Source organism: Petromyzon marinus, chromosome 9, assembly GCF_048934315.1.
Source record: "Petromyzon marinus isolate PM22_M1 ecotype Great Lakes invasive population chromosome 9, UKy_Petmar_22M1.pri1.0, whole genome shotgun sequence".
Taxonomy (NCBI): Eukaryota; Metazoa; Chordata; class Hyperoartia; order Petromyzontiformes; family Petromyzontidae; genus Petromyzon; species Petromyzon marinus.
In genome coordinates, this window is record NC_133675.1 from 12062417 (window position 1) to 12206595 (window position 144179).

Genomic DNA, 144179 nt, shown 5'->3' on the forward strand with positions numbered 1-144179 from the left:
TCAATCCGGCCGAACAAAAGCTGTTTTGGCATGCGGTAGCTGGGCATGCGGGCTACATGACCCAGCCATCGCAGCCTTGCCTGCCGGAGGAGCTCACCGATGGGACCTTGCCCAGATCTTTCAAAGATTTGTGAGCTCCTCACACAATCCAGTCTGGTTAAACCCAGGATGGATCGTAGGCAGGCCAGCCTAAATGTTCCTAACCGGCGAAGATATTCGATTAGGGGGGTCCACGTGTCGCAAGCGTAGAGAAGGGAGGGAATGACCGTGGCCGAGAAGACCTGAAGATTAGTGCGGAGCGACAGACCAGGTAGCTTCCACAGAGCGTAACGCAACCAATGAAAAGATATTGCCGCTCAACTGATTCGGAGTGAGACCTCTGCTGTTAAACTGGAGCCGGTCATAAGCACACTGCCCAGGTATGGGAAACTCTCCACTCGCTCCACAACTGCCCCATCACCGATTGGGAGTTGTGGGGGTGGAGTGTCCGATGATACAAAATACCCAGGCAGGTGCTTAGTTTTGGTGGGGCTGATGGTAAGGCCCCACCTCTTATTGGGAGCCATCCCTTGACCGCACCCGGGCATCGATCAGCCTCCCATTGTATCTGTACCAGATGGAGATTCCTCCGGTACAGCTACTGAAGGCTTCACGAACTACATGGTCGAAATAGATGTAAAATAATGTTGGAGCCAGAAGACATCCCTGTCACACCCCAAGGTGTACAGGGAATGGCTCTGACTCCCGGCCACGTAGTTTTACCCGGGCCCGCTCACTATCATGAAGGTCCTTAATGATCGTGAGCGGAGGGTCAGGTACTCCAAAAGCATGAAGAACAACCCAGAGCTCAGGCCTACTGATGGTATCATAGGCCTTGACCAGGTCAATAAAGCAGAGATGTAGGTCTTGTTGGAATTCCCTACACCTCTGCTGTAGCAGACGGACAGAAAATATGGCATCTGTGCAGGACCGCCCTTTCCTGAAACCGCATTGGGGCTCCGCAAGCCTCTCCTCAGCGTGTCTGGCAAGGCGATGTTGAATAATCCTTGCCAGGACCTTTCCCGGCACACTGAGGAGTGAGATGCCCCTGTAGTTGTTACAGTCTGTGCGGTCCCCCTTCCTAAAAAGGGGGACCACCAGTGCATCCTTCCAATCCTGCGGAACCCGTCCAGTGGTCCAGACTGTTGTTATGATGTCATATAGGGCAGTCTGTGCACAAACGCCACCCTCCCTCAGCATTTCGCTTGGGAGATCATCTCTGCCCGCTGCCTTTCCTGGTCTCAGACTACGGATCGCCTTCAGTACTTCCTCAACAGATGGCACCTCAGCCAGCCACTCATAGGGGGTGACTTCTTCAAATATTTGAGGCACCGCAGCCTCAGCAGGGTCATCCTCACTTTGTGCCACGATGTTTTCCTGGCTGATGGATTTTCCCTCCCCCAGGACCTCACAGAAATGCTCAGCAAATCTGCAAACCTGTTCCTGGGGGTCAGAGATTGGATCACCGTTTTTTCCTCTAATGATGGCAATAGGTGTGGCGCTGCAGGTTACTTTTTTGATGGAGTTAAATAGAGATTTGTGATCACGGGCCACTGAGGCAGACTTCATCTCCTCAGCAACCCGCGACCACCACCCATCCTTGGAGCGCCTCACGGCTCTCCGAACCTTCGAGCGAAGGCTGCGGTAAGCCTCCTCATTCTCTGACGTGGGATTCTGTAGCCGATGACAGTGGGCCTGTCGCTTTTTCTCAACCATCCTGAACACCTCCTCTGTCAGCCAGGGTCTCTGGGGAGGTCTGAACCGCGTACCAAAAGCAGCCATTGCAGCTGCATGAGTCACAGTCCTAAACCTCGCCCATTTACCCTCGACATCAGGAGTCGGGGACGATGCCAATCCCAGCCGCAAGCGATGATGAAATTCTCGCTTGCAACTTTCATCAGATAACTGAGACCAGGCCACTTTAGGTTGGAAAGGGGTCCTGGGTGTACACCCACCACCGGAGTGGAAGAATGGCAGGCGCATCTTACAGATGACTAGTTAATGGTCAGAGGGCAGATCAGCTCCACGGTAGGTCCTGGTGTCAAGGACATGGGCTCGCATCCGCTGGTCCGTCACTATGTAGTCCAGCAGATGTTCTTGCTTGGACCCGGCATGCATCCATGATGTTGTGTGGATGCGCCGATGCCGGAACAGCGTGTTGGTAATTACAAGCCTATTGGCTGCACAAAAATCTAGCAGCCTCCTACCGTTGTTATTGAGCTGATCTGGCCCATGCCCTCCAATCACTCCAGACCAGGTGCCAGCATTATGATCAACTCGGGCATTGAAGTCACCCAACATGATGACTCTATCCCGAGGGGCCACTTTAGCCAGCACCTGTGACAGGAGGTCATAGAAGGCATCTGACTCATCGGCTTTGCCTGCATCCCTCTACGGATGTTCATCTTCGGTGGGAGCATAAGTAACCACGACCACCATTCCTCGCCTCCGGTTGATGGGAAGGTGAGCCCAAAGTAGCCTGGGGCTTACAGCTTCCCACACCTCACCGCCACGCTCCCACGCCCCCTTCATTATTTTGTTCAAAAGAAGAGCCACACCCTGTTGTTTGGTAGTCTGCTGCCCCGAGTAGAGGACTGTCCACCCCTCATGGTGGCAGGAGCCAGAACCGGTCCACCGGACCTCCTGAATGCCACATAGATCTAGGCGGTACCGGTCCAGCTCCCGACAGAGGAGTGGCAGCCTCTCCTCCGCAGTGAGCGTTCGAACATTCCACGGTATACACACACACACATTCACACACGGTAGTAAAACTGCCCCTACTTACAACATGTGGCTGCTACTCTGCCGAGGAGAACCATCTCAACTCTAAAACATGTACTGTCCCCACTAAATATGGATGGGTTACAGCTATACATTAATCCCAATTTCAGGTTAAATCAGGTCATGATATCTGGAGAAGTAGGCAATACACGCACAAAAGAATAAACAACTACAACAACACGTTACATTTTTACCAAGTAAACGCAGCTTGGGTGAAGATTTTTTTGTTTGTTTCCAGTACGCAATTAAAACCCGCACCGAGTCGCTGGACAATCAGCCAGCCAGTTGTCCGCTGACCCAGGTCACATCTCAAACTGGTCCTTGTCGAAGGTCACGCGAACAGTGATGCCCCGGATGTCGGCGGTGTTTGCTTTTGTTGGGGCCATCCTTTGTTGTTGTTGTTGTTGGTTTGTTGCGTAAGGGCAACTCTGAGAGCACGTGGGCTCCTGGGCACAGGTGTGCCGGCTGGCTCGGCGTTCCGTGCCCGGTCCCCGTGCGCCTTTTGTAACCGTGGGGCAGGTGCTGTTTGAACAACGGCGGCGGCGGCGGCCAAAACGCTTTTGTGGCCGAGGTCGCATTCCAACACGGCTGGCGTCATTATTGCCGTGGATTAGAGGAGACACCTCCTTATACCCCCATCAACCCCATCCTCCCTCTCTCTCGGCTCTCCTCAATCGTGACTGCTTGGACCTTCTTCACACCCCACGACCCCCAAAAAAAAAATCGAGCAAAAAAGGAAGAAACAAAGGAGTGTTTACATTGTTGTTCAATAGCGGCACATACCTTTTTACACACCGCATGAGCACTGCCATGTGCTTGGGGTAAATGTGTGTGCGTGTGTGTCTGCAGCTACGCGGGCAGCGGTAGTGTAGCGCTATGCTGCGCTACGAACCACGGCAAAGCGGGTTCGACTCCAAACCCATGGCGAATACCGGTGACGATTATCTGAACCGGTCCTGGGCCTCCCCTAGCTCGACTCAGCCTCAAACGAGTACCTGGTGCGATGTGTAAACATCGCCACTGGGGAGACAAAGGCGGCCGGGGCGTGGTGCTGGCCACCCACCCCCCTCGTGTGCCGTGCATGGCCTTCATAGGTGCTGCTCGCTAACAGCACTTGCCCCAAGAGTCTGGTTGAGGCTCTAGGGGGAATCTTTGTCTTTGTCTTTGCACGCTACCCTCGCTCACGAGGACTGTCAACGCGTGTGAGTGGTGGGCAGAACACGACGGAAAGCAGCACACCGAAGGTACATGCGCATACTCAGGATAATTGTAGACTTTTCAAATGCGTCCTGGTCACCCCTCATTTATTTTCACGCTTAGTATTATTGGTATAAATGTTGGGTTGCGAATTTTTTGTTTTTACTTTGCCAACATTTGTTTAAAACGTGTTAATCACATTACAGGAAGCAGATGTCCGCTATATGAATGTCTACACTTTGTGAAGAATCACTGCACTTATACAGAACTCTTTTTAATAATAATCACGCACAGCTCTTTTGTCGATCCACTGCTGATGAAGGGCTCCCATCCTTGTTTTGCTCATTACGTGTTGTCTCACCGTGCTGCACCACACTGGTCAGCCAGAGTCGGTGAAGTGAGAACGACAGGAACGGGTTCAGATGTCACTCGCCACTGCTGGCGGCCTTGGCTGGTAATTAAACTCAGGTGGCCGGCCTCAGAGCAGAGTGCACTAACCATTGTGCCATCACTCCTCTAAGGGTGTATTTTTTTCCTTTCTGTTGAATACAGCATACATGTATGGATGAGTTATGGAGAAAAACAAAAAGAGTAATGTAAAGTTCACATTCTTTGCCAAAGGATTATAAAATGGAGAAAAAAAACCACACAATTTGCTGTTGCTTTCATGAATTTAGATGGCTCACATCTGTCATATTCACTCCCAAACAAAATATAGTTTGGTTTGGTCGCAATGGAAAGGTTTAGAATGGAATTCAAAGCAGGCAAGGTGATCGTGTAATGGAGCTGGTGGTATACACTGATAATCAGTGTCCAGTGACAGAAGTTAGATCGCAGATAGCAGCAAAGCTGACTGAAAGCGCCCTCCCCCCCCCCCCTATTGTGCCGTAATCACTGCTGAGAGCAGAGTTGCGAGCAAGGCTTCTGTGGAAATGCACTTCACAGGTAAGATTGTTGTTCTGGTATTCTGCACTGAAAGACGGAGATCAGTGGGCAATGCAACAACACGCGGCGTGGTAAACTTCAGGAGACTCGCCCGCATGTTGTGCCACAAGTAGCGGGATTTTATCGACGCTCGGGATTCACACAAGCTTTTGTGTGAATTCCGAGCGGTACGTCGGATGGAATTTTAAAAGTAAAACCACGTTACAGGAGATCTAAATGAGATGCAATGTGTGTTGTAAGCATGTGTGGAAATGCACGACTTTGTTTCTCGTTAAAGGCCAATGTAGATGTTTAGTGATGCTGTGGTTTTATATCGAGATCAATCGTGAACAAAACAAAAAATGACAAAACTCAAAAAATGAATGAAACACTTGTGGTCATTACGATATGGCTGGTAGTGAAAGGACGTTCATTTACACAAACAGCGGTGTGTGTACAGAAACGAAAATTACGTGGTTTAACTTTCAGAAGGGTGTTTTTCTTTTCTTTATTATTCATTGTTGTTCTTTTATAGCGGAACAAAAAACACCCTCAATGTTCCTTGGAAATGATACATGCCGGTGCAGACTGAAGGCATTGGCTGCAGGAGAAGTGCGGCTCACACAAACCTTTATTGTGACACGAAGCAAAATCCATCACTCAGTAGCGCGATCAGAGCGGCCCAGCGGTGCTGAGTGATTTGCGCCCGTTCTTACATCCCCCCCACCCACCTCCCCTCCTCGTTTTCCTTCCGAGGGTCTGTGCAGCCTAACTTTAATATTCAGCTCTCTCTCTCTCCCTACCTACCTAGCCCTCTCCATCACTCCATTTCGTATCAGAAAAGTGCAACCCCCAATTCTTTGTATTTGGCGGAAGGGGCTTGCGTTTCACTCGCTCTCATTTTTCCTTTATTACGCCATTTAGTATCAATTCTAACTTCGCTCCCACTGAGCTACCGTTTCCCTCTGCTGCCATAATAGTGAATGTGGCACCTGTGTTCCAGGATCAGTCCCACTTCAAACACCTCTGTCAGGAGGGATACTGGAAATCGACCGGTGCAGCACACTCGCTGAGCATTTTGAGTGCCGTTTTATTTTATTTTCTCCCTTTTTTCTTCCGTGCAAACAATGGAGAGACTTGTTCTCTGCTTGCGAGGCAGAACGGTCTGGGCGTCCTTAAGGCAACCTCTGCCGCTATGATTTATATTGCTTTCAATCCACTTATCACCTAGAGGGCCAGTCCAGCTTGTCTAATACCTAGCTGCTGTTTACATTAACAACAGTAGCTTTCTGCAGGGAGAGATGTATCGACCTTTGATAAAGTGCAACCAAAATTCTCTTTATGCGCCCTTCAGCTATGGGAGGGAAAACCCCTCAGATTAAAAACACAAAAAGCAAGCGTTAAAGAATAACTCACTTTGTGATGTGCCCTTGCTCTTTTCCGAGAGTGTACATTTCACGTTTGTATCAACATAATGGGGTATTTTTTAGAGTGGTTTTTATTAAGTTCTAAGGAATGTTTTTGTAATGTTTCTTAAGCTTTTTTATTTCTATAATGACAAAAGGAAAACAATACATCTCGAATTAATTTGTTGAAAATTAATATGCTATGTTTTCAAAATAAATATATAATTACCAAAATTAAAATCTGCCAGACCAGCGGGAATAATTAATTTGAACATCATCAGCGAAACAGAGCCAGTTGTTGCATCAAAATTATCAAACCTAATAATGATACAGACATGAAACACCTCAATTTCGAAGAACCCCTCAACCATTGATCAAAAGGAAGTCCAAATTGAAATATTATTAATGGCCAACTTATAAACAAACCAATCACGAGAGTAAGCAGTTAAAAAAATAAAGGTTTTATACCATTGACCACTTACCACAAACCAGATTCTAGAAAAGACTCATGACTATCAAACACCGTTTTTACATAACATCTCGTAAGCTATGAAAACGCATTTAAATCGATTGAAACTGATGCAATCATCCAAGTTCTCACAAATCTCGGCCTAAATAAGTACATAGAGATAGCCCGGCTACGAATAAAGTAACAAAATACTAACCACGTCTCAGGGGACGAGGTATTCTCACACCAAGGCCATTTAGTGACACTCTAAGATACTTTGTAAACATCGGATACGAGACATAATAGCCTACAGATAAATAATTAACCATGTCAGATTTGCTGGTGATATGGTCATTATAACAATCAATGTTAATGAACTACAGGAAATTATCTAAGAACTGAAAGGCGGGGGAGGGGGGGGGGGCTGCAGTGGATAGTTGCACTGTGTTATAAACCTGGCGACTCTTAGTGGCGAGCGATATCTGGATCGGCCCTTCCAAAGCGATCAGCACGCAAAAAGCACGGCGATACAAACCCTCATAACCGACATGCTGTAGGGAGGCCTTCATCCAGCAGTGGATTGACAAAGGGCTGAATAATAAAAATGTGTTGTTCACACAAAGATGTCATATAAACTACCAATGTGTACTGGAATTCCAAGATATATTGTCACTTGTTTGATATACCTATCACCATCATCAGCAGCCATGATCTATCCACTGATGGATGCAGTTCTCCCACAGTTTTCACCACCAATCGCAGTCTTATGATGCATCTCCACTGTGGATGTCCTCTCAGGAGTGTTACCTCCTTTGACCATGTAATGGGTGCTGATAACGATGGGTGTAGAGTATTCAATATGCATGCTGACATTGCAAAACTACATCAGCACATAGTGAGAGTCGAAACATATCCTCGAAAACATTGCGGAGACAAGCAAATACATATGAACATATACTGCATTTCAAAGATGCGAGGGTGACCAGCTGCGGGTGTATGATGTGAACTTATTGTTGTGTTGTGGATCATGATGATGATTGTTCTCTGTGACAGCAAATGCACTATTAAGACACCTGTTCGTTTTTAGTTTCACGTAAAAATATAATTAAAAAAATTTAGTCCAACAGTCGATGTGGTTTTCTGTACCATTCACGCGAGAATCACGGTGGGGGGGGGGGGGGATAAACATAGTGCTGACCTGCTGGTAATATCGGCACAGTGGTTTATGCTATGTCATCCTGGTCTGCAAAATTTGTTCATTATGAAAAACATTCACTCTTGCCCTCACCAGTTTGTCTCTATCGTGTAAATATTTGCTTCGCTCCATTGAGAGCACAGTACGGATGTTTATCTACTTCAGAATTATGTTTGAGTCTCGTGAATACAGTCATTTAAAATGAGGATAATGTGCATATAATCGTGGAAAACAAAGTTGTGGAAGAACAAAAATATATTTCAAGAACCGTCTCGTCGCTATTCAGTGGAAAACTTAAAGTTCCCTGGACGGTTTAACGTGTGGAAAGTTAATTCATTTTTCACAATAACAAGCTGAGATTATTTATCCCACTTATATTTTGATAAAAAAATTGATTGAAGCCACGAACCTTATACTTTATGAGGTTTGAGTTGGATGACATGTGGCTATTTAGATATGTAAGTGAAAATATTGCTCTTGGAAAAGCGAATGCCGTGCATACCACTTATAATAACCTAGAGCCATTTGTCACTGCATTGCTGAACGAACTCCTTCAAACTACGCAGTGCAGGCTGATGAAGAAATTTGTTCAACTTTTACGAACTACTGACCATGGCTGGGAATTGAACTCAGGTTGCTGAACAGTCCACTGTACACGCACGTACACTTGACGTATATCAGCTTATCAAAACCAGTCAGAGACATTTTGTCCACGAACTAGCGGAAGCAGAAGAAACAGGCTTGGCAAGGCACATGGCAATAGAGAAACACTGTGAAACTTAAAGTAAATACAAATGACCAATGGTGTCAGTTCCTCCTTGAGTTTTATTGGGTTGGCTTTGTAAAAATATAGACCAGTTGCGATCAATGTAAATCTCTTTATAAAAAAAGGAATGCTTCAGTATCATGTTAAATAGCATTTCATTTCAGTCTTTGAACCTTTTGGTTAATACAAGCGGCACATTTGAATGATCTCTTAAAGTGAATTTCTTTCCTGTACTGCAAATATAATTTATTACGTAGATGAAAATGGATACTCAATTTTCATGAGCTTATATAAAATGTATTGAAGAGTTGAAATGCTGCGGAAATTATTTTTTTTACCCCAAATATTTTAAAGCACATCTGAAATAACAAATCGTGGAACAATTCAACTCAATATGTTAAACCTTGATGCAGTACTTCTGAAGCAAAAGAGAAAGTCGCGATTGTGGCGTGCAATTTCCACCATGCTTGCAACATGTCTTGAGGGTAATAAATTAGCTACAGCTTAAGAAAACACAGCTGCGCATTAAGAGCTGATCGTTGCTTCCCTCAAGCTGGAAATACCAACCTGGATGGATAAAAGCGTCCTTGCTCTAATCCGGAAGCTCCTATCCACCCAAGCAAAAAGCGACGGATGGGAAAATGATCTTAGCAGCCATGTAGTTCAAGTGGGCATTTGGCATATGGTAAGTGTAAAATCCAACATTTTCAGTTGCCTGATTATATTCTAAACTAGATTTTGTTTTGCCAGTCCAAGGACGGGTGTAGATTGCAGTAAATCTGAAATATTCGGTAGAAAAATTGTTCAGCTCATGATTATTAATAAGTGGGGGGGGGGGTTGCCCCATGTGGAGTGACGTCACCCGCTAATGGTTATTGGGGAGGGGTGCAGCATGTGGAATGACGTCACCCGCTCATGATTATTGAGGGGAGGGGTGTGGCATGTGAAGTGACGTCACCCGCTCGTGATTATTAATGAGTGGAGGGGTGCGGCATGTGGAGTGCGCGACCTTCTTGTGCGTCAGTGTAAATTTCCACACGGGCATGAATATTAATGAGGGGGGGGGGGATCTCTTTTTCTGTAACGTCACGCACGGATGTAGCGCTGTGCTGCGTAGATTTATTTTTTACCGTCACTTTGTGTAAAGAAACGTCGTCATATTTGAAGCGACTTTGCGTAATAAATTATTTAATTCAGCTCGACCTTCCTCTGCGTTAGTGTAAAAATCCACCCACTCATGAATATTAATAAGGGGGGTGGGCCTCATGTGGAGTGACGTCACGCGAGGGGGGTGGGCCTCATGTGGAGTGACATCACGCGCGGGACGGACAGACATTTCTGAGTGATTATAGTAGGTAATGCTCCAATAATACACGTATTTTAGCAAGAGAAAGGCAAGTCAAAGTAGTATCCTGCTCCAGTGAGCATGGGGCGGTTATATTTCTCCTTACAGCATTGAGCCAGTCGTGAAAATTCCTCAATGCCACGGTGGACAACTGCTACTGACTTCCACACAAAGTAGTACACATTTTATTGACCGAACAGAGATGAATGGCTGAGCTGACCCCATCCAGGAATATAACTCCCAACCTTCATGGAATTAGAAAAAGGTATACAATACTGCTGCATCAAACTTCCAGTCACATGGCTATATATGCAAATATTTTATACATACATACTCGTAATCATTCGTGGGATTTATCCATTGTCATTACCAGTAGTGGCACATTTTCAAAGGACGAAAATGTTGAGTGGTTGAAAATCATCCTAATCATCACCTATGGTCTACTTGGATGAAAGAATGGAAAGCATCCCCCAAGTTCTTAGTTTTTTCGGTAAAGTCACGTTGAAGGGAAACAACAAAATAATTATATATATTTTATTATTTTTTTGTTTCCCTTCAACGTGACTTTACCGAAAAAACTAAGAATATGAATTACTGCAGTCACGAAAGCTTTAAATCAAAATCCCCCAAGTTGTCAACATCCTTCTTGGTTCGCCAATGTAGCGATCCACATCTAGCTCCTGCTCACGAGTCGATCTCATTGATACATCTCTGCTGCGGTCTTCCTCTCTTGCATTTTCCACCCTTTGGCTGCCATTCTTTCACCAGTCTCCTTTCGCCAACACTCTGGTGTGTTCTGCAGTTGCCTCCCTCCAGCAAATGACTCAATTCGTTGAGTGAACTTGTTTTTTTGCGTGTTTCATTACATTCTTGTCTCAACATGACGTACACATCTACAACAATACTGCAATCCAGTTAAGAGGTACCGTACCTGATAATACATGTGTTATGTGTGTTGGAGTGTAACACCACATCAATAAATTACATGTGTTCTTCATATGTACGGCGTGTATAATTACTTAATTGCATTACGTAATGTTAGGCGTGAGAAGTGACACAGTCAGGGTTCAAATGTGGCAAATTCTGAAATGACCCGGCAATTGACTCAATGGGGATTACACACAGCAATCTTCACCCCCTACTGGCAGACTAATGCCCCAGGTTACTCTTGCACATGGGACGATCGTGGTCTCTCGAGTTGTCATCTGGTAAAACAAGACAAACTTGACACTTGAGCACAGTGAGTGATTCGTGCACTGTGCAATGGAGCCAGCTTCATGTGTGTGTTTTTTTAAATTCCTGGCTAACATCGGTGGCGAGTGATATCTGAACCGGTAGTGTAGCGGTTAGCGCTCTGTGCTATGAGTTTCCCGACCACGGTCAACACCAGTGACGGATATCGGAATCGGTTCTGGGCCTCCCCTAGGTCGACTCAGCCTCAAATTAGCACCTAGTGCGATGTGCAAACATCACCACTGCGGAAAGCCGGCCGGGCGTGGTGCTGGCCACCGACCCGCTCGTGTGCCGTGCACTTGCTCCAACAGTCTGTTACAGGCTATACGGGGATCATTGTCTCCACAATCTCCCCCCACCCCCCACCACCTTAACCAACCTGCACTGAACAGAGTGGTAAAGTATGGTCAGATAACCCCCACGATGAACACTGCATAGCGAGGCCTTAATAAGCCACAAGTGGATTGCGAAAAGGCTTACATTATTCATTTTTTATTGTTACGAATTTTTACGCTATTGTTTATTGTGAATATCGTGAGTGAATGCGCTGGACATTTTTTGGCATATAAAACTGCTGACGCCGGATATTGAATAGTTTGTGTGTTTTTCTTTAAATCTATGACACCAATAAAACTACATGAAAAACTGCAGTGATCTAGAAATTCAACAAGTCCCTGTGACAGTGCTATGCCAGACATTCCAAAGAGAACCCATTCATGTTCTTGGTAATCTGTTACTCGTATGCAGGCAATGTTTTTGCTTCAGCTTGTATGACATATATACTCCTGTAGTAGTAGTAGTAGTGATAACAATGTCCTTCATTTACTCAGGAAAGCTTTAATGAGTCTCATGACTCTCTTTCGAAAGCATCCTGCCTTGAGATGTCTGGCCAGCTCCATACGTACGAGGCTGTAAAGCTCAAAACTCCACTTCTGTTGGATTTCAATACATACTGCATTGCTTTACTGCCATCTTCTAGCTACCTTCCGGGCCCAAGCCTGCACCACCGACCTGGTGTTCAACCGTGCTCAGCTTCTGAGTACGAATGAGATCAGGCAGCTTTCAGAGTGACTTGGTTGTCTTCGAATCACGTGTGTGTGTGTATATATCATACGAATGAGGGCATCTGAGGCATCTGCAGGCATATGAATGTGACGTGTACATCTGTGTACATTTTGCGTGCTTATTCATACCGCAAGTTGACCGTCACATGTTGGGATTTTATTGCTATTTGTGTAGCTTGTCTCACTAGATTTGCATACTTGCATCTGTGTACATGGTTTTTTCTAAGCTCAATGGAGCCAAGAAAAAAAACTCCCTAATGTGGGAGTATTACTTTATACATTTAGTTGTTGAAATACCAGATTTGGCTGTGACGGTGGAAACATTTACTTTTGAAACTTTTTTCTTTACAGTTCCCAAGCAAACAGGAAAACCAACATAGTATCCCATCATAATGCTACTGAATTCTACTACCTCACAGCGTTGTTCAGGGCATTCATTCATGGAGCTGCGCATGGCTGGCCCACAGAGAGATGACCGCTTTAACTGAATTTAGGAAAAAATACATATTTTTTTCTTGGGTTTTGCTTCCCAGCCCTCTTGGCACCTCAGCTCGCTTGCGCACCCTCGGCACATCATTCCACTCGGCAGGGCCCTTCCAGGAGCTGGGGCCGAGAATAACTGTGAAGCTTGCCCTCACTTTGAGCCTTCTCGGCAGTCTGGCTTGGAACAACAAAAGCACCGAGGCCCCAATACTCACGCTTGAAAAAAGCAACACGTCCGAGCTCAGACTTATGAACAGAATATGGAGTTTGCTTTTGTCCAGTAATATGAAAGCTTGATTTACGTGTTGATGGAAACCACTTTTTCCGGCGTTTTCAGTGTTCATTCCACGTGTGCAAAATAACAGTGGTGTGAACCAGCTTCACATTCCCTATTGCCGTACCAAAACTGGAGGAAGGGCCTTTGCTATTGATGCCCCCAGGGTCTGGAATGCTATTGCCAATAAACTGCAACTTGAATCACTACTTATGAGATCTTCACTCAAAACTGCTCTAGAGGAGTTGTACACCCCTAGCTGCCACTGATATTCAGTGGCCTAAAATAAAATAAAATGTTTCGATCCGGATGACGCTGCAAAGTATTATCTGTATTTTGATTTAGTGTGCTGATCTTAAAGGTGCATTGAAAATTTTGATACTCCGACTGATGCTCCTGTTGTTGCGGAGTGACTCATGCAGCCAGCTATAGCTCTAGGGTTTGGTGTTACATGTTGTTTATGTCGTTTATTGTGAAAATTCGGTCACAGTTCCTAGGATCACTGTTGCATTGCTTTTATGGCTTTATTTTGGTGATGTCGAAAACGTTTCTTGGTTTGGCCATGTTTGTTTGTTGTAGTACGGAGTTAGACTGATGGCCTTAATCTAAGTTGTCTTGTGGTTGTTGTCGTTTGACTTGCATCCCACTGGGATTTTTGCACACAGCGTTGGTGTACGGTGCTTTTTCAGGAATATTTTGCTGTTTTTTCCTGGATTTTCTGTTTGCACAGTCACATAGTCACTTTAAGATGTTTTCTTGTTCATGTTTTTGTTTTTTGTTTGTTGCGGTTGCACCCGATTCAAGAGCCGAATGGCTCACAGGGCTATACCAAATGAATGAAACTGAAACTGAAAACTGAAACTTTTTGGGTGAGGCCACTTGTTGCCACCTTCTGGCGTCAATTCCGAAAGATGTCTGCAGTAGTTCGTGGCAAAAGCTTGATTTGAAAAACATGCTCAACACATAGCCCTACCTGGAAACCACACTGGAAGTAAGAGTGCCTGCGAGAACCTACGCGCTCAATTGTTTGAGATGTTCTATGAAAAATAATATTCATAATAAGACGTACATTTTTTTGGAATGAAAACATAATTCTGCTGTCCCCATGAGATGGCACTGAAACTTCCCAAAGATATATTGACAAGGCGAAATCTGTTTTCTATGTATTAAATTGTACGTATTAAATTGTATGTATTAAATTGTATTATTAAATTGTATGTATTAAATTGTATGTATTAAATTGAGCATTGTGTAACTTGTCGCGTTGACTTCAAGTGTTTGGCTTAAAACCACAACAAATTAGTGACTGAATCTTTTATTGCGAAATTGTACATTAAAAGCTTTATTTGCTTCACATTTGCGTTTGAAAAGCATGGTAGTTTATTAAATGAACCAGGGATTACGTATTTTCTTCTACACATTACTAATCACTGTACGTGGTGATCGTATCAACACATTCATAATTTTATAATTCTAAGCATGAAGCTTAAAATTTGAACTTCATTCCAATAACAATTAATTGAAGTGCAATGCACTTAGATGTCTGAAAATGTGTCTAACAATCCGTGCATGAACCCGTGCATCCTATCCACGACATATCGAGCAAGCACGCTACACTGATATAATCCTGTCTGTGCAGCCTAACGTGCTCACAGCTACCCAATGTTACCCTCCCATCTGGCCACCCATATGCCTCTGTCCATGGATGTTAGAACCCTGGTCATACATGTTAAACTAAGGTCAGTCATTGTCTCAAAAATTATTATTTGCACATACATTAATATGAATGTGTAAATGATGGGATTTAACCTTTTTAAAAAAAAAGTTGCATTACATACATCCTGGATTGTACACTTCATGCTTCAGCAGACCACGTCTTAGCAGGCTATCCCGATGAAGGGCAGTGTTGTGGTATTTGACACCGTGCAATACTACCCAGAGGCTCCAGATCATATGCAATCACACCATAGAACATAGGACATTTTAAAACTAGTTGTGTGTTAGAGCTGCACGAGTATAATGTGTAGATTGTGCGTGGTAATGTGTCCCTAAGGCAGACAGCCCACATAAGCCTGCATTGCATTGTTTTAACAAGGTAAATACAAAACTCCTTCACATACAACTGAAATGCAGAGGAAGTAAGGATGCTAAACTAATTCATGTTAACAAGCACTGGGGAAACAGCGCCACAAGGTTCCAAAGCAGCCATCAGCTGTTATTTCATTAACTTGAGCCGAGCTCGGTTTGTTTATACTGCGGCAAAATAGGCAAGAGAGTTCCTGCCTCCTTTCCAATTGCCAAGATTGGAGGAGCGTGCGGAGAGGAAAGCTTATCACACCTCCCCATCTGTAACTCAACACCGTGGAGCTCCATCCATTCTTATTGATGACTGGGCAGGCAGGCAGGCAGACAGCGAGGGAGGTAAAAGATGCAGGCTATGGAGGGAGGGAGGGTGAGTGGGTGTTGTAAAGATGGGGGGTGGTGGTGGGGGTGGAAGAAGGGGTGGGTGTGAGGGCTTAAGTCAGGGTGTGGGGGAGGAGGACTTGGAGACGGGCCCCGGGTGAGAAGCAGATAGACGTGAGAGCTAACACCGCTTGCCACGCTCCGAGACTTTTTCCACACAACAGTGGGAAAGCCTTGAAGGAGACTCCTGTTACCCTTTCATAATTTCAGCTTTGCCCGCCTATAAGTTCCCGTCGCGGTGTATGTCCCGCCAGAACTTTTTTTTACGGGAATCGGACACTGTTTAACGGTGTTTCGTTCGAGCTCTTCTGGATATTCGATCGTCTGTGTTTTTTTTCTTACTCCTTTTTTTGCTGCGTTCGAATTCCCTGAACTTCGGAGACGTTTTAAGGCAGTGATCGTGGAGTGGACTAGCGAGAGACCAGTGGAGAGTACTTTTTAAACTTAGAAATGTAGAACTCTTTCGGTTTACGCCTTCAAGAACGCCTTAGCTGGGTATTTATTTTCAACATGTATATAGATAACCGTTGAACACAATTTCATTCTTTACGCTAGTTGATTTCAAGGGCAATATTAATTGTGCCTTTTTTTTGCACTGTTATTCGTGTTAAGAGTGACGTGTGCATACTGAAAAAACACTCATGAAAACGGAAAGGGGACTTGTGGACGTTGCTCAAGAACTGAATGAAATGAAATTTTCGTGGACGCCACCGGCCGCCAGGAACACATAAGCTGTGTTGGATTCTTGGAACGAGCGTCGCTCATCAGAACAAAAAAAATCCGACAGATTATCGGAACAGGTAAGATGTTTTTTTTGTTTGTTTGTTTGCTACCGGTCTAAGCTGTCGTAAAAAAAAACACATGTTATAAATGATATCACGAGCTCATGCCTATCGAAGGATATTATAAAATTCAGTAATCCGCATAGGTAAAACGAACTGCTTACGAAGATGAGTTCGTTACAATTACGCAAGCAACACTTGAATACTAACTCCTGCTAGAATCTATAATTGAAGCTCTTACCTAGACGTCCACACACATTGCCATGTTCTTCTGATAAGGTATATTTTCTGTTCATTATGGGGGGGGGGGTGCTGTATTATTGTACCTGAATATGAGGCCAGCAAACATAGCCATACGATGCTGCTTTGTGCACTATTGCTTGTCTTAATCTATTTTCATGTGTTCGTATTACTTACTGGGCAATGTTAAAATGCCCCGTCGGTAGATGTGGAGTGCAGATACCATGCCAAATGACAATTGCCTAAGAGTATAATGGCGTTGTAACAGGTGGAAATTGAATTGAAGGTGTAGGTATCTCTATTCTATAGAACGTTACCACGTATAGCAGTGTATCTTTGACTGCTGCCTTGCACCCCTTTGGTTATCAATCGTAAAACAACAACAAAAATTACAAGGTTAATAATTACATGGCGTTGATGAAACAAAGTAGTTGTACTTACGTGCCCGTGATTAATTTGTCTTTCGATGATTTACCTCCTCCAAAAGACCTGTCCATGTTTCGCACTCCCAGGGTTAACAACCACCGACTTATCGCTACACCTGTGTGACCGTGCAGATTCCTTTAACGAAACGACTCCAACGTGAATGTCGTATTCGCTAACTCCCATTGCCGGTATAATATTCACCTGCTTGGGCCGTTCTGGTGAAACTTAAAGGGTCACTGGTGCGGCGAGCACGTGTGGTTTACACCTTGCCTCAGGGGCTCGCATGCTGGTATTTGTCGCGCAAATTAGCACGCGCTAATAGCTGACAATAGCCCCCAGTGTGAGGTGGGATAATCAAAGTTAATTAGCGTGCCCGTGCGTGGAGCCCAATTCAGAAGACTAGTGTGGAGCTCATTGGAGACACACACACAGGAGTGTCGCTTTAGACGGCAGGACAAGTAAATAAAACGCACACAATGCACACTTTTGTATTTGTTCTGCTATGCATAAGTAAACACACTACTTATCACACCCCCACCTCCATCCAATTGGCGAGTAATTTGGTTTGCATAGAGCCAAGGTGATTTATTTGCTCTTTCACACAAAGATGTTGATTGTCGTCGATGCTTTCCACCTCAGATTGGCCGTGCAGTTGGGCAGTCAACAGCACGACCACCACCACCACCGCCGCCGCCGCTTAGCCTCGCATTCGCAAGGACGCGCCATGAGCTATCACCTTCACGCGCTGCTGCTGGTGCTGTGCTGCATTCACCTGCACGCTGTCAATGCTAAAGGTGAGCTTCAACAACTATAACATCCCTGGCGATGTTGTTGTTGTTATACCACTGCGTAGAATTTCACGCTTGTGCTGTACGCCTCTCCGATGAGTTTTCGGGTTGTACCGGGCGTTTTCCGGCACGATGTCCAACGTTTCGCCCCACGTGCTTGGACACCTACTGGAGAAGCTCAGGTTCTGAAGAAGCTTCCATCACGTGGGGTGCCAAGCGACATTTGTAGACACTTTGCTCTGTTTTTTTTTAAAGATACATTTCTTTGCGTCTGCTCAAATTAATCATGAGCATAAAGAGAGTCATTGAGATGGAAAATGTTTAATATATAGTCAGCATTAAATCAGAACGGGTGATGTAATACTGTATGCCATCTTGTGTTTAATGGTATTTATATAATTTGCTTCTTATTCGCTATTCATATACAAATAGCACATTGGTTTTCAAATCTGAAGTAAGTAAGACCATTTGATATTGCACACTCTTGTTGCATTAAGTACTTTAATCCATTGTTAGAAATTCTAGAAATATACTAAAACAAAATCCGACTGAAATCAAACTGTTAAGACCTCTGAAACTTTGTTTGAAAAGTCGTAAGGTGCTTGCTGTTCCAGTAAACACAACTGCATAGGTTCTGCCGCATGGCTTCAACTGGTCTGTAACATCCATTTCCTTCGCCGTGGCATGACGGAATTCATTGACAACTCTAATGCGAAATGAGCCATAGGCGTCAGGTGTAAGCTGCGCCAGATTTAAAGTGACCTTGCCCGTATGAGAGACAAGGTGCAATTGCAGTTGTGTATACTGCACAGGGTGGTCCAGGTGTCTCGTGATCCCCGCATTAATTGACCCCTGAAATGTTTTTCCTTTGCATATTCATTCCTATTTAAAATAAACAATAAATGAAACAAATGAAGTTTCAGAGAATTAAAGGTCACAAGCTATCTGGACCACTCTGTATATAAAATATCACGTTTTTCTTTCATCCCTCTGACCATTAATGATATTCTTAAAATATACACACAGTCACAATAAAAGATGGTGGTGATGATGGGGCAGATCGGTGGCACTGTGGTTAGCGCATTGTGCTATGAACCCAGTGATCTGGCCGAGTGACCTGACCCACTGACCTGGCCAGGGAGTGATACCTGAACCGGTCCTGGTTCACCTCCTTCACCAACCTGCATTGACGAACGTGCTGAAGTATGGTCAAGCAACCCCCCCACACCGTGACTGAAAGACATGGGGAAGCCTTACTCCAGCAGCAAATTGATCATGGCAGATGATGATGATGATGGTGAGGACAGATACTAAAAGAGAGGCGGTTGTGGAAAAGGAATACTTGAGGGAACCAAAGCCCCAAATTCCATCGACAAGATCATTCTGGAAGGTGTTGATAGCATTTAAAATGTAGACTTGTAGTGTATATACATGCAGTTATAAACTTGAGGCAGGTGTGTCAATTGAAAAACATATCGCGGTGTGTGTGTGTGTGTGCATAATCTACATCTTTTTCAGGCTTGTATTATGATTTATATATAACTACTTTCCTGAAGTAACATATACCTAAGGTCATAATTTCTGGAATGCCAATTTCTTTGGACCAAATAAAACCCAATCTCACCGGGGAAAAAAAGAGATAGATTATAGTATTGTATTTAGAAGCTGGCTTTAACGTACATCGTTGGGCGCACAGCTTGTGTGGTCAAAGAGTTTGCGAATGCTTGCCACGTGTGCTGGTGGCAGACATTCCAGGCTGCCAGCGCAGGCCCATTGATCCACAAACACAAATGTTTTGAGCACATGCTGGAGAATGGCAACTCTGTCACTCGGAACTCGCAATCCTTTGGCGGGAAATTATCTTTCAATGGCTCAGAATTAAAACAAATTATTTGGGGCTGTTGTTGCTGCTGCTGCGTTAAGCACCATACACAGAACAAGTCGACACATTCGTCAAGAAATACTGTGGCCTTAAAAGGAAAACATATATTCGGTGACGTTTTTGGCAAAGGCCCTTCCTCATAACGCATAAATAGAGATGCCAGACAGATATAGTGGATAATCAGGAGACCGCAAATGGGCCAGGGGCACTCGTCATACCTACACCTTCGTTGGGAATGTATGCGCTGTGCGATCCAGAACATCAGGTTAAATAATTGCTTCCAAAAAAAGTATTGGCGTATTATTTGTGAAATAAATAAACGACCATGTGGTTCTACTTTTGAGATAATACTGTACAACGATTTTAAATTGGGGATGAAAACAGTTTTTGACATTATTTTGTAAAAACGCGCCTTTGATCTTTATTTTCATCACTTTTATCTACACGTGAATCTCGCGTAGGCCACAAGGTCTCCAGATGTGGCTTATACAATGGGTCAGCATGACGGTATGCCACGCATCTTTTGGTAAAACGCGCGCGCGTGAGAGAGCCATCTGCTTGGAAAGAGCTCGCGTTCGCCTCCAAGCCAGCAGAACGCAGTCTAGACGATGTTCGGTATTATTGATGTTCGCTTTACCTTGTTCTAGTCTCCTGCTCGGTGGTGGCCTTTGTGTTTTCCATCAAACGAGGCACGTGTAGGAATGCCTGTGTTGTGCCATTCGTCCCCCCCCCACTCCTTCTGACTGAGATGCTCTTGTTCCATCGCGTGTTTTGCTGTACTTACATTATTTAAAGCCACAGTTGCGTTTGGATTGATAAAGCAGCACCTTTCAGCACATGTACATATATATGTACATATATACACTATCTTTGCCAATGAATTCTGTATTTGATGATGGTTTTACACTGCTTTGCGCCACGAAATATGTCCTCCTTAATCTGTAACGAACAGAATTGAAACATGTATGTGTTTACGTTACTTTACACGAGGTATTTGTGTTACATTTTTACTGACGTTACAATATGAAAATTAATTCTCACTTTCATCATAATTTTTGTATTACCATTGGGAGTACAAAATAACAAAAACATTGTCTGAAAAATAACAAAACTAGTTGTGAACAATAGCTTTCAGTGTGTGTTGGTGACAATTATATCACGATTAGTGAATTTGTCGTTGTACTCGCTTATTGCGGCAGATTAATGCCTTAGGAAATATTTTCATTCCTTTTATGTGATGTTCATACATAATGTGTCGACGGAGGTATCATCAGTTATTCATGATTATCGTTAGACAGCAGTTCGGACGACGAGGTTGAAATGTTGGCAACATTTTCGTTTTATATTTAAGGTTGTTTTTACTGAAAAGCTTAAGTAACCTTTGATATTAGTATTTTTAATGACATTTTATACCATGTTAAACATCATTATTCTTGGTATTTATAGATTATTCAAAGGGCATTTGATTCAGTAGGAAATAACACAATCGTATAAGCTATCACAAATCAATGGGTTAATTAATACATACTACCAAAACCATTTATTATATAAATATGGAACAGCCACACTCAGATTACACAAAGAATGTAACGAATTACAAACCAGGAGTCGGACAAGAAGATACACTCTCATCTAGGCTACTCACAGCAACTTTGCAATATTTTCTGAACAATGGTTTGAGGAAATAAAGGCATAAATATGAATGGAGAGAGGATTAGTCATCTTAGATCTGATGAAAACGTAGCGATTAGAAGCACCAATGAAAATGGACTACGGGAAATTACTGAAGGGCCTAACAAACGGGGCTACACATTTAGGGGTCAAGATAAATTAGTGAAACAAAAGTCACATACAACAAGTTTGAGAAACAAAATTAAATAAAACCGATTGAGATGAACTTCTGGACAGAAGAGGTGAATGAGGACAGAATGTAACACTTGGGGGAAACTGAATTTGTTCGTAAAAAGTTAAAGATATCAGTGTGCTTAAAGAAGAACGTTTTCATCCACCGTAACATATGAATCAGAAACGTGGACACGAACAAACAAAATGGAAATATTGAGAAGTACGAAAATGAAATATGGGAAAATGCATTCTTAGATTAAACGAGGGGTGGGGGCAGGCAGATGGACACATTGATCAGATGAGACTGATGATGATGATGGAATGGCAGTCAATGGAGAACACACGACAGAGAGGATGACCACCCCTACCACAGAGATAGTGATGAGACCAGCTCATTAGTGTGAGTGGGTTAGATTGATACATTGAAAAATCGCGTGGGACGGCAATAGCACGGACAGCCATTCATCCTAGCAGTAGATTAACAATGGGTGATAGCGACCATGTCTAAGCTGAGTGATGTTCAGCAGCATGTAACAGAAGCATTCGAAGCAATCGCATCCAATGTTGGCCAAACACCTGCGACTCTTAAATCTGATCTTAAGTATGTCACAAACACCATGATTGGCGTGTGAATTTTATAGCGATGAGACTCTTACAATCACATTTTCATACCACCAAGTGTATGTGTGTACTGTTATCGACCTAGCTTTAAGTGCTATCTAATAATAATTATTATACCTTCATGGACACCCTGTATCATAGCATTATCATATACAATGTTGCTATACTATATTTTTTAAGACAACACATAATTCGATTCATATACCTAGTTGGTCTCCCTTACTAAAGAAAGGTCATGTCTCAATTTACACTAACGTTGTAAAAATATAAACATGTCACGGGTAACTTCAATTCATTTATCATTTGCTGAATGAAAAACTCACCAAAAATGTAAATATAGATCTTCGTTGACCTACTTCAGTCCTGATCTCTCTGGTTTGCATATTGTCGGCATGTCCAGGGATAGATAATCCCATCACAGCACTAAAGGCACTCGAGAATGTAGGCAAGTGTGTACATAATAATTATGAGTGCAGGAAAACAATGATTGAGCCATACTAGAAAAAAAACTGCAGTTATACGAAAGAAGAAAATGTGAACGCAAGTGGAAAAAAAAGATTGTGAAGTTAAGTTTTATTTTCCAAATTACTGTTATCATTCTTGCAAGTACTACGTTCTTGCCCTTTTGTCTTCATGTTTTGGAGATTGTCTCTGCCTGGTAGAGGTTTGAATAGGAATTGCCATAGTGGCTGGCTCTGTCACTCTGAGATTGGCTTCTCTGATCCCGGTATTGCACTGTCACAGGAATATCCCGCATGCTTTTAAAAACAATACACATCCCCCCCCTACACCCTTCTTTTCCCCGAGTCCATTATTTGAGCAATATCCTCGCGCACCCACTACAGCCAACCCCCTTAATGAAGGCTTTGCTCTGACATGTCGATAACATCAAAATCAGCGCTTCGGTCATTTCTTCCCTATTCTGCTAAGTGATGGGTTCAGCGAGCACACAAATTGGGCCCCCTGTGTCCTTTTTGGTGCCTGCGCCAGCTTGACCCGTCCCCATTGTCTGTACAGAGAGTGCACCGTGTGCTGTGGGGCTTGATGCTCAGGGGGTGCGAGTGCTGTGACCATGCAGAGGTCAGCCAAGTAAAGGTCACTATCGTGGTCCCCATACATCGAAGCGCCAACAGAAGGGAACGGTAATGAAAATGCACAACTCAAAGCGACTGCTCCTGTTGTGATATTTTTTCTCCCCTTTTTATTTTCCGTCACGGTGGGTCACAGCTTTAACCTGCCCTTTTGTAAAACTGGTCGAGCCAGAACGTCCCTTTTTTTCCCCCCTTCATGCTATTTGGGATTTCTCAGGTTGGTCCTCTTTCATCTGCCGTGGCCACCTGCCTAATTGTACATTTCATGGATTGTGCATGGGCACGCTTGCTGGTGGCTTTATCTCCATAAGCTCTCTTGGGTATGTGGTGTTTATGGAGAGATTCTGGCACAACGGAAAGGACCTCATGGTTTCCACATGCCTGAGCCCTTGTAAAGTAACAACTTTTAGTAGAACCAGTAATGGCCGTTCCTGCCTTATGGGCAGTGAGATAATATTTCTTCACCAAATCAATCGTAGGCCATTTCATGAAATTGGCATTGAATGGAAATTTCAACGTCTACAAGAACACTGCTAGCATTGTCGCCGTAAAAACTTCTGCCGCGATGTCATTTATGAAGGTGCCGTAGATCGTGAAGAAGTGGTAGGCTCAATAACTGCTTCACATGCATTTTCTTTCAAAGCATTGTGCATCAGACATTACATCCAATGCATTGTTTATGAGGATTATATTACACCATCCATTATAGTTGCGTGCAGATGTTAATGGTACTAAGTACGTATTGCAATGAATGACCACCGTGCGTGTACCACGGTCAGATCATTTTCTCGAAGGAAACCAGTCCTTGCCACTGCACTCGTCATAATGTAGCTATTGTCATTCTACTTCAAATAAAGCTGCAAATGCTATCTTGTTATTGCAGTAACACATACCGTTGGCATAGATATTGAGTGCGCAGGTAGTGCAACTGCACTGGGGCTCATGGGTCAAAGGGGGGGTCCAGGTGTTGGGCCACAAATAGGGTGGGAAATTGAACAGGGGACCACCATTTCAATTAGCGCACCAGAGCCCGTGCCAACCACACGGCGCCACAGATGTATGTCAACCCCTACGCCTCGCAATGTTTCAGATGCGGTTTGTTTTTGGGATCGCACAGAAAGAAAACAAAAAAATACTTATACAATCACTTTGTATCCACACAGAGTTGATCCCGGCCCATTTGGATGTCATAAAGCGGACTGAAACCGCCACACCATTATGGGTCACTGCTGGATGAAGTCCCCCCCCCCTCCTCCCATTAGGTCTGCTTGCATGAACTCACCTGCTGTTGCGTGGCTAATCCCCATGAACCGCAAAGTGCTTAAGAGAGCATTTTCAGACCGCAGCTATGCCATGTGCTTGGTGCTCACAATCCCCAAATGAAAGGCTTGAGAGGGAGGCCGGGTTAGGCTGGTGCCGTTGCAGGGGCTGTGCTCTACAGGGAAAAGGGATTTCGTTAGGAATGCAAGAGCCTCGCACAATTGGGCCACGAGATAAACCGCGTGAAGGTCACCTGTGCGGATATGTGGACATATTGATGAACTTGTGACTAAAGCAAAAGCTGTCTTGGGGCCAGGCAATGTCACGCCGGTGAAGTGCCCATCACCTTCAACATTTATAAACATGGGGGCAGCAAAGGGTCAGCAAATGGCTTGCGAATGCCACTGCTGGGCAGAAGGGCTTCCACTAGAGCAGTGGTTATTAACCTGGGGTGCACGCACCCCCTGGGGGTGCGAGATGCCCTTTCTGAGAACCAAAGGTGTGCAGGCTGCAGTAAAGGTCAAGAACCACTGCACTAGAGGTAGCGACGGAGATCCCCTGTCGAAGGTATGTTGGTCGACTCTTCCAGGCTGGCCGAACATTTTGGACGAGACCTGCCAATTGACTAACTGTAGTGTACGGAAACGATACACTTTATGTTGGCATGTCCTTTGTTATACCTTGTAGATATAAATTACAATCTTTGTTAACATGTTTTATCATTGCAAACTCTTCAAAGGCTGCAAACGTGTCAACATAAAGTGTAAAAAGTTTCAATTTATTTTTTTATCGTTTCATATTTTTGTTTTAAAGTGACATTCATTATGAAGGTTTTAAACAAAAAATATGGCCATGTGCTTTGAGGTTTGGAGTTTTATTATTGTATTGCTTTTCCACAGCACATGGTTTAAAATAGACCTCTATCATCAGAGGAATTTAGAAGTACATTTGGATTTTAAGTGTTGCCCTGCTTATATAGCCCCATAGGTGAGAATAAAGCCAAAACGAATACAATATGTTTCCATACTAAAATTGTATTCATGAAAAAAAATCAGTTATAACTGCTGCTTTGCTGTTCAGCTTTGTTATATCGTTTTACATTTGTTAATAAAATATACCTTTTAAAATAAAAAACAGATGTGATTTAACAAGTTATAAACAGCTATCGACGTGTTTGTCGAGATCCTTGCACACGCTGCTTTTAAAATCCTGCACGATATTTTTTTGTGTTTCTTTCCGCAGTACTTACACTTGAATCGGAACACGCAGCAATTTCACATAGCGCCACGTCTATTCAATTAAGCTTGATTAGACGGAACGTTTTATTGATGAAGGCCTGCTGGGTGGGGGCCGTACGGTGGGGGGTGGGGCTGGTGGAGAGCAGTTTTGCTCCCAGAGGGGCACCAATTATCCCGAGCCACCCCTGCGCAGCGGACGCACACAGCTCCAAAATTAACCGCACCCCCATCCCTCGGCTCCCTCGGCTCCCCCACCTCATTGCGGCGACCTGCGCAGCTGCCGGGCCCACGTTGCACGGCAGTGTGCAGGGGTGACATGGGAAATCAAAGTCCCTCAAGCAAGGCAAGGGGCATGCGCGCATGTAGCAGAATGAGCAGCTGACCCCTGTCGATTCCAACCCCACCTCCCCATCTTCTGTCTCCTTCTCTCTCTGCACTCTGCCACTCTCATACATAGATTCTTGATGTTGTTAGGTAACATGTTCCTCCTGGGGTTATGTTCTTATGTCCTTGTCTGGGTGTGCTGCTCACCTGCGGCAGTTTGTCCACCGGCGTCACGATAAAAAAAAAATCCGTTGCAATTTCGAGTGACCCCCTTTGGGCAGCTATAATATGTAATTTGCTCATTTGTACTGTAGCTGCTCCTTGAGGGTGCAGATCCCGTGTGACGAGTGAAAGTCGCAAATCAAACGGAGACGCACGCTCGTGATATATCACCGTTCCTGCCCGTGACCCCCCAGGCGTGCGCACTCAAGGGGCATCCACTGTGGTATGTGCGAGGAGATGAATGTGCGATTGTGATCCAGATTAAACAACTGCATATGGCAGGAGTGTGCAGTGAGATGGGTGCCCTTCCCAAGGTGGAAATAAGATACTTTAAGACCGATAAAAGTGATTTATGACATAGACGCGCCGAAAGGGCCACTTTTTTGCACTTGAAAAGTCTTGTGCAACAAATACATTTAAAAATATATTTTGAGCTCTGTGTCAATCCACGAATCAAAGAAGGCCTTCCCACGCCATATTTATCATGGAGCTTATGGGAACGTGATGGGGCGGAGCCTGTGACCCAGGGGGTGCGATATTCCTCATATCCTGAAATGAACTCAGGTAGCCAGGTTCGTTTAACAATGCACCAAACACTACACCACCATATTCTTAGTTTTTTCGGTAAAGTCACGTTGAAGAGAAACAACAAAATAATAAAATATATAAAACAATAAAAAATTCTCACGTTTCGACCATAACTCAAACGGTCATCTTCAGGTGTGTTATGGTCGAAACGTCGTGAGATTTTTTATTGTTTTATATATATTTTATTATTTTGTTGTTTCTCTTCAACGTGACTTTACCGAAAAAACTAAGAATATGAATTGCTGCAGTCACGAAAGCTTTAAATCAAAAACTACACCACCACTTGGTAACAAAATAGACATTAATAACCTGATTGGCCAAAATGTTGAGATCTTTCTTTTCTCTTTGTAATTATAATTAACTTGTTATTCATTGCAATGGCTCACTGAAGTGGAAACTTTATGCCATTCATGGCTAGAGACTGCTATGTAAAACAACTGTACGTTACTTGTTGTGATTTAATTACCCACAATGCCCAGTGGCAGCTGTTTTATAAGGTTTATTAAGAGGGGGAACTTCCTTTGTCCTGGGCAGGGGGAGAGATTAAACGACAGTTGATTGTGCCCCTTTGTGTGGATGGCTTAACGGCTGCCACATTTGCTTCTTAGCACAAGACTCATTTCCATTTGTAAAGGGCCGTGCGGGACCGGGCATGCAGCGCGCTGTTCAAAAGTCTAAAGCGCTCGCGAGGACCCCCCCCCCCCCCCCCTCTTTTACACTAAGCTGTGGCGGGATTAAATTGTCCTTCCCAAACGTCTACCTCCATCCCACATCTTTTCCCGACCCATCCCAGATTCCTTGCCTGTTTTTTTTGTTCCTGACCGGTTTTTTTTCCCCAATTAGGCGGTCTAGTCTTTTACCTTCCACCCCCCCCCCCCCGTCCTACGCTACGCGCGCGTGCACTCGTCCACTTGTTGATTTCCACGTGCACGCGCACGCTCAACAAGGGCTTTGTTGGGCATCCTCGGAACGGGCAGCTGTCGCATCTCAACTTGCCCGCAAGTTCCATGGGTGCGCATCAATGATGTTTATTGTTCTAGCGCCGCCAAAAGAATATCTGTCGGTGGTATTGCCATTGTTTTACGTTGCGATATCAGAATGCTACTGCGTAATGTTTTCGCGGTTGAGGCGTATATGTCTGTGTGTGTGTGTGTGTTTACGGGGTCGTGCCGCGTGTTGTTCGGCGTGATGTCTGATGTTGGGAGCTTCTTCAGCTGCAAGCTTCTTGAATTCCTCGGGAAACTCCCAGTACTTAAGAGCGAAACGTATCACATCGTGTCGGGCAATGCCGTGCAGTGCAACCCAAAACACACTGCAGAGCTGTGAATTGAGAATTCTACAGTGCACTCTATCTAGGAAAATGTTTTGGCATCGCATTGGTTAAATTATGATACACAAGCATGTTTGATATATGTGTATACATTGTACATTTGCAAGTGTAAACTGACAGTAGCTTTGCCATGTGTCCCGTGAATTACTATTTGGCTGTACGCAGAGCACAGAGCTTACCGATCCCCAGACATTCGGAATTGTTTTAAATTTGCGCTACACGCTGGCTTTTTCCCAGGACCAAGTGGCAGAGTGCTCTTGCGTGCTAATGCCTGTGTGAGATGGAATTGCACAAACACGGAGTCCTTTTGAAGTTATTAAAAAAAACGGTGGGACGCCTCTATTGGCACACACGTGTTCGCAACCCCGCAGAAATGTTTGAAATTTTCCCCACGCATTCTGTGGCAAATGAAGCAGAATGGACCTGCCTTTGGTTTAATGCTTGACTGTTTGGTCAGGGTTTGCAGAGGTCTTTGCAGGATAAATAAACCATTTTGAAGGGGTCAGTCTGTAGAATGGGCACAGCGAGTGGCGTTGTTCCGCAGCTCCATCATGCACAGAGTTTGAAAAGGGCGCACATCATTTATTTACTCTGTACTGTTGGGTTTGTTTATGATCCGTGGTAGCTTTATCTGCGCTCTGTTGAAAAGTGGCACTTCCCAGCGAGAAGTCTAGTGCATGTGTATTCAGTTTACGGACCTCAAGTAGATTCGGAGTGCGTTCTGCTTGCAGCGATAGTGATGGTGCGGCATTGGAGCTCAATAATACTGAGCAACGCTGTGCCGCATCAGGTATATTTGGTCAATGTTTTATTTTAAGCCGGTGTTTTTTTATAATTTGCTGCAAAAGCAATTATCATTCAAACTGTGTTTTTTTTCCTGCAGTGCATTATGTATCGTATTTGAGTCAGATTGTTTACATTGTAATACTTATATTCTTGGTTCTTTCGGTAAAGTCACGTTGAAGGGAAGCTTTAAATCAAAATTGTAATACTTGTTACTCTGGTTCTCAGTGTTCTGTGGCAATTCATATCATCAGATAATAACATCCCAAAGATGATGATTATTGCTGCAGGTAACATCAGAATTTCAAAATAAACAAAACATGAACGGAGTGCAAATATTTTACGACCATATTACTGAGTGGAATTGTTTTCAAAAGCCATACCAAAAAAACTTATCACATAGATGTGGATAAATATTCAACCCAGAGATATTAATTATTGTTTTGTTTTTAATGTAAATTATTAATCTTAAAGGACTGTGTGGGAGGGGGGGGGGTACTCGCATTGCGACATCAACCTGGCCACCTGAGTTCACTTCCAGAGCACTGCGAAACAAGTGTGGCAAGTGATCTCGTAAGCGATCTGAGGCCCGCCGAGACCTCTTCACCAGCCCACACTCACCAGTGTGGTGAAGTATGGTAAAACAACGTCCATAACTAACACGACATGGGGAAGCCCGAATCTAGCAGTGGATTAAAAAGGGGGCTGTAAACTATCATTTTCAATTTAACACGTAGGCTTTCGAGAACAATATTATCGATAATAGAGGTTTTTGGGTGAGATTGCGTAACGATGCTGTTTTTTTTTTACCAGCGAAACGTCAAACTCAAATTGTAGATGTGGTGGGTTTACTCCCCCAGCACACCGGTGTGCTGAACTAGTAACGACTTGGCATGTTTTCGTGACAAACCTTACTAATTGGCTGTGTCGGGGGGTGGTGGCGGGTTTAACGGCACATTTATATTTACACGGTCATACTCAAACATGCATATTATAGATATCATTGTCAACATAAAATGTTTGCAAAAATGAAACATTTCACGAATGCTTTCTTTTAAAACGCTCAAGTATTTTGTTCTTCGCTTTATTACGAGATCCCTTCCTCTCCATATCTATGTCTTCATCGAGTCACAACTTTAACACGTTTGCCCCTGCTGTGCGTTTCTGTAGTTGTGCCACAAAAATGCTGCAGAGTACAAGTCGTGTTGACCTGTGCCAGCTGGAGGCTCGATTATGATTGTCGAGGTTTGGCAAAAGGGCACTGGGATTTCCGGAGAGCTGTAAGTGGCCGGACCGTGCAGCGATTACCAAAATTAGGCCGGCTCCTGGACCACCCTGGGCCACAATTTAGGATTTAAAAAAATTGATTTTGGGGAGGTGGGGAGGGGAGAGGGGGTTTGGCGAAAGTATGCGGTGCTTTTGAAAAATTATCGAAGCGCAATAACTCGCATAGTTCGTTGGCCACGTGTTGTAAATTGGTTGTGCGCCACGCTGCGGCTGAGTTTTCTTGATCTATTTTTTGTTATGAACATCCGCTTGCAGCATTGTAAAAATGGATCACGTTTAAACCACGTTTTTAGAAAAGTCGTGCTCAATATTTCAAAGCTGTAGTAATAATAAAATGAATATATACATAATATGTATATATATATGCATGTACGCCTTCAACTTGTGTTCGTTTTGGAAGTCTGTATGTACGTAAGGCGCCCACCTTGAGTAACCCTATGTTAAATAAACAGGGTGATTTGAAACACGAAATCACCACTACTGTTCTTGGTGTATTTATATATATGTCAGTCACTCGAGCGATTACACAAACTACGTAATTCAATACCCTTCAGTGTCTTGAGTCTTGTTCTCTTTCATTATAGTATTGATTTACCAATATTAAGAATAACCGTGTGTCCCTTCGACATCTCGAATATTTCTGCGCATCAACACAAACGCATCCAAAAATGGTATTCACGGCACATACCGAATTATCCTTAACACGAATGAATTAAAGCAAGAAGCATTCTTAAGCTTTCGAAAAATAATTGGAGTTGGGCAACACTTAGCCGTGATTTAAAAATTAGTTCAAGTGGCTTTGCCATTGCACTATAACTGTCAGCGTGCCAAGATGAAGCTGAATTACAGCTATTGCACAGGAATCTGTCTAAAGGTTTTTTAAGTCGAGTTAAGACCAGCACTTTATGAAATTACAGTAATTTAATGCAGGATTATTTTGGCATTGCACTGGCAGCATGTGGCTCTGTGTGTGCCTCTCAAGGCTCGCAATCGTTCACCGCTGCATAATATACATCGGGGATCGTTAAATAGATTCGAGAAAAGTTGTCTGGAGCAGATCAGCAAAGTTGGAATGATGTTCGCTCTCCGAATTTTAGGTTCCGCACATGTGGCCAAAATCACGGGCCCTTCATATTTTTCACTCGGGGTCTTAACGGTCATACGCTAAACTGTTGGCAAAGTTTGTGTGTAACCAGGAGACTGAAAAAACACTGTTTCCTTGACAGCAGCCCTCAATCATTATGGACATAAGGCTCAAGAGACACTTGGGGGGGGGGGGGGGTTCATGTTTTTGTTGTTATTTTTTAATCCATTGAGCTGCTTACATTTTATTCACAGTAGTCTTTTTGTTGAATAAAATAGTTTTTTTTTATCATGACAGATATTGAACAAGCATTGAAAATAACATCTTTATATGAGCAGTGATCAACAATTTGGGAGAAAATTACACCTTAAAATGGCACTAACATGACTTAAATATGATACATTATTTATATTATTTGGTACTATTTATAACTTTGTCTGGAACATACAATATTCATCATGTGAACTATAACACAACCTAATGATTATGTTTACTGCATAAAGAATAGCCAATTTGTGCTATGCACATTATATATCATTCTCAAAACCTATTCACTGCCCATTTTACCATACATATTAACACTTCTGTCCACACATTCTTTTACTTCAGCCAGCTCAGAACAAATACATTTTCAAGGGAGATCATGGTTGCTATCCTTGACATCCCTTAATATTTATTTATACTAAATAAACATTGCAATGTGTTGTTACTTTATATGCCTTGCAAGATGGTAAGCAATTGTCTTCAAGGTGCAATTGTGTTTTCCTTTTATGTTTTACATTCATGGAATATATATTGCACCTTCAAGGTCATTCCACTCTCATCTTGCCCTCCTCCATGGTAGGTCCTGGAATAATCAAATTTTAACTCTCGTTAGATAAATGGTGAATGGGAGAGCTGAATCAGAGAGAGAGCTGAGAGGTATGCGGAATGGTAGGATCTTCAAAGAGTGTAAAAATGTAATCATGTTTTTTAAGAAAGCAAAGACATCTGAAACTGGTTAAGAATAACAACTTGGTGGAGACCAAAGTATTTTCATGTTCCAAAACATTTTTTTAAATTGGTATTTAATTAGAAACCTAAAGTCATGTGGCTCTGATCATCAATATATTATGATACAATAGTAATTATCACTTATTAAAAAATAGCTTTTTTGGATCTGTTATTTATATAAAGTGAGTTTTATCTTTAAGTGGCACCAACCACTTTAACTGTTATCACAGCAGGATTTATAATTTCAGTCCATGCGCTTCCAAATCGATTTTTTTTGTTTTTTGGAATATCACAATTTGAATTGTTGGCTGGGTTATGAAAACATTTTTCTCAGCTAAAACCGCAAATGTGTTTGGAGAGTTGATTCATTCAACTAATAGAAGCATTCTGTTGATCAGTAATTGTAAAAATCAGCCACACACAAAAAACACTTTATCTAAGGCTTTGAATGTAGCATAGCCACCATCAGGGTTTGCAAAGTCCAGTCTGCTCACTTTGATCCCGTGTGTAACGTTAGTTATTAAAACTTATTAATGATTCACTTCCTTGGGTGAAAGCCAGACGTAAAATGTATTATCGATAAAAGGGATATGGTAATACAAAGGTGGCTTTTAGTGCAATATCGTAAGCTTGTAACACAACCAAGTTCACCCTCCACCGCCCAATTTTAATGTACCTTTCACTCGCCATAAATCTCAGCAAATATTTCAATTTGTGTAACTTGGAAATGAAAAGCGTCTTGTATTGCAGTATATATAAATACAGTTACACATGTATGTTGCACAATTGTACTCCTAACATTTCCAGATGCTTGGGAGCTACCTTTCCTCCTAAAAAAATGTAAAATAATAAAAGCAGTTTGTTTCATATTTTTTATTCATGTGTTAACATTTAATTTGTCTTGCTATGTGCTAATATTTCATGCAATAATATAAACGTATGGGCGGTGATTTCCGGGATGAACTTTGGGCAGTTAACATTCTTCAACCTCAGCGTGTGTGTTTATTATGCATTATTTTATATAAAAAAATATCACTTTAATGCTGTACATACACTTAAATGTACTTCTAAAACAATGTGTGGCATGGTATTTAAAAAAAACTGTTTCATATCAACTTTCTGTGTATTATAGCCGTAACCTGCAATTGAACTGCCATAAAACAGAGGATAAAGGGGCAGCCCTGCATTGTTTTATTCACGTCACTGCCGGTGGAAGGACCTCCACGAGAGCGAGCTCTAGAGAGTCCCGCTACAGGGTTTTTTGGCCTCTGATCTGCTGATCCACGAACTGTTGTGAACCCATTTCTACTGCTGGGTGAACAGAGGCATGGGGGGGGGGTGATTTAAAAAAAATAGTTGCCCATTGCTGGGAGATCAAACCGGCAGCTACCTCTAGCTAGTCCACGGCAGCATCCCTGACCTGCTGATGCCAACATGTTACCAATGCTTTCTACCTTGTGCCATATTCCGTAGCTGCTGTACAGCAGGTCTTAAGTCTTCCCTTTGGTCGTCGACAACCTGAGTCGTCGATACCCTGAGTCGTCAAGTTGTTGACAACCTGAGTCGTCGAGTTGTCAACCACCTGAGTCGTCGACAACCCGAGTCATTGAGTTGTCGACAACCTGAGTCGTCGACAACCTGAGTCGTCAAGTTGTCAACAACCTGAGTCGTCGAGTTGTCAACAACCTGAGTCGTCGAGTTGTCAACAACCTGAGTCGTCGAGTTGTCAACCACCTGAGTCGTCGAGTTGTCAACCACCTGAGTCATCGACAACCTGAGTCATCAAGTTGTTGACAACCTTAGTCGTCGAGTTGTCAACAACCTGAGTCGTCGACAACCTGAGTCGTCAAGTTGTTGACACCATGAGTCATCGACAACCTGAGTCATCAAGTTGTTGACAACCTGAGTCATCGAGTTGTCAACAACCTGAGTCGTCAACAACCTGAGTCGTCGAGTTGTCAACAACCTGAGTCGTCGAGTTGTCAACCACCTGAGTCATCGACAACCTGAGTCATCAAGTTGTTGACAACCTGAGTCGTCGAGTTGTCAACCACCTGAGTCATCGACAACCTGAGTCATCAAGTTGTTGACAACCTGAGTCATCGAGTTGTCAACAACCTGAGTCGTCGACAACCTGAGTCATCAAGTTGTTGACAACCTGAGTCGTCGAGTTGTCAACCACCTGAGTCGTCGACAACCTGAGTCATCAAGTTGTTGACAACCTGAGTCATCGAGTTGTCAACAACCTGAGTCGTCGACAACCTGAGTCGTCAAGTTGTTGACAACCTGAGTCGTCGAGTTGTCAACAACCTGAGTCGTCGACAACCTGAGTCGTCAAGTTGTTGACAACATGAGTCATCGACAACCTGAGTCATCAAGTTGTTGACAACCTGAGTCGTCGAGTTGTCAACAACCTGAGTCGTCAACAACCTGAGTCATCAAGTTGTTGACAACCTGAGTCGTCGAGTTGTCAACAACCTGAGTCGTCGACAACCTGAGTCATCAAGTTGTTGACAACCTGAGTCGTCGAGTTGTCAACAACCTGAGTCGTCGACAACCTGAGTCGTCAAGTTGTTGACAACATGAGTCATCGACAACCTGAGTCATCAAGTTGTTGACAACCTGAGTCATCGAGTTGTCAACAACCTGAGTCGTCGACAACCTGAGTCGTCAAGTTGTTGACAACCTGAGTCATCGAGTTGTCAACCACCTGAGTCGTCGACAACCTGAGTCATCAAGTTGTTGACAACCTGAGTCGTCAAGTTGTTGACAACCTGAGTCATCGACAACCTGAGTCGTCAAGTTGTTGACAACCTGAGTCATCGAGTTGTCAACAACCTGAGTCGTCGACAACCTGAGTCATCGAGTTGTTGACAACCTGAGTCATCGAGTTGTCAACAACCTGAGTCGTCGACAACCTGAGTCGTCAAGTTGTCGACAACCTGAGTCGTCGACAACCTGAGTCAAGTTGTCGACAACCTGAGTCATCGAGTTGTCGACAACCTGAGTCGTCGACAACCTGAGTCAAGTTGTCGACAACCTGAGTCCCACGGCAAAACGACAAACCTGCGTCCCCTCTCTACGACACTGAATAGATATTCTCTAAATAGCAAATATCCCAACAAGCTCTGAAGGCAATCTTTGGCTTCATCTGTATCTTTGAATTTTACCGATATCTTAAACTACACACAAATCACAGGAGTTGGCTTGTTTGTATGTATGTATGTTGAGCTTCTTTCGCACCGTATGTAGCCAACCGTGCTAATCAGAAGTGTGCGGGGGAAGGACAATAAACGAAACACATGAAGCAGTTCTGAAGAAATGAGTTTTCAAACTAGATTTGAAAGTGCATAGCTGCAGTGGCTTCCTAACATCAGAAGGAAGAGCGTTCCAGACGGCCGCAGAAGCGCATCTGAAAGCGCGCGATGCGGCGACCGTCTTTGTTCGACGGCCAGCCAAAAGCCGCCGCTGCGAGGACGACCCGAGTCTGCGCGATGGTTCACGCCCCTTGACGAGGCTTGGCGTTGTCTTTCGTTCAGGCCCCCCGCGGGTGTCCGAGCGGGTGAGCGAACGCGTGCTGGCACGGGTGGGGCGCACGCTCAAGCTGTCGTGCCCCGTGGAGGGCGACCCACCGCCCCTCATCATGTGGAGCAAGGACGGGCGCAACATCCACAGCGGCTGGATGCGCTACCGCGTGCTGCGCGACGGCCTGCGAGTCACGGAGCTGGAGCCTGACGACGCCGGCGTCTTCACCTGCCAGGCCACCAATGGTTTCGGCAGCGTCACCATCAACTACTCGCTCGCCGTCATCGGTGAGACCCGCTGAGGTTGTGGGGAACGTCCGTGACGGGGTGGGGGGGGGGGGGTGCAAAGGGGGCAGAGACGGCTTACTTTGTTACTCTGCTGCACGGGGCGGTGCTCGTGATTCAGAGAATGTGAACAACGGAAACGCAAAAGTGGGGGGAAGATTTTTTAAACTATGTATGTACGTTGAACTTCTTTCGCACCGTACATAGCCAACCATGCCGGCCGGAGGTGTTACATGAGGATGGAGTGGTGGTACAATGATTAATGCACTGCACTATAAACAGGCCAACAGAGTTTAATATCTGGCCATGGCTAAAAGGGGACCCCCTTGGGAACGACTCTGGTGACTCGGTGAGGATTTACTGGGTAAACAAATATAATGCATGATGATAACATCAATGCCAAGTGATATCTGATATGGTTCTTGGTCTCCCTTTCACCAACTAATAATTGTTGTACAATATATATTGAAATAACAAATGTAAACAATGTAACAAAAGCTGAAGACCAAAAAAACCGACATGGTCTGGAGAGGCCTTCTTCCACCAGTAGATTGTCAAATGCCTATAAATTATGATTAATTTAGTCATCAGCCTCGAGCAACCAGTTTGTGGACTGAGTACATTTGCCAACTAAATGTTAGCCCTAACCTTAACCATCTAGGCGATCAGCCACTAGCAGTGTAACCCTCCCATTACCCATAGCCCAATCTCTGTCACTTTTAATTTTTTGTTGTTTTTACTATTGGTGTTCAGTTCACAGCCGCAAAAAGAAGCTGCACTAACATAATGCATTTATTGATTATATGGAATCTTGTACAGTATCTATTTGAGTGCGATTGCATGCTTGTGTGATGAGCAGTGGTGTAGTGGTTATCCACATTATTGAGGTACAATAATTTCCTACACATAGACAATACCAGTGGAAATCTGAATATGAACCCCAGTCAAGGTCTCCTCTAGGCAAACTGGGCCTGGAGATTGGGAGATATATGCCTGGTGCAGTGCGTCAACATCAGCGCTTGCGTTACAAAGGGGACATCGCAGAGATACACTTCGCTGCTCCTGCCGCGATTATCTGGCTCGCACACCTGAATATGAAATTATAGCTGTTGCTCTGCATCTACATCAGCCGTACGAAAGAAGAAGCAGTTTGGGAAACGAAAGTAGTCGGGATTCTGCTGCCCACCTCATCCAATCATGCTTTTTCCAGCCAGGCGTAATACATGCCTGCAAACATCACTTTCCCCAGCAATCCAAAGGGCTAAACAGGGCATCGATGTAAGTTTTGTTTATACACACGTATAATTTCCTCTGCAATCCCTTGTCTTACCGTGGCAATACTTTTAACACCGGTGAGAAGTAAATTAAGTCTCGTCGTGCCTGCCAAAAAAAATCACGTTTTTGTTACTTTCCGGCAGTCAACATTTGTATATAAACACACGTTCGCACATGGATACAAACATTAAATCAGAAACGGACTTGACATGGGGCCTTTTGGGGGCTATTTCAATACATTAGGCTCCGTGCCAGTGTGTCTCTTTGGCTCCAGAGTATTTCCTACCTTTATTTTGGAACCTTGATGTCGAGTGAGCGGTGGGAACTTTTCGGGCAAAGTCTCTCCATCACAGTAGCAAGTTCTCAACATCATAAAAATGGCTTTTAATGCTAGACACGGGGACGAGCATAAAAATACACGGAAATGTTTTCCTGTCCGTATATGAGGCCTTGACATAACAAGCACTGTAATGAAATTGACAATTTTTTTGTAAGCCAGAGTCATGAGTGCATCCTTACTTTCGCCACACTTTCATAAACACGCGGGAGATGAGCAATATGAGCAAACCATTTAGTCATCGCAGGTCATGGTGTAACAGAAGAAAGAGAAAATTCCAATGTCAAATATGATCGATGTGGCGGAAATTTTTTTGTTTATGCGGCAGTGCTTGAAACCCACGAAAAAAAACCCTCCTCAGCGACATCGTAAATCCAGCAGCTCACACGGGACTGTGGGACTAAATTTGTACGGCAACATTTTTTGCACTGGGAGACACCTCGGTCTCCCATCGTCAGTGAACACTTCTCCGCAAATAACATCTCACGTGATTTTTTCTGTCTCCGTGGAATCTCCCCGCGCAACTCCCGAAACCCGACTGTGACAGAGTGGCCACAAGTTGGGGTGGCGGGTTTTTCTTTGTAGCCCCACAATGCAAAAACACGTGTCCACCCAGAAATTGACGACGGGGCGAGAGGAAATTCTTCGACGTTAAACAGAGACGCCGCACCTGTCGGTGAAGTCTAAACACGGTCGCGTCCTCCTTCCCACAATTCTCTCTTTGCCGTGGTGCATGTCGATCGTCGCAACCGGTGTGTGTCCGGAGAGCCTGCTTCTTCTGTCAAAGTGCAGGTATCCGTGCACGCGCACGCAACACACCGCAAAGGGCATTTCCCAGGCTTGCTCGCGGTATTGACCAGACTGGTTCCCGTCTCGTTTGAGATGATGCTCTCATCTTGTGGTTATGAAATTGCGTTTTTGGTGGTGTTTGTAACTGACACGCAATGACAAAGTCATTACACTTTACTTTAGGCCAATATCACTATACCCCCTTATCTCCCTGATCTTTGTCAATCCACCGCTGGATGATAACTTCCTCACACTATAGGCTATGGGGGTTGGTTCATGATACTTCACCATGCTGGTTCGTACGAGTTGGTGAAGTTAAGGCACCGTGGGTGTTTTGCTGTGGCTGGGCATTAAATGATATCGGTGGATTCTTAATGCAGTGCGCTAACCACTGTGTCACCGCTACACTCTATACCAGATTACTGCTGCAGAATTGCTTTGCCAGTTTAAATTGTTACATGACTACATTATATAAGATTAGGAAGAAGAATCATGTACAAATGGCCACACAGGTCATCATTGCAGGACTTCGAAAGCTATGCTATCAATATAAATGTGTATACAGCATAAGTTAATTGAAAGCAGGCACTTACTGCTTCACGGGTTACTCTATTTATCTTCCTACCCATTTGAAATCTGTTTTAATATTTAAACAAACATTCACAGATCGCATAGAGTTTGCAGCAATGTTAATTTATTAGAGGAGAAAATCGAAAAAGGAAATGTGTTTTGTTTCCAGAAAGGCTCAAGTGAAAGTGACTTTTTAAAAATAATAATGAGCGTTCCGTTTCCCATCTATACTCGAACATGTGCGCGGTAATTAAGTGGGGGCCTCGCATTTCTTTACAGCTACACCATATTTGTTAAACCTGAAAAACATAGAAGTATTGTATTTCTAGATCATGGGAAAACTTGTCTCAATTCGGCCCTGTGGCTCACCTGGCTTGGTGCGTATTGACTGAAAATGTGATTTTCGAAAGCGGGGCATGGGAGCAGCAGAGCAGAGGAGGAAGCCCCCCCCCCCTGCACAGGAGAAACATCTTGTGAGATTCCAAGTCGTGGTGCAGGCCGCGCAGTGTAAACATGGGTGGGGGGTGGCGTGGAGCTCAAGGATGGGAGTGGGCAACTCGAGTATTTTTTTGTGTGCTCCTAAGTGAGCATTGTCCCGTGTTGTAGCAAATCGTGCGGAACGATGTGGCCGTTTTACGCGCGACTGTCAGTGTAAAATAATTTGTTTAACAATTTGCATTAAATATTTTATATAATAATAATCGTGCAATGGAACTGCTATTGGACAAACATCCCAATGCTGAAAAGGTACCTGTAAATGTCTCCAATGGGATTAGACACAGCTGCAATATCGCCCATCTACTGTGAAAACTTAAAAGAGTTCAGACTCGGTGAGGCTTTTCCAAGTATAAAAATAATAATACGAATAATAAAGACCGAATGTACTCAATGAATATATGTTACATTATTTGAGAAACTGAAACTGTACTGGGCTTCCACAAACAAGTCTGGGACAAACTGCTCCAGAGCAATACCTTGCGTGTATACGCTGAAATGCAGCGTGAAACAAAAAAACGAAAGTAGATGTTTTTTTTAATGTGCGTCAGTATTTAGCATCTACTTAATACACCAGTACTGGCAACGCAGTGGTTTATCGTGCGTCAAATAGTTTAATGGCATTTAAAAAAGTGTATTTTTCTAAGACGTTTCTGATCACTGCAGTGCGACGTGCCGCCAAGCCATCTAATTTTGTTTGGGGCGCATTGTGTCGGCCTGGCTTGTGAAAATGCTTTACATTAATGATCTTATTTCATGCTTATTGAAAATACTGCCAATGATGTTTAACCAAATCCACATGCTACCAGAAGAAATATAATTATGACTTTATCCATAAAAAAGGCACTTACAAGGAGACGAATTTGGCTGCAAATTTTCTGTCAGGGATTTGTTTCATGTCAAGTGAACTCGTTATAGGCATTTCAGCAAGGAATTTCACAAAGGCTTGCGAGAGCCCAACGCAAGTATGCAAATGTCAATAGGTTAAACAACTCTCCAAGAAGCTCATTGTTGTTCCCGGCAAACTTTTACATTTCTGCCAATAAGGTCCCGGGGTTTTTTTATTTTTAGTTTTGACCTTTGGTAAATTGTGTAGAATATATTGTTTATCTCCAAGGCTGCCATGAAACATTCTGCAATATGGAATAATCGACTTTTTCTCATGCCCATAGAAATATGGCGTGCCTTACAAATTATGGAACACGCCAGGTTTATCGTTGCTTGCTGAATACAGTATATATACAATAATGCTGCATTGACAGGAAATTCCTTGTTCTGCTTCAGGAGAGACCAGTTGCTGGTCCCGTTTTTCCCCGTGCACTTCTAAAGCACAATGAACAAATGCAGTTTGTTTTGAATTCCTCCATTCAAGAGCACGTCAAAGCTCCTGTAAACCCTGGATGGCCAGGATTTGTGCATGTTCTCAACGGGCAGGGCAGAGTCCAAGATGTAGGCAGAACTTTATTGTAACCCCTGCCAGTCACGTGTTGTATACCATTTATATATATTTTTTCTTGAAGAATAACTCACCAAACCCTTGTCAATCCACTGCTTGGTCAAGGTATTATTTTAAATATATAATATTATTCTTGGGGGAGTGATTACACGGTGGTTAACACGCATCACTATGAACTCGGTGACCTGAGTTCGATTTCTGGCTGCGGGTAGCATCAGTTGAGAGATATTTGAACCGGTCCTTGAACGCCTTTCCACCCCACGGCCCCCACACCCGCCCTCCACTAAAACTATTTGTACGTAGCCACGGAACATTCGAGGTAAAACACATGCGGCCAAAGACCTCACGTACAATTGAATACGCGATGCACATTATATGTGAAATGTGAGTCAGAATGCTTTTTCTATCAACAGCCTCCAATGACAAACATGTAGTTTGCTCGTGTACATTGAACTAGGGCTGTTGCCCGAAACATCTCCGATTATACACCGTGTATATATATGACTTGTTTCACGGCAATGTTGGCGAGCGTAAGTTTTTGTTTATTTGCTCTTGGTTCAGTGTCTTGTGATGCTGCGTGTACAATAATAATACTACTTTTATAATGTATAGCCCTTTTTAAATCCACTGCTGGATGAAGACTTCCCCGCACAGTGCCAGCCAATGTTAATTGTTTGACCGTACTTCACGATGCTTGTCGATCACGTGACAAAGTAGACGCTTTTATAAATGGAGAACAGAGAATAGTATTTTATCACAGCATTACACTGCAAAGTACGATGCAGCAAAAAAAAGTCCCAAGTACATAGAATTATTTTTGTGCTTTCACTCCTTGGGCCCCCCATTAGTTTGCTCCCAGTTGTGCGTGACATCTCAGATTCCATGCCATTTGTTTGTGGATTGCATAGCCCTAGTAAAAGTGTATAGTTTGTGGTTCAAAGCGTTATATATATAACAAAAATCGGTAAGTAAATACATCTTCCACTTGCTTGAATTTGATTTGAATATTCGCTTGAAATGTAAAAAAACATGCTGTTCTACTTAGGTGTAATTGCCATAAACAAATAGGGCGATGAATTGCATTGTTGTAACGTAGACTAAATCTAGGGTTGTATTTGTATGGTACGATTGAGGTGGTAGGGCCTATGTCTCGTTAGTCATATTCCTTGGCACTGCACACTTCATTAGCCATTGTAGGAGGTGACATCACCACTACGGCGGAAGGCAGCCTTTCAAAAATACCATCTCCAGCTGCGGTGCAGAGCACGAAGGAGTGCCCCCACTTGTTACTGTGAAGAGGGGCAGCTCTTGGCCCAAAGCTATTTTAGAGGGGAGGCTGTTACAGGACTGCAGGGGTGTGCAGAATGTGAGGGCAAAATACAAAAAAAAGCCCTATGTGGTGAAATAGGCCTCCTGGAGTGTTTGCCTTTGCAGCTTTTGGCCACTAAATACGGCTGCTATGGGCCGGTTAATTTGCTCAGGGCTTGCCCATTAGCCTGTTGCTTCTGCTCAATAATGCTTACATGCAGGGAATTGCTCTGACTAGTGTTTGCTTGTTCAAAGTTGGGTGACGGCATCAGAGGCGGACGTTTGCACGTGAATTTTTGCAAGAAACACAAATGCATGAAACCTGAGCGATTTAATTTGATTATTATTTTAAACGCACGTATCGCATGTTTCGTCAGGAAAGGTTACCTGATCTTTGACGTTTTATCTCCCGAGTGGTCTTGTTTTTAAAACAAATTGTTTTAACTAAAGCAATGTATACAAGCGTATACAACATTTGAAGCATAATTCTGAATTATTATTCCTGTAGAATAGCACTGTGATTGTACATCAAAGTGAGAACGATATTTATTTCAAAGTCTCTTACCTCAATATTTACATTTACATTGTTTAAAATGATGATTTCCAATTCTTGGCAGGTGCTTCCAGAGACGGGCACGTGCTGTGGCCGCATAGCCATAACAAATCATCGGCACTGCCCTATACAGCAGCGTACACAGCGGATAGCTTACGGCCCAACTAAAACTCCCGGAGCCCCTTAAACACGAAACCCGCCGGGGTTTTGGAAATGTAATCCCAGCTGTCATTCCAAACGGCGCCCCATATTTACGGAGAGGATCTCCATTGCCAATCTCCTCTGGATCACATTTCACTCGGGAGATTTGTCCCAAAGACTCACTCTGTGCTGTTCCCACTGTTATCAAGGGACCTGCACTTGTTAACATCTCCTCCCTATCTACTTATTCTTTTTTGCTATTCCATTTTTATCTTATTTTTAGGTATGTTATCCCCCTAGCCACAGATTTTGTTATGTTTCCTGCCAGCACGCTTACAGTGTTGCTTCACGTTGTTTCATGAATCTCAAGGATAAGCGACATTTGGTTTCCATCAATGTACGCCAGATTAAAATTGTAATACATTTCGTGAAGAACTCGGTAAGTTAACAACATACGCTCTTCTAGTGCTTGTTTAAGTTCTTATAAGAATCTGTAATTATACCACTGTAAAATGTTAGCGGGTTTATATTTTTGTGAACTCATAAAATAAATGCTTTTGTATACCACTTGTTTGAATCAAAATAATATAGATTTCTAAGGCACGCGTAAACAATGTATCTCCAACCACCGCGCATAAAAAGGAGAATTAGTGAGAAGTGACCTGGGAGAGAAAGACTACGGAGAGCGGGCCTTTTAAACGGATGGTGGGGTCTTCAGTCTCCATCGACTTCGAGTTTCTGATCTCCAAGGGCAGGGAACACCAGAGCCTGGGTGCCGTGCAGACAAAAGCCTGGTGGTCAGCCCAGGTTCGAAGCCTGGAGCCCAGTTACGCCGCGTAAGGCCACGATCGGTGGATCTCAGTGGACTGTGTGGCCGAATTAACTCCTGGATATATATACGTATGTATAGTGAACTTCTTTCGCAGCCTATGTAGCCTAAACGTGCTAATCGGAGGTGCAGGGGAAGGACAGCAAACTGCACACAAAAAAGCAGTTCTAAAGAAATCCGTTTCCAATTTATGATGGAGCAAGCCGATGTAAAGCAAGCAATCCCAATGAAATCCTTGCTCAAAAGGAGATGTTCAAACTCAGTGCGGTTTTGAACTGGAAGCAGAGACATGACCACAGATGAGATATGGTCCCGATGAGGAGTGCGAGTGACCACCCAGAATACCGTTAAGTTGAGGCTCACGTGCTTTTAAACCATGCAGTCTAGAAACTGCCTGTCAGTCACTGACAGGCAGGAGAACAGGCTTTCTAGAGATGGCATACTTTTGGATGCTGTGCCCTTGCTCGATTTACTATCAGCGGTTGCAAGCACTACGATACACTGGACATCACTTGCTGGACGACCCTTGAACCCAGGTAAATTGTGCTGCCCCTGGGCCTCACAGGCACACGCCTGACTGACTGAGCCTGCACATTCAGACGTGTTTTACAACCACGTCTCAATCTGCCTCCAGGCAGCACGCAGCGCCACTGCTTATCCGATAAATTACAACGAACGTAATATTTTTTTTTTAGATCAGTCACCTGATTGGATGTTTGTTGTCGCGCGACCGGCAATTTAGTTTTTTCTCAACCGGCGTTGTTTTTTGGTGCGTAAATGTGCACGTTTAGTTATTATCAATGCCGAGGAGTGGAGGAGGCTCCACGTTCAGCAGACTTCGGCGATGGCGTGCCACCTCTGGACATGAATCGTTTTTTTTTTCTTGCAATACGCACCGGCGGGAAACGGCACGAGCGATCTCTTCCGGAGCGAGTGCTGGCGCTCGTCGCCACCTTGAGCGGCGTGGCGCGATTGTAGTTTACTTGCGATTGAATGCACGTCAAGCCTCTCCTTCGCGAAAGCCGTCAGTCAGTGGTGTGGCTTGTGCGGTTTTGTCACGCAGCACGCACCAAACGGTCCATCGCCCACACACCCCTTTCACACGCCCGCCCTCGGGGGGCTGTTGGACAAGACAGGCCCACAAAAGACTTTGTTTTGGGAACAACAAGTCTCGTCAAGTTGATGAAACCCCAAATGAGTCCCGCTGAATGCCTATAGAAACACAGGGGGCCGTATGTGGTTTCATGTGGGCTCCCGCTTGATTGTAGCCCTTGCAGACTTTCCATTTGGGCCCTCCACATTCCCTGCTCGCACCGAGTCGAGAGGAGCTTCGGCATTTGATTGTGTTCCGGCGCTTTCACGTTCTCCATCTGCTCTTCGAGACCCACAGCATGAATTGGTTAAAGGGCTGAAGGGTGACCCACATGGACAGTCAAACTATCCAATTTACTGGCTTAAGGCACTTTTTGGCATTTTTTTTTTTGGGGGGGAAACACGCACAGCGGACTTATCGCAACCGTAAATAGCTCTTTGTAATTCTAGACAGACAATCGTGTTGTGACCTGTCGATGAAATCAAATTTTAGGACGTACAATTTTAACACGTGACATGAAGCACTGAAGCTCTGAGTTTTTTAATGCACTGTAAACAAAAACACTGAATTTATGTATGTTATTGTATGATGGTGGGGGGTGGGGGGGATGGGTGGACCTCCTGCAAGCGTTGCTGGTTGCTGCAATTCTCAGGTCAAGTGCTGTCACAAAGGAGCACAGCAGCTGACTTGAGAATGGTTTATCGAGAGGTCGACAGCTCGTCGCCTGCAGCTCGCGGAGAGCCAGGACAGCTCGGTGCCTTGCCTCAAAAAAAGGGCTACACATTTTTTTAAAAAGAAATGTTCAGAAATATACTGCTTGCAGTGGTATATTTCACACGTATATTGCATATGTGTGTGTGCGTGTGTGAAGGACCAGTAGCGTAGAATAATGTGTGTTCATCTGTGCTATGATTCCTGTGTTCCGAGTTCGATTGCTGGATTGGCACTACACTAGTTGCATTGGGTAAGTGGAAAAAGTGTGAACTTGGGCTGGACCTCCCCTAGATCAGCTCGGACTGAAATGAATTATATCTCATGTGGTGTGGGCAATGTCAGCACAAATGTGCATTTGTGGTTTTGCCATACCACTCGATCATGTGCGACATTGCCCGTGGTAGGGTCTCACAATACTTACCCTGATAGGCAATCAGCCAAGCTAAATGGGGACCTTTGTTTTACATCCTGTACATGCAATGCATGTGCAGCGTGTGGCGAGACTCTACACATTTGATTTCACCTCATTCCAAAACAATCGCTCACTCTGGTGTGTATGACCAACCCCGATGCCACCCCCCCCCCCCCCCCCCCACTTATGAGCAGATGAATGGGGGGGCCCGCTCAGCCTTTGGGGGACGCAGATCAAAGGCGGCTTTGGCCACGTTATGCTAATCGCCATAAGTCGGCGTCCGTAACGAGCGACGGCTGTAATCCCCGGCTTACTGGAGTGGTCAATGGGACCTCTTTGTGGCGACCGACCGCTCTTGCTCAAAGGACGTGCGCCTTCGTCTGGATACGCGAGCCTGGCAGGACTTAAACATGATGTCGTTGTGAGAAATTTTGCTCGGGAAAGCAGTGGTTCGTTTTGCATAACTACAAGCGCTTTAACGCTAATTGAAACAAATGTTTTAGTAGCCATCCAAGAACAAAGCAATGCATCCTGCATGCCCCCTTCTTGTTTATTCATAAATGGGCCATTCAGCGGGGGGGGTGGGCACATTGCATTTTTCTGCAGCTGAACAGTTTGCCGTGTGTGTGTGTTTGCATGCTGTGCAGAGGAGGGAAGCACAGGGAGTAGCGGTGCGTTGCGAACATCGGTGATCAATGCCAGGACCGGGGAAGACGGCCACTTGGGCAAAGCCGGCAGTAAGTCCATCCTCGAATCTCAACTCCCGCACCTCCGATTAGCACGGTTGGCTACGTATGGCACGAAAGGAGTTCAACATACGTACTCCAGCGTCAGTTTTGTTTCAAACACAACACTTCCGCTCGGCAAGATTGCCACGTTTGTGATACTCTGAATACAGGATCCTATTTTGGCAAATGGATGTATACTTATATTTTGGAAGAACAATATGTACAACTGAGCGTAATGTGATGTGACTGGCTCATTCAATAGTATTCTGATAACAGTATAGCATACACCATGTTTGCTTACAAGGCTGTGAGCACCACGATATTTATCCATTGTCTTGTTGATTATGATTAGAATATGGGGACAGGGCAAAACTCATTAGTGTTGACAGAGGCCAATCCATACTTCAAGAAATGACATTGCATTTCTCAGCAATGGGAGATAAGAGAATTTACCTAGGATGACTTGGTCAATAAAATGAGAACATCACCTTGAACGGACGCTCGCGAATAGCAGCCCATTCCAACACTTTACAATGCTAAAGAGGGCATCTACGTCTTTTGTTGCATGCGCGTGCTTACACGCGTGCCCGTGTGTGTGTGTGTGTGCGTGCTGTGCGTGCTGTGCGTGCTGTGCGTGCTGTGCGTGCTGTGCGTGCGCTGTGCGTGCTGTGCGTGCTGTGCGTGCGCTGTGCGTGCGCTGTGCGTGCGCTGTGCGCGTGCTGTGCGTGCTGTGCGTGCTGTGCGTGCTGTGCGTGCTGTGCGTGCACTGTGCGTGCTGTGCGTGCTGTGCGTGCGCTGTGCGTGCTGTGCGTGCGCTGTGCGTGCGCTGTGCGTGCGCTGTGCGTGCTGTGCGTGCTGTGCGTGCTGTGCGTGCTGTGCGTGCACTGTGCGTGCGCTGTGTGCGTGCTGTGCGTGCTGTGCGTGCGCTGTGCGTGCTGTGCGTGCGCTGTGTGCACGCTGTGCGTGCTGTGCGTGCTGTGCGTGCGCTGTGCGTGCTGTGCGTGCGCTGTGCGTGCTGTGCGTGCGCTGTGTGTGCTGTGCGTGCTGTGCGTGTGCTGTGCGTGCTGTGCGTGCGCTGTGCGTGCTGTGCGTGCGCTGTGCGTGCTGTGCGTGCTGTGCGCGCCTCCTCAGTGAAGCCGCGGTTCACGCAGCCGGCCAAGATGCGGCGGCGCGTGATCGCGAGGCCCGTCGGCAGCTCCGTTCGCCTCAAGTGCAACGCGGGCGGCAGCCCCCGGCCGGACGTCGTCTGGTTCAAGGACGAGCACGTGTTCGGCGACGCCGGGCCGTCGCCCACCGCGGCTCCTCTGGCGCTGGACGTGAGGGCGGCCGCTCGTGGCGACGGCGACGGGATGCCTCCCGACCTCCGGAAGGCACAAGGCAAAAAGAGGTGGACGCTGATCCTGCGGAGCCTGAGGCCAGAGGACGCGGGGCGCTACACGTGCCGCGTGTCCAACCGGTTCGGGGAAATCAGCGCCACCTACAAGATCGATGTTATCGGTGAATATTCTGAAAATACTCGCGCGTGTGCGCGTGTGTGTGTGTGTGTGTTAGTGGGGGGCGGCAGTGTGCGCGAGTGTGTGTGTGTGTGTGTTAGTGGGGGGCGGCAGTGTGCGCGAGTGTGTGTGTGTGTGTGTGTTAGTGGGGGGCGGCAGTGCAGTGGTTAGCGCTGCAAACCCGTGGACCCCAGAGTTCGATTCCAGCTCACGGCCAACACCAGTTACGATTATCGGAACCAGTCCTGGGCCTCCTCTAGGTCGACTCGGCCTCAAATGAGTGCCTGGTGTGGTGTGTAAACATCACTAGGGAGACAAAGGTGGCTGGGCCACCCACACTTGCTTTTCTTTGTAGAGTTGACTTGGCAATGCGTTACTTCACAATAAGTTGCCGATGACCAAATCAGGCTTGTACCCAATGTCATCAGATTCCGGAGGCTAAGCTAATTGGAGCCCAGTACTTGGAAGTACTGGGATGTGGGCGGCCAGGTAATAGCGGTACAGCAGTGGATTGAATCTAACCTGCACAGCTTTGAGTGGTATCCTTTGTATAATTATCTCCAGCGACTACGAATTCCTCCCACATGCCTAGAATTAATGGGATTGTCAAAACAATAAGAGTCTTAGACTCAGTGAGGCTTTTGTAGATAAAGGGCATTGTTGTTATTATTTATTGACCCATGTTTGATTCCTCATTATGCACATACAGTTAATGGTAATTTGCAGGGCTAAGCTGAAGAACAATTCTCTCACATCCAGATTTAGCATGTTGGATACACATCTGATTGTGAAAAATGTTGCACTTTCATTTACCGGCGAGCTGAAACAACGATCATTGATTGGCGCGTCAAACGCTTGCATACGCCGCAGTTTACGTTTGTTCAGCTGTGTGCCGGGTGCCGTAGGCTCGTACCACACGAATTTGACCCATTATCATTGTCGCCTGACCCCAAGTAAATCTATTCGAAATGAATGCACGCGGGAGCGCGCAACAAACTGGCGCGTGCACCTCTCAACCCAACCCACCCAGAGCGGATGCGCTCCAAGCCGGTGCTGACGGGCACGCACCCCGTCAACACCACGGTGGACTTTGGCGGCTCGACCTCGCTCCAGTGCAAGGTGCGCAGCGACGTGAAGCCCGTCATCCAGTGGCTGAAGCGCGTGGAGCCGGGCGGCGTGCACGGGCTCAACTCCACCATCGACGTCCGCGGCCAACGCTTCGCCGTGCTGCCCACGGGCGAGGTGTGGTCGCGTCCGGACGGCTCCTACCTCAACAAGCTGGTGATCGTGAGGGCGCGGGCCGAGGACGCCGGCATGTACATCTGCCTGGGCGCCAACAGCATGGGCTACAGCTTCCGCAGCGCCTTCCTCACCGTGCAGTCCGGTAGGCTGGCTCTGCAGACACGGGGGGGGGGGGGGGGGCGGGGGGCGATGTCGCAGTGCGCGCGCGTAACCGTGTACGTAAACCGTGTACGTAAACCGTGTACGTAAACCGTGTATGTAACCATGTACGTAAACCGTGTACGTAAACCGTGTACGTAAACAGTGTACGTAAACCGTGTACGTAAACAGTGTACGTAACCAGTGTACGTAAACCGTGTACGTAAACCGTGTACGTAAACAGTGTACGTAAACCGTGTACGTAAACAGTGTACTAAACCGTGTACGTAAACCGTGTATGTAACCGTGTACTAAACAGTGTACGTAAACCGTGTACGTAAACCGTGTACGTAAACAGTGTACGTAACCAGTGTACGTAAACCGTGTACGTAAACCGTGTACGTAAACCGTGTACGTAAACCGTGTACGTAAACAGTGTACGTAAACCGTGTACGTAAACCGTGTACGTAAACAGTGTACGTAAACCGTGTACGTAAACCGTGTACGTAAACAGTGTACGTAAACCGTGTACGTAAACCGTGTACGTAAACCGTGTACGTAAACCGTGTACGTAAACCGTGTACGTAAACAGTGTACGTAAACCGTGTACGTAAACCGTGTACGTAAACCGTGTACGTAAACCGTGTACGTAAACAGTGTACTAAACCGTGTACGTAAACCGTGTATGTAACCGTGTACTAAACAGTGTACGTAAACCGTGTACGTAAACCGTGTACGTAAACCGTGTACGTAAACAGTGTACGTAAACAGTGTACGTAAACAGTGTACGTAAAACGTGTACGTAAACGGTGTAGGTAAACAGTGTACGTAAACAGTGTACGTAAACCGTGTACGTAAACAGTGTACGTAAACAGTGTACGTAAAACGTGTACGTAAACGGTGTACGTAAACAGTGTATGTAAAACGTGTACGTAAACGGTGTACGTAAACGGTGTACGTAAACAGTGTACGTAAACAGTGTACGTAAACCGTGTACGTAAACAGTGTACGTAAAACGTGTACGTAAACGGTGTACGTAAACGGTGTACGTAAACCGTGTACGTAAACCGTGTACGTAAACAGTGTACATAAACCGTGTACGTAAACAGTGTACGTAAACAGTGTACGTAACCCGTGTACGTAAACAGTGTACGTAAACAGTGTACGTAAACCGTGTACGTAAACCGTGTACGTAAACAGTGTACGTAAACCGTGTACGTAACCCGTGTACGTAAACAGTGTACGTAAACCGTGTACGTAAACAGTGTACGTAAACCGTGTACGTAAACAGTGTACGTAAACCGTGTACGTAAACAGTGTAAGTAAACCGTGTACGTAAACCGTGTACGTAAACCGTGTACGTAAACAGTGTACGTAAACAGTGTACGTAAACAGTGTACGTAAACAGTGTACGTAAACCGTGTACGTAAACCGTGTACGTAAACCGTGTACTAAACAGTGTACGTAAACAGTGTACGTAAACCGTGTATGTAACCGTGTACGTAAACAGTGTACGTAAACCGTGTACGTAAACCGTGTACGTAAACCGTGTATGTAACCATGTACGTAAACCGTGTACGTAAACCGTGTACGCTCGCGGCAGAGTGGAACGCAGCCGCGCACGCTAAATGCCTTCCTAATATTGTATAGATTTTATTTGTAGAGCCTTATTCTAAGGCGCTTTTACAGCGGTTGTAAATTGCATGCAAGATCGGAATCTTTATTTATACTGGAGGTTGAGATGAAGAGTGGGGTTGTTATTAAAAGTGTTGGTGTAGTCACAGTGACACTCAGGACAAGAGGCGTCAAGGAGGGGTTGTGGTAGGCCTGGTCGTAGCCGTGGGCCGTTGACTCGAGAAAAATAATAATCAAATGCGCATATGTTCGTTTATTTCAAAATATTATTGTTATTATAATATTTCTGACCATTGTCATTGTTACAATGCACAACGTTTGTGACCAAGGTATTTATTTAGATCTTGCTCGAAGCAATAGTCATATAGGCCATCATTTCTTGACATATGGTAGACATTTGTGAAGGAGTGAAAACATTTTAAAAAAATATATATCCATTCCACGCATACATAGAGCGTAGCTGTGGGCTACAATATTTCAAACGTGGTTGACTTTTCCGTACTTTGTTGCTCAATCAGATCCCACCAAGATGAAGAGAGAGCCCTTACCAACTGCGAGCTCCCTGCCCTGGCCGGCCATCGTGGGTATACCCACCGGTGTCTGCTTGCTCTTGGCCATGGCGACAGTCTGGCTTTGCCGGCATCACAACCGATGTCGGCTGTGCCGACCTTCATCACCCGCCGGACAAGGGGCGCCATTGCCTGGGTCACCTGACGCCCAGCGTTTTCACCAGCAGGCTCTGCCTCACCTACAGCAACTGCAGCAACACCATCAGCAGCAGCAGCAACAACAACAACAGCAGCAGCTGCAGTATGGCCACATCAACGGCAAGCGCGGTGGGGAGCGTACAGCCTCGGCTCAGGCCACGCTGTCCGAGAAGGAGGGCAGCTCGCTGGCGGGAGTCCCCGAGGAGTGCACGCTGCCCACGGCCGCTGGCATCGCGCAGACACCGCGGACTTTCTCGCCGTCAAAGTTCTACCACATGGACGTGCACAGCCACTACCACGCACACGCGGAGGGCAAAGTGCAAGAGCACCAGTACGTGCACTACAAGTGTTAGCGAGGGGGGGGGGGGGCCCCGTTCCTTCTCCAGCTCCGCACCAGAGCTGTTTGTCGTTTGGCTTTGTATAGAGGGCGGAAGGAGAGAGACGTGAAGGCAGGTCCCATCAGTCTAGACCTTTTGCCCGGGGGGGGGGGGGGGGGTGGCGGAATTTCACTGCATCTCATGTTGCCGAGTCAACATTACGTAGCAACCCACGGTGGTAAGGCCTGGCAAACGTCTTTCCTTTAGAGCACCACTGGGGCGAAACCAAGGAATGCACAACGTTCTGCTTGAGCAGGCCAGAGACACAGCCTGCGACTCACGGGCACCCGGGGGTGAAGTCTCGCAAGACTTGCCTGCCCCCTCCCACATGTGGACAAGGGTCGACCCGCGATTTGGGCAGCTAATGAGTAACACTCGTAAGCGAATGCTGCGGTCAGATTGAAGATAAACAAAGCTAATTAAAGGAATGGCTAAACATTTGCCGAAATCTTATTTAACGTGCAAGCGACATGTGCCTCGCAAAGACTTGAGTATCGGTCAGGTGTTAATCTTCGTTCGCCATTAGTACCCTCGGAAAATTACATGCATTTTTTTTACTCTCCATTTAAAACTTTAGTTCTGAGGAAACATAATCAAAGGACTTTTGTATTGCAGGAACATATATTTGTAAACAGAGTTATACATCTAACTAAATTAAAGATTGTCTGCAATGTTTTTTATATGTTATTGGAATTTTTATTTGATACAAATCACAGGAAAAGGGTAGTAATTTTAAAACAATCTCTTAAGTCATATATAGATGGCCATTTAAAGTAGTTTGTAGGATTAGAGCATATGTGTGACCTGTTACTAGCATGGTTACCATCATTACAATTCATATGTGCATAAATATATTACTGCCTGATTAAAAATACAGATTCTAGTTAGTATTAACGTTATCAAATGAAACATACATTTGCAAAAAAAATAGCTTTAGGGTTATCAAATGTCACCTTTTTAAAGTGATAATGCCCTTTTTATTTGTTTTATAACAAGTAACGTCGTCCACGGTATTTTTTTCAACACTTGTCACGTGTTGAAATGAAGAGAGAAATATATGGAAATCAAATTGTATAGAAACGAGTGAGAATGGCCTCTCTGTCCGTGGTATGTAAATCGGGCATCCACAGGGCCTCCACCTTTAGAATGTCGCCAGAATGGTGTCATCATTCATGACGCTCACGGGCAACCAAAGACAATCTGTACCCGCGCGCAATCAATCATATCAAAACATCTGCTTGTTAAACTAAAAGCGAAACGTTTTTGTATTGATATACACACACCTCCTCTATATTTGTATTTAATCATTATGACGTTTGTGTATATATTTATTGTGTAAAGTTTACCTGTAAAAGTGTGCAGGTGCGTCACGTGAGATCGTTTTACAATGGCGTCAGAGTTTGTGTAGTTAAGACCGAAATAATTGTGCCTTTCATTATAATTATTGTTGTATTTTTAAGCTGAGTTGTACAATTTAGCCATTCATTTCCAATAAACAAAACACATCTTAAAATATCAGGGATATTTGAGAACGCAAATTATATATATTTCTGTGATGTATGTGTACAGTAAAATTAAGCTTAATCATGTTAATGAAAAACAAATCCAGTTTATTATGTATATTTCAAATAATCCGTAGCAATTCAAATTAATGAATTGCGAGATATTTTTTTGTTTGTTTCAAAATTATATCGCTATAATGTATTTTGTTTGACCACAGTGCAGCTTGTGACCATCAAGCTTATGATCCATTTACACTCCCTTGTTGGAGTTTTTAGATTGTTCTATTCCAATAAAGCATAAAGGTTTGGGAAAATAAGTGTTGGGCATGGATCGCTCATGACTTACGCGATTGTTCTAAATTGACATATGCAGTGAACAGATGCATTTGTGCTTTGACCAAATCACATTTGATTTAATAAGCAACTTGTGGGTTTCTTTCTGGCAAGGTTTAGATATCCCTTCTTTTAAAGACACTTGGATGAGAATGCAGATTTTTTTTCCGATACTGTACATAATATAATGTAGTGGAAAAATAATCTAAGCTTCCTGAACATTGTCCATGCTTTTTCCACTTGAAGATTTCTGGGCAGTTTATTAAAATCATAACTAAAATAAAAATCGCTTCGCATGGAAATCTACGTTCGGGACGTCATCGAGACACACATCCAAACTATTTACCAGTAAGTGTATAAATGAAATGTGAAATAAAACAAAATGGCACTATCCAAAGTGTGCTGTTGTAACCTTTTTCTGACTGCTTCCTTATTTAATGTCTGTTACAGTATTTCGTCAGTAAGCATTTGCTTTATACATTCAAATGTTCAAGGATATTTTCTTCAGTGTTTTTTGTTTCCACTTTTCCTCCCCTAAGAATATATCATGTTCCTTAAAAAAACACACACCCTTATACACAATGTCTCCAAGGTATGAAGGCTGGTTGCTCATTTCAGTGCAGTATAGAAAAGTATCACAATAGTATTTCACAAAAATTTATAAAACATTGCCCGTGTCAATATTCTCCCGTGCGTGTTCCATTCGACTGAATCCCATCTCTTGGACTGAATTGTTTATAAATGTTTATTATATCATTTTATAAATGAAACCTATCATGTAACTTGTATGAAAAGAAAGGTATATATTTTGTTTGATGTTATGTCTTTGTAATGTTTTCAAAATGATCTGTGCTGAATGGATAAATAAAGTATCGCAATTCATTTTTGCAAACTACATAAATGGTATGTCCTCTCTTTGAATGCACATTCTCTTGTTTAAAACAAAAAAAAAATCTACAATTCTCTGTTTATTCTCTACAAAGCAAACATTACAGAGAAGATCCTTATCTAGAAACTGGACATCTGTGAAAAAGAGCTCTATAGCTTATCGGGTTCCTCCAGTAAATATTCTGATTCTGATAAACACATCTGGTAGTTCACAAGTGTCTGACTGCTGATGAGACACTCAATATTGAAACTCGCAAAGCTGCTTATTGTCAACAGATATTACTGAAATGATGCACTCTCAGAAGATTGTGTGGCTGATGGGATGTATAGAATCTACCTAATTATTTATGTGGAGGGACTGATATGGGAGGCGAATTGTCTTCATCACGTGTCTGCCATAAGTGAGCATTGCATTCCCGGCAGCAAAATCCTATTCGTTGTGAGCGCGCGAGTCCTTGACTTTACAGTGAGACGGCATGGGAGTGTGTTGACATGATGCAAGAGCGTCCAACCTCACATCTCATCCCTCCCTTCACATTTTTTAAATTTAAATCGTGGTAACTCAACTTTCCATGGCCTAATTGCATTCATCGTCATCATCGTCAGCCATGTTATAATTCACTGCTGGATCAAGACCTCCCAAGCTGGGGTGTGGAGTAAACATCGCTAGCACTGTGGAGACTAAGTTCGGCGAGGCGTGGTGCTGGCCACCCACCCCATCGTGTGCCGTGCCGGCCTTCATCGGTGCTCGCTAACAGCACTTGCCCCAGCAGTCTGTTATAGGCCATACGGGGGATCTTTGTCTCAGACCAATATTAATTTCAAAAACATATTTCTCGACTATCACAATTGTCATTTTTGTTTATAGTACAATCCCGCACCTCCGATTAGCATGGTTCGCTACGTATGGTACAAAAGAAGTTCAACATACATACATACATAAAACACGAATATTTTTTATCTACCCTAAAAATGCCAGGTATGCATAGGTTCTAAATGTTTGATCGTATATCTCCAGCGGACTTTAACATTGTATAGTTCAATTGAAAACCAAATGCTGTCTCAGCTAAGGATTTTAAAGAAGCTTTGACATTATATCTGATCTTGGACAAGTCTCTAGAGGACTTTAAAGGATCAGAAAAAGATTCAGAACTGCACATGACAACGCAGATACAAATGTTTCTCAGATACACCAACCTTTTGGTTTTATGTCCAGGGCAGGTTAGGCTATACAAAAGAAAAACATTATGTTAAGTTACACTTTCACACTGCAAAGCATAATTTAATCCTGCTCGCGAAGTAGATATATTAAAACACCTGTTGGCTCCCCGAACTAAATTGCGGGTGTGGCATGAATAACCTATTTGTCACGCTAGTAAGACAGATCTCTCTGGACATTGTTTCAATGATGGTAAATTCAATGCCCTCAAAGTTCGTGCTACAAAACCTAGCCACATGTTTTCCTGACAAATTACAGTACGTATTTTAAAGTGCCTATTTTCAGCTAATTGCAAATAACAACGTGTAACAGAACTCAGATGATTTGCTTAATTAGCAGTTCATAATTATCATCCCATACATGTACAGCATACAGAGCTTGACATTGGCTTCATTGCTCAAGCACCCACCTGTCTCGCAAGCGGCCTAAATTAGTCAATGCCAATGAGTCACATACCAACCCCCACAGAATAAACGCAAGAGAACCAACACTCAACTTTTTGGTGGGAGGAAAAATAATACACCACCACATCACGGAAGGGGCTTTCCTTTTTCTTGGGTCAGCCTTAAGTTTCGGTTACACTTTAAGAATAATGATTTCATGGGAAACACACACGCGCACCAACTGCTGACCTAAAGTAAACATTGAAGAGAAAGTCTGTAAAAGTATGAAATAAACCAAAATACTAATTCTTCATGGTAGTTTCATTTGACACTAACACAACACGGCTAGTTATAGCCCTGAGGGACGCTGTGTGCGTGATGTCTGGTCTGCCTGTGAGCTGATCTCTGTTCGCCCCTCTTGAGCGTCGATGGATGGAGGGGAACGCTTCGCGGCATCAATCGAACCGGCGAGCAAAGGAAGCAACCGCAAGCTCCACCAGCATTTTGCCGGGGGTTTTGGGTCACACTTTACCGCATGCCAGTCGCCAGATGAAAGCAGAACTTATTTGATGTGAGTCCAGCGCTTGATAACTATTGTAGCCAATTCCCTACCCAGGGACTTAAAAAAGAAATTACGCTTATGCCTCAATAATTGCACGGCTTGCTCTGAGTGGTTTGCCACATCATATAAACTTTTCTCGTGTGTTTTTGTTGCTGCTGTTTTCTGTATTGTTTTTGGTGCTTTCTTCCATATTAACATCGTCAAAAAACATGCATAGTATGGAGCAAGGTGATGTATTTTCAAATATAAACAAATGGAGAAAAATGAAAACAACAATGTGGAAGCTGATAATTGGTTTTGTTACCCTTTTATCTGGCAACAAAACTGACACCTTTTTTTACAAGGAGTCATGTTTACATTGACCATAATACCTGCGGTCGGAACGCAAACAAAAAACAACAACTCTGATAATGTATTGGCACTGTCCTTGAAAATGATTGGTCCACACCAGAGACAGCTTTCTTTAGAGTCTCGTCTCACATGGTGTTGGACCAGAAGACGCCAAAAGGCGCACAACTCAAAGGCAATGCACCATCAGAGTATGAGAGCTCGGGGTAAGTATTTACACCATTGGAAACCTCATTTGCCAGTAACAAAATATGATAATTGGTTTTGTTACACTTGTATCTGGCAACAAAACTGACACCTTTTTATTTTTTTTTCATATTTTGTTACTGGCAAATGAGGTTTCCAATGGTGTAAATGCTTACCCCGAGCTCTCATACTCTGATGGTGCATTGCCTTTGAGTTGTGCGCCTTTTGGCGTCTTCTGGTCCAACACCATGTGAGACGAGGCTCTAAAGAAAGCTGTCTCGGGTGTGGACCAATCAATTTCAAGGACAGTGCATACATTATCAGAGTTGTTGTTTTTTGTTTGCGTTCCGACTGCAGGTATTGTGGTCAATGTAAACATGACTCCTTGTAAAAAAAGGCGTCAGTTTTGTTGCCAGATAAAAAGGGTAACAAAACCAATTATCATATTTTGTTACTGGCAAATGAGGTTTCCAATGGTGTGAATGTGGAAGCTATACATCCTGTTGTGGGTGTTTTGGTGCCTGTGTTTATTTTGGAAATTGGAAAAAAAGAAACATTGTTATGGCCTAAGATAATATTTGAACCCAACTTCACACATATTTTTAAACAGAACATTTGCTTATATTACTAAAGTCCAAAACAACATTTCATGAAATCTTTGAGTAGGATGAAATGTAATGTTGCCTTGAAATAAAGGCCACTATGCAATCAATATTTCAATTCCTTACAATTGCATTCTTTGAGCAGCAATGCGCTGATGAGGGCAATTATGTGATCACTTTGCAAATTCATTAGAGATTTAGGTTGCTGTCTGTTTACACCCCGGGCTCGTGCCGGTGCTTGGATTCAAAGAGCTGTCCAGCATTGCGTTGTAAAGGTGTTTCACATTAAAGGGTGCTGTGGAAAGCAGCTGGGGACGTCAGCTCAGCTCAGTATTCTTCTGCGCATAATTATTGAGAGCTGCAGTGGTTCAGATCCAGAGGTTGTGAAAAAAACGAGGGCACGCAATGGGGCAAGGCTCCATTTAGTGGGTTGGGGGGGGGGAGAAGAAAAAGCCACCAATGAATTAAGGACACATGCGCGCTCTCAGTTGTCGAATAGATGGAGCCTCCAGCATAAGATGGATGACATTTTTTCAAAGACAAATATCAACATTCCGTTGTTTTTTAGTGGACTAGCCTGCCTATGACCAAATCACCTGGAATGTGCTTGATCTGTTCAGATCCTGGAAGCTAAGCAGCATTGAGCCTGGATAGTGTTTGTATAAGGCTGCCACCATGCATAGTAGGTGCTATAGCTGGCTGCAGGGCTATGTTATAGGTAACAAGTGCAGCAAAAATCCATCGATGTAGTGAACTTCTATGCTCCCATGCCTATGTTCGCCACCTTCATCAACCCACATTAATTGGTGTGAAGCATGATAAATGAATCCCCGTTACCCCCATTGAATGGCGAGGATTAATAAAGGACTGTACAGTACGAGCTTTTTAATTTCATTATCTTTAAATTATACACTGTGATGGTGCTCATTGAGTTCTGAAAGTACGTTTATATGTGAAATCATGACATAAAAAATACATATGCATTTTTTTTGCCGTTGAAAAATATTGGGTTTGGTAACATCTCATGGTAGCATTCTCTAAAAAAGCTTGTTGTGAAATCCTTATTGTCTACATAACATGTTGGACGTTGTGACATTATCTAAGCTTTACTGAAGAAGGTGATACATAGAAGTGGCTATGCTTCATTTGAGATGTCAATAAATACTTTGGTGCATGTCGTCGTTCCACGGGTAACATCGATTGCTTCATATGCCTTTCATTCCTAAATCGTCTGATGGAAAATTATTGCCATCACACGTATCCACCTTCAAAGTAGGATCTTGGGACTCCTCATACGTTTCCTCTGACAATCCGTCTGCTTGTGGCCTGTGCAGTGTCATTGGAGCACAATCAGGTACGACGCTGATCTCCAAAGCTCTGTGTGCGGTGCGTGCGGAGAGAAGTGCTCGCTTCCGATGATATTGCCGATCCTGGCAGCAGCGGCAAGGTGCAACCCAAAGGCAACCCCGAAACCTGCAAACTTCAATGATTTCCCTTATGATCTTTTTGTTGTTGTTGAAGTTATAATTACCAAGCAAGTGCACCTGGACATGCGCCAGGCCATCGTGAGACAAGGGTACATGCTTTGTGTCGCACAGGGTCACCTGTGCTATGAGATGCAGATGTATTGAGAGCAAAGGGTCGGGGGGGAGCATGAGTCGTCTAACAGAATCCACATGTGAGCTCCGCTGGGATCAGAATGCCTGCAAAGAGGTTACCAGATTAGGAATTGTTACCGCCACCACCACCCCCAGCACTACAATGGCTCGAGGCGCTCCCTCGATTCGGCAACAACTAAACAAGTATCCGCTGCAAGTGAAGGTTTTCTGGGTTGCTTTATTTAAAATATATAATTCTACATATGCACCGAAAGCGGACATTTTTTTTATTAAATACACTTTTGTATACGCAGCCTAAAGGCTGTAAAAGGGCAATGAGTTAATGTAATATTGCTTTCCCTGTTCATGACGGTAGATATTCTGTACCCATAAATACGGTTTACAAGCAATCATTCCTAATTCGTACATGCCAAAATCCATTTATATGCATCAAAGGGCATGATATAACTATTGCGTTGTTTCTGCATTGTGATCGCACTGTTAGTTGTTGCGAATGGTGACTATGTATGTACTGTACGTTGAACTTCTCTCGCACCGTACGTAGCCAACCGTGCTAATCGGAGGTGCGATTGACGCCAAAAAAAGATGTGCGTTTTCAATGGAGATGATATAAAAGTGCATTGCTTCAGTGGCTTCCTGATGTCGGAAGGAAGAGCGTTCCAGACGCATCTGAAAGCGCGCGACACAGCAGCCGTCTTTGTTCCGTGGCGAACCAGAAGCCGCTGCTGCCAAGATGACCGGAGTTCGGCGTGATGGCCTTTACGTTCCTTGACGAGATCACCAAGGTATTTGTGGTTCATTTGAATGTGAATGGAATTCTTTACATGTCCGGAAATTGCACTCAAATTCAAACGACAGTAACTGCGTGTACATTGAGCGTGAGTCAGGTTAGCCTGCAGGGAACCTGGGGTCAGGGGCCCACTTCTAGACAATGCACCGTCAGGTTCGGCGCGCCCCGTGGCTTGATGGCGTGCGTGATTATGCCCGCACTGAGCCAGTTCCAGTTTGGGTATCGTCTTTTCATCCCTCCCTCACCATTGTTGAACTACAGTACAGCGTGATCCGGATGTCTTGTGACCCCCCCCCCCCCCTATTTTAATTCACTAGAAACAAACACAGTTTTGTAAGGATTATGTCAAACAGAAATGAATATGAGAGAAACAATGTTCGGGGTCAATTAATTCAGGGTCACAAGACATCTGGAATACCCTGCAGCTTGTAGTACATACACAAATACATGTATCTATTAAAACATAACAATACAGGCCACCAAAGCTGTGTGCATCCAACCAGATAAAAAAACATCACCAAGAGTGGATGGCACAGTGCCACTTTTCCCTGGGTTATTCTGAAGTCATTCAAATAAAAAAGGGAGGTCTTGTCGTTCATGAGGCTATCCACATATACAAACACAGAGACAATTTCAACCGAGAAGATGGATTCTGGCTTAGCAATCATTGGAAAGATTTGATAAACCATTTCGGGTCTTAATTGATTGATCACGCTTAAGGTGGCTTTCAGACCGCATCTATTATTTTTTCGTCTCCCCCCTCCTCTTTTCCGAACATAGATGGACTCGTCCATCTGAACAAACTGTCAAATCGCTCTCCGTGGTGCCAACGTTAAAAAAATCGCCACTTTTTAAAATTTTCTTGTTGTGGTTTTCACACCTGATGATGATTGCTTGTGTTGCAGTCGAAACGTCGTGAGAATTTTATTGTTTTATATTTTTATTATTTTATTGCTTGCCTTCTACGTGACTTTACCGAAAGAACCAAGAATATGAATCCCTGTAGTCACGAAAGCTTTAAATCAAAATTTAAGTCTTGTCGTTTGTTTAAATGTTTCGAGGCGGGGGGGGATAAAACATCAATACAGGACTGTATGTAAAAAATATTTCTACTGCTGCAATTGCCTTGTGGCCAAACGACGTTTTAATATGCTGGGCTATTTGCAAAATATAACTCCCTGTGGACAGTATATCTTTCCCGTTCATATTTCGGTCTTGTTAAAAAAAAGAGTCTCACGCACAAGTACTGCTATGCACTTAAATAGAGCACAAATTTATCACAATATTGTTCAACCATATTGACTTAGGAACGTTTAAGTAAGTTAAGTAAGCTATATGTTAGAGTACTGTACGGTATCTGGTTTTGATGGCAAGTGGCAGAATCCCACTCTCAGCTTTCAGCCGCTGGTCCACGAAAAAACCCAAAATCTGGCTGCACTTTGTAAGTCATTGAGGTTCTTACCCACACCTCAATTACACAATTAGAAAAGCCTCCTCGGGCAAGAAGCAGAAATGATGTAGACAAGTAGCGTTTAAATAGTCCTGTGTCAAACGATGCAGTACTGGAGTCACATGCTGGCTTCCTCCCCCGTTTATCGAATTTCACTTGTCACTATGACTGGCAGGGAGTACAATTTTGTCCATTCCACGATGGTGCTCATTCGTGATGTGCAATTATCAAGGAAACAGTTACAGTCCTTCATATTCCAAGTGTGACCACTGGACTGCGATACAGATAATGTCTCGTTCACGAGTTGAAATTATCTTGAATCCTAAATTTAGATTTAAAGCTTTCGTGACTGCAGAGATTCATATTATTGGTTCTTTCGGTAAAGTCACGTAGAAGGGAAACAATTGTTTGATATTTTTATTATTTTATTGTTTCCCTTCTACGTGACTTTACCGAAAGAACCAATATCTTGAATCATGTTAAACAAAGTAGGGAGTGGTTGTTATTCTATGAATGACAGAGCTTTTTTTTGCAGTGTGGAGATTACTTCTCCATCACAATAATAAATAACTCTACCTATCCGCTACCCAAATTAAGAACTCTGCTTATCTGCGACCCTATCACACGTCAATTGATGTGTCCACAAAAAAAACTCCAATTATCCATGGTGATTAGACTCCTTAGAATCCTCTATGTGTCAGCCGTTCAGCCACATAACATTACTCAGTGGACTTAGTGGTTTGTTGCCGGCATAATGCTCAGAGAGGAGTCAAGGACACCATATGTGCCTCGCTATTATGGACCTTTTGAAGGTCCCAGAGCATTCCTTATCACATATGTTTCAGTGTGTTTTAATTTGGCTGTGAAGAGCTTTTGCAACAACAACAAAACCGTACATAATTTGTGGTGTGGCCGAAACGCCGTGAGAATATTATTGTGTTATTTTATTTTATCAATTTATTATTTTATTCTCATTCTACGTGACTTTACCGAAAGAACCAAAGAAGATGAATCCTTGCAGTCACGAAAGCTTTAAATCGAAATTTAAAGCCAAAGTAGGCGAGAGGCACATTGGATTGGAGAAATAAATGTGTAGACGTGAATGGAGAAATATGAACCATGTCAGTTTTTTTGCTGATGACATGGTCATTATTACAACCAATGGAAATTAACGACAAAGAATCCACTGAAGAACTAAATAAAAAGCGCTGCAAAGTTATGCTAAAAATAAATGTGAGAAAAGGTTGCGTCCAACGAGTTCTTGAAACAATCGAAGATACTTGTTGGAGGGACACAACTGGAAAACGAATCCGAGCGCGTATACCTGTGGCAGTCGTTTAAGGCAGACTGAGATATTAAAAAAAAATATATAAAGAGGTTGACAATAGCATGGAGAAGTGCTTTTGAATAACCGAACTTAACAATGAAAAGCAACACGGTGTTTTTAATCATTGTATATTACCTGCAATGGCATAAGCATCATACACATTGACATTAACAAAGAAGATGTAATATTGCTAAACAAATCTGCAAATAAACTTGGGGAGGTGCATACTTCGAATTACGCGGAGAGACAGAAAGAGGAACGAACACATGGATGTGAAAACATACGCAAATGATTGACCGTCTTTGAAAAGTGGGCTTCAGGAGTCGGACGAGATTAATGACGGAGTAGCAGCCAAAGGTGCGAATGGGCTCGAGACGACATCCACCACGGAGAGGGAGCGGTGAGATGAACACTCGTATGTAGGAGCGAAATGGATTGGTGCGTAACGAAACCGAGAGAGTCGCTGATAACTTAGAGAGGCTTTCATCCCGCAAGTCATGGCTGGTGATGACGTTGTATCTTGTTGTGACCATGTAAAGCTAGATTCAGAAAGTATCATAAGGAAAACAGAGACCTCATTGGAGACAAAGCCTCATTGGAGACAAAGTCTCCAATGAGGTAATGGTTCTCCAGTGAGGTAACGGTAATGGCACTGCACTCTGGACATAAAATATTCTATAAAACTGAGATGCTGTTTGATTTTGGAGTGTCAATCAACTCAGGTAGACGGCATGTCTCCGCAGTGCAAACAGGGAGATATCTGCAGTGTACGAGGATGTGGAGGATGAAATACGGCATAGAGATCTGTCCATCACATGTAATCCTCCTAATTAGGAGCGGTTGTGGCATTGCAAGATAAAAGGAGCCTTACAAAGGCCCGAGTGATGGAGAGTCTTGCCTGAAACCGCTTTCCATCTGCAAGCACTCACAGCCAGACCGTCACCTGCACGACACCCAGCCACATGTCTGTCTATGATGGCATGAACGGATAAAACAGACCTGTGTTATGAATGCTCAAAGTCCAATTTATGTGCACCCGTCCGTATTCTGGACTTACACCTGACGGAGACAGCGCGTATCCGTTTGTAATCGCAGTGGAGTGAGATAACGCACGACATTGCAAAACGCGTGCCATCGTCCACAGATGGGCAAGTCAATCCTGTCTCTTCTGTGCCTGAAGATGTTTAGAATTCCATGACTATTTACACGAACGTCGCTGCATACCGGATAAAAATCCGTTTTGAACAGTTGCTAAAGTTTCGGAAGAAAAGTACCTGTTATTTTAAACAGTAGCCGTCCTTGCACTGTGCTGTTTTAATGCACCTCCACTGGCAAACCGATGTGTCACAGCCACGCCGATGCTAACAACTGCAAACTCAAGTTGGACAATTTTATAGACTTTCCGCGTGTTGAATAGTCACTCAAATGACACATACACAAACACATTCTACCGTTTTTTTTCCCAAAACTTTATCCTAAAATGCTAAGGGAACCATGCAGCGGTAGAAGAGCAGAACCTCCAACTTGTGGACGTGGGAGACAATCTGTATACAATGGGTCCCCTAGATAATCTGCAATGTTCGTGGGTTAACTTTGGCTGCGTGAAATTGCCCCCCTCCCTCAACCATAAAATTTTTCAATGCATTTTCACTAAGCTGGTCGCGTAGTTTGTTTCCCAGTGGTTCTTTATACAACGCACCATGTCATCAACAATAACAAAAAGTCTGACATTCTCCAATTGTGTCCTCTGCAAGTGATTTCTCGAATCCAATGTTGCGCCTCGCCATACTTTCGCCTTTGACGCGACGCCCGCGTCCTTTGGTGATGGTCATCGTCCTGTCCGTACGTGCAACCACAAACTTGAGCCATCAGGAAGGAGACGACTCCCCCTCATTACTGGTCGAAATAGAGAAATTTTATTCAAAGCATATACCGCCCTCTGCTGGCGCTCATGTGAATTGAAAAACCTCGTCAAAATACAGGAGAATTACATTTTTTTAAAACACTCAACGCATTTGATGACACTGCCTTAAAACGCAAATATATAATAGGCGACATTTGGGGCAATTGCATGAAAACGGTCATTGACTTTCTAGAATTAGAACATATTAACGCTTGTATTTATGCCAGAAAGGGTAAAGGCTTTTTGAAATTTTCAAAGCTTGTATTATTGCACTCCCAGAAGGTCATGGTGGGATGTGTAAGACATTTTTCTTTATTTATGTGGAGAGACCGATATGTGAGGAATACATTGTCTTATTTTGTCAGAGCAAAGCATGTTTTTTATTTTACTTCACGGAATATTTATTTTCCTTACATATCACATTTGCACAAAAGTTGCATGAACAAGCATGTATCATTAATACAGCCTCATTGAAGTAAGAAACACATGAAACTAAATGCTGTGGCCAGTTATCCAATGGGGCCCCAGAGTGTAAAGCGGTGGTTCCTTTACCTGGGGTGCATCTCGAGATGCCCCTTCTGGGGGTGCGAGACATGGGGCAGATATTTTTTTAAGGTAAATCATCGAAACACAAATCAAGCACGGGCACTAAGCACAACTACTTTGTTTCATCAGACCGATGTATTTATTAACATTGCACATTTTGTTTTACTACTGAGAACTAAAGGAGTGCAAAGCTGCAGTGAAGCTGATAAGCACCACTGATTTATAAGAATGGAATTGTGGCGTTAAAACAATTTGCTCCTTGGTCCTGTTGAGTGTGGAGCACGCAGGCCATCTGGTGACCTGTGGTTGTACGGGTTCTGTACAAGGACCTCTTGCCCCCTCCTCGACTCGTAATGGATTACGCACGGCGCTGTGGTGCGGTTTGCTCTCAGTGCAACTGCTCTGTTTAATGAAACCTGTGTATTTATTAACATTCTACAATGTTTCAACGATTTAAGAACTAAAGGGGTGCCGTAAAGATTAAGGACCACTGGTGTAAAGTGACATTTCAAACTGAAGATGCTGAAAGTGATGCTGATGGTGACTGATAGTCTAGCACATACAAACCACTGCCCAAACCAACAGCCTTTTAGAATGTACTCTATATGTTAATAATATATAGTACAGTCTTCTGTATGTGTTTTTTATCCATTTATGTTTGTGCTTGAGCACCACTGCCAATGAAGTCCTGTAACGAACACATTTAGTGCAGTAAAGTATAACTTCGATTTGGATATATAAAGTATTTGTATAACATACATGCAGTTGGAGTTTTGTTTAATCTTTCAAATAAACTACTTTTACTGAGGTAAATGTGTTAGATAGCAGTATAAGCAGGAAATAGTGGAGTTGCTCCAGAACTTCAGCTCCAGATTCCACTTTGGCTCCAGTGACCCTCGGCTCCAATCAAGCTCCAGCTCCACTCTGCCTCCCAAGCGCAACATTTTTGAATTGTCAAAGTCTGATTTGGCTTTGATGGCCTCTGAGCAGGAGCCTGGCCAGCCCTACTTTCATTATTTAGAACATAAATAAGCAGACAATACTTCCCCATCGATTATATATTCTCCCTCATATACCGGTCTCTCCACATAAAAAGCAAAAGTCTTGCTTTCACTTCCTGTCAACCATAAGACCTTCTGGGAGTGGAAAATTTCAGGAAAATGTTTCGAATGCAAGCAAACTCTGGACAGGTTTCCACATACAGTGTCTCACCAGAAGAGTTAGGCTGGCTCAGGGGCGGAGTCACAGGGGGGCTGGGGGGGGGCTCAGCCCCCCATGAAATTTTTGGAAAGTCGGTAATCGGGATAACCGGATATCCGGCTGCTGCAAAATGCTGCAGGCTGCCACCTTGTGCTGCCCTGCAGGCTGCCACCTCGTGCTGCCCTGCAGGCTGCCACCTCGTGCTGCCCTGCAGGCTGCCACCTTGTGCTGCTACCTCGTGCTGCCCTGCAGGCTGCCACCTTGTGTGCTGCTGCCCTGCAGGATGCCACCTTGTGCTGCCCTGCAGGCTGCTTGAGCGGCAGCCTTTCTAACTTATCGAACTTATTAGCCACATCAGAGGCTCCGACCTATTAATTAACTCCGCGTTCAAATCCAATAAAATGTATTATACATTTTAGGCGCCCATTGGAAAATATAAACACTGGATATCTCAGAATATTGAAGTCAGCCCCCCCAAAATCCTGGCTCCGCCCCTGGGCTGGCTTGAACCAATGATGGTGAACTGCCAGATGTTATCTGCAATTACCCTCTCTTTAAGACAATATATTCGTGTTCATGGTTCTATGCAGTTTGAGCCACTTTGCATTTGGTTCAGCAGAGGGCACTTGCGCACTGTACAAGTACAGGATAATCCGTCTATAGATACCCCACAGGATTGTACATGTGCCTGTATAGAGAAAACAACTATTCCCTTATAAGCCTGTAAGTCTGCATGTCTCAGACGAATTAACAATACACGTTTACAGGAACTCGTTCTGTGAAATGTCGAGCCATTGCTTTCATATTTAAACACCAGAATAAACATTTCATTTGATACCCACCCAAAGCACCTCCTGGTTTGACATTCCTCATTGAAGACGCCGGTGACACCATTAACCGCATGGGAACATCAACAGGCGGATGTGCACATCTCTTTCATGAATGGAACACTTAAGACAAGCCAAAGTGCGACTGTGGCCATGCAACCCAAACTGTGAACCACATGGTAAATAGGGTTGTAGGTTGCACTCCCTTAACGGAGGAATATCAAAACTACAACTCTCTCTCTCCTGAAGCCCTCTCGTGGCGAGCAGACCTCAACGTTGGGATTTTGCTCCTAAAGATATTGCAATAAGCAGGGATGGAAAAGAGCCGCTTGAGAAGAGGATCATGGAAAGCAGTGGGGTACCCATCAATGGATCGTGCTGTATAATATTTAAAAGAATAGCGGTGCAAGGAGAATCCTTTACGGTCGTCGACTCTCTCCGCTTGCTTTCCTTCACCAAATCAGTTATGTACATACTAGTTGTTCGGGGGTGCCTGTGGCGCCCCCATTCCAAAGGCATCTCGCCGTACGGATACAGAATCGCGTACGTCATGGGAGTCATGTTAGGACTCAAGATATTGAGGTTGATGAACTGCTGATCGGGATTCCGTGGATTCCTCGGCTAGATGCGGATGTCACGCTCGAACGGCGGCTCGCCATCCTCGTTGACGAAGACCATCGCGACTTCGTTTGATGCTGGTGCGTCGTATCGTCGTTGATCCGACTGAAGATCACGACGTCTCAGCACCATGCTGACCAAACGGGACTTCTTCTCCCGCTTGAAGCGCACGGTCAGCTACTTCTCTTGCTTCGACTTCGCGCATCAACTGGTAGCTGTTGGCGAATCTGTTGCGCCGGCGGAAAAAAAAGCGATTAATTTCGTCCAGGATAGGTTGACGACGCTGAGCATTCGCGGTGTGCTTGTTGACGGATCTCCGTTGCTTGCGTGCTGTCGAGCACTTACAGCTGCGCGTACTGCGGTGCTTGATTGTCAAGCTGCTGCAGGTGGGATGTGCGGTGATGTGTCTGGCCGTGGACCTTGAAGACATGTGGGCCTCGTCCCGGCAAATCGACGATCTTCGCTCCCGTCGACGCGAAGGCAAACTGCGCTGTTGTAGGATGGTTACGTGATCGCGGAAGTGAGCGTGATTCGGATGAGTTGGGTCAGTCAGCAGCAACGCGTGGGGAAACTATATTTCCAGCTCAACTCCGTTGACGTCCTTTTGCTTTGGCAACTTAAATTTGCCCTTACGGCAGCGCGAAGTGAATTTCCGATCAACGGGGGGGGGGGCGTTCTGAGATGAAGTTCCTCGAGCCGCAGAACTGGCAGATGATGATGTTCATTGGACTGCAATTGTGCGCCTCTACCCGAGAGTCGTCTGAGTGTATGGCTTCATTGCAGAACGCTTTGTAACTAAGCGCCGACTCTGAACGACCGCTTGCACACCGCGACTGGGATTGCTCAGCAGTTTGTCGATTGATGTAACATTCGCTTTGGTTCTATTCGGTAAAGTCACGTAAAAGTATAAAACAACCAAAAAATTTAAAAAATTCACGACGTTTTTTTTATTTTGTTGTTTTATACTTTTACGTGACTTTACCGAATAGAACCAAAGAGTATGGATCCTTGCAGTCACGAAAGCTTCAAATCTAGAATTGATGTAACATTGTTGAGATTCATCTTCTTTGGTTCTTTCGGTAAAGTCACGTAGAATGAGAATAAAATAAAACAATAAAATTCTCACGACGTTTCGGCCACAAGTGGCCTTTACATTATGAGACCTCCTTTGCCAGTAACAAGATATAGGAATAGGTTTTTACCCTTTTAACTAGCACAAAAACTGACACCTTTATTCAAGGCATCATGTTTGCAATGACCACAACACAAGCAGTCAAAATGCAAACAAAAAAGACAACTCTGATGATGAGGTAAAATCTATTCCTACAAGTGGCCTTCTTCAGGTGAAAGGGACAGACCTGTTGAGACGACAGAGCTTGAAGCTCTTGTTTGGTCTGTACCTTTCACCTGAAGAAGGCCACTTGTGTTGTGGCCGAAACGTCGTGAGAATTTTATTGTTTTATTATTTTATTCTCATTCTACGTGGTGACTTTACCGAAAGAACCAAAGAAGACGAATCCTTGCAGTCACGAAAGATTTAAATCGAAATTGTTGAGATTGACAATGTGCTGCACCAATTGTGTCCAGCGGCTCCTGACTTCGCTTGGCCAACCATCTTTGCTTTCGTTCGTTAGCCTTTCGATGCTTTTTTCGCGACGGGATCTTCGTCCTCGTCCATAATTTGTTACTGGAAGTGAAAAAAAATCTTTAAGGAACATTATTAAGGCCTAAATAGAGAGATAAGAGTGGGCCGCCTAAACTTTGGCCTCTACTCGCTCTCTCTCTCGCAAGCGTTCATCATATGCATCATACAAAGATAGATAAAGTAGTGCGCTTACCAACGCAATCGAACGTCTGTCCCTGCGACTTGTTGATTGTGATAGCGAATGCGGGGAGAATGGGAAGTTGTCGCAAAACAAATGGCAAAGTGGTGTCGGTGGGGGCCAGGTCGATTCTGGGAATCGACACAGAATCGCCTCGTTCTGCAGATCGGTTCCAATGTAATCGAACGTCTGTCCGTGCGCCTCCGTCGTTCAAACCAAAGCGCCCCCTGCATGAAAACGACGGAAGTGCAGCGTCCATCAGCTGAAGCGAGGCGTTCATATTGTATAAGACTAGACGTTTATATTATATATGACTAGGCGTTTATATTATATAAGACTAGACGTTTATATTATATAAGACTAGGCGTTTATATATATATAAGACTAGGCGTTTATATATATAAGACTAGGCGTTTATATATATAAGACTAGACGTTTATATTATATATGACTAGGCGTTTATATATGACTAGGCGTTAGTATATAAGACCAGGCGTTTATATATTAGACTAGACGTTTATATTATATAAGACTAGACGTTTATATATGACTAGGCGTTTATATTATATTAGACTAGACGTTTATATTATATAAGACTAGGCGTTTATATATATAAGACTAGGCGTTTATATATATAAGACTAGGCGTTCATATTATATAAGACTAGACGTTTATATATAAGACTAGACGTTTATATATGACTAGGCGTTTATATATATGACTAGACGTTTATATATAAGACTAGGCGTTTATATATAAGACTAGGCGTTTATAAATAAGACTAGGTGTTTATATATAATCTAGTTTTGACAATGGCGATGCACAGCGATTTGTAGTGATTAAAACGGAGAGGCTTTCACCGACCAGTGTGAAGAACGGCGGAACACTCCTCCCCATGACCAGCACGGTGCAGCGATGGAAGTTATTTGTCAATGGGTGGGCAGGTAACTGAACACAACTGCCTAAAAGTGTGATACATTTTTACCCTGTGGGGAAAAAGCATCACTGGACATATTTATCAGGGGTTTGAGTTTATTATATTTGACCCCGTTTAGCGAGTTTCACAACTATTTTACAAAGGGAGATCCGTGGTGCCCTACCACAGCAAAAACACAAAAAAACGTAAATATATCATAGAACAAGTACTGGTTCCTGAGGGAATATTGCACAACTACCAAAGCAGGCATTTAATGATCGCAAACAAAACACATGCGAATAAAAAGTGCAGATATGAGTGTAAGGGGTACCAGAAAAAGTTAGGTACATTTGAAAATAATCTCTATATTTTAGTCTCTATATTTTAATCAGGACGGGGGGGTCCTCGGTATTTTTGGCCAATTCAAATACTGCAATGAGTGTTTGGTAGCTCTCTGGGCTCCGGACCCTTCCCGGCCATGTGTTCTCAAGAGGCCACGTGGCTTAACCGCTCCAGAATCTAGGAAGTGATCGAGAGAGAACAGAGGCAGTGAAGTGAGAAGCGAGAGTTTCCGTCAAGGTCGAATCGTGACAGCAAAAGTCACGTTGCAGGCTTTGACGGAATTGCCGGTGCTGTTGGGAGCCCTTTCGACGTGCACTTAAAGGCGACCTGGTTGAAGTTCTACATCGGCTGTTGGAAGTTTCCTGTGTGGCCCCCGAGAGAACGAGTGCGTGTGCTGCAGGGGCGGCAAGAGACACAGGGGAGGAGTAGTAGAGAAGACGACGCAAGTTTACGACCAAAAATACATTTTATTTCAAGTTAACCACCCCTATGCGCTCGACAAAGATCACTGCCAAGAACAGCTAGCCATGGTGGGGACGGGTTACAAAAGGACGCCTTAATTAACGACGGCTCGGGGGACAGCCAGTGGGGATGAAGCGTGGGATTTGGCCGAGGCCTTGGGAGATAGATTTTGTGGGAAAGAAAAACGACATTATTAGAGGTGGAGAAAGAGACCAAGGGACAAGGGTTGTTTAAAATGAGGAGAGCCTTTTAGAAGGTTCCAGAAGGGGCATAGAGGATTAATGAAGGGGGGGGGGGGGTGCGACATGAGCACGCGGCTTGGCTGATGAGAGCGCTTCCTACGACTGTTGTGTTGTGTTTCTGGTGTCACGATTGACCATGGTCACGACCAGGGGACACGACCAGGGGTCACGACCAGGGGTCACGACCAGGGGTCACGACCAGGGGTCACGATCAGGGGTCGGCAACCTGCGGCTCTTTTAAGTGACCGCTTCGTGACCGTTATTTATGAAGGACCGCCGTCTCGTATTCACCACCACAGTGCATTGCGGCTCTTTGATAAATATTAAGGTTTTTTTTTACCCAATTCGTAAAAAAATAGCTCTTCTTGTTTAGTTGGTGACTGATCCCTGGTCTTGACCATAGAATATACATTTTGACTTTGTATAACGATTAAACTGGAAGTTGTGTAAACAAGAAATTGCAGGGCTCTGCCTTTACCTTTGAACGATTTGTATCAAAACTCCAGGATAATAATTACACAAAGTATATTATTAAATAAATTCGATAATTTACACAAACCAATACTGCAGTGGTTTTAATGACATTAATTAATATATTATTTAACATACACTCTTAATATACTGCATACCCTTCGATTACAAATTAAAAACCTACCCGTCTTAATGTATACACTTTACAGCGCTGTAATATAAACAGTGCATTAAATTCCATAAGCAGGTATTTCACGTAAAAATATTTTTTATGTAAATAAATAAAACACGTGAGTTGGAATGAATACATATAATCGTTGCATTAGCTCAGGTTAATTGTCAACAAAAAACATTCAGGAGAAATGCGTCGTATTCAGACATGTACACAAGATGAATGAACAGTACAAACTTAAACCCTAATTACAGTATTGTACAGCAATGAATTACACAGGTAAATAACCAGTCATTATGATAAATCGAGGTTAATCAATATTGCAATACCATACCGCATTAAAGTAAACAAAAGCAGTGCCATTGGCAATTGCTTATTTATTGTAACACTGTTACATTTTTCAGTGATAATGACATTCTGCTTTAAATACTTGAGTGTACATATACAGTATAAAATCATACCAGAATGAGTTCACACTACTGTCAATATACTGCATACACTATATCTGAATGCACATTGCATATAAATACACATATTTACACAATCTACATGAAGAGTAAGAATACATATGCAGCATATGAATTACAATTACAAGGCTTAAGAATTGATATTGTATTGAAGTGATATTTTGCTCATTCATTATTTCGTTGTTTGCAATATATTGTTTTTACATTTGTTGGTAAATGTATATTTTAAATACAAATTACATTTTATTCAAAGTTGAAATGTTTTTTTTTTCCAATATACGATGCTGAGCCATGACCATGATGGCTGCGTATTGTTGTACAATTTTGCTGGACGGAAATGTGCTAAACGGGCCCAAAGGTGTTCGTGGAATGCTTACTGCCTATAACGTCAGGCAACCCAGCAGCATTGAACAGGGCACTCCGCTTAATCGACTCACGAGGTTCACACCATTTCAGTTTCAACTGGTTTTGCTTTTTAAACAAATTCTGCTGGACATTGGTCATTGGATAGAGTAAAATATGTATTTTTTTACGTGCCGAGACAAACGCTTGTCTCTTTAGACAGCCAAGTTTTCGTGACTGCAGGGTTCTTTCAGTAAATTCACGTAGGTATAAAAGCTTTGATCTGGTTTCTCTGTTCACCAAAGTTCCTGTGCCTGACACCTTAGCAATAATTGAAGATTTAGTCCAACATGGATTGAACCCTGATGTTCCTACGCTGGTTAGGCACTGCTTTATAAGCACTTACTTCACCTGGAATGGTACTTTCTACAAAGAAAATGAAGTTACCCCCATGGGTTCCACCTTATCACCAGTGATAGCGAATGTTTTCATGGAGAAATTTGAAACAGATGCCATTCAGACATCCACCCTATGTCCTTCCTTGTGGAAGAGATATGTGGATGACACTTTCGTTATTTGGCCACATGGCCTGCCAGCATTGAACCAAATTCTCAACCACATTAATTCCATACACCCATCCATCAAATTCACCATGGAAGTGGAGAAGGATGGAAAGCTACCATTCCTGGATGTTTTGTTTGAGAAGAGACCTGATGGCTCCTTGGGACACTGTCTACAGGAAAGCCACCCACACAGATTCCTATCTGAAACCTGATTCCTACCACCATCCATCACAGAAGAATTCCCTCATCAAAACACTACACCATAGGACCCACTGCATTTCTGACCAACACCACCTAGCCAGTGAACTGGCACACGTACACCAGGCCCTTAAGATGAATGGATATTCGGACCGCATTATCCGCAAAGCTGTTTCTTCAACCATGGAGAAACAACCCCCTGAGACGCCGATCAAAACCATCACGTTGCCATACATAGCAGGCGTTACCAAAAAGATTTCCAAAATCTTAAACAAACACAAGATCCAGGTGCGATTCAGTATAGTACACAAAATCCGTGATCTAACCCTATCTGTGAAGGATGTCATTCCTGACATGCAATATCCTAGAATCTACAAACTAAGTTGCACCTGTGGTGATTGTTACATTGGGGAAACGAAAGTCATGTCTCGGACCGTGTTCGTGAGCACAAGGCAGATCTGAAACACGGCAGAACCAATACCTCCGCCGTGGCTGACCACTGCTATAATGCTGTGGGCTCTCATGATATTGTTTTTTTCCGAGACCAAGGTGCTCTGCAAACCTTCGGGCTACTATCAAAGGTTTGTTCATGAAGCCATCCAGATATATAAACATCGACATAACTTCAACTGGGAAGATGGATACAGATTGAGCAATCATTGGAAGGATGTTATTAACCAGGTAAAACCATAACTGCTTTTGGCCTGCCTTCATATCCGCATCTCCATTTTCCTAACCCTCCCCACTCCCAGCCCCGTCCACTTCCCCTCCCCGGCCTTTTTTGCCGTGCTTGTTGCTTACTTGTAGCCTCCACTCCCCCTACCCCACACCCCCACCCTCGCTGTCTCTCCTCCCTGGCTCCTCCCCCCTTCTCTTGCCTATATGGCCTCTAGTTGCAGCAGCCCCTTTTTCCCACTTCAGAAATTGTTTCTTGCTGTGGTGGTCCCACCTGATGACGGACGCTTGTGTTGCGCCCGAAACGTCGTGATTTAATTTATTTGATTTTATACCTACCATGTGACTTTACCGAAAGAACCAAAGAGTATGCTTGTTTCTTTATTACTTTTTAATTTCTATTTCTTATATTGCTAAACCTTTCTGCTCACACTATGTTTTTCAACAGTGTTCATTTCAGAAAGTGTGCCATATTAGTTTGCCCATCATTGGTAATCCTGGTTTTAAACATGTAAACTAGATACAGGAAAAATGTAGTGCGCAATTACAGAATTAAATGCAGTTTGTATGTGTATGCACTACATGCAGGAATGTATCCAGATACACGTAACTCCACTCATGGGTTTGTGGTGTTCCAAGTGTCACCTTCAAATAACTGAAGCCCAGCGTTTGTGGTCACATAAGTTGTGTACTTGATTTTGAAACTTAAAAAAACCCATAGCAAAATCAGATTAATCTGGAGGTTATTTCAAACTCTGCTTTGTTGACATTGTAAATGTAACCTTTAGCATATTTCTATAAATTATTCATGGGGCTTCACAAAGGCAGACTGATAGTTTTATGGCCTTGTTTTAAAATGTGCACGGCGTCATGCATCACAATTACATGGATGCAGAGGTCGGCATCCTTCAATAAACATCTGATTACTTTAATACATCAGTTTATGTATATTAATAAAGTATTGTGTATCCAGTGTATTAATACAATGTCGTTTGGAAATGATCCTACACAATTGTATCCCAATCACACAAGTGTGGCATTCTGTACATTTTAAGCACATGTTGTGATTTCCACCTCGTACGATTACAAAATATATGAAAAGCAGTAAAACTGTCTTGCTAATTCTATTTACACATGCATTTGATATGCTGCTCAAAAGACCAATATATGAGGCGCTGTCTATTCTGACAGCACACAGTAATTAATAAAATACTGCCAGGGTTGGAAAGTGCTTAATGAACGTATACAGAAGAATAAAGCAGGATGGTTTTCTGTTCTCTTTCTGCGAAAGAACACCGTTGGTTTTCGACAAACTCTATTTGAAATATTAACATCCAGCAGGCCCTCAGTTCCACTCCTCTGCAGCCAGAACCTCTGCCCGCCTGTGCACTAGCCAAACGGACGTCAACACCAAGTGTCCGGCCTAGCAAGCGCTATGTTCTATTGCTGCCACCACTGCCGTCTCGCTTTTGGCAGAAAGTGCACTGCACGCCACCCGTCAGGTCGCTGATGACACCGGCGTTTATAAGCCCGGCTAGGAAGAGCTTCTCTCCGTCCACGTTATGCATGGGCTGTGCTTTCATGGCATCCATGCGCACGTTCTCGTAGTAATGCAGCGGCGCATCCGGCCGGCTGAGGTCATAGCCGAAGCCAGCCAGGCTCACCTCGTCGCATAAGTGCGTGGCGAAAACCACGGCTGACACGCCGAGCGTTGGGATGTTCTGCCACCAAAAGAATACAATCAAGAGCAAGTACAATTGGGTTAATTTAAAACATTCTTTTTTTATTCCGTAAAGTAAATTGTAACGTTAAAATGTCCCTCACAGTATTTAACATTTAAGAGACAACTTTTATGTCTCTTTCGTATGATATTGGATAGGCATAGTTATGCAAAGGGTGCAGCCCTTCAAATGCTTGCTCGTGCCACTGTTGGCAGAAGTGCATCCATTAGAGGGAGCTCAAGAGAGCCACTCTATTGGGAATTTCGGCCTACTCTTAAACACTGGCCAGACATCTTAGAAGAGGGAGTACTGACACTTATCTCACCACACGCGATTGGACGATCTATTGTGGTGCGTCCATTAATGCTGCTGGGTGGACAAGAGCACGTGCATTTCTGCAGCTCGCCCATTCTTTTAAATGTACGCACAGTGACATATTTTACACACTTTAATTGAATATTATTTAAGCTTTTATTTTTTTTCTTCCATATGCATATGATCATTGTCAGAGAATGTAAAAAAAAATAAGTTGACTGATCTGGATCACAAGAGGTAATTTTACCTTGTCCCAACCCCAGATCCTCTTTCTGGGTTTTGGATATCCCAGTAGATCCATGGAGGTCTCACCAATAATCTCGAGGTTTAGGATGCGGAACTGCGATGGTCCCAAGGGAACTCCGTCCGCCACCGACTGCCAGAACCAAAGTTTGGTCCATAGGCTCTGCGCACAAACAGCAAGCTTCGAATAAATGCGGATATGAGTATATAACATTTGTGGTTAGCGGCCACTTGTTCAAGCACGGCCAGGGAAAAGGGATTTGTTGTGGCCTGTAATATGTTGCTCAATTAATTTGTGTAACTTGCTCGTAAAGTGCACTTCATAACAGAAGCCAACCACTTTATTTATTATGGCATAAACAGCAATATACCAGAGTCTGTAAATATGCTATCCACACCTTATGAATATAGAATCCCTAGAGGGTTGCCAAGTAGTGCCTTTTGACATGTACTATTAGCTGACAAGTAAATCCAGTAAAGGCAACTCAAGGGCTCACCAATAATTTAAGGGACAAATTGGTATCTTTATCAATACAATTCATAAGTGTCTGTCCATCTGTCCGCTCTATATTTTCCAAACGATACATGGGAGGAAAACATACAGACAACTGTTTTAAACGTTGTGCAAAAAATACCTAACATATCTAACATTCCCTTATAATTGTGTATTACTGCTTAAACATGCAAAAAGAATTAGATCTGTCTGGCAAGCAGCTTGCATCTGCTGCCCTTCTTCTACTTAGGTGGTCCAGATTAAGTGGGGGCAGCCGGGTGGGGGAAATGTGTCATCGCACAGGTTTCTGTTGTACGCACGCACACACACGCCTTGGTAGTGGTTATAAATGTGACTATAATGTGCTTATGTTTGTGGTTGTAATGCGGTTATGCGGCTGTTGTGGTGATGGTTGTGGTTAAATTGCGGCTGTTGTGGTCATATTATCCACGATAACCCACGGATGAAATTTATTTTCACGTGACTCCTCTTTATCGGCGAATAAATCGCCGGTGATAGGACTTTTTCAAGCACAGCGGGCATTGTTTAAGCACCACCGTGTGTTTGCGCATGAGTACAAACATGTGGTGTTTCAATAGGGGTGCGAATAGTTCTGTATTCTGTATGAACGAGAAATCTGAAATCGCATAAAATTACATCTCACGTCATGTTTATTTTTTTACCAAATGACACAGAACCTACCACGTGCTCTTTCTTGATAATGGACTCAAGCCACTGGAAGTCCACTCCTTTGTACATCACAGCAGCAAATATTGAATTTGGTTTATACTCTTCCATCGACTTTGGTGCACCCTCTGGATACGTGATCCGGACAGTTGTCTTGCTTCCAACGTCATTTTCAAACTTTATTATAGGTGCATTGTTTAATCTGTAACACAAATGTAATGTTCTAGTTATTCATTCTGGTAAAACATTTATGCTATTCATTCTGGTAAGGGCAACGGCATTATTGTCCTTTCGCAAACATCAGTCTATTGCACCATGTGAGTCATAAAAAGCCCTCTATAAAAGTCAACTTTGTCGACATCCAAATGGGGCACCTCTACACACACATCACCAACGGGGACCCACCATCATACCGAATCACGACGTCAAAGTTATCGAGGAGTGGACCCAGACCCGTCCCTCGCAGATTTCCACCGCTTCCGACCACCACGCAGCGACGACACACTTTAGGGGGCACCCCCCCTTTTTCCGCCCCCACCACGGGAAGACCAGTCTCCGGCATCAGGCCCAAGATTGCCTCTAGGCTGTCTCGCTGCCCTCGAAATCCAAAGGGTGGATCGTAGCGCAGGCCTGTGGCCTCTTCACTCTGCATCTCAGAGAGGTTCTTGCTGATGAAGGGCAGCAGCTCGGGGTGGTAGCGTCCCGGGAAAAGCTGTGTCATGAGACCACGGGCAAACCCTGGCCTGCAGGGCTCATCCAGCACTTGTTTTGTGAATGAGTGCAACACCTACAAAACACATTAAGGGGATACCAGTCAATTGGATCGAATAACATGCACTTAAAATATGCATGACTTGAAGATCATGAACTGCCCCACACTTGAATGCATTTAAATATATATATTTACATGACTACGCCCAATATCTGCACATCTTCTGAATGGTAAAGTGCAACTCTTGCATGCTTATTGTAAGGTTTATCTCTTGAGACTGTGTTATGTCACGTTGGATGTTATACTTGTGTTAGTGTGTGTGAATTAACAGGGTTTGCTGTGAAGTGGCTGTGTGGCGATTAACATGCACTGCTACAATTCTAGTTGCTAAGTGAAATCTCGTCCATCAGTGGTATTTGCATACGTGACAAACATTACTAATTGCTTTGTGTCGGGTGGTGGCGCGTTTAACAACACATTTATATATTTATGCCATCTATCCCCAAACAAAACCTCCCTGTATTATGGATGATATTGGTAGTGAAAGCCTACGTGTTAAACATACCTTTAACTGTCTTGTACCAATCTTGTAGTTGTCCCAGATATCTGTCTGGATGTACTTTGATTGCTGGATTAAAGTAACATAGAAAAAGCAAACGAGGCATCCAGCGGTCACCAAACCTGGGAACCTGGTAAAATAAATTATGAATGATATTAAAATCACACCAGTCATAAAAAAGGTATATATTGCGCATTAAAACCTCAAGTTCACACCACTTTATAGGTGACACAGTTTGTAGTAGTTTTACATGCTCAAACGATCACAGGTTGTTTATCCAGAAAATTATATCCGTAAAAACATTGAAAATACACTACTTTAGTTTAACACGTAGGCTTTCGCGACCAATATTATCCATAAGAGGTTTTTTGGTGAGATCACGTAAATTTAAATGCGACGTTAGACCCGCCACCACCCAACACAGCCGATTAGTAAGGTTTATTACGTCAACAAAACATGCCAATTCGTTAGTAGCTCAGCATGCCGGTGTGTCGAAGAGTAAACCAATCTTGTGGGTTTACAATTGGAAATGTTGTGGGTTTACTTTCCAACACACCGGTGTGCTGAATTAGTAAATTGGCATGTTTTGTTCACGTGACAAACCTTACTAATTGGCTATGTCGGGTGGTGGCGGGTTTAACAACACATTTATATTGACGCGATCGAACAAAAAAAACTCTATTATGGATACACAACCTTAATTACCAAATGGTGGCAGACATCATGGTATATTAAGGTAGAGAATATTTAATAATTAGAAACAACATTAACACGCTGGCTGCAATACGAGCCACCATGGGTCGTGTGGCAGCCAAGCCCTCTTGGCTTATTCCCTTATTCTCTCCCCCCTGGTAGCCAAGAGCATGTCCAGGGCAACAAGGTAACAACAACAGTCACTGGCGAGTCATGTGGCCCAATGGGGAAAGCGCCTTGTGAACCACGTTGGAATGTATGGCCGTCAATGTATGAATTACTGTGGTTAAATTGATTTTTTTTTACTTGAATTCTCACATGTTGTTTCCAAAAACAGTAAATCCCACATTGTTGAACGGTAGGACTAACTTTTTTTTACCTTAACGGACCAATACAAATTTGCATTTTCAGTATCATGTGCAGCATAATAGCGTTCACCATGAAACTACAATCGCAGACTCTTTTAAGTTTCACACAATTTGAATAAGATTCACACATTTGTCTCATGCCCCACTCTTACGAGTCCAATCCATCACGAATGTATTAGTAAGCTCTTTAGAATAACACTGCTTTAAGTCTGTTGCAAAACTGGCTGACTCAGGATAGCAATACCCATTCAATCCGTACCATCTGATGCCCCCCCCTCTCGTCAGGTGGCCAATAGGCCGATAGTCCAAATTATACAGTAATTGAATTAACAACTTGCGAGTGATATCCAAACGGCACACAGATGCCACTATTGTACGCGCGTGCATTTGTTGCAGCAATTGATCGTGAAGGAATCTAGTTTTGATCCTGTAAAGGTGCAGCCCTACAATTCCTCGCTCACACAACTGCTGGTGGAAGGGCTTCCACGAGAGGGAGCTTCAAAGAGCCTCTCCAGAGGCCGTTTGGTCTACTCTTCCATGGCCAGACGTCTTGGAAGAGGTAGGATTACCCACACTTTTACCCCGCCATATATACGCATCCTGCCAATCAACTAACTCTTAAACGTAATTATTGTTTTATATTTTTATTATTTTATTGTTTCCCTTCTACGTGACTTTACCGAAAGAACCAAGAATATAATTACGGTACATTAACATTTAGTAATTTCTATTGAAATGTTTTAAACGCTGTAAATTGAAATACCTCAGAATGCGTTGAGTAATAAAAAACTGAAATCTAGTTTTTCTCAAGGTAATAAAATCTGGTCGATGCTTTTCCAGTAATGGTCCTCAAGACAAAGTCCACCACTGGTGACTGTGCTATTTTCATGCCAGGATTTTAAACGACCCTGTGGCCTTGACTGATGGACCGACACACGCTGAGTTACTCACCTGCGACACAGAATCGGACGGCTGAGCATTGTAACGGCAGAGTTGGGGTGTCCGGTTGTGCTTGCACAAAGGAAAATAGCGTTTTGTGAAAAGTGTGTTCACATTCCCACGGCTTCAGTGTAACCTAATTTGAGACATCTTCAGTGAAACAGGAAATAGAAAACGCACAGAGAGATCACATTAACACGCACATTTCACTGGCATATTCACATTAAATCTGCCAGGATAAAAGCACATTGTTAAAGTACACAATCGTAAAACATTACTCAGACTCTGATTGAACTACTATACTGCATATCACGGTCACAAATATCCCACCAGATGAGCCCTCAAGCGTCTCTTAAAATTATGCTGCATAAGTGTAGCGGGTTACAATTACAAATTATTTAAGCAGCCATGGAAAAACGGCACTCTGCCAGGACAGTCTTAGTTTGGAGGACAGGCAGCAAGTTGAGGAACGAGGTCCTTTATGTCTGGGGATTGACTGAAACCCGTTTTTTTGGAGAATGGCCAGATAATGTGGAAGGCCATGGATTACAGCGTTATGACAAAAGACAGCAATCTTGAACTCAATCACTCGACTCATTGGGAGCCACAGTCTAAGTATCTGAACTTGTAAGATGGTTTTGTGTGACCTTGGCAGATACCTAGGAATGGCTCATGACAGGTCATTTTGTAGTCTCTGAGGTTTAAGTATCTGGCTAACGCCCTCACAAGAGAGGTGTTACAGCAGTCAAGATGAGAGCTGGCAATACCGTAAGCTACGATGGTAGTTGCGACGGTGGGAATCAGGAATGGAGGGAAGTGCTTTGTCCTAAGATGGCTGTTACACGGCTTAATTATAATTGTCCATTCAGAAATTGGGATTGACGGTGAGACGTCCCGACAGGGATGAGAGAATCTGAAATGAGCAGACTCGGATGGTCTGGGGCCCAGAAATAGGGCATCCGACTTGGATGCATTTAGGTCATAAGACTAAAACCAGCATTGTAAATCTGTTGTGCAGTTGCGCAGAATTGAAGAACCATGAGCCAGAACTAAATCTGTGTAGAACATCACGGCTTAATTATAATTGTCCATTCAGAAAGTGGGATTGACGGTGAGACGTCCCGACAGGGATGAGAGAATCTGAAATGAGCAGACTCGGATGGTTTGGGGCCCAGAAATAGGGCATCCGACTTGGATGCATTTAGGTCATAAGACTAAAACCAGCATTGTAAATCTGTTGTGCAGTTGCGCAGAATTGAAGAACCATGAGCCAGAACTAAATCTGTGTAGAACATCGTCAGCACACGTGATATTTGATGCCATAACTGTCAATGAGGCAGTCAATGAGGTGAGATGTAAGTAGAAAAAAGCAAAGGCCTGAGTACAGATCCGCTATGCGACCCCATCAGTGGTTGTGAAGACTGTTGATACACTGTTTGCCACATTTTAATGCAGGTGCATCCAAATAAGCGCAATGCCATTGATGGAGAAGTCAGTCTCCAGGCATATTTAAGGGTTTAGTACTTGTTGATGGTGTCAAAAAGCAGTGGAGATGTCGAGCCCAGTCAATGTGATGATGGAGCTGGAACCATGGGCAAATATGTCTTGGCTAAAACAGTCTCCATGGAGGGACCTGAATGGTAAGCCAAATGGAAAAAAGGCAAAAATTTGGGTCGAGGACAAGGCTGTAGACAAATTTGTGATGGGGCAGTAACTAGCGGGATCATTTGAATTTGAACCTGTCTTAAAGGGGGCACCTGATCAAGCTTCAGAGGAGGAAAAGGACTCGACTTGAAAGAGGTGTTTGCGATATGAGTAACCATGACTGAATTAATGTGCGCACTGCTAAATGAAGGTAGCAAGTAATATGTAAAGAGGTGGCGTTCTATTTGGGGACTCCAGTATGAGTGCCAGAACCTCCTGGGGTGTGAGAAGTGAAAGAGAGGACAGTGAAGAAGGCGGTGAGAAAGTTGGAATAGTCGTTGGTTGATCTTCACAGGCAGAGATGGATGTCCTAATGGTGGTTGTAATGCTGGTAATTTTGTTCCAAATAGATAGAGATTTGTGGTTAGGGAATAATTAGTGTGGTGGTCACGCAGGGAAATCTATGAACCAGGATGGTGAAGGGCTTTGTGTATGGACCAAAGCTGGTGAGGATTGATCAGTGGCAGAGATCTCAGCCACTTATATTGTAAAAAGGTAGACTCCTACAGTGAGGGAAAAAGTATTTAATCCCCTGCTGATTTTGTACGTTTACCCACTGACAAATAAATGATCAGTCTATAATTTTAATGGTAGGTTTATTTTAACAGTGAGAGACAAAATAACAACAAAAAAATCCAGAAAAACGCATGTCAAAAATGTTATAAATTGATTTGCATTTTAATGAGGGAAATAAGTATTTGACCCCTCTGTAAAACATGACTTAGTACTTGGTGGCAAAACCCTTGTTGGCAATCACAGAGGTCAGACGTTTCTTGTAGTTGGTCACCAGGTTTGCACACATCTCAGGAAGGATTTTGTCCCACTCCTCTTTGCAGATCTTCTCCAAGTCATTAAGGTTTCGAGGCTGACGTTTGGCAACTCGAACCTTCAGCTCCCTCCACAGATTTTCTATGGGATTAAGGTCTGGAGTCTGGCTAGGCCACTCCAGGACCTTAATGTGCTTCTTCTTGAGCCACTCTTTTGTTGCCTTGGCTGTGTGTTTTGGGTCATTGTCATGCTGGAATACCCATCCACGACCCATTTTCAATGCCCTGGCTGAGGGGCGGAGGTTCTCACCCAAGATTTGACGGTACATGGCCCCTTCCATCGTCCCTTTGATGCGGTGAAGTTGTCCTGTCCCCTTAGCAGAAAAACACTCCAAAAGCATAATGTTTCCACCTCCATGTTTGACGGTGGGGATGGTGTTCTTGGGGTCATAGGTAGCATTCCTCCTCCTCCAAACACGGCGAGTTGAGTTGATGCCAAAGAGCTCCATTTTGGTCTGATCTGACCACAACACTTTCACCCAGTTGTCCTCTGAATCATTCAGATGTTCATTGGCAAACTTCAGACGAGCATGTATATGTGCTTTCTTGAGCAGGGGGACCTTGCGGGCGCTGCAGCAATTCAGTCCTTCACGGCGTAGTGTGTTACCAATTGTTTTATTGGTGACTATGGTCCCAGCTGCCTTGAGATCATTGACAGGATCCTCCCGTGTAGTTCTGGGCTGATTCCTCACCGTTCTCATGATCATTGCAACTCCACGAGGTGAGATCTTGCATGGAGCGCCAGGCCGAGGGAGATTTACAGTTCTTTTGTGTTTCTTCCATTTGCGAATAATCGCACCAACTGTTGTCACCTTCTCACCAAGCTGCTTGGCAATGTTCTTGTAGCCCATTCCAGCCTTGTGTAGGTCTACAATCTTGTCCCTGACATCCTTGGAGAGCTCTTTGGTCTTGGCCATGGTGGAGAGTTTGGAATCTGATTGATTGCTTCTGTGGACAGGTGTATTTTATACAGGTAACAAGCTGAGATTAGGAGCACCCCCTTTAAGAGTGTGCTTCTAATCTCAGCTCGTTACCTGTATAAAAGACACCTGGGAGCCAGAAATCTTTCTGATTGAGAGGGGGTCAAATACTTATTTCCCTCATTAAAATGCAAATCAATTTATAACATTTTTGACATGCGTTTTTCTGGATTTTGTTGTTATTCTCTCTCACTGTTCAAATAAACCTACCATTAAAATTATAGACTGATCATTTCTTTGTCAGTGAGCAAACGTACAAAATCAGCAGGGGATCAAATACTTTTTTCCCTCACTGTATATCTATCCTTTACACACATTCTGTAGTTCAAACTGGTAGTATGTACAGTTGTTAGTAACAACTGTACTGTATTGAATCCATACCTTCTAAAATTAACTTCAATTGTATATACCACTACAAGGCTAACATTGGTTTTACCATACGTGTGACAAGTATGTTATCTCAAAGCGATATTTGCTAAATCATTTTCCGAGGCTTGATGTTGATTTGCTGTAATGTTAGCGCAATTTTCAATGTCATAAACTAATTTAAGATGACTGCAATTAGCGCGAAACAGAGTTGGCAAAATCCCTACGGGTAAGGGGCACATAAAAATATGGAATGGAGTGTGAGGAGGTGATATGCTTATTCATCCAGATACTGTATGACCACTATTTTAAAATAAGTCTAAAATTCAGTACTGTAGTGTATTGTCCGACCTGACTGTGGGGGAAAGGTCAACTCCTGATTGATTGCTTCTGTGGACAGGTGTATTTTATACAGGTAACAAGCTGAGATTAGGAGCACCCCCTTTAAGAGTGTGCTTCTAATCTCAGCTCGTTACCTGTATAAAAGACACCTGGGAGCCAGAAATCTTTCTGATTGAGAGGGGGTCAAATACTTATTTCCCTCATTAAAATGCAAATCAATTTATAACATTTTTGACATGCGTTTTTCTGGATTTTGTTGTTATTCTCTCTCACTGTTCAAATAAACCTACCATTAAAATTATAGACTGATCATTTCTTTGTCAGTGAGCAAACGTACAAAATCAGCAGGGGATCAAATACTTTTTTCCCTCACTGTATATCTATCCTTTACACACATTCTGTAGTTCAAACTGGTAGTATGTACAGTTGTTAGTAACAACTGTACTGTATTGAATCCATACCTTCTAAAATTAACTTCAATTGTATATACCACTACAAGGCTAACATTGGTTTTACCATACGTGTGACAAGTATGTTATCTCAAAGCGATATTTGCTAAATCATTTTCCGAGGCTTGATGTTGATTTGCTGTAATGTTAGCGCAATTTTCAATGTCATAAACTAATTTAAGATGACTGCAATTAGCGCGAAACAGAGTTGGCAAAATCCCTACGGGTAAGGGGCACATAAAAATATGGAATGGAGTGTGAGGAGGTGATATGCTTATTCATCCAGATACTGTATGACCACTATTTTAAAATAAGTCTAAAATTCAGTACTGTAGTGTATTGTCCGACCTGACTGTGGGGGAAAGGTCAACTCCTATTTGGGGCACCATGATGGTGAGATGTTAACTACCTCATCTGATATGCAGAAAAGGTCGGGGGTTCGATCCCTACCCTGACGCCTGTAGATTTGGAGTTTATATGTTTCTCTCCCTGTATTCGTGTGGATTTTTCTCCGGTTTTTCTCCGGGTCCGCTGTTTTTTTTCCCCTCCACTTTAAGAAACATGTGTTTAAGAGTATTTGCCTGTTATAAATGTGACCATGTCGCTTCTAAAAAAAGGGCTATATAGCTCAGTGGGCCTTCCTGGAAAATTTAAAGTTTAGTTAGTATTTACAAACCTGAGCCAGTGGTGAAATTATGCATTTCTAGAGCAAGAATGAGCATAGCACCCCTGCCATAGGATTGTTCAACTTATCACAGTAGAAAGATGGTCCTCTTAGACGAGTCTAGACCTGCTCAGCTGTGCAGGTGAAAGGTAGACACATTTGAACAACCCCAGAGGAAAGAAATGTGACATTTAACAGGAATTTAAATTTACAACATTCCACTTGCAAGTTGCAGACTAACCAATATGCTACCCAGTCAGATGTGTAACGCAGCTACTTTAAAACTGACTGCTCATAACACGTGAAGCGCAAAAATGTATGCGTACAGGTACATACAAACTGCGCTGATAGCCCCAGTATCTACTGTGAGAGTGATAAGGTGTAACAGGCACCCATTGTCAACTACTGTACCATAAATCTAAGGCCACAGAAGATGTTTTTACATGTTCATAACATGAATTAATGTTATGTAATAGAATAACGAGAAATAATAATGCACGCATTGGAATGAGAACAACTCACAATGACATATTTAGAATATAAAAATATGAAAGCCACGTGTGGCTAAACACGTGCGAAAAGGAGTTTCCATATAGCGTATACAGTAAATACTGTATTGTAACAGTACATCACATATACTGTGCATCACACGCCACATACACAATAATGTAATGCCGTACAACTAGGCTTTTGCACGCAAGGAGCAACTTCAGAAAGGCTTGAGAATCAGGGTTAAGAGAAGGATGTAGACACCCACTTTGCTCTATATTTAGCTTTGTCATGTGCTCACTCAAACCACGCATGCCACAGACAGCAAAACATCAACAGATCACAGTGGGTCAACATAACTGAGAGACCCAGAGTATGCAGATTTGATAGCGATAACCTTTTCTGCAGCAGATGTATCTTTTGGCAAGTTGTATGTGGCGTTTGACAATGAGCTATCAATGGGATAATTGTACACTATATTTTTTAACACGTAGGCTTGCACAATCGACGTTTGGGTCAGGTCGTGCGAGTAGAAAGCTCATGTGTGTCGTGAAGCCTCTACCCAACAGCCAAATAAATGTACCACGTGACAAAACATACCAATTTATTTATTATTACTTCAGCACGCGGTATGTTGGACAGCATTTAACAACATTTAACAATCTGGATTCCTGAAGCAATAAACAAGACATTGGCACGTGTTTGTTCACATGCCAACTTCATTCACTTGGCTGTGTCGGAGAGCATAGAGGGTGTATCACACAACAAGAACAACCGCCATTCGCCACTGAGGTGGCAGTGACGTCACGACGATGCTTGTGCCAGGCCATATGCACCTTGAGGCCACGTGAAGTGTCGAACGCCCGCTGGCAGGAGGTCACGGGGCAGACCAAGCAGGTGCCACAGGTCGAATGACTGAGACGACTGGCTGATAATCCACCTGTGCCCCCTACTGTGCCAACTTGCTGTGCTTTAGCCACCCAGCGCTCCACTCGTTGTTGTGAGCGTCGCTCCTCCGCCCTCCGTTGTTGTTGGAGGGCGACTGCCTCCAACTGCCCAGTAGCATCCTTCACGAGCCTTCTCCACAGAGGCCAATCTTGACACCGCTGGTACCAGTCATCGGCAAGTCCACTCAGCTCCACATCCTCCTGTACCACATCACTCCATCTCTTCTCTAGCCCGTGCCGGGCCTGTTTAGCCCCATCGATCCGGCCGAACAAAAGCTGTTTGGGCATGCTGTGATTGGGCATGCGGGCTACATGGCCCAGCCAACGCAGCCTTGCCTACCGGAGGAGCTCACCGATGGGACTTTGTCCAGATATTTCAAGGATTTGTGAGCTCCTCACACAATCCAGCCTGGTTAAACCCAGGATAGATCAAAAGCAGGCCAGCATAAATGTTTCTAACCGGCAAAGATGTTCCATTAGGGCGGTCCACGTTTCGCAAGCATAGAGAAGGGAGGGAATGACCGTGGCCGAGAAGACCTGAAGCTTCGTGCGGAGCGACAGACCAGGTAGCTTCCACACAGTATTACGCAACCGATTAACAACTGATTCGGAGTGAGACCTCTGCTGTTAAACCGGAGCTAGTCATGAGCACACTGCCCAGGTATGGCAAACTCTCCACTCTCTCCACAACTGCCCCATCACCGATTGGGAGTTGTGGGAGTTGAGTGCCCGATGGTACAAAATACCCAGGCAGGTGCTTCGTTTTGGAGGGGCTGATGGTAAGGCCCCACCTCTTAGTGGCACACTCCAGTTTCAGCAGCAGCGCCTCCAACTCCTCCTCTGAGTGAGCCGCAATTACCAGGTCATCGGCATACATAACATAGTTGACCAATAGGGAACCATCCCTTGACCGCACCCGGGCATCGATCAGCCTCCCATTGTATCTGTACCAGATGGAGATTCCTCCGGTACAGCTACTGAAGGCTTCACGAACTACATGGTCGAAATAGATGTTAAATGTTGGAGCCAGAGGACATCCCTGTCACACCCCAAGGTGTACAGGTCATGGCTCTGACTCCCGGCCACGTAATTATACCTGGGCCTGCTCACCATCATGAAGGTCCTTAATGAGCGTGAGCAGTGGGTCTGGTACTTCGAAAGCACGAAGAACAACCCAGAGCCCAGGCCTACTGATGGTATCATAGGCTTTGACCAGGTCAATAAAGCAGAGATGTAGGTCTTGTTGGAATTCCATACACCTCTGCTGTAGCAGACGGACAGAAAATATGGCATCTGTGCAGGACCTTCCTTTCCTGAAACCACCTTGGGGCTCCGCAAGCCTCTCCTCAGCGTGCCTAGCAAGGCGATGTTGAATAATCCTTGCCAGGACCTTTCCCGGCACACTGAGGAGTGAGATGCCCCTATAGTTGTTAGTCTGTGCAGTCCCCTTTCTTAAAATGGGGGACCACCAGGGCATCCTTCCAATCCTGCGGAACCCATCCAGTGGCTCAGACTGTTGTTATGATGTCATGTAGGGCAGTCTGCGCCCAAACGCCACCTTCCCTCAGCATTTCGCTTGGGAGATCATCTCTGCCCGGTGCCTTTCCTGGTCTCAGACTCAGGATCGCCTTCAGTACTTCAACGGATTGCACCTCAGCCAGCCACTCACAGTGGGTGACTTCCTCCTCCAATATTTGAGACCCCACAGCTTCAGCAGGGTCATCCCCACTTTGTCCCATGATGTTTTCCAGGCTGAGGGATACCCCCTCCCCCAGGACCTCACAGAAATGCTCAGCAAATGTGCAAACCTGTTCCTGGGGGTCGGAGATTGGATCACCGTTCTTTCCCCTGATGGTAACAGGTGTGGCGCTGCAGGTAACTTTTTTGATGGAGTTAAATAGGGATTTGTGATCGCAGGCCATTGAGGCAGACTCCATCTCCTCAGCAACCCGCGACCACCACCCATCCTTGCAGCTTCTCACGACTCTCCGAACTTCCAAGCGAAGGCTGCGGTAAGCCTCCTCATTCTCTGACGTGGGATGCTGTAGCCGATGAGAGTGGGCCTGTCGCTTTTTCTCAACCAGCTTGAACACTTCCTCTGTCAGCCAGCGTCTCTGGGGAGGTCTGGACCAAGTACCCAAAGCAGCCATTGCAGCTGCATGAGTCACAGTCCTAAACCTCGCCCATTTGCCCTCGACATCAGGAGTGGGGGACGATGCCAACCCCAGCCGCAAGCGATGATGAAATTCTCGCTTGCAACTTCCATCAGCTAGCTGAGACCAGGCCACCTTAGGTTGGAATGGGGTCCTGGGTGTACACCCACCACCGGAGTGGAAGAATGGCAGGCGCATCTTACAGATGACAAGTCGATAGTCAGAGGGCAGATCAGCTCCACGGTAGGTCCTGGTGTCAAGGACATGGGCTCGGATCTGCTGGTCCGTCACTATGTAGTCCAGCAAATGTTCTTGCTTGGACACGGCATGCATCCATGATGTTGTGACTTTCCATCAATGGATGAACTTTCAAATCACAAGCTGCAGGCAGACTCTAACCACTAGGCTACCCAGACAGATATTTATTCCCCAGCCAGATATGTTTTCTCATACATTCTCAAACCAAAATGTTATTATTCAGGCAGGCAAAGTACAGCATCAGAATCAGGATATGTATTTATACTGGAGGAATCCGATGAGCTTCATGTTGAGAATTCAAATGCCAACCCAAAACTGTCCGATTCAAGGACAGCAGCAACATCAACATTAGCGAAGCGGAAAGCTCTGGCAGAGACAAAAAAGAGACAAAATATAAACTGGCTCAACAAGACGCTGACTGGGTTGGCACGCACGGAGATTTCGATGCGAGATGGATTCAGCAGCTGACAGGACGATGCAGAGTCGCGGGTACAAAGGACAAGGGGGCACCCCACCACCGGCTTTGCCGATCAGAAAGAGAAAACTCTCCCACCTCCAGAACGATGCAGGTAAACCCGTACGGTGTACCTGTATGCCTGTGAAGGGAAACTTCGTTTTCAGGTCCATACGGCGTACAGCCATTTCAATACGGGCAAACATGTTTTGTCTATTTATAGTGTTTCTCCCTTGTGAAGGGACTTTGTAGGATGGACGTTGAGATTTAGAAGGGCACGGAGTGACCAATAAGGTCTGAGTTTGTCTGTAATAAGGGAGGGCACTTATAAGGGGTTGACAGGCACGAACGACCACCGTCAATTGCAGATGCCACCAACGCTTCACAGGCGCTCTCTGTCGTTTACAGGATGCGACCTTTGCAGCAGTCATGCAGGAAAATGTTCAAACGAATGGACATCTTCTTAAATAAAAAAAAGTGAAACCTCAAAACCCATTGTCTTCTGCCGATGAAAGACTGCTAACCAGAATACCACATCATATTAAACCCGTTTTGGCCTCCCTGCACTGGCTTCCAGATTCACATAGAAGACAGTTTAAAATACTATTGTCAACTTCGAAAGCAGTGAACCATCTTGCCCCAGCCTACATCATTGATATGCTACACCCATATGTCCCCTCAAGGTCCCTAAAATCTGGGGGATGCAGATCATCTCTGCATTCCTAGGTCGAGGTTTCGGCCTATGGGCGACCGAGATTTTTTCCCGTGTAGCTCCCAGGTTATGGAACGCTCTTTCAGGAGACATCAGGATCTCCGAGTCTGTGGACGATTAAAAAATGTGCCTTAAAACCTATTTATAAGCTTCCGCTTTTTAAACTTTTAGTTCATCTGGTAAATGTTTATGCTGAGTGTCTGCTGCTGCTGTGATGAAAATCGGTATATACATGGAATTATCATTATTATGGGTAATGACCCTTCAAGGCAGATGCTATCTTACTGAAATGTTACCTAAATTACGCAGACATTGCAATAAACATTACATGGACTGTACACTATGCCCGAATTGTGTACATTTGTGACATTCGAACCGATGACAACATGGCGTTATGACGAAGTGAAGACCACTTAGCTAAAAATGCCATAAACCAAGATTGACAGCAAGAGGAAATGCGTAACCCCAGATTAATTGGATGACTGCGCATGCATACAAATTGCACGCTCGAATGCCACGTAAAATCTCACACAAATAAATACAAAAATTCCCCTCCCCATTTGCAATTCACCATCACAGCGAGCAACATTTACAGTATTAAGCCGGTGAGGTGGCTGTTGAATCCCGAGTGAGCCCGCAAGCAAACCAATAAGGTAGCGACCAGGCCGGCGTCGACAATTAATGTTAAGGCTGAGTCGACCTAGGAGGGGCCCACATATACCGTGCATGTAAAACGTGACCACGAACCCACAGCAGACGCCCATTACGTTGATGAAAGTACCGCAAACACATGCACGGACGCATGTGTAGTGTTGTGGATTCTAGAGACGTCGGACTCGGGTCTTGGAGGCAACACTATTTATTAACACAACGTTCGGCAGTACAACCCGGCACACTCAGGGCAACGGCCCTTCTATCATACACTGCCTGGGGAGGTACTGCCTGCGAACTGACTTGCCTAATACAGGACTGTTACTCTGGGTCCTCCGGCTATGGATGCCTAGGGGAGGCTAATCTAACCCGACCTAGCTAGGGTGCGGGTTCCAACCACTGGCTAAGGACGTCGGGCCGGGGATTCCCAGGGTCTCAGCACTGAGCCACACAGAGTCCAAGGCCTTGACAAGGGCAGCGGGGCTAGGGGGTCCCAGGGTCCTAGCTGACCACTCTTCTGGCTTCTGTCTTCAACTAGCCCCGAGCCTGGAGAGAGGTCAAGCTTTTATACACCTCCCAACCCGAGGGGAGGGGTCGCGGGGGATCACAGGACACCCCACAGCCCCCACCCGAGGGGCGGGGTCGTGGGGGATCCCAGTACACCCCACAGCCCCCACCCGAGGGGCGGGGTCGTGGGGGATCCCAGTACACCCCACAGCCCCCACCCGAGGGGCGGGGTCGTGGGGGATCCCAGTACACCCCATAGCCCCCACCCGGGGGGAGGGGTCGTGGGAGATCACAGTACACCCCACAGCCCCCACCCGAGGGGCGGGGTCGTGGGGGATCCCAGTACACCCCACAGCCCCCACCCGAGGGGCGGGGTCGTGGGGGATCCCAGTACACCCCACAGCCCCCACCCGAGGGGCGGGGTCGTGGGGGATCCCAGTACACCCCACAGCCCCCTCCTGCTCCCGGGCTAGGAGTGTTGCGACTGCCCCTACTGGACTGTGTCAGCCACTACACAGGTAGGTGTACACAGCCCGTATATGTCGCTACACCCAGCCCACACACATGTTAAAAGTTGCACGTGTTTAAACAAAAAAATACTAAAACATTCCGAACACACTGATAAATAATACGTATCAGACACAAATAAGATAGGGTTCATGCATCGTATGTACTTGGGCCGTACTGTATACTCTACCGTGAAACACGTGAAACGACTAATAATTTTTCCTGTTTAAGTCACGCATGCTATAGTTCCCTTTTTAACCTGCTGGCCCTCGTCCGTGACCTGCTGGTAGCAGGAGCAAGTTGCTTGCTGCCAGCCCAGCAACCTCCTTCATGAAGATGTGCTATGAATGAGAAAAAAAAGGCACGCTTCCCGAAACGTCGCCTGCTATTTATGTATCGCGTTCTCTGTCAAGACGGCGGTTAGCGACGGACGCGTTGAGTTTATTTGAGTTCTCTTTGTGCGGCCCAGTGTCAACGAACGCCGTGTCGCCAAAGTAATCGCTTCAAAAGAACGCCCAATACATAATACAGTACATACATACACGTCGTGCTGCGAACTTGTCATAACATGCATTAGAACCATCCAGCAGTGGATTACCACCAGGGCTGCACGTGTACCAACACACACACAGAACCATCCAGCTGTGGATTACCACCAGGGCTGCACGTGTACCAACACACACGTACATAGAACCATCCAGCAGTGGATTACCACCAGGGCTGCACGTGTACCAACACACATAGAACCATCCAGCAGTGGATTACCACCAGGGCTGCACGTGTACCAACACACACATAGAACCATCCAGCAGTGGATTACCACCAGGGCTGCACGTGTACCAACACACACACACATAGAACCATCCAGCAGTGGATTACCACCAGGGCTGCACGTGTACCAACACACACACAGAACCATCCAGCTGTGGATTACCACCAGGGCTGCACGTGTACCAACACACACACAGAACCATCCAGCAGTGGATTACCACCAGGGCTGCACGTGTACCAACACACACACATAGAACCATCCAGCAGTGGATTACCACCAGGGCTGCACGTGTACCAACAAACGTACCGCAGCCATCACGCGTTCCCTGAAAATAAAATAAAAAAGACGTCGTGCCGTGCGCCTCCGCCGCAAATTGAAGAGGAGGAGGACGACGACGACGAAGGATTATTAATCCGCGACGATGATGACGATGTTGCCGCTGCTGCTGATGATGCTGCTGCTGCTGATGATGCTGTTGATGTTGCGGGTGGTGTTCGTCGCAATGCCCAGAAGGCAGGGGCAGTCGCAGTGCTTCACGAGCCGCCAAGACCACGAACGCACCACCGCCTTTTGACGCGCTCTTAATTATTCAACTCAGCCGACCAGCGGACGTAGCCCCCCCTCTCTCCCACACCACACACCAAGAGTAACACCCTCATTGCTAACGACACGACGTATTTGCACAACACACACACACAGTGACTCTGTGTGCGTGTGTGAACAAAGGAACCCCGTGATGGTGCGCGTCTCAGATGGCCCCCACCACCGCACACACAATACGCTTGCTTTGCACGGAGCTCAAACAACGGACCCTGTGCTGCTGCTGCAGTGGGCAGTGATCATTGCAGTGGTAGGCAGTGATCATTGCAGTGGTGGGCAGTGATCATTGCAGTGGTGGGCAGTGATCATTGCAGTGGTGGGCAGTGATCATTGCAGTGGTGGGCAGTGATCATTGCAGTGCTGTGGGCAGTGCTCATTGCAGTGGTGGGCAGTGATCATTGCAGTGGTGGGCAGTGATCATTGCAGTGGTTGGCAGTGCTCATTGCAATGGTGGGCAGTGATCATTGCAGTGGTTGGCAGTGCTCATTGCAGTGGTGGGCAGTGATCATTGCAGTGGTAGGCAGTGATCATTGCAGTGGGCAGTGATCATTGCAGTGGGCATTGCTCATTGCAGTGGTGGGCAGTGATCATTGCAGTGGTGGGCAGTGATCATTGCAGTGGTGGGCAGTGCTCATTGCAGTGGTGGGCAGTGATCATTGCAGTGGTAGGCAGTGATCATTGCAGTGGGCAGTGATCATTGCAGTGGTGGGCAGTGATCATTGCAGAGGTGGGCAGTGATCATTCCAGTGGTGGGCAGTGATCATTGCAGTGGTGGGCAGTGCTCATTGCAGTGGGCAGTGATCATTGCAGAGGTGGGCAGTGATCATTCCAGTGGTGGGCAGTGATCATTGCAGTGGTGGGCAGTGCTCATTGCAGTGGGCAGTGATCATTGCAGTGGTGGGCAGTGATCATTGCAGTGGTGGGCAGTGATCATTGCAGTGGGCAGTGGTCATTGCAGTGGGCAGTGCCCATTGCAGTGGTGGGCAGTGATCATTGCAGTGACCAGTCCTCATTGCAGTGGTGGGCAGTGCTCACACAAGACAAAGCCCCCCCTCTCCCTGTGTAGCCTTAACAGAATGTCGGGGCAAGTGCGACGAGGGACTCGGGTGACCGGCACCCACGCCCGACCGCCTTAAGTGCTCACACACAGCACCAGGTACTCGTTTGAGGCTGAGTCGACATAGGGGAACACCTCTGTCTGGTTTCTAATATTCGTGAGTGGGAGTCGAACTCGGGCCGTCAGGTTTGCATCGCGATGCTCTAACCAATGCGCCACCGCTACCCACGCGTACATACATGCGGTACACACACACACACAGATCCCGTGTAACCTAACCAGACTGTTGGGCTAATGCTGCCCAGTGAACGTGTGTGTTCGCTCACAGCACACAAGACCCGTGGAGCCTCGGACTATGGTGACATTAGCGAGCAGCCCTCGTTCAGACCGAGGCGAGAACCACGTCGTCGTCGTCGCCTTCATCTTCACCCTCCACACTGCCCTTTCCACACGGGACGGCGCACGTGGAAGAGAGGCGCACAGCGCTCCGGCGTACGTCTCATTACGCGGGCACCCACGTCCTTCACCCCCTCCCCTCCTGCCTCCCTGCCTCCTCCCCTCACCCCCGGCGGGTACAAGTCCCCAGCATCTACCCACCCCCCACCACACATCGCTCACCACCACCACATCGCTCACCACCACCACCACTCCATCCCCCACCCCCCAAGGTAACTTCCTCCTCCTCCTCGTCGTCCACTGGCAACACCCAAGCCGGGACCGGGGGTGCCGTTATTCCACGGGGCAGGGTAGGGGGGGGGCTGGTAACGCGTGGCTGTCATTGGCGGAGGGCTCAGCCGCGCCGGCAATTCCACCAATCCCCTGAGGGCTTCTAGAGACCCCTCCCCCCCACCTGCCCGATGTCCCGAGACGGGGCAGGGGCGAGGAGACGGGAAGGGGTTGATGGTGGGGGGGGGGTATTGTGGTTGATGGTGGGGGGGTATTGTGGTTGATGGTGGGGGGGTATTGTGGTTGATGGTGGGGGGTTGTGTTGGGGGGAGAAGTTGATGGTGGGGGGTTGTGTTGGGGGGAGGAGTTGATGGTGGGGGGTTGTGCTGGGGTGAGGAGTTGATGGTGGGGGGTTGTGCTGGGGTGAGGTGTTGATGGTGGGGGGTTGTGCTGGGGTGAGGGGTTGATGGTGGGGGGTTGTGCTGGGGTGAGGGGTTGATGGTGGGGGGTTGTGTTGGGGGGAGGAGTTGATGGTGGGGGGTTGTGTTGGGGGGAGGAGTTGATGGTGGGGGGTTGTGTTGGGGGGAGGAGTTGATGGTGGGGGGTTGTGTTGGGGGGAGGAGTTGATGGTGGGGGGATGAGTTGATGGTGGGGGGTTGTGCTGGGGTGAGGAGTTGATGGTGGGGGGTTGTGCTGGGGTGAGGTTTGATGGTGGGGGGTTGTGCTGGGGTGAGGGGTTGATGGTGGGGGGTTGTGCTGGGGTGAGGAGTTGATGGTGGGGGGTTGTGCTGGGGTGAGGGGTTGATGGTGGGGGGTTGTGTTGGGGGGAGGAGTTGATGGTGGGGGGATGAGTTGATGGTGGGGGGTTGTGCTGGAGTGAGGAGTTGATGGTGGGGGGTTGTGCTGGGGTGAGGAGTTGATGGTGGGGGGTTGTGCTGGGGTGAGGAGTTGATGGTGGGGGGTTGTGCTGGGGTGAGGAGTTGATGGTGGGGGGTTGTGCTGGGGTGAGGGGTTGATGGTGGGGGGTTGTGTTGGGGGGAGGAGTTGATGGTGGGGGGTTGTTTGGGGGGAGGAGTTGATGGTGGGGGGTTGTGCTGGGGTGAGGGGTTGATGGTGGGGGGTTGTGTTGGGGGGAGGAGTTGATGTTGGGGGGTTGTTTGGGGGGAGGAGTTGATGGTGGGGGGTTGTGCTGGGGTGAGGGGTTGATGGTGGGGGGTTGTGTTGGGGGGAGGCGTTGATGGTGGGGGGTTGTGCTGGGGTGAGGGGTTGATGGTGGGGGGTTGTGTTGGGGGGAGGCGTTGATGGTGGGGGGTTGTGCTGGGGTGAGGGGTTGATGGTGGGGGGTTGTGTTGAGGGGAGGAGTTGATGGTGGGGGGTTGTTTGGGGGGAGGAGTTTATGGTGGGGGGTTGTGCTGGGGTGAGGGGTTGATGGTGGGGGGTTGTGTTGGGGTGAGGGGTTGATGGTGGGGGGGTTGTGCTAGGGTGAGGGGTTGATGGTGGGGGGTTGTGTTGGGGTGGGGGTTGTGCTGGGGTGAGGAGTTGATGGTGGGGGGTTGTGCTAGGGTGAGGGGTTGATGGTGGGGGGTTGATGGTGGGGGGTTGTGCTAGGGTGAGGGGTTGATGGTGGGGGGTTGTGTTGGGGTGAGGGGTTGATGGTGGGGGGTTGATGGTGGGGGGTTGTGCTAGGGTGAGGGGTTGATGGTGGGGGGTTGTGCTAGGGTGAGGGGTTGATGGTGGGGGGTTGATGGTGGGGGGTTGTGCTAGGGTGAGGGGTTGATGGTGGGGGGTTGTGCTAGGGTGAGGGGTTGATGTGGTAACTATTTGGTGGCTGAAGGAATAAGGAGGTTATATTGAGGCGCGTGAACGTGAAGGGTCTGGTGTGGGGCTTGACTATATGACAGCGCGTTGAGTGAAGGGTGTTCTGGAGGTGGGAGTTTTGTTGAATTAATGCGAGGGGGCCGATGGAGGATGACACACAACTGTATTTAGTGGAGAGGCTGTTTCGGCGTTATGTAAGACAGAGAGGCAGCGAGTGAAGATGGTGGTTGCACGTTATTCTTTCGTTTTTTTTTCAATTTTAACATTGCTCATGTCATGAGACAAACGATTCATTGCGAATTCTCACAGAATGGAATGCCCCAACGTGTCAGAGAATGGACTGTGCGCAAGATATTTTTTTTCCCCCAGGACATTTTAAAAAAGCTAATTCAAGTGACCCTTTAGAATGTATACTGTTTCGATTTAAAGCTTTCGTGACTGCAGGGATTCATATTTTTATTTTTTATTATTTTATTGTTTCCCTTCTACGTGGCTTTACCGAAAGAACCAAGAATATGAAGTATACTGTCTTAAGATTTACCATGTCGAGTGTAAAAACAAAATGAATATAAAAGTTTTTTTTGTACAAGTCTCTGGTGTTAAGGCTGAGACAAAACAACTCGCTGACACACGATGTAGTCATAGGCAGGGTTTTCAAACAGTTGACCAAAGGCAGAATGGGAGTCGACAGCACGGATGACTAAGGGACTAAGAGTTTCAGACTATGTGGGCAGTAGAGAAGCTGAGTTACTAAGAGATAGGCATGGGATGCCATATGGGATCTTGAAGAGGGTAAGGACAAATCCTGGAGTTAATCTGGAATATGGATGCCATAAAATAGCGGCAAAACAGAAATATACACCAATGTCATCATCATTACCAAATTACAGAAATTCGTAAGGATTAACAATTGTGTATGTATATTACCGTACATTCACTATATATACTAGCCTGGTTATTGGCTAGCCGGTCATTAAAGTTTAAATGGGGGGGGGGATTAAAATGCATATTTGGTTACTGCCACCAGGCCTTCTACAAAGATGTTTTGTGTGTCACATTAAACTTCGCAGAGAAAATTGACGACACTCGTGAGAAATGTAATTGCCTCGGAAACCGGCGCTCGTTTAAATGTCGCGGTACAATGCATGCTGTTGTGACGCCGTGGTCTGAAAGTCTTTGGAAGGCAAGACATTTTTTTTTAAAACACTTTGCTTTGTGCAGGGCATGCAATGGCAGAATTCAGTCCTAAATGTATTGGGCAATGATTACAAGCACACATATGCAACACATACTAGAGTATGTATTCTTTTCTGCTGGTAGTAACATTGAGTTTTTTTTTGAAAGACCAGAGTGTCTCCTATAGCGTCAGATTTTTCCAATGAAATAGAAAATGTGCATACTATTTGGATTTTTTTTATTTCAGCACGATGCAATGTGACTTCTCAATACAGTACATCCGCATAAGAAAGACACGAGCTGCCAACATGACCAAATATCTACTAAATCATAAAATAAATAACAGCCTGATGTCAATCCATTTCTGGATGAAGAGACATGACATTGGGGAGACTCTTCCCCATGTCAGTCTGGTTCGTGCAGAGTAATATAGGCGACGTCAGGCTCAGGAAAGATATCACCCGCCACTGACGTGAGAAATCACCACGAATCAAACTCGGGTGGCCGATTTCACCCGCCACTGACGTGAGAAATCACCACAAATCAAACTCGGGTGGCTGATTTCACTCGCCGCTGCACCATTGCTGCACCCCATGAACATATGACTCTACAGTTTCGTTCATAATCGATCGTTGAAAAAATGTCATGTCAACAAAATGTAGGTAACAACACAGACGTTGCATTCAAAAGGGCTCAACAGTGACAAAACAGACAGCCTCAATTTAACCTAACATACACATAGCACCAACCGTATTATTCTCTATGATCACAGCTTTACTTTGAAATAGCTGTACTACAGTGAGGGGAAAAAGTATTTGATCCCCTGCTGATTTTGTACGTTTGCCCACTGACAAAGAAATGATCAGTCTATAATTTTAATGGTAGGTTTATTTGAACAGTGAGATACAGAATAACAACAAAGAAATCCAGAAAAATGCATGTCAAAAATTTTATAAATTGATTTGCATTTAATGAGGGTAATAAGTATTTGACCCCCTCTCAATCAGAAAGATTTCTGGCTCCCAGGTGTCTTTTATACAGGTAACAAACTGAGATTAGGAGCACACTCTTAAAGGGAGTGCTCCTAATCTCAGGTGTCTTTTATACAGGTAACAAACTGAGATTAGGAGCACACTCTTAAAGGGAGTGCTCCTAATCTCAGCTTGTTACCTGTATAAAAGACGCCTGTCCACAGAAGCAATCAATCAAACAGATTACAAACTCTCCACCATGGCCAAGGCCAAAGAGCTCTCCAAGGATGTCAGGGACAAGATTGTAGACCTACACAAGGCTGGAATGGGCTACAAGACCATTGCCAAGCAGCTTGGTGAGAAGGTGACAACAGTTGGTGCGATTATTCGCAAATGGAAGAAACACAAAAGAACTGTCAATCTCCCTCGGCCTGGGGCGCCATGCAAGATCTCACCTCGTGGAGTTTAAATGATCATGAGAACGGTGAGGAATCAGCCGAGAACTACACGGGAGGATCTTGTCAATGATCTCAATGCAGCTGGGACCATAGTCACCAAGAAAACAATTGGTAACACACTACGCCGTGAAGGACTGAAATCCTGCAGCGCCCGCAAGGTCCCCCTGCTCAAGAAAGCACATATACATGCCCGTCTGAAGTTTGCCAATGAACATCTGAATGATTCAGAGGACAACTGGGTGAAAGTGCTGTGGTCAGATGAGACCAAATTGGAGCTTTTTGGCATCAACTCAACTTGCCATGTTTGGAGGAGGAGGAATGCTGCCTATGACCCCAAGAACACCATCCCCACCGTCAAACATGGAGGTGGAAACAATATGCTTTGGGGGTGTTTTTCTGCTAAGGGGACAGGACAACTTCACCGCATCAAAGGGACGATGGACGTGGCCATGTACCGTCAAATCTTGGGTGAGAACCTCCTTCCCTCAGCCAGGGCATTGAAAATGGGTCGTGGATGGGTATTCCAGCATGACAATGACCCAAAACACACGGCCAAGGCAACAAAGGAGTGGCTCAAGAAGAAGCACATTAAGGTCCTGGAGTGGCCAAGCCAGTCTCCAGACCTTATTCCCATAGAAAATCTGTGGAGGGAGCTGAAGGTTCGAGTTGCCAAACGTCAGCCTCGAAACCTTAATGACTTGGAGAAGATCTGCAAAAAGGAGTGGGACAAAATCCCTCCTGGGATGTGTGCAAACTTGGTGGCCAACTACAAGAAACGTCTGACCTCTGTGATTGCCAACAAGGGTTTTGCCACCAAGTACCAAGTCATGTTTTGCAGAGGGGTCAAATACTTATTTCCCTCATTAAAATGCAAATCAATTTTTTAAATTTTCGACATGCGTTTTTCTGGATTTTTTGTTGTTATTCCGTCTCTCACTGTTCAAATAAACCTATAATTAAAATTATAGACAGATCATGTCTTTGTCAGTGGGCAACCGTACAAAATCAGCAGGGGATCAAATGCTTTTTTCCCCTCACTGTATATGTCGCACAGTGTTCAATACTTCACATCACCTTAACCATTGTTGCCATCAAGGCTCGTCTTGTTTACGTTGAATCCCCTCGGAGCCACGTTTGGTGTTGTTGCCTGTACGGCACTCGACATTGGCACTGCTGTCTGCCGTTGTGGTGACGATCATTTAATCAGCGCGTCATGTTTGTGGTATTTAACCATTCTCACATACATAATCCTTAGGTGTTTACATTATGAGACCTCATTTGCCAATAGCAAGATATAGTAATAGCTTTTTACCCTTTTATCTGGCACCAAAACTGACACCTTTATACAAGGGATCATGTTTGCAATAACTACAACACAAGCAGTCAAAATGCAAACAAAAAGAGACAACTCTGATAATGATATGCACTGTCCTTGAAATTGATTGGTCCACACCCGAGACGGCTTTTCAAAGAGCCTAGTCTTCACCAAAAGATGCCTTTTGGCGCGTGAGACTCACGCGCCGTGCGCGTGAGTGTGCGCGTGAATCTCACGCGCACGGCGGCATGGCCACGTCGACCGCCGCTGCTGCTGCGTCTGAGCGAAACTTCTCGCCGATGGGATTTATCCATTCCAAGTTGAGGAACGGCCTGGCGCCCAACACAGTCGAGAAGCTCGTCTTCATTAAGTGGAACCTCAACGCGTTCTACGACTACACGACGCCCGACGAAGGCGACAACAACACCGAGTCCAGCGGCTAGAGCGACGACGAAGACGACGAGGCGGCGGACGATGACGAGGAGCAGGATTGAAGTGTGCACGAGACGCCGATAATAAAACCAGGTTTTAATCGGCAAAATCGGGTTTAATTCCATTAAAACCAATAACCCGATTTGTCGGGCAAAAAAATCGGGGTTTTCCCACCCTTGATACTGCATCGAGATTGTAGACTTATAAAGTACTGTATGATATTATAAGCACGACATGGATGTCAGGATGAGTTAAATTACGGTCGGCATTATACAACGAGAATAATACGGAACAAAGCATTGAAATTTTGATTTAAAGCTTTCGTGACTGCAGGGATTCATATTCTTGGTTCTTTCGGTAAAGTCACGTAGACGGGAAACAATAAAAGAATAAAAATATAACAATAAAATTCCCACGAAATTTACTTTTCAAAATTTTCTTGCCGTGGTTTTCACACCTGATGATGATTGTTTGTGTTGCAGTCGAAACGTTGTGAGAATTTTATTATTTTATATTTTTATTATTTTATTGTTTCCCTTCTACATGACTTTACCGAAAGAACCAAGAATATAAAGCATTGAAACTTGAGGAACACTCCTAAAATGTCTGATGAATTGCTGGTTAATATTCAACAATCATTCCCTATACATTATTTACAATACAGCCCACCACTTTACTTGCGTAAACACAAGTTGGCAATCTATAAAATAAGATAAGGCGATGGTGCCCTTAGTGCTCAAGGCAACCTATAGTACAGTAGTTATGTGGATTCTTTACATAACAGCCATTGTACACTTTAGTGGATTTACAAATTGCAGTTTCCAGTGATTGGGCACTATGTTAAAGCATTCGAGACGAGATGTTAATAATACACACAGAAAGGTAGATGATGAAAATTGTTGATTTGCCGTTACGTGGACAGAAAAGTTAAACTTATATACACAGTGCACAGGATACATGTGAAGAGATAGGGCAAGAGACAATGAAAGCTGGAAAGGGAAAAAACAAACTAAGAGTTTGAAAGTGGCGAGGCGATGAGATGTCAGTGAATATGTGCAATGAGACTTTTGACTTTTAAACAACTTTTATTGCCGCCAGCAGCAACAGCACTGGAGGCGTTTTCCGATATGAAATACACAAAGTCACCAGCAACACAAATGAAAATAAACGCTATAAATCCACGCGCTAAAAGCACCGCGCACAACACGAAAGACAAGCCACGTGGTGGTGGTGGTGGTGTTCATCGCGCACGCCGCGGTGACGAGCGAGCGCTTCAGAAGGTGAACACGAGTGGGGTGCCGTCCACGCTGGTACAATGAGAGAAACAGAAGCGGGATGAGGAGGACTTACCCGCTCCCTAAGGGTCGAATACTTTACTTGCCACATTCGCCGAACAACTCCGCTCTGACCAGCTCTGCTCCACTGCTTTCTCAATCACACACACACACGCGTCACTCACCGCGCACAATGCCGCGACGTTGAGCTCACGGGTATTCGCAGCCCACGTTTCGTCGAGTACGGGTGCCAGTGCTGTACAAGGAATACCGTACAGCAACGCCCTTCTATCTCGCCTCTTTAGCCGTCGCAAATTTGTTGCTGTTTCGCGACTAGGTATTGAGGTACAGTAACTCTGTGTGCTGCGAGTTAACTCATACAACAGGTGTTTTATTATTTAACTTTATTTTTTTGTAAGTGGGAAGCTGACCGTTCTCGACACGAAACTCGCATTTGCTGTTACGGTGCACATTATTTAAATCTGCAAAAATGATTCGGTAACTGTTTGCAAAGATGCAAACCGCCTTTGGGTGGCTCGCATGCCACCAGGACTTGGAATAACACGTGTCCTGTCAACAATAGACTGAAATTAGTTTTGAGTCTTTTCCGGATGACTTTTAAGCAATATGTCGTGGATACAAGTTACACCAAGTGTTTGTATAAGTCAACGAATTGTGCAAGTGTAACCCACTGTGCGCGCGCGCGTGTGTGTGCTTGTTGAAACGTACCTGCAACACTTTCAGGGGTCGTCACGGTCAAATGATTGAATCCTTGCACAACGCAGCACGTGTTTGTCTGGCAATGACACACGTCTCAATGACAGACAGCATGTGGAAGTTCAATCATCAGCCATGCGCAATCAACTGCTGGCTGAAGGTCACCTCCAAGCCATCGTTAATCTCTCACTACCCTTCAAATGTATTAATCCACCTCGCAAACTGCACACGAGATTATTTCATCGCTCCATCTCCATTTTTCTAAATCCGACATCGTCCCTCCTAGAGACGTGGTGACATGTGCAAGCCCACTTAATAAAGTTCGATCCGTATTTGAATGTCGCAGATATTAAGCTCAAACACTTACGACATATGATCATTTGGAAGCTGAGCAGGGAAAACATTGAGCCTGGGTAGTGATCACCATACACAAAATGATTGCGTCGAAGGCGCTGCTGGAGCACACGGCAGTGCAGAAAAATCCATCCTATACCTCCCCAACAATCACCAACACGCACTGACCAGCATGGTGAAGTGTGGTCAAATAACCCTGCCTGCACGGGGTGGGAGCGAGGCCCTCATCCGTCAGTGCATTAACAAAGGAGCTGGATGTGTGCAATACTGAACTAAAACCAGTGAACACTGTAAGAAAGCTGCTTTTGAATTACGGGAATATTTTTGCACCACTGGAAAGCTGTTAGAAGTCTCGATCCATTTCTCGTGGCGTGCACGAAAAATCCACTGTTGGATGAAGGTCTCCTCATTCCGCCGCCATCTCCTGCGATCCTGTGATGTACTAATTCATTCCCGTAATCCCATAGAACATTTCACCTGCACGAACTGATGCCATTGGCCATCTCCACATGCGCTCGGACACGTTCCATCCCCCTTGGCTGCCACCCTTCGTTACTCTTCTTAACCTCCTGCTCCGAGCTTACTCATCAGATATACTGCACCGAACTGCAGTGTTCCACATATTCTTCTTTAATGTGCTTTTCAATCAATATTCATTTCTTGACAAGCGTAATTCACAGTGTATCAACGCGCTTTTACATAAAAAAAAGTAAAATAATACGTACAATACGTTTAAGATATGCGTATCAGCTATACCAGGGGTCGGCAATCAAAATGACAAGAAGGGGCATTTCTTTTCGAATTCTGTAAAATAAAAAGAGCTCGCAATGCCACGTGAACACGAGACGGTCCGTAAAAAAATAACGGTCACGAAGCAGTCACTTAAAGAGCCGCATGCAGCCCCGGGGGCCGCAGCTTGCCGACCCCTGAACTATATAACTAGTCCGCGTGCCCGGCGGACTAGTTGCCCTTGCACGTGCCGGGGAGGCTGTCACGTGGCTCTGTGACTACGCGCGCTGACGTCCACTCGCATACCATTGATAAATTCGGTACATGTATTTTCTTAGCTCTTTCGGTAAAGTCACGTTGAAGGGAAACAATAAAATAATAAAATATATATAAAACAATAAAAATTCTCACGACGTTTCGACCATAACACAAACGGTCATCATCAGGTGTGAACACAAACGTTGGTTTTCACACCTGATGATGACCGTTTGTGTTATGGTCGAAACGTCGTGAGAATTTTATTGTTTTATATATCTTTTATTGTTTCCCTTCAACGTGACTTTACCGAAAGAGCTAAGAATATGAATGACTGCAGTCACGAAAGCTTTAAATCAAACTTTTACGGTACATGTGCTTTTTTTATTAGCTATTTTTTTATTGAGTATCTCGTGCTCTAATTGTGTAAAAGTCACGCGCAAAAGAATTCGCTAAATAAATAGCGCAGATTCAAAAAACATATCAAGGACAAGCCCTTGCTCTCTCTCTCTCTCTTATATGTTGAGGTTGCAAGTTCCACAGGGTAGCGATCACAAACACAAAAGCACGAGCATCCGAAGCCTTCGCACGGACCCTCGGGACCTCTGACGCAACGCTTCTGCTGTGCGGTGAAAAAGCACGAGTAAACAGTGGCAAAGAACCAAACAGGAACGAACAGGCCCTCAAGTGCACCCCTGCCCACCACCCTCATCCCACTACCATGATCCCCCACCCGCGCACACTGCTCCATGATGCTCACCGAGCAACGCACGTTCGAGATTGGCACCCCCGGGGGTGGAGTGGGGAGAGCGCACGAACCAAGCCGGCGGAGTGGGGAGGGGAGGCCCCTTTGTTGAGGTTCTTCTTTGTTCGCAGCACTCTGCGCTACTTTGTGGCACTTGGTGGTGATTATTAGTCGGACCCGATTTTTGTTTGTTATTGCGCTCGGTGCTGTGCCGCGAAGATCGAGCACGCCCGACAGTATGCAGAGAAATGAAAAACAATGCTGGGCAGCACTGCTCCAGTAATCTCTCGCCAGAAGAAACACACACACAGAGGGAGCAGTAGCGGTGAAGAAGGTCTTGCAAAAAAAAAGACCTGGTCCCTGATCGTGTAAGGCCTTCGAAGGCCAGTAAACCAACCTCAAATCTTCACAATGTCCGTGATTGCCAACCAGCCAAAGTGACAACACTGTGGGACTGCAGCCTCTCACCGAATACCACCACATCCTGTTGAGCGAGCTGTGCTAATTTTGGATCTCATGCCGCTTTATCTGCAAAGAATCAAGCTAAACTCATCACATTTATTCTGTGACCAGTATTTTTTGTGACTGCAGGCAGGCGAGGTGGCACATTCTTTCAACTCTGAGGGAAAAAAAGCTGAGCCTGTCAACAGCGAGTAGCAGTGATCTCCGTGGATAACAAGTCTGCCTTCTTATGCGAGATGGCCAATTTATAGTCTGTAGAGTAGAGTGGGCCCCGAAACTAAGTCTATCAGCATCAAAGCCCGATTTTGACTAGTGTCGCTCTCTCCATCGTCTCAAATTGTCAGTAGTATAAATTATATCCCAACTACACCTTGAGGTTCGTGGAAGGTACGAGGTGGCACAATGCGACAATGAAAACGAAGCGGAACAAGATTAGTTCAAATGAGACCACACAAACGAGGCAGTGTAAAGGAGAGGGAATTTAACGAGACTACATTTGAAATGGCATACACGAAACCCAGTACCCTGGGTTATTACGAGTGTTAAAAATTTTTGTATGCATTATCAAGAACCTTATGAAAAAAAAACGGTAAACCCCGGTTGGTATGTATGTTGAACTTCTATTTCACCGTGCGTAGCCAAACGTGCTAATCAGAGGTGCGGTTTGCTGCACATATCGAAATATTTAGACTAATAAACAGATTGCTACCTTCTGAAATAAGAAAAAAAAGGAAACTGTTTTGGCACAATGGTTAGCACACTGTCCACCGAGAGGTCGCTGGTTTGATTTCACCTCCTGCTGTGCGGCCCGGTTCCTAACAGACCACGGACCGGTACCGCAACGCAATGTATCTTTTTTTCTAGGTAATGCCCACAGAGTTATGCAGCTATTTTTTCAGAAGCGACCAGGCCACACATGATAGCCCAGCGAAGTGTCTTATCACGTGGACATCTATAGCAGCCAAATACTCTAAACGTATGTTTTTTTTTAATTTGGAGGGAAAAACTGGAGGACCCAGAGAAAAATCCACGCGACCACGGGGAGAGAGACACGCAGACTCCAAGTATACAGGCGTCAGGGTCAGGATCGGACCCACGATCCCCTGTATACCATGCGAGTTAGTTAACATCTCACCACCGTGGCGCCCCATCTACAGAGTTTTCCCCGAGTGCCGTTGTACAAATCTTTTTTACATTTGGTAGTTAATCACACGTCGCTGCGGAGTGAGCAGACGACAACGCAGAGTAACATCGAACGGCCTAAAGAGAGCGAAATGAGGAGGATCCGGGTTACGCAGACGTCATCAGGTGCTGGGACTCGAGAGTCCATCGGAGCGGCCACAGCAGGTTCGGTGACCATCATGCAACCTTGACTAAACTAATGTAAAATGTATCATAAAAGTAGCATAAAATACTGCAGAGAACTGCTCAGCCGCGCCCAAAGGAAAGGCTCAATTCTCCAACTCCGCCCAAGAGATTATAATTATATATAAGGGGGCTGCCCAAGAGATTATTATTAATCTCTTGGGCAGCCCCCTTATATATAGGCAGAGAGCCATCCCTGGGTTACTCAGTTTTTAGATGAAGCTACCGTATTGGCGTATTACGTCACCCCACGGCAGGCGCTGAATTGCTTGAGCTTGGGTGTGTGTCCATATGTTATGTCTGATGAACCGGTTTCCGCCTTTATATTCCACATACAGTTGCCCCCCCCCCCGCATCTCCACACGGGTGTGGGCACTGATCACAACACAGACAATGGTAGAATATAACCTTTGCCTTTTGACTGAGAAACAAGGGCAAATGCATCGCGTTTGGACGTTCTTGCATGCCAATTAGTCAATTTTACGACGACAATTCCACTGAAAATGATTATTGGTTCCTCACTTTAAGATCCATTAATTAATTATAATAAAAAGGTTTATGGATTGTGATTTAGTTATTACAGTCTCATATCGGAAAAACAATCGCTACAATTAGTCAAATGGACAGGAAGCTGAATCGGCATACACCTTGAGAATACATTCGAGTTTTGGCGTCAACAGCGGCTTTTTATACTGCTTCCTGCAGTTTACTGAACAGGATTAGCTGAGATTGATTCCCGACCATAGCTTAAGTGATACCCGGTCTAGTTCCCAGGTTCCTTCCTTCAGCAATCCGTGTTGCTGAGAAATATAATTGGACCTTTTTTGCCAGTATCAAAGTATGAAAAATGAGAACATCTTTTACCCGTTATATGACAATAAAACAGGTGGAACGATGTTCAAACACCAAATAAATGCCCTTTGCAAGAAATTAAGTCTGCATTAACCACATGTACTTGTGGTGAACATGCAAACACACATGCGCTGATAATATACCAGTCACAAGCTAATCCCTCAGCTATTTGCACAAGCTAATCCCTTAGCTATTTCAATGCTAAATTACTAGTTGCCTCTGTGGATGTGTAGGTTTTGACTTTAACATAGCCATTCCTGTGACCAGTCACAAGCTAATCCCTCTGCTATTTGATATGTAAACCCCTTTGTCAAGGTGCCTCACTTTATAAGTCGCTACGAATCTTAACATCGTTCATTGAAGCTCTGTCGTCCCGACAGGTCTGTACCTTTCACCTGAAGACGGCCGCTTGCTTTGTGGCCGAAACGTCGTGAGAATTTTATTGTGTTATTTCATTATTTTATTCTCATTCTACGTGACTTTACCGAAAGAACCAAAGAAGATGAATCCTTGCAGTCACGAAAGCTTTAAATCGAAAAATATACGGATGGTCTTTGAAACTGTTTGGCCTACGCCAGAGACAGCCTTCTGTATGGCCCAGTGTCACCAGTGTCAGACCAGAGAGCATTGATAGCTCTGTTTGAGCAACTATGACCGACACGGAATGGTATTAATGCAGAAGTAGATTGACAAAGGGCTGTAGGCCATAATCACCCGACACAGCCAATTAGTAATGTTTGGCACGTAAACAAAACGTACACTTTCGTTACTGGGTCAGCACACCTGTGTATTCGAGATTAAACCCACAACATTTACACTGCAAGCACTGTGATGTTTTACCAGTAATTACAACCAGCATCATCAGGCGGCAGCCAGAGTTGCGAAAGGGCTGGAGATTAACTATAACTATTACAGTACGGGAGAACTCCACTTATCTGTGGTTATATGGGGGGGTGGGGGGGTGGGAGGGCAATATCGCAGATCCTAAAAATCCACGGCGTTACCTGCGATTTTTATGCCTCTTATCCGCGGGGGGAAAACAATAGGGGAACGAGATGCCATTTTGTTAAAGATTTCTGAGAAAAGTCACAGAAATCACGAAGAATGGGGGGTCATGTACGAAAGGAGTGTTTCGTGGATCCTACATCTACCACGGATAAAAGGGCCACGGAAAAGAGGAATTCTGGACGTGCAATATTTAGTCACGCACTTAAATGGGCCCCTATGCAAGCCCTTCAAATAGTGTGCGCACGCTTTGACGCACTAAGTTAAATTTGGCAACGCTTCGGCTGTCATGAAAATGCTAAAGCCACGAAACGTAATCCCCCTGGTTCATTAATTGATTCCGATATAAGTTGGATATTGCTTTTGCAAGTTTTATATCGCTGCTTAAAAAGTATTTAGATGTCAAGTTATTATAAACTTCATTACAGGTGGACTTCAGATAATAAATGATCAGATCAGCTTTTTCCTCTGCAACTTGCCTTTTGAAAATGTGCAATGTCTATTTGCTATGTATGTATACCCAAGGTTTACGTATTTACCCTAGACTATAGTAGGTAATATACACTTTACGATTACAAATTTGCCTTGCAAATATCACACGTGGCATAAAATAACATCTGCTTTCTGCAAAACGTATGCTTGCATTTTATACAGTTAACTACAAGAAGTATACCTCGTGGAAAGTAATATTTAACCCATCAATCATTTTTTTAAAGAAGCCAGTTTGAATGTCCATAACCTGTGTTTATCACTGCATAGTGCATGGGCACAGAGCAGGAAAAGGTTTACGTGTATTTAAAGTTAGTAATGTCCGAGCATATACACAAGCTGGCACGATTGTTTGACCGTGCTGGTGTAAATATTCATGAGTTTCTGTCTTGAAAGTCTTCAAACAACACTACTCGGATGTCTTTAAATGTTTTATGGCAATTGGATACTAAAAAAAGTTACTTTGTATCTGCTGTTAACCTGACAATTTCTACACTACTGTGTAATTGTCTGACTTGTTCTATGACCAGCACGTTTAAACATCAAGAATGTACTTTGAATATCTGCTATGGGCAGGGCTTCATCTATCATAGGCTATGTCCCCTCCACCCTCCCCCCCCATGCCCCTGGACCGGACAGCAAGGCCATGGAGGGCAAGAGGGCAATATTTTCCAGAGCCTATTCCTCGACAGTTCCAGCCGAAATTAAGCCCCGCACTATATGGTAACCTTAAGTGAATTAAACTTACAATAAATTTCCACTCCTTTGTCAATGCGTGGATGAAGGCCTCCCCCATGCTCTGTTGCCAAGCGGGGTATATTTGACCATACTTCATCGGGGTAGGTTGGTGAAGGTGGGAGCCCAGGTCGACTTTGGATATTACCACCTACGTTAATCATGGCCAGAAATTGATGAAGTGCGGTTGGGAGTCCTTCATCCACCAGTGGATTGACAAAAGGCTGTATATTAATTGTGATACAACTGACGACTGTACTCTTATCCACGTGTAACATAGTATAGCACTGCACGTACCGGACTGTATTATGTAACAGACATCCAGTACATTATATATGTACACCTTGTGTGCAAAATTCGTACACTAGTGCATTCTGACTAAATTTAGCCCAAGCGTTAATTGTGGTTGCATATTTGCCGATGGAAAATGTTAACCTTGAGGGCCTGCCAACCAAGAGGCCTGATTTTTTATTTTATTCGCGGGTTTTTTCCTTTTCCACTTTTAGCACCAAATTTGTTTCACTTGGGATGTGCACAAATTGTGCGAAAAACATCAAACTTGCACTCAAGTGCTACACAGATATATTTGAATAGCGCCTTCTTATTTACATCCAAAAAATCTAACATCGTTAGTGATGAGCACTTGAGAGCATGAAATTAGTTTAGGAATATTAGTGGTTAAACTATTTGATTACCACCGCCTCACTTCACCTCCTTTTGGGGCATTCAATTAATTTCTACAATTCACTGAAAACCATACAATTCAATAATTAATCCTTCCTCTTTTTAGCAAAGTGGTTAATTTAGCGGCCTCTTGTGGCTGCATGAGTCACACGAACCCATCACTACAAAACTTGCCATGATGTCTGTTTATATTCTTTAAAATATTTGACGCTTCATATCTTCGGATCTACGAAGCCAAACGAGCTGACATTTTTTTACACAGACTCTCACACAGATTTCATTTTTAAAAAATCGGCGCATGTCCCGCTCATCGTGGCCCTAGTCGACTACATTTTAATAATTGCACACGTGATTTCCTGCGTCAGTCGTTATCTTCAGAATGTATATTAATGCATCGTTACACTGCAGCTGTACAGTGTTTTACGTTTCATAATTTCCAATGGAAAGACTGGCTATCTTCCAGTGAGTGAATGTTTATCTCGTTTTGCAGTCTTTGCACACTATCGCATAAATGTATTACTCGAACATAAAAGTAGAGAAATTAAATAAAATCTGGTTATTAAAGGAACAAAATACACATTCTCTGTCGAGCCACTATGCTGTAAGGACCATAAACCTCATAACAATACATGGTGTATTTGAGCTGATCAATGGCATTACAAATCAATGACACTGTATAGCCCTATCCGTGTTAATTTTTTCAAGGAACACAAGCAGCATGAGAATAAGCGTTATCTGCTTTCACGATTGGGTGTGGGAAGTAACATGTTAAAGTTCACTGTTATGCATTGTGAGTAAATGATTCCAAAAGTCCATCCCTCATCCGCGCTGTCTATGTCGTGGAACCCAGGCAATGGGGCACGCGAGGAAGGGGACAGCCTAACAGGGTGAAGTCCGGTGGAGGTCTCGACTCTGGCCCACTACCGTGGCCGTGAAGCCTGATGAGACCTCTCTGCCACAAGACTGGCGACTGCAGAACAGGCGGATGTGGATACCTGTATCCTCAACGGCTGTGGATATAGGGCAGCAGCGGTGTCTTTAACATCTTAGGCAGAAGAAGCTGCTCTCTGGGTTAACGGCAAAGACGTTCTCTCTTTCACTGCACTCCACGCCTCCCCTACCCAATGGGTGCCGAGTATTCTGGGTAACACAAACGTTTAATATTAAAAGACAACCTTACAGCAGCAGGGTTTCAGCCCCTGGTTGAAACTGTGTCCAGGCAATGCTCGGATGACTGGAATAGCTCAAAGCCCCACTGGGGAAGGTGCCAGAATGGACACCAAAGTGGGTCAAGACAGACCTGTGAGAAACATTCCGGATTGGTGTCTGGAATGTGCTCACAATGAACGAGACAGGATACCAGGAGACCATCATAAGCCAACAGAGGCGAATATCATGTCATCATCACCGGTATCACTGAGACCAGACTAACGGGAAGTGATCAAGCCACTGTTGACGGCACAACCATCCTCCATTCTGGATGTCATCACCGCGTTTGTGGGGTTGCACTCATATCATCAGGCCACGCCTCAACAAATCTCTTGTATTATGGACACCCATTTCACCATGAATCTTGCTGGCCAGGATACAGCACCAATATGGACATCTGTCGGTCACTGTTGTAAATGCACCAACTGAACAGGCAAGCCTTGATGAAAAGGAGTAATGAATGGTCTGAACCGTATTTCATCCCAGAAATAGTTTATTCTGGGCACCAAATTGGGAGTCTACCAGTGCTGCGGTTTGTCAGTTTTATTGTATGGTGTGGAGGCCTGGACATTACTTCAAGCTGATTTGGATCGGAATCCGGTCCTTCCACATGCGATGCCATGCACTGACTACTTCAAGTGAACATTAAAGATCTCATGTCAATATTCAAAATAAAGTAGGCCATATGTGCCAGCGTCATTACTTGCAAATTACTGTATTTAATTTGGAAGCAACTTCGCAACATCGCCTCCTACTGGCAGACGTATTGCCTTCTTGCTGACCGGTTCTGTGTTCACCGTGCGCCACACAGGGACAGCTTCCACCAGGGTGCCTCGAGAAGTATTGGGTGGCAAGGGCAGCGCACGTATTAAGTGGTCATATTAAGTGGTCACAATTGTGTATGGTGTATTGCAAATTACCAATAACCTGATATATTGATCGTGTCCTCGGTATGCACAAAACACTACAGGTTGTGTTGCATGATCCACGTTTATTGGCAGCTAAAAAGAATCCATGAGCAAGGACAATCGTAGATAGCGTACAGTATTAGGATTCATATACTGGACTTTATATCACTCCTGCACATCAAATCGGAATAAAGTACATCACTTAAACCGTTACCTACATAAACAATAGCAATTGAATCCATTCACACTCATATAATTTATGGTTACACTGTGTAACTATATGTACAGTGTAAGTTACACAGCACATATGGGAAAAGTATATATGTTTAAAAGCTGTTTCCTCGACAGTACAGTGCGCCACAGTAATAATAGTTATTGGTTAACCCATGTGACAAATAATAAGTCACAAAAGTGTAAACATGGACATTAATCGTTAAGCCAGCTTGTGTCAGTGCACGTTTGAAGATATATCCGCAAGGCTTTGTCATGTTTGCATCACATTACCTGACATAAATGCATGTGTGTATTTGATGTATTTGTTTAATGAAAGGTATACCATTCTAGGTATAGAGTACAGTATTTAAACATGTAATACAAATGTAAAATGATTGGGTTTTAGATATACCGATTATAACATGTGTGAGGATATACGTATTACTATTATTTATGTGTTGTTCGGCACCCTATTCTGGTCTGCCATTATAATTTATCTGCTGCAATAAATATAAATGAATTGCACAGGGCATAGGATAAACTGATTCTGGCCTTTAAATCCGCCCCTGTTGACCACAGTATCCCTGCGTCAATTAGCCATAGGAGGAGACCGCGTGACTGACTAACAGCCACATGAGAGTGCATGTTGCCATGGAGAGGATGGAAGCAAGTGCAAACTTCATGCCTAAATGGGCATGTAGATTAGTCCTCTTGTAATTACCTGTGACCACAGTCTACTCTAATGTTTGTTTTAATCTCTTTGAATCCATCACTATTAATATTTGCCTTATTTTTTGTTGTTGTTTTGTAATCCGCAAAGGTGAATTTGCGATTGACGATTTTGTGATTCTCCATAGTCATTCTCAGACATGCAAACATAACCCTAAATATATATTTAAATAAATCCTTGTAGACTAATAAATTATAATCCTATGCAGGATCATAAAACCTACTCTTTAGGTATTAAACAACACGAGGTACGTCTGAACACAAGGGGGGAGGCCTTTTTCCAGTATCAAACATGTGTGAGATTAATCTCTTTGGTAGCTGAACCTCTTTATCACCTGTTTAATTGGCAGTTCAGTTATTCAGCTTAGTTTATTTTGAATTACCGTGTGAGCCAATAAGCTCTTAATTCGGGTTTCATCAACAACAAATACAACACCTACGCTTTTTAAACATACGCAGCAATTCACAGTAAAATGCATCAATAATAAACAAGAACAGATGAGCGAAATAAAAAATAGATAGCAAATTATGATCGCTGTTTACAATTTTTGTTATATATAAAAACGACGAGCAAGCTTTATTTAAAAAAAATACTCACTTTAATCTGCCATATTGTAATGCAGACACGGCCTAAACAACGATGGTGTTTCGATTTAAAGCTTTCGTGACTGCAAGGATTAATCTGCTTGGTTCTTTCGTCGTGAGAATTTGTATTGTTCTTATTTAATTTTATTATTGTATTCTCATTCTACGTGACTTTACCGAAAGAACCAAGCAAACGATGGTGTTATTTTGTGGAATAAGACAAACACATCAATAAGAAACGCTCAAAAGTGGTCGCTTACAGGCAATTCATATCTGTACTTCGTCCAACTCTTTATACATTGGCAGCTGGGCAGAAAAGGTAATGGCTATTCTTCCGTTTTCATCTACAATGAGGGGGGCTGCATCAGACCCAGTCTTGCACACAGGACAAGGATGAGGGAGAGTAATTAACCCCTCCGCGTATCTCTTCATGTCTGTGTCTTTCTATGTCTGTGTCGATGTCTCTCTCTCTCTGTCGTTCATGTCTCTCTATATCCTCTCTGTCTCTGTGTGCCTCTCTGTCAGTCTCCCAGTCCTCTCTGCGGACAGAAAGGGCCCTCTGCTCAATGGAAAGCTCCTCAAAAGGTATATTCGCCTTCACTGCCACGCTGCTCAAACTACTTGGGGAGAAGGGGGAGAACCGACACTTTATACCCCACCACACGCGACCTACTGATAGTATAACTAACTGTGTGTACTCAACTATACTGCTGGGTAGACTGAGGCGGGCGTTTTTCACGACAAATGTCCATTGTTGAAATTATCGGCGAGCTCTGAGTTGCATATATCGTGTGATAAGTATTTTGCACACCTTAGTAGGGTACTGCTCTTTGTAGACGAATCGTATTTCATTTATGGAGCGTAGTCTTTTGGAGTGTTATTTTTTAAATATATACTTGCCTACTGGTTTATGATTGCTGCTTTGCCACTCTGCATGAAACCAGAGTGGACATCAAAACCTGTCACGTGGCAGTGGCCACGTGTAGGTCAACAAAAGGATCGCGTGCGCATCATTACACGTTAAGCGCCACTATTATTGCGGGCAAATGTCATCTCTCCTCCACCCCACCCCACACACAAACCCCTCAGATTGATTTCACTGAGAATGTGAGAACTTAATTTGCTTGCTGGCCCACATTTGCCGGTGAGGAATTTGGACAGCATTCCAAAAGACATCCTCAGAGGCATGGCAACAGTTCCAAGGAGCACAAATTGTTCGCTCTTTTGTATTCATCCCAGACAGACCCTTTTGAAACAATCCAAAGAGCGTAAAAAGTTATGAAACAGGCTTTTATTAGCACACTATTTCGCATTCCTCGTTACAAAGGGTGCATCGGGGTTATTTAAATATAAATACTGTGTCAAAATATTGCGTCATTTTGCACTGGCTTTCAGCCAATGTACACACGTACCCTGAAAGCCAACACCTGTGTTATCAATACAGGACACACGTACCCTGAAAGCCAACACCTTGAAATCAATACAGGACACACGTACCCTGGAAGCCAACACCTGTGTGATCGATACAGGACACACGTACCCTGAAAGCCAACACCTGTGTGATCGATACAGGACACACGTACCCTGGAAGCCAACACCTGTGTGATCGATACAGGACACACGTACCCTGAAAGCCAACACCTGTGTGATCGATACAGGACACACGTACCCTGAAAGCCAACACCTGTGTGATCGATACAGGACACACGTACCCTGAAAGCCAACACCTGTGTGATCGATACAGGACACACGTACCCTGAAAGCCAACACCTGTGTGATCGATACAGGACACACGTACCCTGGAAGCCAACACCTGTGTGATCGATACAGGACACACGTACCCTGAAAGCCAACACCTGTGTGATCGATACAGGACACACGTACCCTGAAAGCCAACACCTGTGTGATCGATACAGGACACACGTACCCTGAAAGCCAACACCTGTGTGATCGATACAGTACACACGTACTCTGAAAGCCAACACCTGTGTGATCGATACAGGACACACGTACCCTGGAAGCCAACACCTGTGTGATCGATACAGGACACACGTACCCTGGAAGCCAACACCTGTGTGATCGATACAGGACACACGTACCCTGGAAGCCAACACCTGTGTGATCGATACAGGACACACGTACCCTGGAAGCCAACACCTGTGTGATCGATACAGGACACACGTACCCTGAAAGCCAACACCTGTGTGATCGATACAGGACACACGTACCCTGAAAGCCAACACCTGTGTGATCGATACAGGACACACGTACCCTGAAAGCCAACACCTGTGTGATCGATACAGTACACACGTACTCTGAAAGCCAACACCTGTGTGATCGATACAGGACACACGTACCCTGGAAGCCAACACCTGTGTGATCGATACAGGACACACGTACCCTGGAAGCCAACACCTGTGTGATCGATACAGGACACACGTACCCTGGAAGCCAACACCTGTGTGATCGATACAGGACACACGTACCCTGGAAGCCAACACCTGTGTGATCGATACAGGACACACGTACCCTGGAAGCCAACACCTGTGTGATCGATACAGGACACACGTACCCTGGAAGCCAACACCTGTGTGATCGATACAGGACACACGTACCCTGGAAGCCAACACCTGTGTTATCAATACAGGACACACGTACCCTGGAAGCCAACACCTTGAAATCAATACAGTACACACGTACCCTGAAAGCCAACACCTGTGTGATCGATACAGGACACACGTACCCTGGAAGCCAACACCTGTGTGATCGATACAGGACACACGTACCCTGGAAGCCAACACCTGTGTTATCAATACAGGACACACGTACCCTGGAAGCCAACACCTGTGTGATCGATACAGGACACACGTACCCTGGAAGCCAACACCTGTGTGATCGATACAGGACACACGTACCCTGAAAGCCAACACCTGTGTGATCGATACAACAGCATCGCACGGACAGCAAGGCAGGCGCATTGAGTACCACGCTTGGGCTAAGCCCATCAGGTAGACGTGTAACCTCGACTGATATCGGTGGCTTGAGGCTGCAGGACACCGGGCAACGCGTTCCTGCAGCCACTTCTTCTTCCTCCCATGTACCCCTCAAAACCACTCGAAATTCTGCAGGAACAACATTGTAGGCCTCCTGCTTACTTATCGTGTACGTGTGTGTGTGTGCGTGTGTGTTAAAGTCTGGTTGGCTATTGTGTGGGCCATCGATTGACTTGGTGCCGTGGGGCACAGCACACCGCAACTAACTATCGCGAGCTAATAATTGCTGCGTTTTTATTAGTTATACACAGCACAGTGACACATTGCCCAACGGTGTGTTATATATATTTTTTTTCTCTATATAAAATACGCGTTTCGGCTATAAACAAGATTCTCATGTTCCGTGTGTGGTGCGCTTGGGAGTTGGTGCGGGAGGGAGGGACACGCCACCAGCACGAAAGGGCCCACGCCCAGACGAATCGTTCCAAGAAGGGTTGCTGGCAAGGAAGTTGTGGAGAACGAGAGACGGCAGCGGCGGGGATCCAGGAAAATTGATATTGGCGTGAAAGAGCAGAGGGGAGGGTGGGGGAGAGACGGTAGAAAAGTTTGACAAAAAGGCTGGTCGTCAAAACCGTGTTCGTGCCCTGCAAGTGTTCGTGGTGTTTGGAACAATGGAGTTGATATTCCACGTCTGGTTTCCGGCATGTTTCAATATCCAGCCTCAGTCGTCGACAACGTAGTCAAGACGTTACGTGATGTGCTGTGATGATTGACGATGGACGGAAAATGTATTGCCGACGATCAAACATATGCGGCATACGAAATCAACCGTAGCAACAAATATCACGCCATACATTTGACTCACATTGATAGCTTTTCCTGGGGGCCAATTAAGCAACAGGAAGAAATCTGCCTGCTGTGCCAATTCATGCTTCCGTTGGAACTCCCTTACCACCTGGATATTGTCACCACAATCACCACGAGATTGTTTTAAAGCAATGTTTCGCCAAGGGAGCAACACGTGTTTCCGCACAATTAATGTCTTTGCTATTCCATCAATATTTAGCTTCTGGGAAATTATTTCATACCTCATGGGGTTCGTAATTGATTTTTGGTCGCACGTTTGTGTTTATGATCCAATCTCAACTGCTGTAATAGTTTCACCCCAGCATTCTCTTTCTTAGCTGATCAAGAATGTGCACATTTATATTATTTATATTATCCTCGCTGCCTGACGTAGCAGCGGAAAAAAAGCCCAAAGAGGCACACCCAAGGGCCGACAAAACCAACACCGCAAAAGATACATTAGTTATGTAATGGATCAGAACGTCATACGTTAACTTAAGCTCTTGTAAAGGAAGCCAACGATTGTTTTTAGAATGTCTGAGAAATGTATGTCGATAACAGTACAAACACTTTTGCAACAAAGTTTTGGTTGTTCCAGTGTCCACCCTAGCCAGTGAGGTAATTCACCAACGAGACACTTTATGGGCAGTCCTTGGTGGGGACATTTCCTGCCGATTCATCTTTGCTCTCTTGCAGATTCACTAAGCGAGTAAAAAAAAACCCCTACATTTCCATGAGTAACACGAAATAATCATTCACTTTAGAGAAGCTTTTCCTATCGGCTCATAGGTTCGCCATTGCCAAGCAGATGAAACGGAAAGGTGCTGCTGCACGAAAAGTGTTCCCGCATGCTGCATATATTCAGGGTCTGGTGTGAAAAAAAAATCATTTGTGTTAATATTCTCCATGGAGGGTAATTTTGCATTCTATAAATTATTACAAAACTGTAATCGGAAAATTACTTTAATGTTTCTCAAAGGTCAGCCTAGGTAAGAGCGATCTTATTTCAGGTTCTTAAAGAGCGATTGGTTTATATTAATCTACAATACTGTACACTTGTAACTGTAATAAAGTGCTGTACAGTACAGTACTTCATCAGCCTACATTAAACACGTAACATACAGTATGCACTTTATTGTACTGCAGTACATTGTCGACTGTATAACCTTGTGGTCAATGCGAAGGTCAAACTGTGTAACTATACATGAACTATCGTAACTATATATGAACTATTGTTTAAAATAGCATTTAGAGCCTTAGTTCTGTGCTTGACCTTCCGTGAGTGGCTTTATTGTGAACGCATTACAAGTGAAGTGACGTACATCCACATTACTGTTCACGTTAGTCTGGCTTCTATACATTTCCACACAATAAGCCACTTCGTTGGGCTATCATTTGTGGCCAGGTCGCTTCTGATAAAAAAAAAACTATATAACTCAGTTGGCTCGTACCTGGCATAGTTTAGTTTGTAGTTGTGGTTTTCTCATGCAACGGATGCGACCTGTATTGCTATACCCATTGTCACATGAGTTTGATAACTGGTTACTGCTAATCCTGAACCAGTCTCAGCCGACACACTTTCACCAATCCACACTTGACTATTTATAAAACAACTCCGATACACTCTACGTGGCCGTGAGGAGGCCTTCGTTTGGGATTAACAAAATACTGAAATTAATTTTTAAAAACTTAAATGTTACCTATCAGCATTGTCAAAAAACATTTCTGGCGTGTCGTACTTTAAAAAATGTGTTGTAATTTGAACGTTGCGACATTCATGCCCTAGAGGTTATTTCGCTAATAGTTTAACACTCTTGGGAAATACCAATGGTAATACATATATAACTGGGTGTATTTCAGACAAACATGAAGCTGCTCACCATGATACGACATTGTACGGATATCTTCAAAGAGAATGCTTTTTACGTACTTTATGGGACGAATAGCAGGTGTGTTGCGATCGAAACGTGATTTTTTTTATATTACTCTTCTATCTACGTGACTTTACCGAAAGACCCGAAGAGTATAGCAGGTAGTCACAATCTTGTCTCTTTCCCAAGATTAGTTTGTGTTCTATTTCAGACAATAGTCTGTCACACTACAGCATTTACTCGTGAATACGACTTGTGGGTACTGCAGTTACATAGACATGGTGTTTAGTGCACTGATATAAACCTGGCCTTTTGATTTGTATTCCCCACCACGCCTTACGTCAGTGGTAAGCAATATCTAAATTGGACCTGCCACCCACCTTCAACATGCATTGACCAGCATGGTACAGTATAAGGTATGGTCGGTCAAACCACCGTAATAACCACCACAGAATAGAATGTATATCATCCAGCAATGGGATTGACAAAAGGCATAACGTTAATATGTTTTTGCACTGTAAACTATTCAGTTAACTACAGTCAAATCACTATTATAATCGTACCTTTATTTAATTAACTGTATAAACAATTTGAACATTGTTTATGTTCATGTGACCATGCATAATCAATACAGTGCACGAAATATACAGGGGTGCCACGTTTCAAAGATGTTAACTACCTTGCCTGGTATACAGGAGGTCTTGGGTACGATCCTGACACCTGCATATTTGTAGTTTGCATATTCTCCCCGTGGTCGTGTGGCTTTTTCTCCAGGTCCACCGGTGTTTAGAGTGAATGGCTGCTATACATGTCCACGTGACGAGCCACTTCGTTGAGGCTACGTCGCCTTTGAAGAAGAGCTATACAGCTCAGTCAGCCTTACCTAGTTAAATAAAACACATTTTTAGTTTTTGTATTTAGTTGAAATGCAGCCAGCAGTTTTAAAGTGCCCCTTTTGGTGGCACAAGTTGGTGGCACATTCATAGGACCAGCACTTGAGAGCATAAACTGTGAATGATTCATCCATAGCATGTCTTATAACGGTAGTTTTGCTATACGGAAAATATCATCCATTTCAGTACCTTTGATTGTACTGAATCATTGCTGCTGAAATATATGTGGAGAGAGATATATATGAAGGATTAAGGATGCGTAATGTTTGCTCATCTATTTTGTTATATAGGGTAACTACAATGGAATTAATTATTATTTTTAGTTTTGCATTAGAGTGCGGCACTATGCCCTAACTGTAGTAAACGAATTCTATTATCCGAAGCTACCAAGCAATCCCCATCGGTCCTGGATAGTTCCGCTTTCAGATGGGCCATCTTGGTGTCTCGAATAATTTGTCAGTTTTCTTTCTGTTTGTACCCACTTGACTCGTGACATTGTGCAAACAAATGGGCGAGGGCTTCCTTGGCCAGGGTGCAGGGGCCCTGGGTCGTTGAGAGCGAGAAGACCACACACTCGTTGTGGATGGGGCTGGAGCGGTTGAGCGTGAGCGTTGTTCAGCAAAACTTTGGCGTGGATGACGGACGTATGGGTTGCTTCGAGCTCACAAAATGTGCTCCCCCCCCCCCCCCCCCCCCAAGGATGAACCTTGAGCCCCCAATAATTCTTATAGCAGTTTAACACGTAGGCTTTCGCGACCAATATCATCCATAATAGAGGTTGTTTGGGTTAGATCGCGCAAATCTTATAGCGTTATGATTTGCCAAATACCCGAAGTGTAGTTTCGGGCTGTGTTAAGAAATACTGTACGATTCGACGTCAAATGTATTGTTCAATTAATTGTAACGCATACGGAGTACGGTATGTACTGAACCATGTATGGCGTTCATTAAATTGTCATATTTTGACATGACTCACCACCCCTCGTGCGCCGTGCCGACCTTAATAGATGTCATCTTCGGAACCCAGTGTCCAGCCTCAATGCCCATGGCATGCCTAAGACATCATTGTTGAAATTATACAGTGTTTGAATAACAACGACGGAAAGGAATTGTTTGTTACAAATCGTATAACATTACAAACCATGCCAATGCAGTGCTGGGTGAAGGGCTCCCTCCACTGTCGGTGATGGAGATTGTTCGGCATTCATTACTTCAGTACGGCATCGGGGCGAGACCGGTTCTGATGTCGCTCACTGGGAATCGAACCCAGGTGGCAAGGTTTCATGGCACAGTACACTCATAGAGCGTCACCGCTCTCCCCGTCTCATTTGAACACAGGAATAATGAATGAGTCATTTTCGGGCACACAAGAGTGAAGCGTTGACGTATTGGCGCATTGAATGGTGAGTATGTATCGCCCCCTTGTGGAATATATGATTTCTGCAGATCGCAGGCCATGACGCATGACCAACTGCAGTTACCTGTAACTACAATATCGACATTATTGTACATACAGTTTATTAATATTGTACGCGGAGGCATAATAATGATAGGTTGCGACATGTATCGTGATATTGCTTTTGATGAATCTGTTTTTCTGCTTATTTTGTAACCTATTTTTTTCCACTGGTCTCAAACTAAAGTGGAAATTACCATGCATGTGTCTAATATCATCATCACAAGCCATAATCCACTGCTGCATGAAGGCCTCCGCCAGCATTCGCCATCTTATGGTTCTGCGATGTAAAAATCCACTCCGCACCTGTCATCATCATCACAATCCATGGGCCTGTAACCCCGTAGGTGTCCTGTGCCATTGTCGTTATTTGTTTCCAATTTCCTCTGTATTGTGCCACTATTTGTTTCCACTTTCCTATGTCTTGTGCCACTATTTGTTTCCACTTTCCTATGTCTTGTGCCACTATTTGTTTCCACTTTCCTCTGTCTTGTGCCACTATTTGTTTCCACTTTCCTATGTCTTGTGCCACTATTTGTTTCCACTTTCCTATGTCTTGTGCCACTATTTGTTTCCACTTTCCTCTGTCTTGTGCCACTATGCTCAAGTTGCGCCACATCTTTTTGGCACCAATCTCTGATGTCGCCGTAAAGCCGTTCTCTGTTAATGATCATCGACAATCAAAAATTGAACCGTTATCCAAAATTTAATTTCCATTACATTGTCTTTACAGTCCGATAATACAGAGTCCTTTTTCCCCCTCATTTTAAAAGGGGTCACTCAACCTGCACGAATCAGGCATGTTAATGGCCTCCATCCTGAGCTTACGAGTGCTTCATCTTCATCATTACTGCTTAAAGGTGTCACTGATTAATGCCCATGACATTAATATTTGGCCCAATGCTATTCATCCGTGTTGTACCCAACGTTTGCGCTCGCTTTATTCACAGATTTCACATATTGTCCTCCACATCCCTCACTCCCCAAAGCCTCATTTATTGTGCAAAATGGACAGACTGACGCGAAGTGATCACGTGATCCAGTGCCTTCAGTTCACTTAGGAAGTGGGTAAATGTGATTAATTTTGTAGTTTGTAAGTTAATTCATGGAAGCAAGATTATTTTTTCACTCGATGTTATAGAATGGTTCAAGACAGACAATAAACAAAAACTAACTACTTGGAAAGTTGCCTATTGGTTGGCCAGTGTAGTAATTATTTGAATGACGTTACTCGATTTGTTATAAATATGAATAATCATACAAACCAGTGCGTGTGTGCGTCGTGTTTCCTGTGCACCAGTAAAACATGCACAGATGCAGGGCAAGGCATGGGTTAATGGCGCGTGTCACGTGGAAATAGCTGAGCATCATTACACTGCGGTGATTTCACATCACAGAAAAAGAAGCTGATGTCAGTGCTCATTCATCATTGCCTGCATTCATCTTCTGGACACCAAGGGGCAATTTTGTGAAACGACCAGGAGAACAAAACACCGTGCTGTGGACACTTTTTTTTTTAAAAACCCTATTCAAGTACTCAGTTTAAAGTTATTTTAAATTCATAACCATTCGTTTTTCTTGTTCGTCAAGGAAAGTAAAGATTAAATTAAAGAATGCTCCATACAATCATTTACAATGCATCTTTCTTTCAGGAATAAAATAAATTATTTTACAGCTCTGAGAAACAATCTCGAGGGGAAACAAATATGAACAATGTATGATTTAAATAGTTTCGCAACATTCGGTGGCGTTTTACCTACGATAAATAAATGTGTACAGTAATGTAAAAAATAGTGCGATCCTTAAAAGTAACATTACAGTTCGGGTTAATTTGAGTGTTGTCCAGTACCAGCGTCTCGTGTGGCTAATAGTACATTTTTCAAATAAATTACGTTATTTACAAACGACTGCGTCATTTAGTGAAGCGTATATGTACATTCTTGAAATACGGCTTCACTGTAGAGCATGTGGCAAGCATTGAATCCACTGAGATACAACATAAACAGCTTGCTGTGTTGTGCAACAGACTGTCGAGAATACAATCTGCTTAATGTCTCAGCCCAGGATAATACCCTCTGCTGGACAGACGTGATAATTTAAACTCCACACGTCTCACTTTACGCTATCCTGACCCAGTTGTCTCGAAAGCAAATACGGTTACCTCGTCTCTCTCGGCAATTTTGCCCAAGTGTTCCCAATCGTCAGACGATCTTTTGATTAAAAAAACCCTCAACACATTCAACAATTCAAGTACATAATGGGCTACATTTCACGCAATGGCCTTTTTCTTGATCGCGCAAAGAGCACGTATGTTGAGAGGTCGCGTCGTCTTTTTAAAATCTTTCCAGTGCACTGAAAATGTTGTCAAGCTTTTGTTTCCTCATCGTGGCGAAACGATTTCTGCACTCCACTATGAACCCAGAGTTGGACTTCTGGCCAATGCCAACATATATGTGGTTCGTGATATATGAACCGGTTTTGGGGATTCCTCCTTTAACCAACACTTACCAGTATGGTCAAACAACTCCCATGAACCTGCCAGGAGTGGATAGACAAAGAGGCTGTACATGTGTCATGTAAATACATAATGACATTCAATCCTAAATCATCATGATAAATCATCTCATCGCTTTTTTTTAAATTGTAAATGTATTTAAAATTAAATGTTTTACAACCATTTGTCCAATGCCGGATATGAACCTACCCAAGCAGTTGTTCGTCATGGTGGTTGTTGGACCATACTTCACCACGCTGGTAATTGCTGATTGGTTTATCGGACTAAGGACCAGTGTAAGATATCACTCGTCACTGATGTTAGTTTTTTCCATCCTCATTTCAAAATATAAAATGATGCTTCATTTGAAACTGTGTTTTGCATTGCACTTTGGATTTTTCTCCAGTGTATTACGCTTTATTGATTTTTTTTTATTAAACCCAAAATCTACTTATTTCTTTCTTTTGGCACTAGAACCTTTTTGCTGTTAGTGTACGATGTATTTGCCCGAGTCTCCGTTGAACAGACACAACATTTTATTTAGCAAATGCAAAGTCCCTAACCCAAGCGGTTGCTACTGGTCCTGCTGTGTTGAGGGTGAGTCGGCCTCCGTTGCGTTTGTGGATTGGGCAGACATCTAGGATGTGGTGCATTGTTTTCTCCACTCCACGTGCACATAGCAGGGCTTGCTCTTATGCCCCATCGGTGGAGGTTGGCGAGGCATTAGCCGTAACCAGTCCTGAACCTGTGGAGGGTGGACCACTCCTTCCTGGGGAGGGGATACAACCAGGGTGCTGCTGTGTGGGGGTAGTAACGAGGTGCTTATTTGTATCAGCGTTCACACCGCACCCCCGTCAGTACCCAAGGTCTGCCTGGGAAAACGAATGATCCTACACGCAGACTACATTCGAAGATAAGCTTCGTGAGAAGAGCCTCAAAGAATCCTAGTCAAAGACCCAAAGCCGAAAAGAAACAAGGGACTACTGCTCACAGTGGACACCAAGCTTGCCTGAAAAGCAAATGTGATTGACAAGTCGAATTATTATTAAACCGCGTGCTGCATGTTGCCATCCTTCTTCAGGTCGTCTCGTGTACAAGCACACACCTCCCCAAAATAATAATAATAATAAAAAGCTTCTTTGGGAATAACTTCATGACATCCACGCATTCAAAATGCACGTCCACTGCACAGGTTTATGTTCACAAAGTGAAAGGCTTCAACAACAAAAAGAAACTGCTAACATTGCTGGCGTTCGCGACGGAAGCCGAGCGAAAGCAAACAGGGGAAACGAAGGCTCGCACCCATCCAGCATTTCTTGGCTCCGGCCCAGCAAAACGTCTCGTAACTCAATATTCTGGCTCAGTTACCGATGGATGGAGCTGGGGGCCCGAAGACTGTGAGATTAGTGGAGCCGGTCAGTCGCCTTCTGTGCGCCGAGACTGGCTGTCTGGGGCCGAACAGCTGTTAAATATAACACGGTCAAATTCCGATCGTAATAACTGGAAACAAATCTCATTATGTAGACCGGGCTGGCACGTCGCCCCTAAACGGCTTGGCTATTATCTTCTTGGTTCTTAACGGAAAAGTCATCACGTAGAATGGAAATAAAATAATAAAAATGAAACATGATCAAATAAAATTCTCACGACGTTTCGGCCACAACACAAGCAGCCTTCTTCAGGTGAAGGAACAGAACTGTCGGGACGACAGCGCTTCAATGAACGCTGCTAAGCTTCACAGCGTTTTTTAAGCTAGGTGGGAGGAGCAGAGCGTCTTGACAAAGGAGTTTACATATCAAACAGGATAATTTAGTATTGAAATAGCTGTGTTAAAGTGTTAGATTAGCATGTAACTGGGAGAGTAGCATGATTTTAATGTGAGGGATTAGCATGTAACTGGTCACGGAAATAGCTATGTTAAAGTCAGAGTTTACATATCAACAGATGCATCGGCTTGGCTATTGTTCAGGTGTGAGTTTGCATGATATGCTCAGCTAAATGCATCGGCTATAAATTGAAAGGCAAAATATATCGTCAGATGTATAAGGGGGATTTTTTTTATGATGGAGTACATTAACGTTTAATGAATAAAATTCCTCTATTTGAATTTTTTTGGGGTTTTTGTTCCTTCGTGCAGTGATAGTTATATAGTTTAAGTTGCACAACCACCAGTGATGCAGGTATATGTGTGTTCATTTCATTTTAACAAATCTTATTGCTTGACAGCAGTTCTGTTTATCTAAATTTTTGCAGATAATGCAGAGGATCATCGTGTTATCCTTCATAAATATGGAAACTAACATATGTACAATATGTACAGTAGTTTTAATAGTTCTGAATTGTGTGTGGAGTAGATTGCAGAAAATGTCACTTACAAATACAAGCTAATGAGAACCAAACAACAGGACGAAAACGGTCAATAAAACAGTGATATTGCATGTAGAAACTTTATTGTTTACCATATAATCATGACTTGCCGTAATAAAATTAAATACTAAAAAAAAGATTTGATCAGGAAGCCTGCTTCATGATGTTTGCATGTCTGTCAACACACACACACGTGGCAGATTACATGCAGTTCCAATCGCGTGGTTGTATAACCACAACATACGAAGGCCCGGTAGAAATTTACAGATTCTACTTTTATCAAAACAAATAAAGGAAAAGGCTGAGCACTGGGTTTGTTTCGAATTTAAAACAAAAAAAAATATATCCGATGTGGGATCCGTAGCAATTGTCAGAAGACAGGTGAGCGTCGTTCTACAAAAGTCGTTTCAGGTGGACATCCGATACATTATACCGAACAACACTGACGCTTTCAGCGCCACATGCTGGGAGCTTGCACACCTATCAACCCATACGGTTTACCCGTATTCTTGTACAGGGAAATGTAGTTTTCAGGTCCATATTGCATACAGCCGTTTCAATATGGGCAAAAGAATACATTTGTTTGTGTTTCTCCCTTGTGATGGGACTTTGTAGGATGAACGTTGAGATTTATAAGGGCACGGGGTGACCAATAAGGTCTGAATTGGTCTATAATAAGATAGGCACTGATAAGGGGTTGACAGGTATAGGAGCGTCAGTTCTTGAAGGCCCCAGAATGTGGTGCGAAACGTCGGACAACATGTCGAACAGCACGTGGTACAACTCGAAAACACTTCGGAGAGCTAGATAGCACAAACGCTAAACACCTCCGCAGTAGAGTACAGTGATTTTAAAGTTTAACCGTGCCTTTGAACATTTCTAATGGCAATGACAATTGCAATGCACATTAATGAGTAACATACAATGAAAATGTGAACTGATATCATTACTTCAAATATATCTTTCAGAATAAAAGTCATGCACTACGGGAAAACGTACACCACATTTAAGATGAGTCCATAATCACTCCAAAAACGGATTTACATATGTTTAGGGGACTCAATGTAACCACAGTCTAAGCGTACCCATATAAAATCCCGCGGCATTCTCTCTATGCCTACAGTAGTCACTGCAAATATCAATTTTACTTGAAGCACGGTGCAGCCCCCGTATAGTGTACAGCCTCTGGTGCGTTGCATGAGCGGCACTTACACACTGGACGTTTGGGGCGGTGTTTCGAACGTGTGACGAATACGCAGATCCTCCGTCAGTCATTATATCGGTTATTATGCGCTTGTTCTTAAAGATAATATTTTGATGGTTCGTAAATGGTTCTGGTAGTGACCAGAGCACACCGTGTGTGTGTTCTGGTATATATATATATATATTTATTTATTTTTTGCAGTGGGCGGCCCGCTGGCACTAGTATGTAACGAGAGACTGCGCTTTACAATCAACCTTGACGAAAATTGCGCAATTTGTTACGTGTTAAAAACGTTCTATGGTGATCGTATGTGGGGTGCGCTGCTTCACCTGAGCAGGTGGGTTTGAGATGGGCATGAAGTTGCTCGAGACAAAGAATTGACTGCATTCTAACGCAATGTACGTGCCAAAGAGGTTCCTTAACTCTTGTGGTGTGTTACGCTATGTACATTTAAATCGTGTTGCCGAGTTATGGCATTCGAGGAGGCATTACACTCAATACTGTAGAACCATTTCACTTTGTAATGATGTATGTTAAAACTTCTTTCGCACCGTACGTAGCCAACCAACGCTAATCGGAGATGCGAGGGAAGGACGACAAATGACAAAAAGCAGTTCTTAAGAAATTCGTTTTTCAATTAATTAACTTGGACCACCTCTTATATTTACGAGCTAAAACATTGCATTTATGCGTCGATTTAAAATTTCAGACGTCCGCTGGTTGACGGATGTGCGAAACCCGAGTTAGCGACCAAGATCTAGAGATAATAGCCCCTGGCAGAAGTCAAACACCGCGTTGTTGATGTGTGAATGCGAGAGGCTGCATCACGTTCAGATGAATTCATGCAAGCAGGTCCATTTCCGCTGACATCCCACCTCAGAATGCAGTTCAAGTCAACCACCATACATTACTATACAAGGGTTTTTTTTTATACAACGAGCACCAAGCACATATAGTTTATTTTATTTCACATTACTCACATATTAAGCTTAAAAGTAATTTGAAAAGACAAGGCACCCCCAGGGTTACTGCATGCCTCACATCTTACTTGATGAGATGTATTTTCAAGAGATGTGAAACAGCGTGCGCGAACTGCCATTGTCTTCAAGATGCATTTGCACCGCTATCCCAAGCCCTTCTTCCACATCATCAGATGTAATCTTTCACGAACACTACTCTAATAAAATTATTTAATTTAGATTTTAGCTAGGATCAAGTGCCAGCCTTGATCAAATACTCATTTACTTTACAATACTTTCTAAGCTATGTGCATGTCAAACCCATGAACGTAGCTATATTTTCTGGGCACTATATTACAAGAGAAACCAGCTATTGTTCGAAATTGTCTGTGTAGAACATTTTGTTGAACGGTATTACATATACATTATGACACTAAACTGGCAAGATAGGCTTTTTGTACAATTATTTATTGAAATGTTGTTGTTATTATGGTTCTATATGTGTGTTTATTAAATGTTGAAACTTTTTTTCAAATGTAAATGCTACGTGGCATTCTTCTGATTTACCCTCACAAAAATGGTAGTTTGTAAACGTTGTCCATTCAATGTTTTAACCATAACACTACGGTACGTAAATCTTGACTTAAAGCTTTCGTGACTGCAGGAATTAATATTCTTTGGGTCTTTCGGTAAAGTCACGTAGATAGGTTCATAGAAAATAACAAAACAACTAAGACGTCTCGATCGCAACACAAGCGTTCGTCATCAGGAAGAACGCTTGTGTTGCGATCGAAACGTCATAGTTTTTCAAATGATTTTTTGTTATTTTCTTTGATCCTATCTACGTGACTTTACCGAAAGCCCCCAAAGAACACTACGGTATGTCTTAAATATGTATTTCCTGATATGAGTTAATCAGTAGTTCTTGGCTACTAATTTTATAGATCATTAACACTATCTATGCCTTTGACCTCTCAGCGTCATGGCGGGCACTGCAGTGCTTACAAAATAAATTAAATGTAATTTATTTTCATCCTAAAGTGGGACACTGCATTCGCATAGGAGAGACTGAGTATTTGACTTAGGGGTGAACACTTTCAACGAACCAGCTCATTTGCCATGTTTTCCTGGCAAATACATCGTTGGGCACACGGTGTCATTTTGTTGACCACACTGACACTGCTCCCACACCCTTACAGCTACGGTACTTCTACGTGCGTTGATATTTTTGTTGTTGTTGTTCTGCGCGTGTCTGTCGACAGCGCGTCGCACTAGCCCCTATTCCGGGACAAGCGACCACGGGAGGCTGGGGGGCTTGGAAAGGCGCCAGCGTTAGGAGGCATCCGGGTGACTAGCGAGGCAAGGATGCGAAGGAAGAATGAGAGGCCCTGCTGGGCACGGCCGTTCCTCTCGCTCGGGTCGACCCCCGCGGGCCGGGCAGGAGGGGGCGGCTGCTCCTGGCCCTGCCGTCTTCTCCGTTTGATTCTCACTATGAATCTGGCACCACGGAGGATGCGACAATGCACACTGATTAGTTTGTATTTTTGTACCAGCCAGTTGTATGCATTCTAATTTGAGAAGAAAGCAATTTACGTTCAGACTTTGAGGTAGCAAAAGAAATGAATGCTGCTATGTAAGAATATTTTAGTGGGCAATGGGTGATACAAGATGTTGGTTAATGTGCCGCCCTAAAATTACTTGCTCATTTACGGTGGTGGCTAGAGGAAGCTCGACAGGACCACACTACCCGTCCATGCTGGTCAGATGTCTTGGAAGAGGCGGTTTCACCCACACTTTCACCCACCACATTCGACCTGCCCAACGACTAACTGTGCTGTACCTATCTTGATTTGAAGCTTTCGTCACTGCAGGAATCCATACTCTTTGGTTCTTTCGGTAAAGTCATGACTTTACCGAAAGAACCAAAGAGTATGTGCTGTACCTATTTATACTGCCGGGTGGACAGAGGCTGGGAGGATGTAAGAAGCTTGGTCGTTGTTATTGGATTTGTGAGTTTGTATTGTCTGTAACTTAAATTGTGCAATTATTCTATGCGACAGTAATATGTTTGTATCCATGTAGTGGAAAAACAGCATTACGTCATGAGTTAACTTTATTATGAAATGGAACTATTGTCTGTGAGTGACACTGAAATGCATGCTGCAATGTCTTGTTAAAACAATACAGTATGCAGTAATGCTAATATATATAAAAAGAACAATGATACGGTACACAGCAGCATCACTGGTAAATCGTTTAAAGTGAATACACAGAAATGTGGCCAAAATATATTTTTAAAAAACGATTGCGGTACTGTATGCGAGGTGGAACTGCAGAGTAGTGGTTGGCCCACGACGGAGTGAATCGGGAGACCTGAGTTTGATTCCCGGCCGCAGGTAACATCAATTGGTCATTTTCTAAACCATTCCAAATTTACCAGTATGGTGAAGTATGGCCAAAGACTCCCCGTGAGTGACAGACATAATGCGGGGAGATCTTCATACAGCGGTGATTTAACAAAGGGCTGTAAATGATTATTTTCATATTTTTTTCTGGATATTGGACTATTTAATTATAAAATCAAAACTTTCTGAGAATTAACAATACGTTTTTTAAAGCCTCTGTATTGAGTTTACGATCTGTTGCAGTGTAGACTACTTTTTATTATTTTCAACAGTCACTAAAATTCGGCCATTCCACATGCCGTGTGTGTCGTGTTCCAGAATTGTTGGTTCATCAAATCAGATCAGTTGTATTTATTGCTGTGTGTTATTAGCCTCATGGTTTAAGCCTTGCGAATACAGCGAAAATATGCTGGATGACTACATGTCCAAAACGTCAACTATCGCTGCCCTTGATGCAGATCACGGAAACAACGGAAACGAAGTTCTTTATTTGTCTATGAAGACGTTCAAGTTAAATGATATTGAACTGAGGTGAAGTGATTAGTGATTCTCGGTCACGGCTAACATCAGTGGTGAGTGAATAACTGAAAGGGGCTTTGAGCCCCTCCTCTTCACCAACCAGAATTGGCTAGTGTGGTGAAGTATGGTCAAACAATAACGCGATGTGTGTGTAATTAGATATTACATGAGTGACTTGCCCATCGTGTTATTCCTGCTGATTGTGAGCTAGTATGTTGGAAGTATATCGAGAAATGCACTTCCAAAGATTTGTGTTTGTGTCTGTGTGTGATGACAGCACCTTTTTTTCTTCATCTTATTTTTCTCTATTTCCATATTTGGAGGCGTTCTTTCTTTAAGTTTCTGCATAATCACGTGCTCTTCATTGGTTGAGTTCTTGCATATTCTGAAAACAAGTGAAACGCCAAAGCAATTAACATTCTACCAATATCATTCTGCGCAGATATTTTTTTATTTTTTTTACGTTGTTAACTCAATTTTCATAAACATGGTCGCATCCACGTGTAAACTTGAGGTTTATATCATTAATTACATATATAATATCTCATTGCAATATCATTTCTGGAATGCATTGATGGTGCAAGTTTTGGCACTGATATTGAATAGTATGTTCCTAAATGCAGCGTATTAGTTTACTTTTAAAATTATTGAGTAATCTTATATGTACACTTACTTATAGTGAGACATTCTGAGATGTTGAACATTTTCTGTTTTATCGAAAATGTTTTATGAATTTTAATACGCAAAGTATTTATCCATTCCGATTCATTTGCTGTTTCAAAATGATGTTCTTTAGAGTTCAGTTTTTTACAAATTGAAGTCGGGAAAAATAAAAAAAAATGATTGAAATAAGTGGATTATTCTTTAAACACAATTAACACATCGTAATTGCGTATTGTATGATGGCACTTGCCTACAATGATGAGTTATGTGTTTTTGCTCCATAGATCATACTGATTCCAGAGCCATGGGCTGATTTATCGCACTAAATTCCACGCACATTCTCCAGTAGACTATTTATGCGTCAACCAAAGATTCCCGAAAAATGCGATCATTGCACATTTTCAATGGCCATCATCCTATTCATCGCTACCATCATCCTGGAATTGCTGCAGATCGTAGTAATCTTTTTTCTCTATCTTACATAGCAGTCCTCATACGCAATAACGTCCTTGAGTTACTTCGTAAATGTAAGTTATTATGTCCAGAGGAAACATTGAGGAAGTGAACCCTGTTGCTAGATTTTGTGCAATGCCCTTTAATCTCCTGTACGTAATCTACACAATACTCTACATCGTTGTCTTGTGCTATCATATCAATTGCCTCTATCTTGATTTGCAAACCTGTCTTTATAAAATACATGTGCCCGTGACCAAACTTTCAATGCTTCACGAAGCTTAAACAAGACTTTATTTAACAATAACCATTAAAACTTGCCATGCTCACGGTATTTCACTCACTCTCAAAAGAGAGGGAACAAGGCTTTTACGGGTTTTTTATGGTCCATAAAGTCAAGTGAAATCCTTTTTTTTGCGTGCAGGTAAAAGCCCATTGAGACTAATTGACACTTACCCAGTTACAGCAATGGGGCGCGAAACTGCCAGTAAGAATTTACTTGATATACGTGTGGATGAATCAATAGATAACAGATCTTATGATGTGCGTGAGAATGTATTTTTATTCACATGTCGTATGGTTTCATGTGACCTCTGAGGTTATGAGTGATCGTTGTATTCAGATGTATTCATAGAAGCCCGACCCTGAATTTCGAAAATCCTTCTGATCGCTACACCTGTAATGTGTATTAAACAACACAAGCTAGAACTAAAAACCCAATAGTAAGTACGTATTGTATTACATATTTATGCGTTTGTCAAAAACAATAGCAAGAATCATGTTTACATTAATCCAATTACTCGACAATTTTATTTAAATGAAACCACTGGATACATCGCTTGGTGAATGTGATCTGAGAGTTGTTTCATTATGATCAATAACATTTACTTAAGTAAAATCATCTGTCTACACATATACTACAGTGTGCATGGGTTTAATTAACCGTGCGCATGTTTATAAAACGTCTTTAAAGCTATTTTAACATCGCTACTTTACTGTGCAAGTATTTCAGGATGAGATGCAACACTTGGTGTTTCGTGTTGAAAAAAAGTATTTGAATGATCAACATTTATTTTACTTCCCCTAAATGTACTCGTGAAATAATGTGAACGTTTTACTTTCATCTCTAAAACACAATCAAGAAAAACATTTTCACGCAACATCAATATAAAGCTTTACACAACACTTCTAAATACTTGTAACAACACAATTTGCCAACTCGATGAGGTAATGCACCATCAATGCGTGTTACCGATCGCGAATTCACTAAATATCTTCATTTTAGATTTCCCAACTAAATTTTCAATTTTCATATAAAATTATTCTGACTTCTTGGATATGCGATGGGACAACAGAACATTTATTTCCAGATTGAACCGTACATTTCTCATCGGCAGTTAAATTGGCAAAAGTACAAAGATTAAATATTCAAAACATTCATCCACACCACCTCTCTGCAGAGGACACAAGCATATAACAGCCGACGTTTTTGGCAAAGGGCCTTCTGCATAGCAGAGAGATGGAGAGGCCAAAACTATTTAGTAAATACTCTACTGTGCACTATGAGGCACTGATATATTGTTTTTTCTTATGTCGGAAAATATTTGACATTCGCTTAAAATAAGATACCACTCGTTTCTTTACAGTCTACATCATATTACCGTATCAGGATCATCTCAATATCAAAGTGCAATTGAGTTACAGCTGCTTGATATCACAATTGGTTTTCCATTGCACACTGCGTAACAAAAAAACCGTGTATGGCAAACGTTCATTGGCAGTTATGCGAGGGTGCGAGGCTAAACGGGCACGACAAATATTGACAAAAGATCAAAAATGCTCACCTCTTTTTAACTTTCACCCTCCACTTCATGCTACCCATTCTTGCGTGGAGGTGAACTTGGTTGTGGTGACGCTGACTGACTGATGCTTCCTCTACGCTTAAGTTATATATATATTTTTTCGGAATCTCACGACTGAGCAAGGTGCGTGGCGGTGGGGGTGTTAAGTCGAGCGGCAACACCGCCAAGCTATGGAGAAAGCGAACTCTGAAGTGAACGCGCCGGTAAACGCGGGCAGCTCGCCACGTGCACAGGCGGGCAGGGAGCTTGTGGCACACGTGCCTGGGAGGCGGACGGCGTTCACACTGGAGGCTGCAGGGGACTTGCCTGTGAGTTTTGTCTGCATGGGTAAGGGGGCTGGCTGTGAGCGCCGTGCCAGCTGCAATTCTACACCGACCTAACCCACCCCATAGAAAAACCACAACACCACCCACCCACGTACCCACCCACCCAACCATCCACCCACCCACTCATCCCATCCACCGCAACCCGCCCTCCCCTCTCAAATCGCCTTCAGCCGCCCCCTCCGCTCACTAAAGCCATCCCAAGCTCTCCGCTCTATGCTAATTGCTCAATCAGCTGGTCCCTTACATCACCCGCTCAGAATTACGGGGTGATGTCACCACCTGAATCTAGGAGGGGGCTTGGGACATGGTGCGCTGGTGTTAGGTAATGCTTGGTCAGAGAAAGCTTCCCCCGACGTTTCACTATCCGGTATTTGATACGCCACACCAACCATAATTATACACCACTTCGCAATTCCAGCCACTGACTGAAACTCTTTAATTAACGGGTATTTATTAACACGGTGTTAATGAAAATAATGCATGTAAATTAATGTTAAAGGCTGTAAAGTTCACAGTGTATTTAAATGAATAAAGTCAGTGTCTCGATACTCAGATGGAAAGGGTCTTCATTGGTGCTTCAGAGATAGTAGTGGAAATTCCACATTCCTATGGTGGGTGCCATGACTTTCGTAAGACACTCACTGTGGATGCCCAACATGTGGTAAAGCTTTACCCGTTGGTAGGCATTTCAATCAGTGCCGGATTAAGCTAGTGCGGGGCCTGTATCATATGTTATAAAGGGGCCCTAAATTAAAAAAAATATATTAAAACAATTTTGTTTTACTTGCATAGTAAAGTAATTGTATTTTTTTCATTTGCTATAAATTCAGATAATACGACAAATCGCTCACGTTAAACACCCAGTCGTTCATAAAAGTTGAAGGCAATATAGTACTATAGTAATAGAGCAAGTGCAGAATCACTGAACCGGAATTTATAGTTTGAAAGCATTTATCGGGGGGCCCTTGAAAGTGCGGGGCCCGTAACATATTCTACTTTTGCTACTAGCATAATCCGGCACTGCATTTCATCAGCCAACAAGGATAGTGCCGAGTTGCCAATGACCATAATTTGAACTCACGATTTGATTACTGATAAATATACTCCTCTATCAACTGAGTTATATCCCAGCCGTGATGATAATGTATATATTGATTCCCTTACTGAAGGATCATGGTAGAAAAACAAATGATACAACTCTTCATGAATGCATCAAGTAGCCCAAGAGAAACGTGAAGCTGCTATAAAAAGTGCCATGTGATGCATTAGGTCCGCATGGTGGTATTCGTACTGCATTTAACACAGAGGATAAACTACCACGTCCTTCGCTTTCTGTCAAGTATCACATCGCTCCATTTTTTGCAGGTGCTGTAAGAAGTAAATATACATAGTAACAGAGCCCCTTTAACAGCCATATTCAGCACCAACTGTAGTTGCGTGAGTCATATGTGTTTATGCATGTCCTGTCTGCTTGCGATTGAAACACGTCTTCAAAAAACGGATAGAATAAATATTTAAATGTTTGGCTTTTTGTAAGGCTGTTCTAAGGCCACACAAGACTACCAGAAATTATATACCGTACAAATGATCATCGTCCATGATCTATCCACTGCAGGATGAAGGCCTCCCTAAGCCATCGCCATCACTCAGTCTGGCGATGGAACAATCCACCCTGCTCCTGCAGGCGAGCTGACCCTATGCCCCTTTGACAATCATTGAAGGCAGACCGGCATCAATATGATGACATCAAGACGCTATTCAGAGCAGGTTGAAGTGCTTTTGGAAAGGCGAAGTTGACAATGAAAATGTATCTTCATAAGAACTTTACTATTACAGGAGTGTATACTCTCTGTTATAACATGTGGATGGAAATATGAACACTGACAAAGAAAATGTAACAAATGCTGAAAAATCATCAAAGAAGCATGGGAAGGTGCATGCTTGGAATTTCACTGAGAGATAGACAGAGGAAAACGTGGCTGAGAGAGCATAAGCAGGTTAAATCATATTGAGTGTAACAAAAACGTAAATGGGCTTGCAAATTGGAGACATCGTGTTCTGAATGTACAAATGAAAGTGCGGAATTTATCTTCCAAATAACTGCGAGTTGCCAACAGCATTGGGAATAATTCCACGCCGCGCATACAAAAACGTATAAAGAAAGTGCTCTTGTTCAAAAACCGGATGGGAAATATGATTTAGTTCAGTACCTGACTTCGCATTCCATCATCTAAAATGTGTGTGCAGTCTCTTTGGAATCCTCAGCAGCGTATATATAAGCAGCTGGGGAAGTGAACGTATTTTCAAGGTCTTGCTTGAGCTGCGTTTTAATTTGTACTAATCATCGATCTAATTTTATTCCCACTACCACGTGCATGCTTGCCAGTGACCATCACGAAACAAACACGACTTTAAATGCATTCATTAAATAAAAGTGTGTAAATTCCACATGGCAACGTGTACAATGTGTAGACTATTATTAAGGCATTACTCGAACGAGCTGTTGCATAACCTACGAACGTATGGAATTGTGATTAGCTTTCTTCGGAGATGAAAGAGGATGTGTGGTACCTTAGACATCGCCGCCTTAGAAACATCAGGGCTGTAAACAGCTATCGTACATTTGTTCAATATCAAAGTCAATATTTGCACAATGCAATATTTAAGAGAGTAGCGGAGCGGTAGGGTCTGTAAGCACGGATTGTGGCTCACCTTTTAAACCGAGTCAAGCATTAAAGTGCACATTAATGTAAATACTACAGTACTGTATATGCATCTTTTATGATTATGGACTTTTACAAAGGAAACACGGCCTGATTGTTTTTAATTGCTGGTAAGATTTTAGTTTTATTCCAGAGTCAAAGGGTAATCCAGTGTCTGTGCGAAAAAAAGACACGACAGCCAGAATTTGCGAAAAAAACAGTCCCAGGGTACAACCACCTATTCCATCATCATCATCATCCGTTGTCTATCCACTGCTCTCCCCATGCAGTCGCCATCCCCCGTGGCCCTGTCCATGAAGTCATCTCAATTGCGTCTTCGTTGTTGTTGTAGTCATCTCCAGTTCATTCTCTGCTTTGGATGCCATTCCATCACCGGTCTTGTCCGTCGGTCGTCATCCCTTTCTCAAGTGACGCGTGCTGTTTCAGCATACTTACTTTGCTTAATACAGGAGTCAAATACGTGATGTCTCTAGTTTTGGATGTATTCCCTTATTTTATTAACGCCATGAAATATGACGATACGAGGAGGCAAGCGAGCGCGGTCGAGTGCTTTCGGAAAACTGAGTTACGACGACAATGAAAAGTAGCATACCGTGTCCGAAGGAGAAACATTTTCAATAACTGGACATTGACAGCTGTGGCACGGATCAGAAACGTGGACGAGTTAAAATGCATTATCAACAACAAGTAATAATAATATATAAACACCCGCAGCATTGAGGGTGTCACGGAAAAACTGCAAACAAATTGTCACAAATGTTGTCTGAAATGACCCACATCCCCGGTATCCGGATTTGTTGCTTAAAGTTGATTATTCCATTGTTTTTAACACGAACGCTTGACACGTGCACATTCCAGAGGGGGTGTCATCCTTTACAGAAAAACCCCCCAACGTCAGTCATCCGTTGTCATTTCCTACGTCCGCAATAAGTATTTTTTTTATCCAGCAGGAAATCATTGCAGGGGCAGCAGTCTTTTCCTTTAAACAAAACTCGTAAATTACTCACAGGAGTCAGACAACCCCACGCCACCACATCTCCTGTTACGGCGCGTGGCGCTTGCTAGATGGTCGCCCGGTGCGCTTTGGGTTGGGGGGGGGGTTCACATTCTTCCGAACTTCCAATAAGGCGTAAACCTCAGGCATCCAGGCAAACATTGCACTGATGATTGCGCAACAGCAGGCATAAGTTGCAGTATTGCTACGTTTTATTTTTTATCGTCTCTACTGTGCACACCAACCTGTAACGTATATGCAAATGTACCGCGGTAAAGGATAGATCATTGTTTAAGAGTTGTTATAAATATACTGTTTTATATTTACGTGGTGGCGCAGTGGATATTGCACTGTGGCATAAAAACAAAACAAAAACAGCGACCCGAGTTTGATTCCCGGCCACGACTTTCATCAGTAGTGAGTGATATCCAGGGCCTACGAAAACAACATTTTGCCATGTTTTGGTTTGTATGTATGTGTGATAATTCTTTTTACCAAGATACCTTCTTGAATAAACATATTTACAGAGCAAGGATAGGCACAGTGCATATATAAAGATGCAGAATTCATGTCAATGACTTTGGGCTTCGTGTTCATAAGGTGAGATAAATTAACACCGGAGATGAACTTTTCCAAATTGTTTTTCATTGCAAAATAACCAATAACAAACCTTCAAATGTTGCTTTTCGCACGATCTCATTCTCAAAAGAGAGCGGTGCAAGGGAAGACAAAGGCGGCGTTGTTGTCCTACGCGTTAAAAACCCAGCGAGTGACAGCGGCAGTAGCAGTCACACGGGGCAGCAGCAGCAGCAGTACCAACTGTTGAGAGTTATCACTGAAGGCCCACGAAGCAGAAGTTCTTAAGGCCTACAAAAACCTTAATCCGGCCCTGGTGATATCACCTGGTCTACGCCATAAATTAACTCACACTGAGCAGCGTGGTGAAGTATGGTCAAACAACCCCTCACTGAAGGATCACGGTATAAAAACAGCTCAACTTGAGAGTATGTTGACCGTGTGATGAAGTCAGCTTGTGTGAAGGAGATAGATTGATTGTTGCATTGTGATCACTTGGGGGAGGCTTTCCGCCAGCATTGAATAGTTCATGGGGGATGATAATGATAAAAAAGTAAGTTAGAACATAAAGGAATATGCCTTCAAATCGAGGATTTAAATGTATTCTAATACAGTGCTGTGTTTTTTTAATGTTATATATCATCCAGAAATGTTTGTTAAATATGCTTAAAAAACAATAATCAAAATCATGTTACAATTTAATTGAAGGATTAGCTAATGTGCTTTAGGGGTTGTTTTACATGAAGCTGTAGTTGGGAAATGTCAAGCCGGGTCAACTTGGATTCTCTCCATAACCCCCTTCTGGTGCTCTGCACCTGCAAAAGTTACTCGCTGCTGGGGGGGGAGGTTGGGAAGGTTGGTGAGGTCATGATGACATCAGACGCCAGCTGCCGAAAAAAAGCCCTTGAACAATGGAAAAAATAAAGTGTCCACACTGTGGATGGAATGTTTACGCTGGGTTATTTGATTGAACTACAAGTGACTCGGAAGCCAAAGTGATTCCGTCATGATTTCCAAATTGCTGGCAAATAAATACAAAATTAAATTATCCCTGAAAAAAAGGCATGTTTTGTAGAGAAATGTTAACTATTTCATTACAAACACGCAAAAAAATCCTTTGGGATATTTATATTTTATACATATCTGTAGCGGAATCAACGGGAAGCTCCCTGTTATAAATTGTTCAGCCAAATACATTCTGAGACGTTATCATGGCCATCTACCAAATGCAGTTGGAAAGTGTCCTTTCAGCATGATAATAATTCTGGTTTTCTTTCCATAGCATCCTGTCTCGCTGGCATCCGCTACAATATCACGTAGAGCTGTGACATTTGCAATCGTTGCATCAGACCTGCCCTTCCATATGTCTGTCCGCCCTCCATCCGTCCACACTTGTGTGTGAATCAAGGAAATCAAACATTTGCACACATACCCCGCAGCTGGGACCATGAATTATGAGCCAATGTACCTGGTAAAAACGAGTGTTGGGGTTCGAAAAGTGGAAATACTGTGTTCGCCGAATATAGAGTGCGTGTTGCATAAACCGTAGTTGTCCACAGTCCATCACTGCAGAACCATCAGTGTGTGTGTTTTTGTGTGTTTGTTTAAAATAAGCCAATCGCTTTGATGGATGTGCTGGCTACGCCCACGTGCGAGTGGCAGCATGCCAGGAAGATGATGTCAAGTGAGGGCCCTTTGCCAGCTTCAGTATGGCAATGCTGAAGCTGTTCGGACAAATATAATTTCCAAATCATTCTGACCTCTAGTGTAGACAGATAAAT

The 144179-nt window shown here is 44.1% G+C and overlaps 2 protein-coding genes and 1 long non-coding RNA gene across 4 annotated transcripts; 1 reads left to right on the forward strand and 2 right to left on the reverse strand.

Moving 5' to 3' along the window:
* The first annotated feature begins 15698 nt into the window (after window positions 1–15698).
* On the forward strand, window positions 15699–55256 carry LOC116940512 (fibroblast growth factor receptor-like 1). 2 transcript variants are annotated; one of them, XM_032950428.2, is made up of 8 exons: window positions 15699–15732; window positions 16231–16418; window positions 17706–17860; window positions 35942–36214; window positions 46831–46920; window positions 48043–48408; window positions 49435–49788; window positions 51938–55256. In XM_032950428.2, the coding sequence occupies exons 3-8, from the start codon at window positions 17791–17793 to the stop codon at window positions 52477–52479; spliced, it is 1695 nt and encodes a 564-aa protein (XP_032806319.2). In that variant the 5' UTR covers window positions 15699–15732; window positions 16231–16418; window positions 17706–17790; the 3' UTR covers window positions 52480–55256. The 2 variants fall into 2 exon arrangements, with proteins under 2 accessions (XP_032806319.2, XP_032806318.2); XM_032950427.2 differs by having other exon boundaries at window positions 15704–16113.
* A 17078-nt stretch (window positions 55257–72334) lies between these two features.
* ST3GAL5 (ST3 beta-galactoside alpha-2,3-sialyltransferase 5) lies at window positions 72335–95768 on the reverse strand. Its single transcript, XM_032950426.2, has 7 exons — window positions 95298–95768; window positions 82222–82359; window positions 80216–80339; window positions 79352–79725; window positions 78954–79140; window positions 77763–77921; window positions 72335–77200 (listed from the first exon to the last, which is right to left on the reverse strand). Exons 2-7 carry the CDS (start codon window positions 82248–82250, stop codon window positions 76913–76915), a joined length of 1161 nt encoding a protein of 386 aa, XP_032806317.2. The 5' UTR covers window positions 82251–82359; window positions 95298–95768; the 3' UTR covers window positions 72335–76912.
* Window positions 95769–129778: 34010 nt separating this feature from the next.
* LOC142924167 (uncharacterized) lies at window positions 129779–138165 on the reverse strand. Its single transcript, XR_012941332.1, has 3 exons — window positions 137762–138165; window positions 135082–135186; window positions 129779–133374 (listed from the first exon to the last, which is right to left on the reverse strand). It is a non-coding gene; the product is annotated as an uncharacterized LOC142924167 (long non-coding RNA).
* Between the last annotated feature and the right edge of the window lie 6014 nt (window positions 138166–144179).

What these genes read in the sequence shown, in the direction of transcription:
- LOC116940512 (XM_032950428.2), top strand. Translation starts at nt 17,791, where the DNA reads ATGAGCTATCACCTTCACGCGCTGCTGCTGGTGCTGTGCTGCATTCAC. An exon ending in CTACTCGCTCGCCGTCATCG is followed by an intron (nt 36,215 to 46,830) that starts GTGAGACCCGCT and finishes CATGCTGTGCAG; the next exon opens with AGGAGGGAAGCACAGGGAGT. An exon ending in CCACTTGGGCAAAGCCGGCA is followed by an intron (nt 46,921 to 48,042) that starts GTAAGTCCATCC and finishes GCGCCTCCTCAG; the next exon opens with TGAAGCCGCGGTTCACGCAG.
- ST3GAL5 (XM_032950426.2), bottom strand. Translation starts at nt 82,250, where the DNA reads ATGCTCAGCCGTCCGATTCTGTGTCGCAG. An exon ending in CGTCCGATTCTGTGTCGCAG is followed by an intron (nt 80,340 to 82,221) that starts GTGAGTAACTCA and finishes TTATTTTACCAG; the next exon opens with GTTCCCAGGTTTGGTGACCG. An exon ending in AACTTTGACGTCGTGATTCG is followed by an intron (nt 79,141 to 79,351) that starts GTATGATGGTGG and finishes TTTGTGTTACAG; the next exon opens with ATTAAACAATGCACCTATAA.